The 144,179-nt window shown below is 36.4% G+C and overlaps 2 protein-coding genes and 2 long non-coding RNA genes across 4 annotated transcripts; 1 reads left to right on the forward strand and 3 right to left on the reverse strand.

Moving 5' to 3' along the window:
• Positions 1-34,417: 34,417 nt before the first annotated feature.
• On the reverse strand, positions 34,418-41,732 carry LOC129877102 (uncharacterized). The gene is made up of 4 exons (XR_008763471.1): positions 41,648-41,732; positions 37,063-37,198; positions 35,966-36,121; positions 34,418-34,579 (listed from the first exon to the last, which is right to left on the reverse strand). It is a non-coding gene; the product is annotated as an uncharacterized LOC129877102 (long non-coding RNA).
• A 24,353-nt stretch (positions 41,733-66,085) lies between these two features.
• On the reverse strand, positions 66,086-67,418 carry LOC129877331 (uncharacterized). The gene is made up of 2 exons (XR_008763525.1): positions 67,304-67,418; positions 66,086-66,725 (listed from the first exon to the last, which is right to left on the reverse strand). It is a non-coding gene; the product is annotated as an uncharacterized LOC129877331 (long non-coding RNA).
• Positions 67,419-67,691: 273 nt separating this feature from the next.
• On the reverse strand, positions 67,692-68,345 carry LOC129875654 (secreted RxLR effector protein 161-like). The gene has a single exon (XM_055950937.1). The coding sequence runs from the start codon at positions 68,343-68,345 to the stop codon at positions 67,692-67,694; it is 654 nt and encodes a 217-aa protein (XP_055806912.1).
• Positions 68,346-109,768: 41,423 nt separating this feature from the next.
• On the forward strand, positions 109,769-117,856 carry LOC129876193 (protein DETOXIFICATION 46, chloroplastic-like). The gene is made up of 14 exons (XM_055951550.1): positions 109,769-110,283; positions 111,108-111,202; positions 111,292-111,400; positions 111,536-111,591; positions 112,207-112,262; positions 113,099-113,237; positions 113,373-113,510; positions 113,590-113,658; positions 113,774-113,884; positions 114,097-114,225; positions 114,730-114,807; positions 116,547-116,618; positions 117,385-117,447; positions 117,529-117,856. Exons 1-14 carry the CDS (start codon positions 109,881-109,883, stop codon positions 117,628-117,630), a joined length of 1,620 nt encoding a protein of 539 aa, XP_055807525.1. The 5' UTR covers positions 109,769-109,880; the 3' UTR covers positions 117,631-117,856.
• The last annotated feature ends 26,323 nt before the right edge of the window (positions 117,857-144,179 follow it).

Genomic DNA, 144,179 nt, shown 5'->3' on the forward strand with positions numbered 1-144,179 from the left:
AATCCCTACATGAGTGTCTGTAGTGTCACGACCCAACCCCGCGGGAGTGACGGGTGCCCAAGCTACACACTCGCGTATAGCCTTGCTAACTATAAGTAAACCTGCCTCCTGTTGAGTGATAACATATTGACAAATAGCATAACATATATGTCACGACCCAACTCCGTAGGCCATGATTGGTGCCCGATTTAGGCGCCCAGACGTACCCGTAGCCCCACTAAGTATGTTAGCAGAATAAACAAATGAGGAAATCAAAAGAGATCGTTAGAGGGCGCACAAAAATAGGTGTAGCATACGAAGGCCATTATGGCCGTCACTGAACACAAGTCCAAAATATATATACATAACCCACCTCACAAGTCTACAGACCTCTACAGAATGATAGCCTAGTCATATGACGGAAAAGGGCCTTGTCGTACCCTTAATCAACATGTACAAATGTACAACAGAAAAGTTAGTACCAAAATAAGGCTCTAGACAAAGGAGCACTGCCAACCAACAAGGTGGATGTCTTAGGCGAGCGGATCAGCAAACCGAGCGTCTGCACCTGCAGGCATAAAATGCAGCCCCCTAAAGAAAGGGGGTCAGTACAGAAAATGTACCGAGTATGTAAAGCATGGATTGTAATAAGTAAAGTTATTACTAAAGCAAAATGTGCAAAAATGAGCAAGGTACCCAAAAATATCAAAATGCTTATCATAACCATAGATAAGGTATGCAGAAAAATATATCCCATATCCGGCCCCATTATGGGACTCGGTGAACAAATTGTGGTCGTCGCCCCGTCACTGATGCCACAGCACATCATAACTCCAGAGTAGGGAATATCTCCATAACAGATCATATTATATCAGATGGTCATATCATATTAGATCATATCATATATGTACATGGCATATCATAACTCCACAAATCCCATGTACAGGTCGTACCTGGCCCTCACGTCGGGGCATGGCGAACAATGCAGAAAAGTACGCATGATAACAAATTCTAGCCCAGGCTCAGTAAAAGAAGCATTAAGGCATCCACGAGTGGATTAATGAGAAACTAAATATAATATAAAATACAAAACCTTTCTAGAGACTCGATAGCATAACTCCGATGACAAGTCATATAAGAGAAATTGAGCGATAATCATAGTACATGTCTTTCAGATGTCACGATAGTCTATGTCAAAATAGTCTTTCTGAAATCATTTCCATATTTCAAAATATATTATGGGGCTCAAAGGAATAATTAAAATAGCAGTCATTTAATATTTGGAAGCGTAGCAAAAAGTTTTCTTTGAATTATACTCAACATAAGTTAAATGGAATAATTAAAATGAGTTATCGTTCAAAATCAAGACAAGAGTCCATATCAAGTACCTTTTGAAAGTCACTATGGATTACATCAAAATAGAACTTATGAAATTATACACTCGTATCAAAGCGTAATAAAATGTCTTTTGGGAAGTCAAGAAATTGGCCATTGGCTCTAAGAATAGGAACTTCCTTGGAACCATATTAAATTCATATATTTATTTCATAAAGACCATGCCAACAAAAGGATTAGCTTTACATACTTATGCCAAGCCATTCTAAGAGAGAATTAGCTTACATACTTATGACAAAAACATGCCGAAAAAAGGAAATGTTAGCTTTACATATGTCACGCCCCGGGAGGGTACCCTAGACGTAACCGGCACCCGAAGGCCATTTCTGACCTCCGAGCGAACCACCTGCTCCAGTCACACATTCATTCAATCACATTCTCTTAGCGGAAACTCAATTAAAGAAATACTATTCATATATGGGGGCCGAAGGCCAAACATTTACAACCCAACAAGGCAATAAAATAAGACTCCTCAAAATAATAGATCGACCTCCCCACACTCCATTCTATGAAGCCTCTATCAAAGTCTAAGAGGTGCCAATGACAAGTACATGGCTACCAACAATCAAAGTAAAGGAAATGTCAACAAAATTGTACATGAAGGATCAACATCCTCCGGAAACTAGGAGGACTCACCAACTAGCTGAGGGTGTAGGTAGATCTTCAATGGAGCGCCGGTTGATGATCTCTAATACCTGTCTCTGCATCATGAAATGATGCAGGCCAAATGGCATCAGTACATGGAATGTATGAGTATGTAACATGGCCGAATACAATGAACATCACGAAAGAATTAATCAACTCAGCAGCTCAACTCAAGAGGAATAATAACTCAATCAAATGTCCTAAGTCTAAACAAGAATATGATTTAGACGGGACCAATCACATACAATTCAACTCAATCTGACTCAGAGTACTATCGAGACCTATTTAGGAGTTTCTCTTACCCGACAACCATCACTTATGAGCCAGTGAAAGTATAACAAACCGACGTTGTTGCCTCGTTCGTTCATACCTTGCCACGGTGTGAACAAATCAACCAATCATGGATCCAATCCAACCAAGTCCTATAATGTTAGGACAAATATCTCGGGGAAGCATCTGACTTTAACGGTTCAATCCCCCCTACGTTTGGCGACGTAGTTATTTGGTTCGAGTACGGACTTTACTCTTTCCCAATTTGGTGCTCGATACTCCTCCCAAGACTCAATGCTCATAAAACTCCATCCAATCAACTCAATCAAATCATATCGACAAGTCTCATTACAACCTTGTCAACTCATCAACTCTATCATGATCAAATCTTTTCCAATCATACTATCCGGTCAATCTCAGTCATATCTTTCAAAAGAAATTTGAATGCACATTTAAAGCAACATATAAGCACAACCAATCATTTCCTCTATCCATTTACTCAATCTTTGAAACTCATCACAACTCCAAGGCTTTAAGTCAATAATTTAAGATAAGCAACATTTTTAAGAAAATAGCATCCTTCATCATAATCCACATAATTATGAAGATCAATAAAACATATTTAACAACTCATCTTCATCGACTCATATTCACATAAAGGCTCAATTTAGGAACTTCTTGGCTCAACAACATCAACACATATAGAATCAAATACATAGGGGACAAAGTTCATACAAGCATAAACCATACCAAGAAACTCTATTTCTATGGACATCTAATCTCAAAGCAAGAATAGGGCACATGGGTGGACTCAACCCATGTTTTAGATAGCCTTACATACCTTAGTGAAGACTTGAAGAAAACCTTGATGTTGGGTCTTCAATGCAAAACTCGAACCTTGAAGCTCTTGGAACTCTTCTTGTTGGAGAAGGATTTGGAGAGGAAGAAGAAGAGAGAGAGAGAGAAGAGGTTTCTAGGGCTTTTAGAGAGAGAGTTGGGGCTGAAGAAATGATCCCAAAATAGTATAGGGTGATACATATATAATTTGGGGCAATTCCCAAATTGCCCCTTCTCAAAAGTTCTGAAAAATAGGCAAAAATGCACCTAGCGCGATAGTGGCGCGTCGCGCTATTGCAGCGCCAGGCCAATTATGCCTAAAACCTGCACACCTCGCAGTGGCGTGCCGCGCCAAAGACCAAACTACTGAGGCATGTTTCTGGCACGATAGTGGCGCGTCGCGCCCTTACAATGCCAAGGCCAAAGTTTCTGGATTCTGGAAAATTGGCCTGAAAAACCCTGCACAACTTTAAGTGGCGCGTCGCTCCAAGGACCAAACTACTAAGACATGTTTCTGGAGCGATAATGGTGCGTCGCGCCCTTACAGCCCCAAGGCCATTTCCCCAGCAGTTGCAACCCAGGCCAAAAATGAAATTCCTGTCATGCTAGTTTGTCTTAGGATCGTCATATCTTTTGACTCCAAACTCCAAAATATACGTTCTTGGTGGAGTTGGAAAGAAGACTCAACGACCTATAATTTGATAGGTCATGGGCCACCCAGATTGACGTCTTTCGAAAGATAGGGTCGTTAAAAGTCGACCCTTATACTAACTCATCCTAAACTTAGCCACGACGGATCTTTTGGACTTAGCTCGGTCCTAGGGGTCCTCAATGACCCCACATCACCTCCAACGCTCTTTAATTTCTCAGGGACTCATCTTAACTCAAGCACATACTTCGAAATAAATATGACGGGCCCCACATATGTACAAGGAAGGCTCGAATCTTAGGGGAAAATTTTTGAGGGGTGTTACATTATCTCCCACTTGGGATCATTCGTCCTCGAATGACGAGCAACCAAGAATGGACTCGGGGTACAAATCACAATCGAAATTTCAGTCATTCAACCAAATCACATTCTCAAATAAATATCAATCAAAACTCAAAAAGCACAAATGAATTCAAGTCGAGGAAATGGTCATTACCTTCAACATTCTCCTCGGTAGGCACGAATAGGTGGGGATATTTAGATTTCATGGCTTCCTCTGCTTCCCATGTGACTTCCTCAACAAATTGGTTTCTCTACAGAACTTTGACTGAGGCAACTTCTTTTTTCCTCAGTTTGCGAACTTGGCGATCAAGAATTTGGACCGGAACTTCTTCATAGAATAAGCTATCCTTAATTCCAATGCTATCAATAGGAACTACCAACGAGGGATCGCCCAAGCACTTTTTCAACATCGAAACGTAGAATACTGGATGAATAGAAGCTAACTCCAAGGGTAACTCCAACTCATAAGCAACACCCCCAATCCGCCTCAAAATATGGTAAGGACCAATATATCGAGGACTGAGCTTTCCTTTCCTTCCAAACCTCATGACACCCTTCATGGGTGATACTTTCAAGTACACCCAATCACCCACCTCAAACTCCAAGTCTCTCCTCCTCATATCGATGTAAGATTTTTGGCGGCTTTGGGCTATCTTTAGCCTATCTTGGATAACTCTCACCTTTTTCATGGCTTTGTGAACAAGGTCAGGCCCAATCAGCTCGGCTTCACCAACTTCAAACCACCCAATGGGCGATCTACACCTCCTCCCATACAAAGCTTCATAAGGAGCCATTTGAATGCTTGCATGATAGCTATTGTTGTATGTAAACTCTATGAGAGGTAAGTGATCATCCCACTTTCCCTTAAAGTCGAGCACACATGACCTCAACATATCTTCCAATGTATGGATGGTGCGCTCTGCTTGGCCATCTGTCTGGAGATGGAAGGCTATACTCAAGTTCACCCTCGAACCTAATCCCTTCTGAAAGGATTTCCAAAATTGGGAAGTGAATTAAGCTCCTCTATATGAGATGATAGACAAAGGGACCCCATGCAATCTGACGATCTCCTGTATATATAACTTTGCATAATCTTCTGTAGTATCAGTAGTATTAACCGCCAAGAAGTGAGCTGATTTCGTCATTCTATCCACAATCACCCAAATGGAATCATATTGCTTTCGGGACTTCTGCAAGCCTGTAATAAAGTCCATGTTGATCATCTCCCACTTCCATTCTAGAATTTCTATGGTTTGGGCTAAACCACATGGACATTGATGCTCAACCTTCACCTGTTGGCAATTCAGGCACTTGGAAACAAATTTCGCAATATCCCTTTTCATCCCACTCCACCAATAGATTTCCCTCAAGTCATGATATATTTTCGTGGAGCCTGGATGAATAGAGTATCTTGAACTATGCACTTTGGCCATAATCCTCCCTCGAACATTATCGACATTAGGTACACAGAATCTACCTTGGTACCTTAACACACCATCTCCCCCTTTGGTGAAAACCATCACCCCTTGTTTGTGAACCACTTCCTTCAACCGAAGAAGGACGGGGTCCTGATCTTGTTTCTCCTTTACCTCTGCTACAAGTGAGGACGTAGCCCCATCTCGAATGTTTACTACACCTTTATTATTCTCTTCGAGTCGAAATCCCAATTGGGCTAATCTATGTACTTCCCTCGCCAATTCCCTCCTTCCCTCTTCCACATGGATAGTGCTACCCATAGACAATCTGCTAAGAGCATCAGCAACAACATTAGCTTTACCTGGATGGTAGAGGATGCTCATGTCATAGTCCTTGAGTAGCTCAAGCCATCTTCTTTTCCTCAGGTTGAGTTCCCTCTGGCTGAATACATATTGCAAGCTCTTATGATCGGTGAATACGTCGACATGCACTCTATACAAGTAGTGGCGCTAGATTTTAAGCGTGAATACCACAGTTTCCAGCTCAAGGTCATGAGTTGGGTAATTTTTCTCATGAACCTTAAGCTGTCTCGAAGCATAGGCTATCACCTTTCCCTTCTGCATCAGTACACAGCCCAACCCGATTCTAGATGCATCACAATAGACCACAAAGCCCTCTGTCCTATCGGGCAGAGTAAAGACAGAAGCGGTGGTTAGCTTGGCCTTCAGTTTCTTGAAACTCTCTTTACAAGCATCAGACCATTGGAACTTAGCCTTCTTTTGGGTCAGCTTAGTCAATGGTGATGATATGGATGAGAATCTCTCTACAAACCTTCGATAATACCCGGCCAAACCCAGGAAGCTCCTTATCTCTGTCGGGGACATGGGACTAGGCCAATTCTTCACAGCTTCAATTTTCTGAGCATCAACCTGAGTACCATCTCCAGACACAATGTGGCCTAGGAAGGCCACTGATGCAAGCCAAAATTCACATTTGGAGAACTTTGCATACAGTACCTGGTCTCTCAAAGTTTGTAAAACAACTCTAAGATGATAAGCATGCTCCTCTTCATTCTTGGAGTAGACCAGAATATCATCTATGAACACAATCACAAACATATCGAGATATGGTTTAAACACTCGGTTCATGAGACCCATGAAAGCTGTGGGGGCATTAGTCAACCCGAAGGACATGACCAAAAATTCGAAGTGGCCATAACGAGTCCAGAAAGCAGTCTTCGGAATATCACATTCTCTCACCTTCAACTAATGGTATCCAGATCTCAAGTCTATCTTTGAGAAACAAGTGGCACCCTGAAGTTGATCGAATAAGTCATCTATTCTGGGGAGAGGGTATTTGTTCTTTATGGTGACCTTGTTTAGCTGCCTGTAATCGATACACATTCTAAGGGACCCATCTTTCTTTCGCACAAATAGGACGGGAGCACCCCATGGTGAGATGCTCGTCTTAATGAATCTTTTATCCAACAAGTCCTTCAACTGCTCCTTCAACTCTTTCAACTCGGTTGGAGCCATTCTATATGGAGGAATTGAGATAGGCTGGGTATCAGGAAGAATATCAATCCCAAAGTTAATCTTCCTATCAGGAGGGACTCCAGGCAGATCTTCAGGAAAGACATCCAGAAACTCGTTGACAATTGGAACTGACTCGAGGGATGGAGACTCAATGCTGTCATCTTTCACTCGGACAAGGTGATAAATGCACCCTTTTGAGATTAGCTTCCTGGCCCTAAGGTAAGAAATAAACTTACCCTTAGGCATAACAGGACTACCCCTCCACTCTATTACAGCTTCGTTTGGGAATTTGAATTTGACAATCTGAGTTCTACAATCAATAGAGGCATAACAAACATAGAGCCAGTCCATGCCAAGGATCACGTCAAAATCAACCATGTCTAACTCAACTAGGTCGGCCAAGGTATCCTTGTGATAAATGGACACAGTGCAATCTCTATAGACTCTCTCAGCTAAGACAGAATCACTGACAGGAGTGGCCACACTAAAAGGCTTAAGAAGACGTTTAGGAATTTTATTGAATTTACTAGCCACATAAGGAGTCACAAAAGATAGGGTGGCACCCGGATCCATTAATACATAACAATCAAAAAAAGAGACTCAAATCATACCCATCATGACGTTTGGAGAGTCCTCTTGATCTTGGCGACTACCCATGGCATATAAACGGTTTGTACCTCCGCCGGTGCCTGAAGTAGTGCCCCTTTGATTACCTCTAGTCGGTGGTGCGGTGGTAGAATATTGGGCTCTGTTCCCCCATGCTGGACACTCCTTCTGAAAATGGTCTACTTGGCCGCATTTATAACAACCCATCCTTCCCGCTCTATACTCTCCTAAGTGAATCTTACCACACTTGACACATGGTGGCTTCCCTTGCGCACCTTGACCCATACTAGCTTGGGATTGAGAACCCTGGGGTCTGAAATTCTGGCAGCCTTGTCCCTGCTGATCATACCTGTTTTACGGCATCAGTGCACTGGCGGTAGATGAGGCATAGTTGGAAGGCCTCTTCTGGAAGAAGGACCTATTGCCCTTGCCTTGCCTCTGCTCATTCTCATGGCCCGCTCATTTTGCCTTTTTTCTCAGGTTCTCTTCTCTGTCCTTTCTTTTCGCATCCTCCACCTGTTGAGCATACACCATTAGTCTCGATATATCCATGTCCGAGATCAACAATGCTGCTTTGCACTCCTTCTTCATATGCCTCCCTAATCCGGAGACGAACTTCCTCATCTTTGACCTCACATTAGGAATCATTTCTGGAGCATACCTAGACAGCTGGATGAACTTCAGGCTATACTCCTTAACTGTCATCCCCTCTTGTTTCAGATTAACAAATTCCTCCACCTTCGCTTCCCTCAATTCTTGGGGAAAGAAATGGTTAAGAAAAGCTCCCTCAAATTCATCCCACTTAGCAGGTTCGGCATCCTCGCCCCTACTTTGTTCCCATTGGTTATACCAAATGTTTGCCACATCTTTGAGTTGATAAGACACCAACTCAACCCCCTCAATTTCTGTAGCATGCATAGATTTCAGAATCTTCCACATCTCATCAATAAAGTTTTAGGGATCTTCATCGACCTTAGAACCCGTGAATGCCGATGGATTCATCCTTAGAAAGTCTCTAATTCTAGTGGCATCAGATGGCTCTTGGGAGCTAGAGCTAAGAGTCGGCGAACTTTGATTACCACTTCGGGCAGCCATTAGTTGCGTGAGCATTGCAATTGCCCCTAGAAATTCTGCCTCTGATGTGGGTGCAGGTGGAGTAGAGGGCACTTGGGGTGCCTCTGAGTATCTCGCAGGTCGGCCTCTAGCCCTTACCGGGCGTGCCTCGGACTGGGGCATCTCAGCATTGTCAATGTTTCTCTGGCTAGCAGTACGTTTTGGAGGCATTATCTGTAATGTATAAATGCACGAACTAGAAAGGAGTCTTATAGAGTTTTAACTCTATCGCACGAAGTCAGAGTATGAAAGAAGTGAAACAATTCCTAATGTCTTATAGCCTCCTGATTATAAGTGTGGTGCACAACACACTCATAAGCAAGACTCTACTAGACACGGCTTCATAGACTCTCTAGGACACTTGAACTCTGTGCTCTGATACCATGTTTGTCACGCCCTGGGAGGGTACCCTAGACGTAACCAGCACCCAAAGGCCATTTCTGACCTCCGAGCGAACCACCTGGTCCAGTCATACATTCATTCAATCATATTCTCTTAGTGGAAACTCAATTAAAGAAATACTATTCATATATAAGGGCCGAAGGCCAAACATTTACAACCCAATAAGGCAATAAAATAAGACTCCTCAAAATAATAGTTCGACCTCCCCACACTCCAGTCTATGAACCCTCTATCAAAGTCTAAGAGGTGCCAATGACAAGTCCATGGCTACCAACAATCAAATTAAGGAAATGTCAATAAAATTGTACATGAAGGCTCAACATCCTCCGGAAACTAGGAGGACTCACCAACTAGCTGAGGGTGTAGGTAGATCTTCAACGGAGCGCCGGTTGATGATCTCTAGTACCTGTCTCTGCATCATGAAATGATGTAGGCCAAATGGCATCAGTACATGGAATGTATGAGTATGTAAAATGGCCGAATACAACGAACATCATGAAAGAATTAATCAACTCAGAAGCTCAACTCAAGAGGAATAATAACTCAATCAAATGTCCTAAGTCTAAACAAGAATATGATTTAGACAGGACCAATCACATATAATTCAACTCAATCTGACTCAGAGTACTATCAAGACCTATTTGGGAGTTTCTCTTACCCGACAACCATCACTTATGAGCCACTGAAAGTACAACAAACCGACGTTGTTACCGCGTCCGTTCATACCTTACCAGGGTATGAACGAATCAACCAATCATGGATCCAATCCAACCAAATCCTATAATGTCAGGAAAATCATCTCGGGGACGCATCTGACTTTAACGGTTCAATCCCCCCCTACGTTTGGCGACGTAGTTATTTGGTTCGAGTACGGACTTTACTCTTTCCCAATTCGGTGATCGATACTCCTCCCAAGACTCAATGCTCATAAAACTCCATCCAATCAACTCAATCAAATCATATCGACAAGTCTCATTACAACCTTGTCAACTCATCAACTCTATCATGATCAAATCTTTTCCAATCATACTATCCGGTCAATCTCAGTCATATCTTTCAAAAGAAATTTGAATGCACATTTAAAGCAACATATAAGCACAACCAATCATTTCCTCTATCCATTTACTCAATCTTTGAAACTCATCACAACTCCAAGGCTTTAAGTCAATAATTTAAGATAAGCAACATTTTTAAGAAAATAGCATCCTTCATCATAATCCACATAATTATGAAGATCAATAAAACAAATTTAACAACTCATCTTCATCGACTCATATTCACATAAAGGCTCAATTTAGGAACTTCTTGTCTCAACAACATCAACACATATAGAATCAAATACATAGGGGACAAAGTTCATACAAGCATAAACCATACCAAGAAACTCTATTTCTATGGACATCTAATCTCAAAGTAAGAATAGGGCACATGGGTGGACTCAACCCATGTTTTAGATAGCCTTACATACCTTAGTGAAGACTTGAAGAAAACCTTGATGTTGGGTCTTCAATGCAAAACTCGAACCTTGAAGCTCTTGGAACTCTTCTTGTTGGAGAAGGATTTGGAGAGGAAGAAGAAGAGAGAGAGAGAGAAGAGGTTTCTAGGGCTTTTAGAGAGAGAGTTGGGGCTGAAGAAATGATCCCAAAATAGTATAGGGTGATACATATATAATTTGGGGCAATTCCCAAATTGCCCCTTCTCAAAAGTTCTGAAAAATAGGCAAAAATGCACCTAGCGCGATAGTGGCGCGTCGCGCTATTGCAGCGCCAGGCCAATTATGCCTAAAACCTGCACACCTCGCAGTGGCGTGCCGCGCCAAAGACCAAACTACTGAGGCATGTTTCTGGCACGATAGTGGCGCGTCGCGCCCTTACAATGCCAAGGCCAAAGTTTCTGGATTCTGGAAAATTAGCCTGAAAAACCCTGCAAAACTTTTAGTGGCGCGTTGCGCCAAGGACCAAACTACTGAGGCATGTTTCTGGTGCGATAGTGGTGCATCGCGCCCTTACAGCGCCAAGGCCATTTCTCCAGCAGTTCCAACCCAGGCCAAAAATGAAATTCCTATCGTGCTAGTTCATCTTAGGATCGTCATATCTTTTGACTCCAAACTCCAAAATGTACGTTCTTAGTGGCGTTGGAAAGAAGACTCAATGAACTTTAATTTGATAGGTCGTGGGCCACCCATATTGACATCCTTCGAAAGATAGGGTCGTTAAAAGTTGACCCTTATACGAACTCATCCTAAACTTAGCCACGACGGATATTTTGGACTTAGCTCGGTCCTAGGGGTCCTCAATAACCCCACATCAGCTCCAATGCTCTTTAATTTCTCAGGGACTCATATTAACTCAAGCACATACTTCGAAATAAATACGATGGGCCCCACACGTGTACAAGGAAGGCCCGAATCTTAGGGGAAAATTTTTGAGGGGCGTTACAACATACCTCTTACGGATTACTCTTAACACGTTTACCTCGTTGTCTCTTGAACCTATTTAACATGAAAGTAATATGAGCATCAACTACCCTCAACTTTCCAGCGTCTTAAGTTACATACGAGTATTCATAGAACTCATCTCCTCGCTCACCTTCTCGACTAGTTACTTAGTTAGTTAAGGAGTTTACAGAAATTGGGAAGCACCTCCCCTATAACATGCCTCCCTAATCACTACAGCCAACCAAAAACAACAACTTCAGATCATATACAACTAAAACATGGCAACATTACACAACATAAGCTCCAAACAACTTGCTGAAAATTACGATACCAAAATAGGGTTTCTAGTCTTTATTTCGCAAAACCTTTAATTGTACGAAACGGGGGGTCGTGTGGATGCAACCATCATCCCCCATACCTCTTTTAGAATAATTTTAGGACCTTCAACACACCACCACACACCTGCAGCAGCACACCACAAGCACAACACCTTGCTTCGACTACAATTTAACTATAGTGACTCCAATTTAGTTTGTTTCGAACGTCAAGCATATTTATGGTATTTTCATATTTCCAGCCACTTACACAACATGTAACACACTTCATAACAATACCATAAACCCCAAATTGAAGGGAAAGGTCTTACCTTACCCGAAATTGGCCAAAGCTTGCCAAACCTCGCCTCAGAGGCTTTCTAACGCGACTGAAAAGTAGTGGACTGCTCGTTACACTTCCTTGCTGCCACAAATCATTAATTTACATCACTAAACACCATTATATAACCATAGTATACCTTAAATAATTAATTCACGGAGCAAAAATTAGAGCCTTACCTCCTTTGGACCAAACCAGTAGCTCCCTTAACTCTCTTGTTCTTGGTTCTTTTTTTTCTCTCAACTTCTAAGTAGTAAAAGATAAGTGTGTTCTGAATTAGTCATCAAATAACATACATATACTCTCCCTTAGGAGGTGACATGTGTCATCCCCTAAGGGTGACATATGTCAAGCCCTTATTGGGCCACCTCAACCATGCAACCTCTCCAAAGATGTCACATGGTGGGTGGGGTCCACCCCAAGCTGCTGCATCACCTACTTGACCCTAAGTAGGTGCATCACGTGCTTGTTCAAGTAGGTGCATCACCTACTTGCTTCAAATAGGTGCATCATTTCCTTATTTCTCTTTTGTGAGCTCATAATCTCGTCTCACTTCAAGAGCCTATGTATTCCTTTCTACTTAAGATCGATGTGTACTCAAGTAGCTTAGTATGTAAAATGTCCCAAGTAATAGCTTCCACAAGTAAGTCGAGTCTTATGACTCACTACTTAACCTCCAACTTCTTCTAGATTCTTATAGCCCTAGTTTCAATCTTCTCTCTTATGGAGTATCTCCTTCTCCTTTCCTTAGGATTATTTGATAGCGTTATAGATTATCTGACTCACATGACGACTTCTAAGAAACTTAAGAGCCTTCCCAGAAACTTAAAAAGCATAAGAAGCATTCCAAGGTACCAAATTACGGGGTGTAACATGTAGTATCTAGTTAACCCTAAAAAACTCTAAATCTCGATAGGGGAAGTAGGTCGTCCAACCTCTAGCTATCTCAATATTGGTTGGATCCATCCTAATACCTTTCTTAGACACCGCATGTCCTAGAAATGATACAGAATTGAGCCAAAACTCACACTTGGAGAACTTTGCATATAACTTCTGTTCTCTCAATTTCTAAAGCATCAACCTCAAATGACAAACATGATCCTCCTCGATCTTGGAATACACCAACATATCATCAATGAATACAAATACCTCATTTATAAACTCCATGAACCTTGTCAACCCAAATGACATAACCAGGAACTCATAATGGCCATAATAGGTCTAAAAAGCTATCTTAGGAATATTTCATGCCCTAATTCTCAGGTGATGATAACTAGACCTCAAATATATCTTTGAGAACAAAGAATCTCCATGAAGTTGATCAAAAAAATCATCGATATGGGGAAGATGATACTTGTTCTTGACAGTAACCTTGTTCAACTGCCTATAATCAATACACATCATCATGGACCATCCTTCCTCTTCACAAATTTGACTGGTGTACCCCAAGGTGACACACTAGGGTGAATAAATCTCTTACTCAACAAATCCTACAATTGTTCATTCAACTCCTTTAACTCAGCCGGATCTATGCGATATGGAGAAATAGAAATGGGCTTAGTGCCAGGCTCTAAATCAATATCAAAGTTAATGTCCCTATCTAGAGTAATACCATGAAGATCACATGTCAAACAAATCCAGGTGCAAAATGGAAAGACACATAAGAGAATGAAAATCTTGGATCAAATAACACAAACTTAGGTCGATGGAAAAGTGTTGAGTTTCTCTCTAGAGCAACTGAGTAGGTACGATGGAGCCCTAATTAAGTCTGCAAAGGAAACTGTCGCATTAAATGACCTAGATGACAATAACTACAACAAGATGTCAGAATGAAGAGTTGTTGCAATAAAACTGATGAAATACCATAGCTAACCAGAATTGTGGGACCCTCGAGCTACCTGTCCACCCTCGACCGCTGGCATAGAAACATGAACGGGTCTCTGACACTAAAATAAACTACCACTCTTGTGTGAACCTCTGCCTCCAAATGAGGAATCATAAAACTAATGATTAGAATGGGCCCTCTTGGGGTCCCCAAACTTTTCTTAACCATCAACTCTGACACTTTGGCTGTAACACCCCCTAAAGATATTGTATATGATGTTTCAATTCTCGATAAAAATGATATCTCTTCTGTATTTTAGGCATAATTTTTAATAGTTTGGTCCAAATTAGGTAATTCAAATTATTTAAATAACCCAAATATCATTACCTACAACTTTTGTGAAGACCATATTTTAAGTTTGGTAGGTTAAGTAGGTCAAATAAATTAATTATTGCAATATATGGTGTTGTGATGAAATGGAGTATATGTAGAAGAAAAATTATATCTCAATGTAGGATGCTCTAAATCAGTTGATTCTTGAACGACATAAAGGTAGACATCTAGAGAAACAATTCATATTAAGACACCAAATCCTAATGAGGAAGCTATATTTTTCAAACGCAGCTGCGAAACAGGATATTCCATTAAAAGAAGGTTCATCTCACCAACCATGAAAAGATCTAGATCCATTTGACATCACTTATTACATCAATAGTCCCCCATTTGACATCACCATGACATCACAATCTTCCATTAAATTTTCAGATTTTTATTTATAATTATTGTTAGGTCCCTCCTTCACACCTATAAATACCCACCTTATTTTATCATTTTGTTCATCAAACTTTCTCAAGCAACTCTTCTCTTTATACACTTCTTTACTCATTCTCAAAATATAGTTTTAGTTCTTAGTAGTGTAGAAATATTATTTTGGTAATTCATATACTCTAAGTAGTACATAAAATGCTCCTACAAGGAGAAAATGCTAGGATTCAAGAGTATTTATTAAGTCCTTCGATTCTGAGTAACGCTTCAGATTTCAGGTATGTAAGACTTCAATGAGAGTATTCCTTCCACTCTCATGCCTAAAGTATTTTGATTATATGATAAATTATGTTTATTTTCTTTAAGCTTTACTCTAAGTTATGTGGGTGTTTATCCAAGGGTTCTTCCACCCATGTAGTTCATAAGTCTTTCAACTAAATCTCTTGATTTCAAGTAAGATTTTCTTATAGGTAATTCTTATTTCTACTTACTAGCATGAATCATGATTAAATTAATGATTATTGGTTTATTTTGATGCAAAATGATTTTATATGTAAGAATTGATGGTTTGCAAGTATTTTCTCTATTTAGCTCTTTAAAGGTTCTTGAAATTTATGGTGGGTTGTATAAAACATGATTTTTAATTGATGGATTTCAAATTATTTATGTAGAATTTCATTTACATTCATGTTTGAAAGTTGAAGTGATATGAACCCATCTAGTTTTACTATGTTTTCAATGAAGTTTGACTTGAAAGTTTGACTCCAAATGAATGTTTATGAAAGCAAAATCTATGATCAAAAGGGAGTCTTATGAAATGAAAGAATGATGGAATGATATGAATGATGGATTCTTTATGCAATAAGGACAATTCTTGCATATTTGAATTACCAAAAGTTTTAATGAGCTATTCTACCGAATATGATATTTTGAATTCTCAAACTATATGCTATGACTATTTTGAAGTATTAAACTATTCTGTGGGATTGACTTAGAACCGAATGGGTCATTTAGGTGGGATTCAGTAAGGAATCCTAGTAGCAACCTCTTGTCTAGAGCCCTTATAGGCTTAGACTAATGGATTCATAAATAGCCCTTAAAGTTAAAGTTAAAGAAATGAATGAAGTTGACAATGTTCTACCCGGCAAGTAGTCTCCCCGGCCAACATAGGGGGTTATGCTGAATTCCATGTAATAGCTCGCATGGTCTTAAATGTCAGTTATGGTTATTTTTCCACAAAATAAATATTTTAAAGAATATCTATATGATTGATTATACATGCATTGCATTATGTTTCATAGTACATAAATATTTTAATGTTTCCTCAATGTTCATGCATACTTACATACTTAGAAAATTCAAAGTACTAACGCATACTCTTTTGCCTACATGATATCACCATGTAGGGACCGGTGCTCCTCCTCGTTCTCCTCCACGTGGCTAGTTGAGATTTCGTTTGAAGACTATTTTTGGTGAGTTCCCATGTTCCGAGAACAATACTCATTTATCTTTCTAGCTTATGATATGTTGAGATCTGTAGACACTTACTATGGAATTTTTTTCTATTGTGATTGAGATGAGCTATGGACTTGTCTTAGTCCCATTAAATCTAAAAGTTAGAGGTATTGTTGGACATATATAAGTTGAAGATTTACTATTATGATTTATGTTTTTTTATTTATTATCATTATCTATGAAAGGCTAAAAGAATGCTACCAGGCTTGTTTGAGGTACTTTCGAGTTCTTCATACGCCATGTCATATCTAAGCCCTAGGGTTGGGTCATGACATTGGCGGTTCTCAATATGGAATGGAAGGAAGCCTCCTCACGAGCTGATCTAAACATATATGATCTAATGGAGAAGTTCAATCCCCTCATAAACCTGTGGACTCTCTCTACCTCAGTCGGAATCAAAGTCATGGCATATCGAGACAACTGGCAGAATCGTGCATCATACTCAGCAATGGACATACCACCATGGGTCAAACCCTCAAACCCCAACTTTTTCTCCTCACACACACCATGGAATGAAGCGATCCTCAAAAGCATTAGCAAACACATCCCACTCTACCAGAAGGAATCCCACTAACCTCATAAATGTCCTCCACCACTCCATGGCTAACCCACGGAGCTAGAGTGTAATAAAACAATCACCACAATGGTCAACCATGCTCACTGCCACAAGCATCACATGGCACAAAGTCAAGAACTCATGAGCGTCCTCGCTCTTACCACCTTGAAATTGGGGTGGTTTCACCTTTCAAAACCTCTCATAACACTTTTAATAATTGATTTTCAGAACTACATCAGGAGAAACTAATACATCGACTGCTGGTGCGGGAACTTGTGGTGGCTGACCCACCTGATCCTAAATAATCAACACCTGACACTCGTCAGGATTCTAAGCCCCTGCTCTAGTCTAAGAACCATCATGTGTACCTATTGCACCCACACTATGAGTAAATCCCTCAAGTGCACACCCAATACCCACATAAAGGTAGCCTGAAGCAACGGTGCAGTAACAATCTCAGGAGGGACCTAGTCCTCTCTACCATCAACCTCTGACTAGTGTCGCTCCTTGGTCATGTCCTCTACCTGCTTTCACTCCATAAGCACGGCTTTTATCTCAGGCCCTACCTCTACCCTTAGCTGGGATCTAAAAAACTGGCCCGAGGACTGCAGACTGCCTCCCTTCTACCACTAGTTATAGCTCTTATCCTCGGCATTTGCTAAAACAACTCGCAACACTCGGCACTAGCGATAATAACCACGCACGATAAGAAAGAATGAATAAAAGAAGTTTTCTAATAGTCTTCATAGCTTCGTGAAGATAAGTATAGACATTTCCTTACCAATCCTCAAGACTTTACTTAGACTTGGGTTGTACACTTAAGACCTATGACCTGGAGCACTAAAACTATTTTATCACGACCTGAATCTAGGTGTGATGGTACTTGTCCATTCTCACCAAAATAAGTCATCTTAAACCCTAATAAACAACAAAAATTAATGTGGAAGAAATTTAAATAAGATAGATATATAAAAAAAGAAGTCTTAATCAAATACAATAATCTCTAAAGACTGATTGTCATATGTATAAGGCTCTAAATAAAATGGAAATGAAATATAAGTATAAGTCTCAATGTCTTTGTTTCTCAAATAGAACAAAGCATATTAAAAGGGACAAGGCAGATCGTCAGCATCAACCAGCTACCTCTCAAGTCTCCTCTAAAGCCTCGGATAAGAAAAGGGAAAATTGAATCATGGTCGGAGCTCAAAACCTACATAAGTATAGATAGAAAGAAGTGAGTAACAAACAACATGGTACTAAGAAATACAACTAACAAAACAAGGTAAATCAAATAGAATACTAGAACTCCTTTCATCCAAACTTAACCTCCTCAACTACAAACCTGCACAGAAATCATCTCAATCAAGAGTACGCAGTTCATATGGCACATAAATCAATAATAGCTCATCAGTATCACCAGATAAGTCACATTAGTATTAAGTATATCAATCACAAAGACACCAAGGACTATATACACAACTTCACAATGATAGACAAGATATAATACAATGCAATGTGATGTCACGTAAAGTTATGCATGTATGTTCTAATGATACAAATCAGGTGTAACTCAGTACAAAACCCATGGAGAATGCACGAGGCCCATGTATCCATCGGTACTATTTCTCATCGGCATAATCATCAATCATTGAAACTATTTTCCATCGACATCGATAAAATTATTTCATCGGCATAATCACTAATTGGGTCTCATCACAGTATTTCAAAACTAATGCAAATAAGCATATTCACACTAATAATGAGAATATAATAGTTTCCACAACAAAAACGCAATACATATCAATATTATTCACATTATCACATCAATAGTACATCAATACCAACATTTACATCATTCACATCATTATAGTCATCAAAGTCTCTATTCCATTCCCCTTTATCATATAATTAGGATCAATTGGTGAGCAAGAATTTCGTCTCAATCCTCATAATCAACAATGAGTAAATGACAATTTTATCAAGTTCACAATCACAAAAGGCTATCATAGCATCTCATCGAATTCACAATAAAGTTCAAGTCAAGAAGTTCCCGTTTTAGATCACAATCATAACACTCATTGCCTTTTATTAACTCTGTTATTTTATTAAGCACAATTCACCTGATTAAAGTCCCAAACATTTATCCCATTATTCCCCAACACACATACGAAAGAAAGTTCAGGTATTCTACAAGATTTATGAGATTTTAGAAGTTCCCTTGCCTTAATCAATATCCTATCAATCAAGTACTTGAGCCTTTACCTTCCTAATAGTATCCAAATCACCATAATCTTAACAATTAATAATTCACAATCAAATTTCATAACTAATGACACAAAAAACACAAAATTCGAGAAAAAGGATCAAAATGACTCAAATATCCGATTTTGAAAATGAGACTCAAATCTGAAAAAAAATTAGTTGAAAATATTTTTCAAAGCATTTGGAATTGATTAGCAGAAACTATTTGAAAAATAGAGTCCAAAATAGTCCTTAATCACCATTTTAAGAATCATATAGTTCTTGAAGAGATTTCCCAAAAATTGAAGTCCAAAATCAATAATTCGGAGTTAAAATCATGATATAAATGCTGGGTAATGAAGATTCTAGGTTAGTAATGCTTATCCAATCAACAAGATAAGAAATTAAACTTTAAAAATCACATATTTGAGCTTTTGGGTCTCACAAATGAAGGAATGAAATGAAACCTCGGTTAAACCCTCTCAGGTGTCGCTTTCACGACTAGTGGTTCGCTTAAGAGAACCCCGCCTAAGTGACCCCTGTCACTTTTCAGATGGATTCCTCAATAAATCTTAGTTAAATTTCGTGACCCTACCCTCTCTAAAGAGGATCTGCACTAGAACACAGCTATCAAGAAATCCTCCACTTCTTAAACTTTCGAATAGACCCTCGAGATTCGTTTGGAATTGTGTGCACACAAATCATGTATGTTACCATACTAAATTCAACATTTCAAACTCAATGAAACCATCGGAATTTAAATTTGAGGTATTCTTAATCTGGAGTCCATTTAGTCACAACTAAACTAGTTTAGGACTCAAAAAGACCAAAACTCCCTCGAAGCTTCCAAAAAATATACGAAAACACTCCCTATGCCTAAAATCATCCCCCAAATATTACAAAGTCTTTAGAATTCCATTTCAAATATCTGAACTCCGAATTTTGACCAAAGTCAACTTTAGGATCAAAAATTCAAAAAAATCCAACTTAGGACCTTAAATCCACAATACTACTCCAAATCTGATTCTGTCAACTCTCCAAGACCAAATTTCATTTCGAGACTCAAAACACCTACTGACATCGAATGCCACTATTTGACAACATAAGCCTTCAAAACTCAAAACTTCCCAAAACCTTTCAAGGGATTTCACAGAACCAACACCAAACAATGGTCGAAATTGAATTTGGGAAACTATCAGGAGGGGTAAAATGATTATTTTATAAAAATTACCAAAAATGACCTTCAGAATCATTACACATTAACCCATTTGAGATCATAGATGAGAGATTGGAGTAAAAATCATAATGAATATAATTAGTGGGAGTTTTATTATATTTACATAATGGAGAGTTAGTGGTAAAAAAAATTATGTAATTTACACATTAATACTAATACTTATATACAAAAAAAAATTAATTTAATATAGGGATAAAACGGTAATCTAACATTTGCCTAACATTCTTTCCACTTTTAATAATACATGCTATGATATGATGATTTTGTTGGATAAGATCTCAAGGGAACCTGGTAACCACATTAAAAAAATATTGGGTCTAGTCCATACTAAATTTGGATCCAATCTTCAATGCATTTGGATTGAATAATTAATTTGGACTTCACAAATTAACTAAGTCTCATTTTAATTATTTTCAAACCAAACATCCATTTTACTTTAAGGCCTAAACTCATGTTACGTATTCAACGACGTGATATTCCATTTGAATCCAAGGCAAACAAGATGATGCCATGTGTTCAAATTATATGGCAACTCTGAGTCAAAAAAAAGAATAATCAAAAGCCGCCAAGTGTTCAAAACAACATTCTTGGCTGATTACAAAAAAAAAAGTTTTAATATATATATAGATAGATAGATATAGATATACACTTGATAAAACGACATTGCTTCTATAGAAAAGGAATGAAACAGCGCACTGAAAACTGGAAGTATCTTTCCAACTTTCTCAGTTTAAGATTCATCAATCTTTCTTGTTTACAGATTTGGTAACATTTTTGTACAATGAATATTGCATCATTCTTTTCTTGAAAATAAGATTAATCTCTTAATTATTAGTTTCTAAGAGATCTAACTATATATGATTACTTTCATATATTTTTCTCCCGATAAAAGATAAGGCATTGATTGTTATGGATTTAACAGGACAGGCAATTTTAGCTTTTCCATAGATATAGGTGATTTATTTCCAGTATAGGTTGTGAATAATTGATAAGGACAAGATAAGTTGCTCGGACTCAGTGCGGGTGCCCGATACATATCATATATAGAGGTTGGATCTTTAATGATCTAAAATTTAAGATTTGAGGGTACGGATCAAGGTACAACCTCTAGTGCAGGTGTCCAGGTAGGGATACAGGTACTTGTGGTGTATGGTGACTGTTATGGATCAACCTGGATAGATAAAACTAGACTTTCCATAGATCTAGTTGACTCATTTTCAATAGAGGTTGTGAATAATTGACAATACAAGCTAAGTTGCTCGGACTCTAATGCGGATATTCAATATGGATGCTGATCTAGAGGTCGAATCTTTAATGATCTAAAATTGAGGTTGTTGGGTTTTGGTTTTTTTCCCTTCTTATTTGATAAATAAAAGCTCAATTTGGACTATCCCAGCCTAATATTATGGTGTATATGTAAGACTTCTTTTAGGTCTTATTTTCAAGAATCACAAGAGAAAATAGCAGCCACACATAGAGAGAAAAGTGAAGAGTGTAGATTTTCACACCTCATTTTCAGCCCTAGCATCTATTTTCAAATCCTGATTCTCACTTTGTTCCTTGTCTGATTAAGCTGATTTTTGAATTGCTTGTATTTTCAACTTAATATTTTCTTGAGAACTGATAGAGGTGGCTTTGGAGTCCTGTAGCTCCAGATTTTAGCTCTTGAACAGTAGCTGCATTTTGGTATTTTGCTCATTTTACTTCTCTAGTTTTTTGTGCTATTTTGTAGTTGTTGTTACTCTTTGTTTGGCACTTTTTTGGTGGCCATTTTGGAGAACACTTTTTTAACTCTTGTTGATTATAGTGGAGTTTTTAGTCCCGTAGTATTTACTCTTCACACCGAAGAGGTTTTCCATGTCTCGTGTTGTTGATTTAGTTTTGTCTTGCTATATTTATTGTGGTAATTTATAGGCAGCCCCAAACAGTGTTTGTGCTTGCATTATTTTGCCTCCTCTTGATTCAAATAGAAGTAAAAGTTTAGATTTGAATTTTCTTCCACTATTGTCCTGTCTTGCACCTTTGTTTGTGCTTGACTTTTCCAATAAAGTGGTATCAGAAAATTGAGTGGTTGTTGATTATCTATTTGAATGATGGAGTCAAATATGAGCAAAATGGTGTGCTTGAATTGTAGCAATTATCATATTTGGAAAGGCAAGATGAAAGATCTTCTCTTTTTTAAGAAAATGCATTTACCTGTGTTTTCTTCCAATAAACCCGAGTCTATGAATGATAAGGATTGGGCATTTGAGAACCTATAGGTTTGTGGCTATATCAGGCAATGGGTTGAAGATAATTTTAAAAATCACATTGTGAATGAGTCAAATACCAGAAGTTTGTGGGATAAGCTTGAGAAACTTTATGCTTCAAAAAATGGAAATAACAAGTTGTTCCTGCTTAAACAATTGATGAATATCAGATATAAAAAAGGAACTCCTATTTCTAATCATATAAATGATTTTCAGGGTATCCTTGACCAGTTGTTCAAAATGGGTATAAAGTTTAATGAAGAAATATAAGGACTCTAGCTTCTTAATACTCTACCAGACTCTTTTGAAACTCTTCCAGTTTCTTTGACTAATTATGCTCCCAATGGTGTTGTAACTATGGAATATATTAAGAGTGGTGTTTTAAATGAAGAGATGAGAAAAATATCTCAAGGCTCATCTTCTTCAGTTTCACACTCCGATGTTTTAGTTATTGAAGACAGGGGGAGAAGCAATTTCAGAAGTCAAGACGACAGAGATAAAAGTAGAAGCAAGTCAAAGTCTAAGTATAAGAATATTACATGCAACTATTGCCACAAGAATGGGCATATCAAGAAATATTGCTACAGGTATAAGAGAGAGATGAGACAATAAAAGAAAGAAGCAAAATAATGAAAATTGTGTTATTCTTGTTGCTAACGATGATCTACTTGTTTCTTATGGTGAAGATGCCGTTAATCTTGTTTGTGGTAAGTCTAGCTGGTTTGTGGATTCTGGTGCTACTTCTTATGTTAAGCCAAAGAAGGAATTTTCTTCTTACATTCTAGGTAATTTTGGAATGTTGAAAATGGGCAATGATAATGAGGTTGAGGTACTTGGTATTGGCACAGTTTGTTTGGATAGTAACAATGGTTCGAGACTAGTTCTCAATAATGTCAAGCATGCCCCAGATGTTTGCTTGAATCTGATTTTTATAGGAAATCTTGATGATGAGGGTTACGTTAACACCCTTAATGCTAACTAGTTGAAGCTTACTAAAGGTTCAATGATTGTGGCTCGAGGTGACAAGTTGTCTACCTTGTATATATTCCAGGGCTCCATTTCTAGGGGCTCAGTAAATTTAGTGGAGAACGATACTTCATCGAAGTTATGGCATAGAATACTAAGTCATATGAGAGAGAAGGGGATTGATAATTTGGCTAAGAAGAATTTACTTTCTGGAGTGAAATAAAAAAATTTGAAGAAATGTGTTCATTGCTTAGCCGGTAAACATAAAAGAATTTCTTTTCAGAGTCATCCGTCTTCAAGGAAGCTTGATTTGCTGGAATTGGTACATTCTGATTTGTGTAGTCCTTTTAAGGTGAGATCTCATTGTTGTGAACTTTATTTTTTGACTTTTATTGATGATCATTCTCGCAAACTCTGAATATACTATTTGAAGTTCAAGGATCAAGTACTTGATATGTTCAAAGAATTTTCAGGACTTGGTTGAGAGATAGACAGGGAAGAAATTGAAATGCATCCGCTCAGATAATGGTGGTGAGTATATTGATCCTTTTGATAAATATTGCAGAGAGTAGGGTATTCGGCATTAGAAAACCCCTCCAAAGACTCCTCAGTTAAATGGTTTAGCAGAGAAGATGAACAGAACTCTAGTTAAGAGGGTTAGATGTATGCTTTCAGATGCTAATTTGCCAGATTCCTTTTGGCCAGAAGCACTTAATACTACTGCCTATATTATTAATTTATCTTCTATTGTTGCTTAGAATGGTGATGTCCCTAACAGAGTTTGATCTGGTAAGAATGTTTCTTACGATCATCTTAAAGTTTTTGGGTGTAGAACCTTTGTGCATGTTCCTAAGGATGAGAGGTAAAAGTTGGATGTTAAAACTAGGCAATGTATCTTTGTTGGTTTTGGTCAAGATGAATTTGGCTAGCATTTTTTTGATTCAGTTGAGAAGAAACTTATTAGAAGTCGTGATATTGTGTTCTTTGAAGACCAAATAATTGAGGATCTTGACAAATCTGAGAAAGTTGATTCTCAGAGTAGTAAGAGCTTAGTTGATGTTGATCAAGTTCCTTTGATTATTGCACCTGAAGGAAATCTTCAAAATAATGAAAATCAAGTTGATAATGAAGATGGTGACCATATTTAGAATGGCCAGCATAATGTTGATGCTCCACTGCAAGATAATGTGGTTGGTCAGCAATTAACTATTATTGATGCTCTAGAGAGTTCTCTCAAAAGATCTACTAGAGAAAAAATACCTTCATCTCGCTATCCTCCTAATGAGTATGTACTCTTGACTGATGCGGAAGAACCAGAGAGTCTAGATGCGACCACGGATTGTGAAGAAAAAAGAAAGGTGGTTTGATGCTATGAAAGATAAAATCAAGTCTCTACATGATAATCATACCTTTGATTTAGTTACTGCCTAAAGACAGAAAAGCTTTAAAAAACAGATGGATTTTCAAGGTGAAACATGAAGATGGCAACCCAGTTCCAAAGTACAAAGCTAGATTAGTTGTGAATGGATTTAACTAGAAGAAGGGAGTTGATTTTAATGAGATATTCTCTCCATTTGTGAAGATGTCATTCATCCGCGTGGTTCTAGGCTTGGCTGCAAGTCTAGACTTGAAAATTGAGCAAATGGATGTCAAAACTACTTTTCTCCATAGTGACTTAAATGAAGAAATTTATATGGAGCAGCCGGAAGGCTTTGAAGTCAAGGGAAAAGATAATTATGTTGGCAAATTGAAAAATATCTTGTATGATCTAAAACAAGCTCCCAAGCAATAATACAGAAAGTTTGGTTCTTTTATGAGTCAGCAGGACTTCGAGAAAACTTATTCATACCATTGTGTATTTGTGCAAAAATTCTATGATATTGACTTTATTATCATTTTGATTTATGTTGATGTCATGCTTATTGTTGGTCAGAATGCTTGCAGGATTCAAGAGTTGAAGCAAGAATTGAATAAGTCTTTTGCTATGAAAGACTTGGGACCAGCAAGGCAGATTCTTGGCATGCAGATTATCCGTGATAGAAAGGGACTTTATTATCATTTTGCTTTATGTTGATGTCATGCTTGTTGTTGGTCAGAATGCTTGCAGGATTCAAGAGTTGAAGCAAGAATAGAATAAGTCTTTTGCTATGAAAGACTTGGGACCAGCAAGGCAGATTCTTGGCATGCAGATTATCCGTGATAGAAAGGCCAAGAAGTTGTGGTTATCACAAGAGAAGTACATTCAAAAGGTACTTCGCAAATTTAACATGGACAAAGCTAAGGTTGTCAGTACCCCTTTATCTATGCACTTCAAATTGAGCCCAAAGCACTGTCCTTCCAGTGATGGTCAGAAGGATGATATAAAGAAAGTTCCTCATGCTTCAGCCGTTGGTAGTTTGATGTATGCAATAGTGTGTACAAGACCAGATATTTCTCATATTGTTGGTATTGTTAACCGTTTTCTTTCTAATCCAGGATGGGAGCATTGAAATGATGTTAAGTGGATTATGAGATATCTTTGTGGCCCTTCTAGTCTGAGTTTGTGTTTTGAAACAGAAAAGCTTATTTTTTATGGTTACACTGATTCAGATTTGGCTGGTGATGTTGATACTCATAAGTCTATTTTAGGCTACTTGACTACTTTTGCAGGGGGAGCTGCGTCTTGGCAATCTAGGTTGCAGAAATGTGTTGCTTTATCTACTACAAGCTTGTAAAAAGTTGTTCTAGATAAAGAGACTTTTGGGGGAACTTGGTTGTGCTCAGAAGAGATATGTGCTTTAATGCGACAGTCAAAGAGCTATTCACCTTGGGGAGAACTCTACATTTCATGGTCGGTCTAAACATATTGATGTGAGATACCATTGTACTTATGCATTATGTGCTTTATATTTTTTGGACCAACATTTGCTTGCTCTCCTTTACTTTCTTGAAGTTATGTTGGGTAAATATAAATTGTTCAATGTTTTCCTTTCAGTTGGTAATGATTGATCAATTTATGTAGTGAGAAAATTGTTTAAGAGGTTTTTCTTTTCGGTCCCCCCCCCCCCCCTTCCCTCCCTTGGTCATGTGTTTAGTTTGACCTGTTTAGTAGTAGAATAGATGTTAGTCATATCCTCCGATTGAGAGGCTAAATGCACCTACTCTATCTCAATTTATATTACCTATATAACTTTATAGGTTGTTGTGTGCAACGAGCAGCATATGAAGCACACTAGGTAGGCAACGCGTAAGGAGCTGGGCGCTGAGCTGAGTTGATGTGCAGCACAGGAGGACATGTGAGATACAAGAACATCTGGGCTCCTTACGTATGTTCATCACTGCCAAGAGCCAATTACTTGGTCAAAATTTGTTGCTACAATTACACTCAAGCTGACCAATAATTACTTGGCACATGTTTTTTTTTCTTTGTATCGGGGAGTGGGAAGATATCATCGATGGTCAAGTCACAACCCACTTCTCAGTCCTCCATATCTCAAATGTACTATAGGAACCATTCGCTCCTCTATCAAAATTTGGCTGACCTCGCGAACTGCAATTACTGTTGTAATCCCTCCTATTATGATGCCCTGAATAACTACTATTAACTCGTCCATCAATGGTCAAAACCCTTCCATTATGTACCCACTTCTCAAATCACCATATCTCAAATTTACTATAGGAACCAATCCACCAAATAGAAGCATGAAGAACAACAAGCCAAGGTAACTACTGATTGTTGAACCCCCAAATATCAATATAAATTCAGGAAGAGGAAGTAAAATGTCGCCCTTGTTTGACTAGTGAAGATGTATAGAGAAAGGGTTAGTGGTTGGAGAGCCCATATGTAGCCCAAAATTTTTAAGGATATTCGATGGTGAACCATTTCGTCCAGATACATGTACGTTGCTATTCTTCAAAATCCAGATATCAAAAGTAGTAGCACCTAAACCACAAGTATAAATCAGAAAAAGGTCACCTCCATCAGCTCCCAATTTGAAATTAGAATTGATTGCTCCAGAAAAGGGAGGTTTCAAGCTATCCCATGTCTCATCTGCTACATCAAAATAAATGATTTTGTGCACATTATTGGACTGCATCTACGCATCTTTGTAATTACAATGTGTGCAACATCATTTCTTTTGAGTAGTAGACGAGACATGGAGTAACTTGGAGCTTTCCTTTTTTGGAGAAGTCAATTCTAATTTCAAAATTTAAGAGATGTGGGAAGTGACCTTTATCTGATTTATACTTATGGTTTCGGTACTACTACTTCTGATAGCTAGATTTTGAAGAATAGTAGAGTACATGTATTTTGGACGAAATTGTTCACCATCAAATATCCCACTAACCCATTCTTAGTACATCTTCGTCAGTCAAAAAAGGGTGACATTTTACTTTGGCTTCCTGGATTTATACTGATATTTGGAGATATTGCACAGAAAGGAATCTGCTTAATTTTGTCTTTATTATTTATGATAATGTATCTACATTTTTATACAACAATATTACACGAATAATTTTAAAACTAAAATTTGTTCTATTGAAGCATACATGTGTATAAATGAGTAACACAAAATCTAAATGCAAAATGATTAGATATCTTTTAACATGTAAAGTTGAACATGATAAATTCCATACTGCTAGTGTGATAAATAAGTCGGGAGAATCAAATATTATTATTAATATCGAAGAAATTAGCAAGTCATAACATTCTTGCAGGTAAGATAGCTTCCTCCTCATCTTCAAATCTGAAACATCAAACGTAACATCTTAATATAAAATTCTAAAGCTACAGTTGGAAGTTGAAAAGAACTTCAAAACATTGAATTAGTATACGAAGATGAAAAGTCATTCTAGAGTATTGAATTAGGCTGCAATAAGAGGTAATTAATCCACCCGTTTGTATACTCAAATACACTATTGATTGTTGTTAAACTTTACTTATGCATCGTATGTGTCCATTCTAGAGTATTCACTAAGATGATTTTCTTAGTTAATGATTATAACATTTTAATTTAGAGTAGGGGTAAAATGGTAATATAATTTTACACTTTGAGCTTTCCACTTTTAATAATACTAGTGTCTATGAATGTGCTTTGCACGTTATTCGCTATCAATTATCATACAAAAAAGAACTCAGATGACTAATCTGGAGTCTCATCTAGACACTCGACTAGAGACTCGACCCCAACATCTGACCTCGACACCCGACACCTGAATTGGAATTCAACTTTCGAACTAAAACTCGACCTCGACTCACGATCCAGGACCCGATCCAACACTTGTCCCAGGAATAGACCCGAGATCCAATCCCGACATTCTATCCGGGGACCTAACTCGAAATTCAACCGCGACATCCGCCCTTGATACTTGACACCTAACACTGATTTGGAACCCGACTTTCGACACCAACGCCCGACTTAGGACCCGATCTGAATTTCGGATCGAGACCCGACTTTCTACCTGAGATTCGACCTTGCACTTGAGTTTTAATCGGGATCTAACCCCACTCGAACCTAACATCCGAAACGATACCCGACCTCGACTTCCAACTCCTGACCCGGCCCAACTTCTAACCTGACCCTAACATCAGACTCTAGACCTGACTTGCAAACTGAAATCTGACCCCGAGTTTTGACCTAGGACTCGATCTTAACTTCCGACCTAGGACTTAACTCCAACTCTCAATTTGGGACCCGACTTTCGAATCAGGACCCGACCACGAGATTTGACTTTCGAATTGGATCCAATCCCGACACTCAACCCCGATAATCTATTATGGACCCACTTGATATTTGACCAGGGACCCAACCTCGACTCTCAATCTAAAATTCGAATTCAAAATTCGAAACGAAACCCCACCCTAACACCTAACTTGGGACCCAACCCTGACACCCCACCCGGGATCTTACCTCGATTTCTAACTCAAAATTCGACACTCAAATTGAGATCCAACCCCGATTCGGACCCCTATTCGATCTGGGATCCAGGAGTAAGGTCTCAAATCATCTTAAATTTAGGGGGAAAAAAGCTAATGAAGGGAGGTTGTATCTCATTGAATTATTGATTTAACATTTTTTTCTTTATTGAAAAACTCTATAATAGATGCAATTATCAGTCACTAATTTTCTACAATAGGCAAAATTATCATTTACTATTTTCTTTAAATGATTGTTATTTAACTATTATGCAAATATATAGGACTTTGCAATTAGTTAAAGTTATAACTATTAAATATTTACTCATTAAGGATATAAAAATCATTCAATATTTAATGGATATTTTGGTCAACCAATATTATAAAAAGTGTAAAACGTCGCTACTCATTGTTTACTTGAAATATATTTAATGTTAAATTCCTAGTATTAAAAGGATAATATGTATTTGTAAACTTAGTCCTAATAGAAATATGTTTTGTTTAGTCCTAGTACAAAATTACATTTATACCCATTAGTAATTTTTTAGATGAAGAAAATTTTAACTTAAAAGGGCAAATAAGTAAATCAATTTTTAGAGGATATTTTGGTCAATCAACATTTATATTCATGCTTTTATAATAATATAGATATGATATATGACCTGATAGATTGTAAATGGTAGATTTTAAATAGTACATATATTATGGATTTTTTTGTGTTACAAAATAAAAATCAAAACATACAAAAAATAACAATTCATAAGTTGAGGTTTAAAAATCTTACAAAATTGATGCTACTTATAGTATTTTAATTTGAAGAAAAATACATACCCGAACACAAATAATTTTATTGAGCCACACCATTATTAACCCAAATGTGGTCAGAAGGAAAATACAACATTACATATAAAACTTATTAGTATAGCAATCGAAACCTAAAAATACTAAAGAATAAGCTACCAATTGTTATATGCTTCACCGAGCACTTCAAATTGAAGATGATAAAAAAGAAGTGTGAGTTAAAGAAGATTTGGGCTATATTTTTGTTTACTTGACTTAACCATATATTTTGCTACTGATTATTTTTTGGAATTCTCAATATATAAAAATTAACCACTTTTAATCTTTCTTTAGTACTTTGAATAAATAGGGAAACATTAGTACAAAATCAAAACATTAGTACGAATACTTTTTTTCCTACTTATATATTGCTCTTACCAACTTCAGGAAATACTAGGCATCAAATATTAAAGTTTGGACAACTTCAAGTAAAACTCAAGTTAATGACTCATAGATGAATCTTCTGTCACGATTCAAAAACGGATGTGATGGTACTTGTTTTATCCCATCAAGACAAGCCAGTCTCAAACCCAATGAAAATAGAAAATGCAGAAGTAAAACAAAATGAAAGAATGATACAATTTCAATAATACGGATAACATAACATAACTCAAAAATAACTCTCAAAATCTGACTGTCATGTGTACAAGCCTCTAATGTAATACAAAAGATTTAAAAAAAATACAAGTCTCAATGTCATTGTTTCTAGAACAGAACAAGAACACAATAAAGGAGTAAGAGGTGTCCATCGAGATGATAAGCAACTACCTCACTCCTCTCCACAATAAGCCTCAGATATAGAAGAGAAGAAGGAGCAATCATGATGATCCGGGCTCGTAACCTACACAAGTTAGAGCAAGGGAGTGAGTATCAAACAACTCGAAACTCAACAAGAAAATGACTAACTCTAAGTAAAGTAATATAGAATTTAGATACTCCCAACACTCCAACCAAACCTCCAAAACTATGACCTGTACAGAATCAGTCCACCCTAACAGTTTATATTGAATATAGCACACAACACGCATACAACACTTTAAATGGTATAGGTTGCCAAGACAGAAGTTCATATTCATCAATCTCAAGTTTCACAACAAGCACTCACAAAGTTCACAAATGGTAATGATGTGAAATGCAGTGCAATGAAAGGTCAAATATAGTGATGCATATTTGTCCTATGATACACATCCGCTGAGACTCAGGTTGAAACCCATATGGGACGCACAAGGTCCATGTATCTGTCGGAAGCATTTTTCATTGGCATAATCATCAATCGTCGAAATCATTTTATATCGGCATAATTATCAATCACTGAAACCATTTCTCATCGGCAACGTCAGAATCATTTCCCATCGGCATAATCATCAATTGCCGGAACTATTTCTCATTGGCATTACCAAAATCATTTTCCATCAGCATAATCATAAATTGCCGGAATCAGTTTTCATCAACATCATCGAAAGCATTTTCCATCGGCATCATCATCAAAATAGATCTCATCACAGTGTTTCATAATCAATGCAAATAGGCATGTTCACACAAATAATGAGAAAATGACAGATTCCATATCAACGTATAATCCATTACAACATAATAAAAAATTATTATAACTATTCAAATCATCCCTAACACATCAAACATCAATATACCATCAAGTTATCTTTTTGTTACCCTTTTTCATTGTCAGAATCATTCAATATGAACATGTGACCACAAATATCAAACCTTTCACCAAATTTCATTACTCCCCAACACACACAATAAGGAATACAAGATTTTATATACTTAACAAAGGGTTAAGAAGTCCGCTTACCTCAAACACACAATTAATCAACAGGGCACTTGAGCTTTTCCTTTTCATTGGGCCTCCAAATCAACGCAATCTAATTAAATAGGTAATCACAATAAGAATTCAAAACTAACAACACTCATATCAAAGATTTTGGAAACTGGGCCAAATTTACCCAAAATTTCATTTTCAAAAATTGAGGTTAAACATGACATTTTGTGTAAAATCATGTTACCCAAATAATTTGAAACTCAATAGTGAAAAGCACATCGAAGAAGAGTTGAAAACGAGCTCAAAATCACAATTTTACTAAAAATTCATATTCTTGAGAGAAAAAAATCCAATATCCGAATCTGAAAACCCGACTAAAATTCGAAATATTTCTTAATAAATATCTTACCCGTGCTTAGAAAAGTTCAAATAGGAAATTTCATAAAAAATGAAGTTAAAATCGACCTTGGAATCCTTAATTTATCAAACTTTAACTTTACCAAGAAAACTTTAAATTATACGTGGTTAATATGATGATAATAATTGATGAATCAATAAGTTTAGTAGATTTTTTAGGAATCACATAGTGTAGAGGGCTAATTATCATTTTCCCTACCCTTTTTCAATTTATAGAAATCCCTTAAAAATATGATAATCCGGATACATTAATTCAGTAATTCGGATAAAGTAATTCAGTATTCTGAATATTAATTAGGGTTTTATGTATCGGCAGGTAACATATAAAACATGATACATTGGACATAGAGATAATTTATGAATCAAAATTAATGTATTCAGATTAATCAATTAATGTATTCGGATTACTGAATTAATGTATCCGGATAAAAAGAAAAGATTTTTGAAATAGATGGGAGTAATGAAAAATATGATAAATAAAATAGTGTAATTAGGTAATTTTTCTATAAGTATATTTTCCTTATAAATATATATACAAATATACATGTACCACATATCCTTTCTTGTAGCTTGCCAAATAAAACAAAAATATACGCTCTCCATCCTATTTTAGTTGTCAGGATAAGGACTGGCACAATCTTTAAGAAAAATTAATAAGGGATGCAATTAAACTAATATAATTCTACTATAAATATTTTTCAATCATTATGAGAATTAGTCTCTATTAATGGATTATTAAATTTCTATATTAAATATCATAAATTGATGTGTTACGTATTGAATGATAGGCGAGGAATACCAAAAAATTAACAAGAAGTAGTCTTGTAACTTTAAAATAGTCTTTTTGAATATTGTAGTAAGAGAGTAGTTGTAGTAATAACTTTTTTCACATTTCAAAATGACTTAATTACTAGGGTAGAGTTGAAAAAAGGGACTAATTATTTCTTGATTATTTTTAATTGACAACTAATTTGAGACATTTATTTTTAATATATATCTGACAACTAAAATTGAACGGAAAGAGTATATATTATGTTCCTGTAACAGGTGTCGAAAAGTAGCCACGGAAATCAATGACTTTTTAAAATAAAAAATAATGAAACCAATGAACCATGAAATGCTTTAAATTTGTGCATATTATGAAGTGATTGGAAGGATACCAAAAGGCCATACATAGTGAGTATTAACATATCTAATAAAGAAGATAATTATAATGGAAAATAAAAAGTTGATTAATAGAATTAAAAGATTTTTGAGCTATTTAAAATAAAATAAATAGATAAACAAAGGGGGGAAATTCCCCAAAAATGAGAAAAAAGATAGATATGATCCTTAGGCGAACATTATTCTTCTTTTATCCAATTTTATTATATATAGATAGATACTTTTTCCATTTGATATAAAATTTGTGCAATGAAAATCTTGCAGAATAAAATAATTATTAAAAATATATTGTATAAGAAAGAGAGAATAATAAATAAATTTGTAATTGATTTTTCAATTCATTATTGGTCTCTTAAATTAGCAGTCATTGTGCAATTTAATTCAAGGGGAAATGAAGCATTATAGATTCTAACAAAACGGGTAGTAAAAGACCCTTGATTTGTCTTGAAATACTAGATGAGCTATGCCCGTGCTGCGCACAAGCCCAACAATTTGAATAGGAGATTAGTAGTACATTGATTTTTTGAATAAAAACAATATTCTTGACTTTTGGTTAGGATCTCATAACCACTAATGATGTATAATTCAAGTTTGATAAATAACAAAAACATAAAACTACATCATATAGATTCAAAAAGTAATTTCAAATTATCATACAAATTCAAAAAGGGATTTCACACTAAGCATTCAACACTTCGTTTTCACGCTCCGTACATTTAGTATGTCGAACTCTGCTCATACTCTAAATTACATCCATGAATATATTCACACTACATGAATTTGCCAGCACAGTTCTATTGTGGATGTAATTTCTGGAGAAGTTGCACCTTCAAATGATCTATAACAACCTACGAATGAGACATATATTAGGAGAAAAGGAGAAAACATGAAGAAACTTCGCAACAAAAATAAGCTTTGTAAGATGTTGAACTTGACTCATTATCAAAAGTTGTATTAGAACCTAAATATCATTCTATATACATGGAAATAAAATTGGCAAAGTATAATTTATGCGGGCTGGAAAAAAATGCACAAAAGACTCTGAGCAGTTTTTGAATATCAAACGAACCTCCCCAGAAGGTAATTTTAATGTGGCCGATTTCCCCTCTTTTGCAATCAGTTTCGCTACAGCACCCACTGCTCTAGCTAATTGTCCATCCTTTCAAGTGTGATTTCTATGTTATGTATGGCTGTGCCAAAGGGCATATCGGTTGAAGTAGATTCTTCTTTTGATCAATCAAAACCCCTTCCCAAACTGTACAAGCTTCTTCCAAAGCATACGGCTTTTTGGATGTAGATGATGATATCTCTATACATATGGACCTTATATATATCGTAGAATGAAGTACCACATGGGTGGATATAAGTGAAGTGAAGGAGAACATCAAGGGGAAATGACCATCTGAATTGTGCCTTGAAGCTGTTAGAGATCAAGTTAACAGAGGGAAAAAAAGCAATCTCTTGGGATGGAAGAAGTTGTGAAAGGTCATATGTCATCTTGTAGAAAATATGTCATATGTCATCTTGTAGAAAATATAAGTCTAATCATGCAATTCGTGTAGCTGATGGGATGACGCAGATGTGATTTTTCAATAAGCATGCATGTAGGAGATGAACCTTCTGTCTCTTATTATTAGTTGGACAACACAATCAACTACTACTTTAATATATCAAAGTGAGATAATTGTACTTTTATCAAAGTTCTGAGGTTGTACTACTGGAAATGGGAAAAAACTACTAATATAGAAGGATTTTTTTCTTTTAAAGACTTCATCTGACATAAATTTGAATTCAAATCAGCTGGATGAGCTGGTTTCAGATACTGGATGATTAAATTCAAAAGTGTAACCTCAACTTCAGTTGAATAAGGTCTCGCAATTCTTTTTCGTGGCTAAATCTCAATGTACCATCTCTGTCTGTCCATCGAATGTTTTCACTTTGTTTATGTGGACATGCATATTATTTATTTTCTATTTCAGTCACTGTATTATCATAGTATATAACTCTATTGGAAAGGTATATTCTGCACTTTTACATGATAATGAAGTTTTTAATAACTCTAAGTACACACGTCAAAAAAAGATACTTTCAGATGCAAATATAGTTTCTTCAACCACTTAGTTAAAAATCAACAAAATAATTTAATCCACTTAACTAACTCACAACCATGACTACATGATTTCAGTAAATAGTATAGATTAAGAGCTAAGAATAAAAGCAAGCAAAATCCATACCTTAGTCAAATGTTCGTCCTACTTTGCTAGTTTCTCTCTCCTGAGTTGCTTTATTCTTAGCACGCCTCGTCTCAAACTGATCAGATAAGAGTCCTCTTTCTTGCCTTTTCAGCCTTGGACTCCTGGATATATACTCTCCATAAGCACCCGCATGTTCTTGAAGACGTAGCAAATTTTAAAGTCACAAACATGGAAAAAGCATTTTTAGCATATAAATACAATATATCGAACTTGCTGCTATGAGAATACAATATGTACCACGTCAAGTGCATATCAAGCTAGATCAACAATGAGGAATAATCTTAGCCAACGTTTGCCAAACTAATGTGCTGCCAAAGTGAACATGAAGTTCATCCATTTTCATGTTTTCTTTCAAAAAGAGAGATCATATTTTGAATTCTTCACTCCCTTGACAATGACATCACCCAGCCTCAACTAAGGGTATAGTTCCAACAAAAATGATAAATGACTTCAGTAAAATAAAAATTGAAACTTAAGTGAAAAGAAAGGCTTAAATATTGCGTAATTAGATCAAGTGATCTTGAAAAAGAAAAGAAGTTTTAAATCTATATTTATTGAACTTGTTACTTCTAAAACATGATCTTACATAAGAGATGCCTGGTTAACAAATGAGAACTCAGCAAACAAATAAAGAGATCGTGTATGGTTACTGTAAATTAAAGAAGAGAAATATAAGAAATCATTTCTATGGACCAGTTAAAATCTTGTTACCCCTTGGAATCCAAATTCCAACACTAAAAATCAACATATTCACTTAAATAAAAAGAAAAATAACAACAAAAAAAAAAAGGAAGGTGAACAAAGTAGTAGTAGTAAAAATTGAGGAATAACTACCCCTGCCTCTCACACATACGTTTACCATGAGCTGAAAACGTATAAGTCAGAAATGAACATCAATCATGAAAACTAAAAATCACCAAATAAAAACATTTCCGATGAGGAAGAAGTTAATCAATCAGAATTTAGTAGATTAAAACATAATTGACATTGAGGGGAAAATCTAGATTGATTCTCAAAGATACTCTTGTTGATACTTTTTCGTTGTTCAAACACCACCACGCTTGTCAATACGGTACCTAAAGCACCACGGAGTCTTCTTTTCGCCAAGCCGCTTTTCTCCTGTTTCCATGGAAATAGAATGTAGGACTGGTGCCAATAGTTCAAAATCGATACTGAACAATCAAAAAATGCAATCTTCTCCCTGCACACATCCTTCAGGAAAAAAAAGCCTTTGTTACTTTTGAGTAATTCAGACATTTCGAGCTCCGTTGCAGTTTTTACTTGAAATTGAATATTTAGGCGAAAATGTTCTCTAATATCTTTAATTGATACAACCTAGCTTTTTCTATCTACTTTCATGTTTCTTCTCATTTTTTTCTGCAATTCCCTTTTATAAATTTTATCTCCATCTTTCTCATATATATATATATAGGTTTCCTCCGGCTAACATTTTCTCGGAGCTATATTACGTCGATGAAGCCAAATTAAAAATTTCAAGCATCAAAAAAAGCAGAATCTAGAAGTTAAATGAAAAATTGGCTTCTCTGAAGACATTCATCAAACATGTACGAAACATTTTTAATTTTCTTCAAGAATTTTAATACCTATTTTTTATCGAACAAAATCTTGCATGCACAGAACATATATGAGTATAACAAATGGAAACTTCAAATGAGAGCATATAATAACACACCCACCAAATATTAACTGTAGAAACATAGTGAGAGAAAAAAACCAACGACAAAGTCATTGTAGAGAAAAAATTAAAGTGGAAATGTCACGACCCAATTTTGTAAGTCATGATGACACCTACTATAACCCTCTAGTAGGTAAGCCAACCCGTCAACCCGGAACTTCAAGTAATGTGTTTGAAGGCTAAAACTATATAAGAGCATTGAATTATAAAAGTAAACAGAATGAATAAGAGGAAGTAAACCAAAACATGTTTTAAATAACTAAAGATCCTTCCCAGAACCTGGAAGTCATAAGTACAGAGCTGCTATAAAATAAAAGATGAGTACAAGTCCCGAAAGTGGACCAGACATATATATACAACAACTGGCTAGTCTCAAAAGGCAAAAGACGGGCCATCCATTCTGAAGGAGACAGAAGTGATCCAAAAATGCCAAGTTATCACCCTAGTCTCCGAATCTGACTGCAACAAGCTCGATCTATTCGTGACAGTAGATGGTACTCGGTCCTGCATCACGAAAGTAGATGCAGAGTGTAGTATGAGTACCAAAACAACAGGTACCCAGTAGGCATCATAGGCCGACTGAGCAGAAAAGGTGAAAACAATATGAAAAAGAGGAATAAGCCTAAATAGGAATCAACATAAGCATCTAAAGTGAAAAGAGTACTATCTACGAGAGCTACAGCTAACTATACCCAACTGGGCCCCCATAAGCCCAGCCAGGACACTCGTACGCAAGTTAAATAAAAACCCGGATGAACCCCCATAAGTTCGTCGAGTACACAGAATAGCTACAACTACCAAGGCTAGGAACCAAGAATCTGCGATGTCAGGAACCGAAGTACTGTATCATTTCCAAAACCCAGAATCTCCAAGAGTCAATCGATCTAGGGGTGACTTAGGGGTCGAGGCCGGGACTGGGACCCAAATGCTCGCCCGAATGTTCAAAGTGGCCAAGGCCGGGACTGGGTACCCGGATGCTTGCCATAATACATCAGTACGGTCGAGGCCGGGACTGGGTACCCGGATGCTCGCCGTAATACATCGGTGCAGTCGAGGCCTGGACTGGTACCAGGATGCTCGCTGTAATACATCGATATGATCGAGGCCAGGACTGGATACCCGGATGCTCGTCATACTAGCAAGTCGGCGGAGGCCGGGACTGAGTACCCGGATGCTCCCCGATAATTTATCCCATGGTTTCGAATATATCCTTTCCAACTAATCAACAACAGTACCGATAATTTCCTCCATAATGTGTCAACTGGTATGCCGCCAAAACTTGAACCAGAGCCGAAGCCAAACGATCATAAATTCTAGTATTGCCAACGCATCTCAAAAGTTATGACTATACCGAGTTATGGGTGGGAGTGTTATTAAGAGCAAGGGTATCGCCTAGCTAAGGCCAACTACTAGGCACTAGCCCGCTACACCATTCTACAGGGATCTAAGTCCACCGGAGCGATGCCGGGCATATAAAGAAAGTTTACATCCTATACTAAGGCCAACATACTCCACAGTATCAACAACATGCTCATTCAACTCTCCTTATAATACTAACAAATAACGATAAGATACACATGCTTCTAAATACCTGAAAAACCTAATAACAAGCCTAAAGCATGATTTCTAACACCTATACTAAGGCCAACATACTCCACAGTATCAACAACATGCTCATTCAACTCTCCTTATAATACTAACAAATAACGATAAGATACACATGCTTCTAAATACGTGAAAAACCTGATAACAAGCCTAAAGCATAATTTCTAACACCTATACTAAGGCCAACATACTCCACAGTATCAACAACATGCTCATTCAACTCTCCTTATAATACTAACAAATAACGACAAGATACATCTACTTCTAAATACCCGAAAAACCCGATAACAAGCCTAAAACATGATTTCTAACACCTGAGATATACAATTAAACTACCCAACCAAAATCCCAACTATTTCAACATGCTTTCACACATTCCAACTCAATCTAAAGAAAGGTAAACCGTAGCCTACCTGTAGGCTAAACACGCGAGCTTCAAATCACTGTGCTGGAGCTTTTCACTTTTGAACGACCTCGGAACGCTGCCAAACTGTCAAAAATAGAACCACAACGTCGATACGGTCGTTTAGACAATAATTTCATAATTTTTGGAAATGGACCAATTTTTGGGTCGAAAACGGGAATTGTGGGACCCACATACGAAATTCCGGATTTGACCCCCAAAACAGGTTCTAAACGTCACCCCAAGCTCAAAAATCAGATTTATAATACAATTCGGGGTGGGAAATTATGCAAGACGATCAAACAACCAAAACTCATAAATTCGGACTAAAAGACCAAAAATGGCAGCATCGAAATCAGTAGATTCTGGAAATACGAGACTCTTTCAACCCAAACAAATTGCACTATGATGGTCCTTGCGAAAAACCCCACAATCTAGCCTCAAGAATCACTCAAAACGAAGTTATATTGGCCAAGATACACTCTTTCAAAATTCAATAAAATTTCATTCCGAAAATCACTAAATCTACAGCTAAAAATCAATTTATTACCTCGAACGATGTGCCAAAAACAGATTCTGAAACTTCCACGATGTTCTCCTTAAATTTCCACACAAGATAGCCTCTGGAATCACCCAAATCAGATTTATATTGGTCAAGAAATAACTTGTCAAAGTTCTTCAAAAATCCATTCCGAAAATGGATACTGCTGCAAATAAAATCACGATTTTTACCTGAATCGAATGCTCCAAATCAGTTTTCAATCTCTCCAATGCGTTCTCCACGAAAAACCTCACAATTTTGCCTTTTGAATCACCCAATTTGGAGCTCTAGAACTCAAGAAATGAGGGTTTAAAGTTGAGGAGAAAAATCTGAAAATCTGGTGCAAAATCTGCACTATTGCACTAGATTTTTCTGGTTTTCCATTATTTAAAGTCTCCGAATGGACCCTCGGAATTCGTTCGGAATCCGATAAAAATAAACCAGATATGCTACCCTACTAAATTCGATATTTCGGACTCAATGGCGCATTCAGAATTCTCATACGAGGTTATTATAATAAAAAGTGGGTCCCACATCCAAGAGTCATTTTAAGTCATATTTCACAGCGGGCCTCGATATTAGTCCGGAAGCCTCAAAAAGCGAACGAAGGGTCGTTCTAGACCAAAATCAACATTCCGGAACTAACCGCGCTGTCAGAATTTTTATTCGAGCGCATTTTCCAAAAATGTTGACCAAAGTCAACTATAGGCTAAGTTTCAAAGTCAAAAGCGCCAAATAGCCCAAACTCGTATCGATTGACTCGATAGTTATTCCAACAGTGCTACTAGCCTAATTTGGTCATTCCAGAGATGATGGAACCATCAGAATTTGAATTCGAGATTTCGTTAGCCCAAAACTCAAAAAGTCGCAACTAAACTAATTTAGGCCTTTAAAATACCAAAATGGACTCGGGACCTCTAAAAATTCAACCAACACTTCTTCTAGACCAAAAACCATCTCCTGAATCCAACGGAGTTGTCGGAATTCCATTCCGAGCATCGAAACTCCAAAAGTTGACCAAAGTCAAACCTTGGCTTAAAGTTCCTCAAATTCTCAACTTAAGGCCTCAAATCTTCGTTACAGCTTCAACACTGATTCCGTAAAGTCTCCTAACCCAATTTAGACATTTCAGAGCTGCTGGAATTGACGGAATTCCGTTCCGAGATCTGTAGCTCCGATTGACCCCAAATACCACTTTTTAACACTTAAAGCTTATGAAACTCAAAATTTCCAAGGACTTAACTTTTCATAGGATTTTCTAAAAATCAACACCCGATAACAATTAGAAATGACTCGGGGCATCTAAAGGGAGGGGTAAAATGGTCATTTTACAAAAATTCCAAAAATGACCTTGAGGGTCATTACAGGAAAACAACAAAAGAGTAAAAATAAATAGAGCAGAATGATGATATTTACCTTACTACAATACCCAATAGAGAGGAGAAACTTTATGAAAGAAACTCCTCTTTAACAACATGTCTCGTCATCCTATTCTTTTTTTTTTATTAGAACCAAAAAAGAAATTAAAAAACTGTCGAATTTTGTATGTAGGTTTTGGAAAGAAAACGAATCACAATGCATGATTATGCTTGAGAAAAGAGAGAAAGTGGAAGAAGACAATAGAGGAACAATGATGTGGAAATTGGAAAAGAACGCTAGCGGTTGGCTAACACGTTGCGTAGGCAATTCTATCAAAAGTCTAATATGCCCTCACTTTGAATTTCAATTCCTTCTAGAAGACATGTGATACCAAAATTTAATCGCGCTTAATAAAATATAATAGTATTTGTTTTAATTAATGTGTATTCACATTTTTGTCCATAAATATTACTCCCTCTATTTTAAAATAATTGAATTGTTGAAATATGACATACAACTTAAGGAAAAAAAGATATAAATTAATCATGTATTTTTATTTTTGCCTTTTACAAACTACACGCAAACTCTCAATACTCATTTAATTCATTTTAGGAACTCAACTTTGGAAATTTAATTAATGAAAGGTAAAATTGGAAAAATATTCCAACATCTTTCTTAAATAGAGAACAATTCAATTATTTTGAATACTAAACAATACTCCAACAATTCAATTATTTTGAAATGGAGTGAGTATAAAATTATAAGAATATTTTAGTAATTCAACTTTTTGTTATAAAATTAACTTTGCAATTGATTAGGAGAATGAACAGTGAGAGAAAGGGAGATTTAAACAGAGAAACAGAGAAAGGAAATATGATAGTATCTGTATTCTACCGTGTGTTCTGTATCTGTCTTTCATTGCCCATATTTATAGGCATAATAAAAGTATTACATACCAAGTGGGCTAGTTGCCCACTTTGAGTGGGGCCCACTTGGGAAAAAGACATCCACTAAACAAATGCTCAATACCTAACACTCCCCCTTGGATGTCAAGAATATTCTAGTTAAAGAATAAATAAATATAGTTATCCTGAGCATCTATAAGTCTTGTGCCTCTTTAAAACCTTACTAGAAAAAAAAAAACCAGTGGAAAAAAATCTAATAAACGAAAAAGAGTACACATATCTGATAATACGTCTTAGGTGCTGCCTCATTAAAAACCTTACCAGGAAAACCCAGTGGGACAAAACCTTGGTTAAGGAAAAAAGAGTGCAGCGCGTATTTACTCCCCCTGATGAAAGCTTCATTTGATATTTTGGAGACGGCGCATTCCAACCTTATGCCTTAGCTTCTCAAAAGTTGATGTTGGTAATGCCTTTGTGAATAAATCTGCAAGATTATCACTTGAACGAACTTGTTGTACATCAATTTCACCATTCTTCTGAAGATCATGTGTGAAGAATAATTTTGGTGAAATGTGTTTCGTTCTGTCTCCTTTTATGAAGCCACCTTTCAATTGAGCTATGCACGCGGCATTGTCTTCGAATATAATTGTGGGTATTTTCACATTATTTTCTAGACCACATCTTTCTTTGATGAACTGTATCATCGATCTCAACCACACACATTCTCTACTTGCTTCATGAATTGCTATTATTTCAGCATGATTTGAAGAAGTAGCAACAATGGACTGTTTTGTAGATCTCCATGATATAGCAGTCCCTCCGTGTGTAAACAGATAACCTGTCTGAGATCGAGCTTTATGTGGGTCTGATAAATAACCTGCATCTGCATAACCAATAAGGTCTACGCAACCTTTGTTAGTATAAAACAAACCCATATCAATAGTACCCTTCAGGTATCGCAAAATATGTTTGATACCGTTCCAATGCCTTCGCGTTGGGGATGAACTATACCTTGCTAGCAAATTAACAGAAAATGTTATGTCAGGTCTAGTTGCGTTAGCAAGATACATAAGTGCACCAATAGCACTGAGATATGGTACTTCAGGACCCAGAATTTCTTCATCCTCTCTTGGAGGTCGAAATTGATCTTTTTCCACTTCAAGTGATCGAACAACCATTGGAGTACTTAAGGGATGTGCTTTGTCCATGTAAAATCTTTTTAAGATTTTCTCAGTGTAGGCAGATTGATGGACAAAAACTCCGTCTGCTAAATGTTCAATTTGTAGGCCTAGACAAAGTTTTGTCTTTCCGAGATCTTTCATTTCAAATTCTTTCTTTAGATATTCAATCGCCTTTTGGACCTCTTCAGGGGTTCCAATAAGATTTATGTCATCAACATAAACGGCGAGTATCACAAACTCTGATTCCGTTTTCTTAATAAAAACACATGGGCAAATGACATCATTTATATAGCCTTCATTTATCAAGTACTCACTGAGGCGATTATACCACATACGCCCTGATTGTTTTAAACCATATAATGATCTTTGTAGTTTTATTGAGTACATTTCTCGAGACTTTTTACATGCTTCAGGCAATTTTAATCCATCTGGAATTTTCATGTAAATTTCATTATCAAGTGAACCATAAAGATAAGCTGTAACAACATCCATTAGATGTATTTCAAGATTTTTATGTACAGCTAAACTGATGAGATATCGAAAAGTTATTCCATCCATAACTGGTGAATATGTTTCTTCATAATTGACTCCGGGTCTTTGAGAGAATCCTTATGCAACAAGGCGTGCCTTGTATCTTACAATTTCATTTCTCTCATTTCGTTTCCGCACAAAAACCCATTTATAGCCAACTGGTTTTACACCTTCAGGGGTTTGGACTACAGGTCCAAAAACCTCACGTTTAGCAAGTGAGTCTAATTCTGATTGAATTGCCTTTTGCCATTCTGGCCAATCACATCTACGTCGACAATGTTCGACGGATTTAGGTTCAAGACTTTCACTATCTTGCATGAGGTTAATTGCAACATTATATGCAAAAACATTATCCACCGTAATTTTTGATCGATCTAAATTTATCTCATCACCGGTAGAACTTATTGAAAGTTCTTCATTCACTTGAGTCTCGGGTTCACTGATTTCTTCAGGAATATCTTCAGGAAGTTCGTGTGTAGTATCATCTTTATTATTTCTTATGCTTCTTTTTCTAGGATTTTTATCCTTTGAACCCAATGGTCTACCACGCTTCAGGCGTATTTGGGATTCAGAAGCTATGATACTAGTAGATGGTCCTTTAGGGACATCAATCCGGATAGGTACATTCACTGCAGGGATATGTGAATTAGTTATCCGTTTCAAATCAATAAATGCATCTGGCATTTGATTTGCTATTTTCTGCAAGTGAATGATCTTCTGGACCTCCTGTTCACATGTGCGGGTACGTGGATCAAAATGTGATAGTGATGAAACTTTCCACGCAATTTCTTTTTCTTTTTCGGGTTCCTTTTTCTCTCCCCCTAATGGCGGGAGAATTGTTTCATCAAACCGACAATCTACAAATCGAGCAGTGAATAAATCTCCAGTCAACGGTTCAAGGTATCGAATAATGGAGGGTGAGTCAAACCCAACATATATGCCCAACCTTCGTTGAGGGCCCATTTTTGTACGTTGTGGTGGTGCTACAGGCACGTATACCGCACAACTAAAAATTCTTAAATGGGCTATATTTGGTTCATGACCAAATACTAATTGTGACGGAGAATATTTATTATAATGTGTCGGTCGGAGACGTACAAGTGCTGCTGCATGTAAAATAGCATGACCCCAAACAGTAATTGACAATTTTGTTTTCATTAGTAGAGGTCTTGCTATCAATTGTAGGCGCTTTATAAATGACTCTGCAAGGCCATTTTGAGTATGAACATGAGCAACAGGATGTTCAATTTTTATCCCAATTGATAAGCAATAATCATTAAATGCTTGGGATGTAAATTCTCCAGCATTATCAAGGCGAATGGCCTTAATTGGATAATCTGGGAATTGCGCTCTCAATCTTATTATTTGTGCTAACAACTTTGCAAACGCCAGGTTGCGAGATGATAACAAGCACACATGAGACCATCTAGATGATGCATCTATTAGGACCATAAAATATCTAAACAATCCACTTGGTGGATGAATAGGTCCACATATATCTCCATGTATACGTTCTAAAAATCCAGGAGATTCGATGCCAACCTTCAGGGTCGATGGTCTGGCAATTAATTTGCCTTGATAACAAGCAGCACATGAAAATTCATCATTTGTAAGAATCTTCTGGTTCTTTAACGGATGTCCAGTTGAATTTTCAAGAATTCGTCTCATCATTATTGATCCAGGATGACCTATTCGATCATGCCATAGCACAAATATATTTGGATCAGTAAACTTCTGGTTTACGATCATATTTGCTTCAATTGCACTAATTTTTGCATAATATAGGCCAGATGACAGAGTTGGTAATTTTTCCAAAATATATTTCTGGCCTGAGACACTCTTGGTTATACCAAGATATTCAATATTCATTTCATTTAATGTCTCAACATGATATCCATTTCTGCGGATATCTTTAAAACTTAATAAGTTTCTTGGAGATTTAGAAGAAAATAATGCATCTTCTATAACAATTTTTGTCCCTTTAGGCAGAATTATAGTAGCTCTTCCGGAGCCTTCAATCATTTTGGAATTGCCAGAAATTGTAGTAACATTAGCTTTTCTTCTAAGTAAATTAGAAAAATATTTCTCGTCTTTAAATATAGCATGGGTTGTTCCACTATCAATTACACAAATATCCTCGTGATTTATCATTGATCCAAACAAGATTTGAGGCATTTCCATATTTTCTTCACAAAGAAAGAAAGTCAATATTATAATTAATACCTGATTTATTATACAAAGTTTTATTTCATTACATTGAGCTAGAAAAATACAAACATAATATTTAATACATACAACAACAAAGAGAATTATTTAAATATTATCGGGCTTATCAACATTCATATTTACTTCTGGAAAATTAAAGAAATCAGCTACATCCAGATGCATGGGCTCAATATTGTCCTCAGAGATAAAATTTGTCTCTGGATTATTTTCTGCCTCTTTAACGATGCCTGATATAGCTGAACCAAGCGTTTTGACGACCGGCAAATCCGCGACCAGTGCCCCACACCTCCACATCTATGACATATTGTTTCTGAATTATTCTTCGGTAAAGCTTCTGGCTTTTTACCCTGCCTTTTATATTGCTGGTTATTTCTCGGTGCCAGCCGAGCATCATGATTAAAATTTCTTCTTTGACTACGATCACGACCACGACTGGGGCCATGGCCTCTTTCTCGTTGGTTAGAATTTGCCTGATTCACTTCAGGGAATGGCAAAGAACCAACGGGCCGACTATCATGATTTTTCATTAATAATTCATTATGGCGTTCAGCAATAAGTAAGTGAGATAATAATTCAGAATATTTTGTAAAGCCTTTTTCGCGATATTGCTGCTGCAGGAGCATATTCGCGGGTGGAAATGTGGAGTATGTTTTTTCAAGTTTATCTTGTTCCGTGATTTCATCTCCGCATAAAGTTAACTGAGCTATAATTCTAAATAAAGCAGAATTATATTCAGTTATATTTTTAAAGTCCATCAGTCTCAGATTTAACCAGTCATAACGCGCTTGTGGAAGCATGACCAACTTCAGGTGGTCATACCTTTCTTTTAAATTTTTCCACAATTTCAAGGGATCTTTTAATGTAAGATATTGTAATTTAAGACACTCGTCAAGATGGTGGCGGAGGAAAATCATAGCTTTTGCACGGTCTTGACTAGATGCCTGGTTATCATCTTTGATGGTGTCTGCCAGACCCATCGATTCAAGATGAATTTCGGCATCTAGTGCCCATGAGGAGTAATCTTTTCCAGAGATATCCAAAGCAACAAATTCAATTTTTGAAATATTTGTCATTTTATGAAAATAAATTTAAATAAAACTCTTACCACTTTTTGTTACCTTGAAAAATTAGCCGGAGCCTCGTGCTGATAACGTGTTATAAAATTAACTTTGCAATTGATTAGGAGAATGAACAGTGAGAGAAAGGGAGATTTAAACAGAGAAACAGAGAAAGGAAATATGATAGTATCTGTATTCTACCGTATGTTCTTTATCTGTCTTTCATTGCCCATATTTATAGGCATAATAAAAGTATTACATACCAAGTGGGCTAGTTGCCCACTTTGAGTGGGGCCCACTTGGGAAAAAGACATCCACTAAACAAATGCTCAATACCTAACACTTTTAACTTTTTTGCTTCTCATTGTTAGTATAATATATATAATATAATAATATGATGATATGATATGGTGATGATGATAAGTGTTATATAATATTTGAGGTCCTCCTACATTTGAGAATACGGGAGGAGCTGCACCTAGTTAAGGTGTGTCATATGTACAATTTTTGTTGGAAAACTTTTGTGAGTATATATGTTAAACATCGATATTATTAGATATATATTGATTATTGAACTCTCTTGATATAGAAAAAAAAGATAGTCCAATGATTAAGAGTGTACAAATCCGCCTTGAAGGCTTGGGTTTGAGCCTTTACAGGGGTGTTTAGTTTAAATTTTTTAGTTCCGATTTTGTCTTTATAAAAAGAACGGAAGTTTTGAATTTTGATTTGTTCAGTTCCATTTTTCCTTTGATTAAAAAAACAAAAGTTTTCTTTGGACTTTTCTAAATTAAAAAATAATAAACTCATACAGTCATTAAACAAAATCTTTTACCCTTTAGTTTTTTCTCCTCTTTTTTTCCTGGATAGTGGCTTCTCTTGGGGTGTCAAAAAAATATGAAAAATCAACTGAACCAAACCATACTGAATCGATTTATATTATTTTTTAAATAAAATCAAAGTTTTATTTAAGTGTATAATCAACCCAAATAATTAGGATGGTCTTTTTAATTTATAAAAAAAATAATTAAACCGAACCAAATAACCTTACATGTATGCAAATATATTTTATATATTAACAATATGTTAAATTTCATATATAAATCAAGTTCAAAAAAAATATAAATATATTTTATAATGTTTTTCAAATATAAAAATTACCTAGGTCCTAGACCTCTAATGACTGGACGATTTTGAGCTTTTGTCTGTTAATTAGTCTTTAATTAATTAGGTTTAAAATTAAAAGATATTATAATGGATACTCCATCAAACAATACGAGAAAACTTATGCAAACACTTCTATTGAAAGTTTTAGATCAAACAATACGGCAAACAAGGTTTTACATTTTTGGCTTCTTGGTAAAGAATGGAAGTGCTTCTTCAAGAACACACTTGCGAAAAAATATTTTAATAATGGTGTATTTTAAGGCAATACTTTAAAAGTAAAAAAAAAAATAACCAAACCGTATCAATACTGATGGGAAATCAATATGATTAGGATTGTTTTAAAAAATCTAATTTTAGCTATACATTATAAAATAACCAAAAAATTAAAATGATATAATTTTTAAGAAATAACTGACCAAACCGTCCCATTAACACCCCTAACTTCTCATGTACTTCTTCACAAAGAGAAACAAAAAGTCAAAAACCCTCTTGTTTTTATCCTTCTCTTCTCAATTCTCATACCCTTTTCATGTTTTAGTAGCCAGAAGTCATTAGGAACTATTATATTTTTTCTCGCAACAACCATTGTAATGTGAAAAAATATTCCTTAGTTCCTTTTACCCTTTAGTTTAGTGTTTGTTTGTTTTTTGCTGAAATTGCTTTTGTGCATTTTTTTTTTAACTTTGGAGAGAGTAATTACATATTTTGAGTTTTCTTAGTCTTGTTCACAAAATTGTTAACTTAGTAGTTGATATTATTTAGGGGAACTGTACAGTTATAAGATTATTATTTTTTGAAAACTGAATCTTCTATTCTAATCATGTGTTGAAAGACTTGTATATCTTAATTTTATGTTGAAAGCTACTTAATTCCTCGAGTATCGACCAAATATTTGGTGTATTATAAATTAATTTTTAATTAATGTGTTGCACGTAGCTGTTATTTCAGTTTGGAGTTTCAATAAGCTTGGATAAATATTTTCGTAAAGTACCCAAAACAAATTAGGCATCTCAAAATCAAAATCAACTATGTCAAGATGAAAATATCGACCAAATAGAAATACTATTTCACTCTTCTTAGAGACTGATTTTTTTGGAACACCACGTTGTTTTGTTAATACATGGTTTAATGAATATCTGGATTGATTGAAATACAGCACTGGTACAGATGTTGCTTATTGCTTACCTTGTTATTTACTTAAAGGAGAAAGCATTCATCAATGTGGTGGTAATTTATTTTCGACTAAAAGATTTAGGAATTTGTATAGAAAGGATGGTTTTGCTACACATATTGGTCCACCGAATAGCGTTCATAATCAATCCAAAAAAAAATTGTGAAGATCTAATGAGAGAACAATATTCCATTCAGGCTGCAGTTTACAAGTTGGATGATAAAAGTAAGCATGAATATCGGGTTCACTTAAATGCTTCAATCGATGTGGTAAGATTTCTCTTAAATCAAGATTTTGCACTCTATGATCATGAAGAGAATGAATCGTCATTGAACAAGGGTAATTTTCTTGAATTTCATTCTTGATATGCTGCTAGATGTGACAAAATTTAACGTTTTGTGTTAGAAAATGCTTCAAAAAATAATAAAATAATTTCTCATGATATTCAAAAAGATATTGTGACGACGTGTAAGATTAAAATAATTAAGGCTAGAGGATATAAATGGTGATTATTTTGCTATATTGATTGAGACGTGTCACGTAAAAAGCAAATGGCTATTTGTCTACGATATGTTGACAAAAGAGGATTTGTGATAGAGACTTTTATTGGACTTGTTGATGTTAAAGATACTAGTGTTTTATCTCTATAGAAAGAAATTGTGGATGTACTTGCTCATCATTTTTTGGCCTTATCTTAAAATGTGAGCTTGGTGGTCTTAAAATGTTGATTAAACAAGAAAGTAGACCGGTTCATTCTATTCATTGTTTTGCTCATCAACTTCAATTGACTCTTGTCGCGGTTTCTAAAAAGTATACTCAAGTTGGAGAACTTTTACTATTGGTTTCAAATATTTTGAATATGTTGGGAGCTTCTTTTAAACGTGTGAATGAATTTTGAAAATCACAAAAAATAACTCCAAGAGACATTGGATATGGGTGAACTAGAAACAGGTAGAGGATTAAATCAAGAACTTGATCTTATTAATCAGTGATACTCATTGGAGATCTCACTACAAGTCATTTGAAAATCGTATTACTAGTTTTGGATCTATTGTTGATGTACTTGATACATTTGTTGTAAATGCAAGTACTTTGGAAGAAAGAGCAAGCGCATCGAAATTTCTCAAAATTTGTCAAATGTTTGAGACTATTTTCTTGTTGCATTTGATGATTGATGTTTTAGAAATCACATATGATCTTAATGTGTCATTACATAAAAAAGAGCAAGATATTGCACATGCCATGATTCTTGTAAAGGTAGCAAGGAGAAGATTGCAAGCTTTAAGAGATAATGAATGAGATCATCTCTTAAAAACATATTGAATGGGATTCACTTACAGAAAAGGTAGATGCATTTTGTATCAACCATGACATTTCATTACCTCATTATGATGATCTGTATGCTAACTATGGAAGATCACGACGTAAAGTAATTGACTACACTACTTTACACCATTATTATGTGGATGTGTTTTATAAAATCATTGATTGGCAGTTGAATTTGATGAGCGTTTCAATGAGGTGACAAGTGATTTGCTTGATGGAGTAGCTTGCTTGAATCCAATTGACTCATTTTCTATTTTTGACATAAAAAAAGATAATGAGAGTGACTGAATTATATCATGATCGACTTTGATGGATTTAACATGAGAGATCTTCATAATCAACTTGTCAATTGCATTATTGATGTTCGTGATATTGATAAAAGGTTCTCAAATTTGGGTGGACTTGGAAAACTTTTAAGAAAGTTGGTTGAGACAAAGAAGCATTTGATCTATTTTCTTGTATTTCTTTTGGCGAAGTTTGCTTTGCTTCTATCCGTTGCCATTGCAACAGTTGAAAGAGCTTTTTCGATAATAAAGTTTATCAAAAAGTGATTTATGGAATCGAATGGATGATGAATTATTAGATGGTTGCATAGTGCCTTAGGTAGAAAAAAATTATTTAAAACTATTTCTAATGAGTGTATTATGAAAACATTTCAAGAGATGAAGTGGCGTCGAATGCAGTTGTAGTTACCGGTTAAAATAATTTTATGTGTATATGAAGCTATTAGTTAATATAGTTGTCCTACTTCATCTTCTTACCAATGATATTTTGTAAGTTTCTTTTTTGAGATTTTTTTATTTTGGATAGTTGGTTAATTTGATATTGAACAAGGGAAAAGTATGAACAACTTGAAGCACTACATAGAGATCAACAATTTAACCTATAAGCTGAGGATAAGGTGATGCATGTTCTTGACTTCTTGCCATGAATTTAAACACAAAAATATTGTCTATTGACACCCAATTTTGATCCTCCACAACACAAGTTAGCTATCGAGTTTCTTTGAATTTCGAATACTTTTGAAATAATTAGCTTTTATAAAAATAAAGATATTTTTATGTTATTCTTAGCTATTTTTATCTTTTTATAAATTTTAGTATAATAGACATATTTCTATATAACTATATCTTTGATTACTATTTATGTGGTTATTTGAAAATCATCTCAAAAATATTTTATTTTTAACTAAATACAATGTTAGTTAGGTTAGTTTAATTATAGTTTGTATTTTTGAAAATTTTAGTTTTTTCTAAAAATTTTTTTGTCAATCTCCCACATCGAAAATCCTTGAGAGATTTGGGGTTTTTTGAACCTATATAAAGGCTCATATTTTCATTAAGAAGAAGGAAGAAGTGAGAGGTTTTTTAGCCACCCCAAAGTTAAAAATTTTCTTAACTTGGCTAGAATTTTGGACTTTTGTCCCCAGCCTAAAAGTTGTGAAAATTTATAGCTTTCAATCTATATTTTTCTTCGAGGAAAGTAGGATATTGAAGTTGAAATTTAGGCTAAGAACGGAGTTCTTATAACGTCGAACCCACAAAGGTTCGAGTCTAAATTTTTAGTTTTTCTTTTTGTGGATTAGAGTTCCGTCAAGCTCTTGGGTGATGGTGAAGTTGTCTTCCCGCTCGTCATCTTCAGTCTCGTTTCCCGAAAAGAGGTAAAATATTTTTTCAGCTTTATTTTATTTAATTATTTCATGTTTTATAGTTAGTTGATTCGTAGTCTTTTTTTTAGCATGTATTAAGAATAGTTAGATTAATGATAGAAATTTCTTATAGTTGGCATGTGTTAGGATTATTTCATGAAAACACTTAGTTTTGTTCATTATTTTTTTCAAGTAATTTTCTTTGACAATATAAATTTTCATGTTTTCAATTTCTTCTTTCAACATGATTTAGATAATAAAAATATGCTTAAGTTATTATTTAGTTAGAACTTTCATAGCCTAATTGATTTATTTCTTTCTTTAAAATTTGAGTTAGTATTGCGTATATATTAATTTTGTGTCATTTAGTTACTTGAATATATTTCTTCTTTCCTTTTCTTTGTCTACATATAATATATGTTGTTAGTCACCTCTAGGATGCCCATTAATTTGATACCTCAACATATCATGATATATTTCTTGGTTTAGCTTAAAATGAGTAGATGCTTAGGTAATTTTATTTTAGTGAATGTGATATCGATTCGAGTCCATTTTTGGACTTCATCCTTTGCATATTGTTGATTTGAGTCTCCCATCATCTTGCTCAATTGCTGAAAAGTTGATGCATAGAAAGGAAGCTAATATTCATGATTTGAATATTGATATTGGACTGTATACATGAAATACAGGTGAAAAATAGTATCGTATACACTAATATACAGTATCTATACAGTCTGATATGCAAGAAAATAATATTGTATACACTGTATATCAGTGTGTATACAGTTTGATATACAATGAATATATAGTCTGATATACATCTGCGATATACAGTGAAATTGTGCTTAAGACCCAAAACGCAGATGACCCAACAACTTAGTCCAGGCGTACAGAAACTAAGTGTAGGGTCATATTTTTATGTGTTATTTATTGTTTATTTATATTGATTCGGGTTGTAATAATTTATTTACTTATGTTATTTATGCTTGTTTAAATATTAATTTTAATTTGTTTTAACTTAATTAGATTTTTCTAAAGATAAACCAATTCATGTTAATTTACTCTTTAAATAATTTTCTACCTTTACTTAGTCATTTGATAAACTTTTACTTATTTTATATACATGTATATTATTTTTCAATGTTTAAGTTTGATCTTTTTTTCTAAAAAATAATTTTAAAGTCTTTGTTTTCTTTTAAATTAATATTTTCAAAAGTTAATCAAATAATTTTTCAAATCGTCGGATAACCGCGCGTTAGCGGCCACTTTGAATGCTTAACACCTTCTCAAAGTGGAAATAAGAACCTCGTACTTTTTTCTCTGAATTTTTAAGATTTAAATCTGTAAGGGTCTTTTAAATTTAGTTTTCTTAATTTCTTTAAAAAATTAAGTGGTGACTCTTCTTTTCTAAAATTGATTTTTTCTCTATAAAGTTGAAATTAATTGTAAACCGTCTTTTTCCGACATAACATTGCCTACTAATACTTAGTGGTATCTTGAAGAAACCAACCCATATATGAGATGACCTATGGCTATTTTGTAGCCAATCTTGGTAATCTGACCATTTAGGTATTTTTTTTCCTTTTTACTTGTCCCAAAGTATGAACATTCTTGACGAAAATTTTGGCTCCGCCATCGTATGAAGACACATTTCTTAATCAAATTTAACTTGGACATTTTTGCTCTGATTTGTGCTCGTAGCAGCCTCCCCTTCTTGTCTATTTAATGCTTTTCTTTTCACATCCATGCAGGGCCTATGTTGAGCTCAGGCATGTGTGCTGAAGTCTTCCAAGTTGATGTGTCTTCATCTCTAGAGTCATCGTGTCACAATTTAAACACGGTGATGGTGATGATGGCATTTGCCTTATTCCATTAAGACAAATCACCATAAAAAAATAATAAACAAAAAAAAAAATTGGAAGTAAAATGAAAGAAAGGACAATCCTAGCTTAACATAACAGATAGCAATACTCATAATTCAAAATCTCCCAAGAACTGATTGTCACATGTATAAGCCGCTATGTAATTCAATATATTTGAAAGAAATACAAGTCTTAATATATTTGTTTCTAAAGTAGAAGAAGAAATAAAGAGTATGAGGTGTCCGCCGATGTGAAAAGCAGCTATCTCACTCACTCTCCAACTTGAGCCTCAAACATAGAAAGGTAGGAGAAGTAATCATGAGTATCCGGGCTCAAAGCCTACACAAGTATATTAATCAAATGTGAGTATCTACCAACCAAAGTGCTCAACAAGCAAATAAATAACTCTAATTAAAAACATCAAACACGAGTAACCATCACGCACCATTCGATCCTCCTCAAACTACAGCCTGCATAAAAGTCAGCCCAACCTAACAATTCTCACTCCATATCGACAATACACGCACAGAACATCACAATTTGCATTTCAACAAGCACGTAATAGTATTTAAGTATATTCACAGTTTTTCCTCAGTTAACCATCATAATCCACATCATAAGTCACGGATATCAGAATATAGAGATAAGTGCAATGCAATATAGTGCAATGTCAAATAGAATAATGCATGATTGTCCTAATGATACAGACCCGCTGAATTATTAATCCGAGATCCATGGGGAACTCTTCCGTCCATGCACCTACCACGGCCTTGTGGCCCAATATCTTTCTCTCTCAAAATGAATCCATTACAAATGTGTGGTCCGTTCCCTATTTTCTCTCAATATGAATCCGCCACGGATGTGTGGCTCGTTTCCTATTTCCTCTCATTTTCACAAATCATCATCACAATATCAGTGCAAGTAGATAGATGCAAATACTCAACGAGAGGAATATAAATTTTCCAATCACAATCCAATACAGAAATTTTATCACAATATCATGTTTAAGTTGATATCATTCGAATCAGTCAAGGCAATCTTACATCACAAAACCAACAAGTTTCTTCTTTACCCCGCTTTCTATCATTATTAGAGTTTATTCTATAACCATCAAAGCATGATATATGAAACCATTCACCAATCTCCATTACTCCCAAGCATACAATGGCATACAAGGTTCAATACACTTAATAAAGAGTTACAAAATCTACTTGCCTCAAAAGAATTCACACGTAGGGATGTCAAATGATTGGATTGAATCGGATTTGGATGGATTGAATATTGATTGAGCCAAAACACATTGAATTACAATTCGCCCATATAAAATATGGGTAAATATGAATTTAGTCAAATATAATTTGGGTAAAATGATTTTAACCCACTTTAATCCTCTAAAGTCAAAAAACATTAAATCAAAGATAAATTGTTAATATTAAGCCCTACCACCCCAACCCCACTCCTAAATAATTATTTTTTCATACAATTTTTATTTAAAAAAAATTCTACTTTCGTACCCCATCCCCCCACCCACACCTCTAACACCCCCAATTTTTAAATTAAAAAATATCAAAAAAATTCACCCACCCTGCCAACCCCTCACCCGTCCCCCTACTCCCTCCCTACCACCAATTTCTTTTTAAAATAATTTTTTTAAAAAATAAATAAATTTTTCACATACCCCCATCCCTGCCTTCACCCTACCCCCAATCGTGACCCCCTACCCCACACCACCTGCAAAAAGTTTTTAAAACAAAAAATTTCAAAAAGATAAAGTTAATTTTTTTTTCATACCCCCCACCCCTTAATGTTCTTCTTTTAAAATAAATAAATAAATACAATTTTTAGTGCAATTAAGAATTTTTTATTATGAGTGGGGGTTTTATGGGTCTACATGAATTTTTATATTTTATCAATTTTGTTCATATTTATATGAGTTCTTAAAATAGATCAGCTCATATTTACCCATTTAGAAAGTATGAGTTGTCCATTTAAATAAATATGGGTTAAAGTGGACTCATTTCACCATATATAGGCTGAAATTGTCATCCCTACTCACACATCACTGTGCAACTTGAGTCTTTCCCGTCCAACGGGTCTCCAAATCGACACGAGCTATACAAAAATGTAATCACAATAAGAATACGAAAACAACAAATATATTAAGATTTTTGGAAAACAAGGTCAAATCGATTCAAAAACTCAATTTTGAAAATGATGAGTAAATCTAGAATTTAGTATAAAATTGCGTTGGCCAAAACATTTAGAAACCACCATTGAAAACCATTTCGAAAATAGGGTTGTATTCAACCCATAATCACCATTTATCAAAACTTTAAGTTCTTAAGAAAACTCCCAATTGTTGAAGTCAAAATCAATGATTAAATGTGAAAATCATGAAGTAATTAGTGGGAAATAAAGATGGGGAGTTAAAAATTATTACACAATTGAAGAATCTCAAAAATTCACTTTAAAATCGCCTCTATCGATCTCCTAATGTTTAAAAATGGTGAATGGGGAAGAAACCCCAATTTGGAAATTTTTTATGTCTGACAGGCATTTATTATTCGTGAACGCAAACCTTGTCCGCGAACGCAGAGGTCGACCCTCAATAACCCTTCACGAACGCAGACCTCCTTCCGCGAATGCGAAGGTCGGTAAGCACGACCCTCCACAATTGTGGCCAAGGCTCCGCAAATGCAAAAGTCTGCCACCATGCCCTTGGCGAACGCGACAATGGACCCATGAACACGAAGAAGGTCACCAAACTTCAGAAAACCATCCGTTCACATAAAGCACAAAGTCACCGAAAGGACATTGGAATTCGTCTGAAATTCCATGCACACAAACCACACATGCTATCAAACTAAATTCAACATTCTGGACTCAATGAAACATCAGAATACGAATTCGAGGTCTCATTGACCTGAAACTTATTTAGTCACAACTAAACTAACTTAAGGCTCAAAAATATCAAACTGACCTTGGAGCCTCCAAAAATTTATCAAGACCTCACCTAGGCCTAAAATCATCTCTGAAATCCAATGGAATCATCGAAAATTCATTTTGAGCGTCCAAACTTTGAATGTTGACCAAATTCAACTCTTGATCTAATATTGTAGATTCAGACTAGCTTATACTGCAAGATAGTCAAAACGCATTTTGAATGTATAGTCAAAAAAGGAATAAAATACATTTTGAATGCGTAGTCAAAAAGAGAGGTTCAATACGCGGATTTTACGCATTTTTAGTTTCCTATAAATAAAGGACTTCTTGCCCTCATTTAAATTATCCTAGAAAGAGAGAGTAAGAGTACAAAGAGTTATACACCAAGATAAATATTGTAGTCTTGAGTGTCCTCTTTAGTAGTTGTTCCTTTTACAAGAGAGAAGTGTTAATTGTTGTTTTCTCCTTGTATTTGAGAGTAGTGTACTCCATATTTTAATAGTGAGATTCTTCTACCCCGTGGTTTTTCCCCTCTATCAGTTAGAAGGGTTTCCAAGTAAAATTCTCATGTCCAATTTACTTTCATTATTTTTATCATATCAAACTTTAGTTGTGGTGCTTTCTCCGCCCAACAGTGGTATCAAAGCCCTCGGTTATTCTGTCTGTTTTATGCGAAGATACTATTCATGAATAGTAAATTTTTATAAATAGTAAAATTCGGTGAATAGTAAATTTTGGAGACGGTACAGTTCGTCATGATTGTTCACAAAAATATTCAAATATGATCTAGAAGGGTGTGAAGCAAATAACAATATCGAGTACAACAAAGTTTGATGTTGAAAAAGAATTTTTCATTGTGGAAAATAAAAATAAAAGCGATATTGAGAAAAGACAATTTCTTAGCTGCAATTGAAGGCAGGCCCACAGACTTTGTTGATGACAGCAAGTGGAACGACATAGACAGCAACGCAATTGCTGATCTACACTTGACACTAGCTGATCAAGTGTTGTCTAGTGTGGCAGAAAAGCAGACGGCGAAGGAAATATGAGATACTCTTACGGGGTTGTATGAGGCCAAGTCTTTGCATAATAAAATCTTCTTAAAAAGAAGATTGTATACTCTTCAAATGGCAGAGTCCATGTCAGTTACTGAACACATGAATACTTTGAATACTCTATTTTCGCAACTTACAATAATGGGTTGCAAAATAGAGGGAACTGAACGTGCAGAGCTTCTACTTCAAAGTCTGTCTGACTCGTATGATCAAATCATCATTAACCTGACGAACAATACAAACAGTCTAGTTTTCGATGAAATTGCAGCCGCTGTCTTGAAAGAAGAAAATTGGTGCAAAAATAAGGAAGACAGACAAGCAAGTTCGCAGCAAGCTGAAGCTTTGATGATGGTGAGAGGAAGACCAATGGAACGTGGCCCCAGTGGGAGTCATAATCATGGAAGATCTCAATCAAGAAGTAAGAAGAATATCAAGTGCTACAACTGTGGCAAGAAAGGGCACTTCAAGAAAGATTGTCGGTTCAAAAAGAATAGTGAATACCTTGAGCCATCAAATGCTCAAGGGAATGTTTCATGTACCTCAGATGATGGCGATATTTTATGAAGTGAGGCAATATCAAATAATGAAGGCAGAAAACGTTTCGTTGATGTCTGGATCATGGACACATGAGCAACATGGAACATGACTTGCAAGAGAGAATGGTTCCATCGATATAATTCTATCTCAGGAGGATCTGTATTCATGGGAAACAATCATGCTTTGGATGTTATTGATATTGGGTCCATCAAAATAAAGATGTATGATCGCACGATCCAGGAGGTACGACATGTAAAACACTTGAAGAAGAATCTATTGTCTTTAGGACAACTAGATAATAATTGATGTTCATATAAGACTCATGGTGGAGTCATGAGAATATCCAAAGGAGCGCTTGTAGTGATGAAAGAGGAAAAACCTGCTGCAAACCTATTGTGCTTAAAGGTGAAACACACCAAGAAGGAGAAACATCAACCGCGTCAGCAAGTTCATTTGAAGAATCAACGATGATATGGCATCGTAAATTTGGCCATATGTCGAAATAAGGTTTGAAGATTCTTGCTGAGCAAAAGCTTCTTCCGGGGCTCAAAAAGATTTCACTATCCTTTTGTGAGCATTGTGTTACCAGTAAACAAAATAGACTGAAGTTTAGCAGTTCCTCTGCTAAAACTAAGAAAATATTAGATCTGGTCCACTCTGATGTCTGGCAAGCACCGATGGAGTCCCTAGGAGGAGCAAAATATTTCATGTCATTTATCGATAATTACTCCAAGAGAAGTTAGGTGTATCCAATCAAGAGAAAGGCAGATGTTTTTCTGGTTTTCAAAGAGTTCAAAGCGCGGGTGGAACTTGAATCTGAGAAAAAGATCAAGTGTTTGAGGATAGATAATGAAGGAGAATACACTGGTGATGAATTTAATAACTTCTGTAAATAAGAAGATATTAAACGACAGTTCACAGTGGCATATACTCCACAATAAAATAGAGTAGAAGAGAGGATGAACAGAACCTTGTTGGAACGAACAAGAGCTATGTTGGCAACTGCAGGGTTGAAAAAACCATTTTGGGCAAAAATTGTCAAAACCGCCTGTTATGTGATCAATCGGTCACCATCAATCGCAATTGATCTAAAAACTCCAATGGAGATGTGGACAGAAAAACCAGTTGATTATTCTCGCTTACATATATTCGGAAGTCCTGCTTATGTTATGTACAACACCCAAGAAAAATCGAAGTTGGATCCGAAATCCAGGAAATGTATTTTCTTAGGGTATGCTGATGGAGTTAAGGGGTATCGCTTGTGGGATCCCACAGCCCGCAAGGTGGTAATCAGTAGGGATGTTGTATTTGTTGAAAACAAGATACAAGCAAAAAAAGGTAGCACTTCAAAAGAAAAATCAGAGACTACTACAGTTGAAGTTGAAGAAATAGAAGAAGTTCCAATTTCTTCTGAAGCAGCACCAGAGCACAAAGAATAAGAACAAGCTGAGATCGAAACTCCAGTAGTTCGACGGTCAACTAGGGAGAGAAGAGAACCATCTTGACACTCAGATTATTCTATGGAGAGTAATATTGCATACTGTGTATTAACAGAAGATGGAGAGCCTTCAACTTTTTAAGAGCCTATGAAAGGCCAAGAATCATCTCTGTGGGTTGTAGCAATGCAAGAAGAAATTAAAGCTCTTCATAAAAATAAAACATGGGATCTTGTTCAATTACCACAAGGAAGGAAGGCCATTGGAAACAAATGGGTCTACAAGATCAAACGCAATGGTAATGATCAAGTGGAGAAGTATCGTGCAAGATTGGTGGTGAAAGGATTCGCTCAGAAAGAAGGTATAAACTTCAATGAAATATTTTCTCCGGTGGTTCGACTCACAACAATTCGAGTGGTCCTGGCGATGTATGCTACATTTGACTTGTACTTGGAGCAGTTAGATGCCAAAACTGTATTTCTTCATGGAGAGCTTGAAGAAGAAATTTACATGCTCCAACCAGAAGGTTTTGAAGAACAGAGAAAAGAGAACTTGGTTTGCAAGTTGAACAAATCTCTATATGGCCTTAAACAGGCGCCGAGGTGTTAGTATAAGAGATTTGATTCCTTCATTATAAGCCTTGGATACAACAGACATAGTTCAAATCCTTGTGTTTATTACAAGAGATTTGGTGATGACGATTTTGTTATTTTGCTGTTGTATGTTGACGACATGTTGGTAGCAAGCCCCAACAAAGATCGTCTTACAAATTTAAAGGTACAATTGGCTAGGGAGTTTGAAATGAAGGACTTGGGACCAGCAAACAAGATTCTAGGGATGCAAATTCATCGAGACAGAAATAATAGAAAGATTTGGCTTTCTCAAAAGAACTACTTGAAGAAAATCTTGAGACGCTTCAAGATGCAAGACTGTAAGTCAATTTCTACCCTACTTCCTATTAATTTTAAGATATCCTCAAGTATGAGTCCTAGCAATGAAGCAGAGAGGATGGAGATGTCTCGAGTACCGTATGCATCAGCAGTGGGAAGTTTAATATTCGCCATGGTATGTACAAGACCTGACATTGCATAAGCAGTAGGAGTGGTTAGTCGATACATGACTAATCCTGATAGAGAGCATTGAAATACTATTAAGAGGATCCTGAGATACATCAAGGGTACCTCAGATGTTGCAATGTGTTATGGAGGACCAGACTTTACTGTTAAAGGTTATGTTGATTCAGATTATACAGGTGATCTTGATAAAAGTAAGTCCACCACAGGTTATGTGTTTACTCTTGCTGGAGGAGCTGTAAGCTGGGTTTCAAAACTGCAATCTATTATGGCTACATCTACGACGGAAGCAGAATATGTAGCAGCTACACAAGCTAGCAAAGAGGTAATATGGATGCAGATGTTACTAGAGGAGCTCGGGCACAAACAAGAGAAGATTGCTCTGTTTTGTGACAGTTAGAGCGCTTTACATCTTGCAAAGAATCTGGCATTTCATTCAAGGACAAAGCACATACGAGTTCAGTATCACTTTGTTCGTGAGAAGGTGGAAGAAGACAGTGTGGATATTCAGAAAATTAACACTGATGACAATCTAGCAGATATGTTTACGAAGCCGATCAACAGTAACAAGTTCATATGGTGTCGATCTTCTATTGGCCTAGCAGAAACGTAACATTGCAGTAGTTGGGTAGAAAGGATGGTGTGAAGACTTAATTGATTCTCAATTAAATCTTCAAGTGGAAGAATGCAAGATAGTCAAAACGCGTTTTGAACGCGTAGTCAAAAAAGAAACAAAACGTATTTTGAACGCGTAGTCAAAAAGGGAGGTTCAATATGCGGATTTTACGCGTTTCTAGTTTCCTATTAATAGAGGACTTCTTGCCCTCATTTAAATCATCCCAGAAAGAGAGAGTAAGAGTACAAAGAGAGTTATACACCAAGATAAATATTGTAGTCTTGAATGTCCTCTTTAGTAGTTGTTTCTTTTACAAGAGAGGAGTGTTAATTGTTGTTTTCTCCTTGTATTTGAGAGCAGTGTACTCCATTTTTTAATAGTGAGATCCTTCTACCCCGTGGTTTTTCCCCTCTATCAGTTAGAAGGGTTTCCAAGTAAAATTCTCATGTCCAATTTATTTTTATTATTTTCATCATATCAAACTTTAATTGTAATGCTTCCTCCCCAAACATATACATTGGAACTTCTCTCTTGTTTTCTGAAAGTGTTCGTTCAGACAGATAACTTTGTTGCAATACGAAGTTTATTGTTCTAGTAATAATTAGTTATCTGGGGACCCTAAATATATAGAAGGTTTTGCTAACCTAATACTTGAACTAGTAGGATAGCACTCTTCCCATTTTAAAATTTCCTTATATGTCCCTAATATTTTATTATAACAGATTATATTTATATATTATTACTGAAGCTGAACAATTAAATGTACTCTTATCAGTTATAAAAATTAGTCGTCTGAGTAATAATATTAAAGAACCATAAAATATATACTTGAACTACAACACTTTGTTTTTAGTAAGTTCCTTTCAACTTCCTTCCTTACTATGGCTTAGTATTACACTTTTGGCCTCTTTCAAGTGTAGATCAATTATAACATAAAAGAGAGAGTCAGATAGATATGACATTAAATAAATATTAATAATCTATCAATGTCACAATTAACAGAATTACTATTTTTTTTTCTTTCAGAAATCACATTAAAAGTAGAGAAAATATTTTCCCAAAATACGCAATGGACGACTAACAAATCTTTTCCCGTTCCCTTTTTGTCCTTGTGATATAAATAATTATTTAAATAATTGCTATTACTATTTTTTATTTTTGGCATGACAACAATTCTTTCCAATTTCTGCATTGCTTTTAACATAATTAAGGTGATATTTGATCTATTTCTGATAGTTAGCAATAAAGTTGAAATATATATATATATATATATATATATATATATATATATATATATATATAGCATAAAGAAGGTGATGTAGCATTTCTATGATCTCCATTCATATATTATTATTTTTTACCTTTTTGGGGCCTTTTCCTTATTTAAATTAATTATTTTTTTGGCCTTTTCCTTATTTTAATTAATTATTTTATTGTATAAGTAAATTACTTAATTTATTACAAATAAATATTTTAATATTGGGGGAATAATTACAACAAAAACTCTTCACATGCCAATGAGTAACTATCCATAACTCACATCTCTCTAATTTCTTAAATATTTTATTAATGGAGAATAATTACAACAAAATCTCTTCACATGTCAATGAATAACTATTCATAAGTCACGCCTCTCTAATTTCCACTTTTAATAAATTAATTTTTCTTTTTTCTCCTTTCTTTGACGTTCTTTTAATTATAAAATGACAATATTTTAAGTATTTTTCTCTTTATATATATATATATATAAAACAAAAACTAGGTATAAATAAGGTGATGTGACACCTCTCTATAGCTAGCAATTAAATTTATATTTTTTTCTCCTTTTTTTTTGAATTTTTAATACACAATTTACACCTCTCTATGGCTAGCAACTAAATTTATCGTTTTTATCCTGTCTTTTTTTTTGAATTTTTAATTCATAATTTACTTACTAAATAACTTTAAAAAATCTCACATCTCACAAAATAAACATTGCACTAAAACCACGTAAATCAGCTTAATCAATTCTTTATACATGAATCATCTTTGTGATAATTAAAAATCATTAATTACAGTTAATCAGTTATGAACGTAAAAGAGTAATGAATGGATAACGTAAAAAATGAGAAAGCCATAGGCTCACAGCCAACTATAATCCAATTAATTGCATTTATGCTTTCAAAATTTGTGGTGAGAAAGACCTAATTTCTTTTCACTGCCTATGGGGTATTCTATAAATCTATTTTCATTGCTTCCAATACTTACCGCCAGAAAGCCAGAATGAATTTTATGTTTGCTCGTTTCTCTTTTATCCTCTTCTAAATAATTAAAATTTCTTTTTTTAAAAAATAAATAAATAAATTATTTTTAAAAAGTATTTCATATTTTAAAATTTTCATTTTTTACCCATTCCTATCTCAACCACCCTACAACCCCCCCTCCCCCCCTCCCCCCCAAAAAATAAATTAAAAACTTTCTTTTTAAAAAAAAATATTTCAAAAAATTTAAAATTTTCATTTTTTTACCCCACCCCTCACCTCACCCTACCAGCCCTACCCCCACCCTCACCGCCCCCTCCCCCGCCCTACAAAAAATTTTAAAAAATATTTTTGAAAAATATTTCAAATTTTAAGAAAATTTTATTTTTTTATCCAACTCCACCCCATACCCCTAACCCCCACCCCTAACTCCTACCCCCCCCCCCCCCACAAAAAAAATTAAAAATTTATTTTTGAAAATATTTCAAATTTTAAAAATTTCATTTTTACCCCACCTCCTACGCCGACCCCCTGACTCCGCACCCCACCAGCCCCCCCTCCCCTCCCCACAAAAAATAAAATAAAATCAATATTTAAAAGAATAAAATTATTTGAAAGTTAGGTCTCGAGTCGGGTGTGGTCGAATTTCGGTTCGAAAGTCAGGATCGAGTCTAAATTTGAAAGTAGAATCTTTAGTTGAAAGTCTAGTTAAGTCCCACATTAGGTGTCGTGGTCAGATCCCGAGTCAATTACTAGGGTTGATTTCCTAAACAAAATTGTACTCTACACCCAAAAATAAAAGATATTTTCTAAAAATTATTTTCATTCACTAACCAAACAATAGAAAATATTTTTCGGAAAATATTTGTCAATAACCACCCAAACATGAGAAAATAAGTTAGAAACCAACTTGTTTTCCAAGAAAACATTTTCTAGGAAAACATTTTCCATGGAAAACATTTCCCCATACCAAACACACCCTTTATTTTCCTTTTAGTGACATAGAAAGTTATTTATGTGTATTCTCATTTCTTTCACTCTATGACATATTAAGAGGCAAATTCATATGTGTTAGATTTTATTTTTTCCTCACTGATTTTTTTTTTACTTTAGTTTAATATTGGTAGTATTTTGATTTTGTTGTTGTAGTAGGACTTCTTATTTTTCTAACATACATGACTTTTTAGATCTAGTTTGATTTGGACAATTGTGTCTTACATTTTGATTTTGGAATGTATTCTGAATATTGCTCCTACTTCAAAGAAAGAAGGTGTTATATTGTCATTAGAAATTTAGTCACCTTTAACCCTATGTTGGTTCCTTGTCTTCCCTCCTTCAATCTTTCTATAGTGGTATAAATGGTACAACTAGTAAACTCTTCGTTTTTGTTTATTTTACTTTCTGTGATAATGACATTAAACATTATCAATTTTTCAATATAGAAAAAATGGACAAAAGTTATTTCCTATTTATGTGACGGTGGCTAAGATAATTAGAAAGCTATAGCAAAATACTTGCGGTGAGTAAAAAAATAATTTCACTTTTAAATAAAATAGTATGATTGTAAAAGCGTAAAAATACAAACTAAAAAAATCTCTCCAAGTAGAATTCAAAGCTATATCCAATCGGTTAATAATCGACCTCTATCACTGAGCTACTAAAGAATAACGAGTTTAATGTTGGAAGCCATCTTTTCGTCTCATAGATCAAGGTTGAAATGAACAGGACATGATATACATTGATATCTCAACTTGATTTGTTGATTGATTCTTGATGACAAGCATACAGACAACAGTACAGATCCATTTATGCTTTTATTTTTAGCTAGTTTGGTTGCTTTAGAACGGTCAACATATTCGCTTTGAGCTGAAGCACACGCTTCCCATTGAGAGCTTCTTCTTCTTTTGTACATTTGTGTGCCCAACAAAAAGCCAAATTTTAAGCTTCCACATGCCTTACAATGAAGAAGCCCCAGCCCCTCAATACCGTACACGTCTTCTTCAGCTTTTATAGAAAAAAACTTTTTTTATGTGAGGATCAGACTAAAACTAGGCTTGCAAATTTCCAAAATCCATAGAAACAAGAAATAACTAAAGCCGAAATCCTTGTTGAATGTTGTCTGCGAGAAAGAGCATCTACTCCTATATTTGCGCATTCAGACTTAAAAACAACAAGAAGAAAAAAGCTCAAATAAGTTATGAAACTTTGAGAAAATACTCATTTATATCATCCGTTAATAGTTGAACTTAATCATGCCTCTATCGTTACAGAAAGGATGCATTCTTGTCATTATTTTTCAAGTTTGATGGTCTTGCAAGACTATTTTTCCACGTGGCCTCTAATTAGGGTCCAAGTAATCAAAATTAAGCTGATAAAAAAAATTCAAATATGTCATTAAACTTTGAAAAAAGTTCCTCTATATCATCCGTTAATAGTTGAGTTCAACCATGTCAGTATCATTATGAATGGACCAAAATTAAACTGACTTAATTTAGTTAAATTTGAAATTAAAACTTGACCCATTAACATCATACCCGACCTACCCTAACCCATTTCCATTTATTTCTTTCCCAAATCCTTAGATCGATCAATTGGCAAAAAACTAACAGATTGGGTTCAAAATATTACTTACAGAATACTAAGCAAACAAGAGATTGACACTGAATTGTGCAAGAATTTGTAGGAATAAGAAGAAAAAAAAGAAAAGAAACGAACTCAAAAAAAGAAAAGAAACGAACTTTACTACAACCCAAGTGATACTATGGAGTTCAAGATCGAACCCACTGTTAGAATCTCTCCATGAATCTGAATTTAACACACTAAACTACTTTGAGCTACAAAGAATTTGATTAGAAGAAGTATTAGATTCATTACTGAAGCAACTCTAAGGCTGCTATTTATACAAATGCTTACAAGTTGTTGCAGCTAACAAACTTCACACTTAACATACAAATCACATGTGAGCTAAGTTAGTTACAACTAACTAATTGACAGTTGTACCCTCTATTCTTCAATTAGATTTAATACTCCCCCTCAACTAGGATGAAAAATGTCAAGAACTTCTAGCTTGGAAAGAAGGAACTGATGCTGTGCTAACCCCAATGCTTTTGTAAGTAAGTCTGCCAACTAAGATTTAGTTCCAACATATTCTGTCTTGATCAAGCCATCCTTGAGCTTTTCCCTCACAAAATGGCAGTCGATCTCTATATGCTTGGTTCTCTTATGAAAAATTGGATTGGAGGTAATTTGTATGGCTGACTTGGTGTCATAGCACAGCCTAACTGGTGTTGTGATGTCCATTCTGAGTTCTTTAAGCAGTCCTACCCACCAAATAATCTCTGCTACTGCTCTTGCCATGCTTCTATATTCAGTCTCTATTGAACTCATATTCACTTTGTGCTGCTTCTTGGATTTCCATGAAATCAGTGATTCACCAAGCTGTATCACATAACATGTTATTGATCTTCTGGTATTGGGGCAAGCTGCCCAATCTGAGTCACAAAAAACTATCAAATTATTGATTGAACCTCTCTTCAGTAATACTCCTTGTCCTGGTGATTTCTTCAAATATCTTAGTATACTTAAAGCTGCATCCCAGTGTGATTTTTTTGGCCTTTGCATGAATTGACTAAGAACTTGAACAGCAAAACATATATTAGGCCTACTGATTATCAAATAGATCAACTTCCCAATTAGATACCGGTAGTAGTGAGTGTCATCTAGAATAAGATCATCAGTTTTACCTACTACTGAATCATACTCCACTATAGTTAGTTTCATGTTTACCTCCATAGGAGTAGAAGTTGGTCTGGCACCACTCAGGCCTACTGTGGAGAGTAACTCCAATGTATACTTCTTTTGGTTAAGTAGGATTCCTTTTTTTGACCTCAACACTTCAATCCCTAGAAAATATCTGAGTTGTCCTAAATCTTTCACCTTGAACTTTCCATGTAAGGTCTATTGAGCTTCATCTATCATCTTTGGGACAATATCATTATCTGCATATTTGGTAAACAATGAATGATCATGTGAACTTTGAGTATACCCTGCTTCTATCAAGGCTGTAGACAACTTTATATTCCATTGTCTAGATGCTTGTTTTAGACGATACAGTGATTTCATAAGCTTACACACCCTTGTCTCCCCCTGCTTGTGAAATTCCTGAGGTAAAGACATGTAAACATCTTCATATAGATCACCTTGTAAGAAGGCATTATTGATATCCATTTGCCTCAAAGGCTAGTTATTGGAAGCACCAATGCTGATAATTGTTCTCACTGTTACCATCTTTGCAACAGGTGAAAAAGTCTCATGATAATCTAAACCTTCCTTCTGATTATAGCCCTTGGCTACTAATCTAGTTTTTTATTTATCCACTGTGCCATCTGCCTTGTATTTTATCTTAAAAACCCATTTAAAACCAATAGCCTGCTTCCAAAAGGCAAGTCAACTATCTCCCAAATGTGATTACTTTCTAAAGCATTAATCTCATTTGTCATTGCTGCAATCCATCTGTCATCCTGAGAAGCCTCCTAAAAAGACTTAGGTTCTGTAGCTGATGAGAAAGTACTCAAGTAAGCTTGGTAAGGAAATGACAAGTGAGAGTAGTCTATGTAATTTGAGATAGGATAGGAACAACTAGCAGAAGGTTTAGAAGATTTGGAAGTAGTAACATAGTCATTAAGCCAAGTAAGCTGCTTAGTAGTCCTAGTGGTCCTGATAGTGGTAGGAACTGCTGTCTGAACCTTCAATGGTATAGATACCTCAACTACTGGGGATGTTTTTACTAGACACTTGTTATCTGAATTAGCTACAAGGTGTGGTTCTGTAAAAACATGATCTTTTGGTGTTTGTTCTGCAACACATTCAATATTGTACTCAGAGGAGTGAGCAGGTATGGAGGATGTATGAGTATCACTAGTCATCTCTATTGGTTGATCCAACATAATAGGTTGGACACACCTAGATGTAGAATTTAAATCCACTGAAGCAGTTAATTCAAACATGTCAATATCAACTGCTAAACTTCCTTCATGATAAGGAAATATATGTTCTTTGAATGATATATCTCTGCTTACAAAGAAAAATTTCTCAATGAGATCATATAAACTGTACCTCTTCTGAGTTTCTGAATATCCTAGAAACACAACCTTCTAGATCTAGGTGCAAACTTGTCCTCTTTGGGAAGTCTAGTGGCATAACATAGAAACCAAACACTTTCAAATGATCAAGACTAGGAGCCCGTTTGGATGGGCTTAAAAAATGACTTTTATATATGAAGTGTTTTTAGAACTTTTAAGTGCTGAAAGTTATTTTTATAAATAAACAGTTGAGTGTTTGGATAAAAGTGCTTATGCTGAAAATAAGTTGTTGATGTGTTTGGCAAATAAGTGCTGTTAAGCACTTATTTTCTGTCAAAATGACCGAAATACCCTTAAAGTTGTTAACACCATAATAAGTTGATTTAAAAGATTTTTAAACTCTAAAGGTGATTTAAATCAAAAGTAATTTATATTGTAAAATCACTTTCATTATAAAATGTTTATATAAGTTAATTTTTGTATAAATACATGTTACTTAAGGGGGTGCGTGAGCTAAAAGAATACTTATTTTTGGAATGAAGAGTTGTGTATTAATTATGAGAATATTAATTAAACCATTCTTCTTCCTCCAACAGATATATCCTATGTTAATGGTGATTAAGGGCTCATATTTGCTGTATTTCTTAACAAAGCAAAAGGGAAAAGTGACACCGCCATGGTTGCAGACACCAGTTTGCTATTCAAAGCCTTAACTGGGTCGCCCTGCCAAGATATGGGTCAAATTTTTCTCAATGTCGTGATTGAAAAATAGACCAGAAAGGAATCAATCAATCATCATAGCCCCTTTATAACATCAGCAACACAAAAAAGGGAGAAAGAAAAAGAGAAAAAGCAAGAGCAAAAAGAGTATTAACGTGTGTTTGGATGAAGGTATAATATTTGTTTTTCTTGTATATTTCAAAGGGTTGTTTGTTTTTTGTTCCATTAATGGAGAAATCACTGGCAAAGCAGAGATGGGCAACTACCCTTTTACAGAAAATTCCATTTTTCTCTGTCGCCTCATTCTTCTTCCTTGGCTATGCTTGAATTTCTTGGCTAGTCACCAAGATTGAAAGTCTGTTTAGCAGCCCAAGCAGAGTAATCAGATGAAGCCTTTTTATTAGTGGCAACATTGTAGAACTAACCAGCTGGACCACTGGGTTTGGAGGCTGCGCTGTTGTAGAAGATAATGAACAAAAACCGTGGAGGCTACATTGTTGCTGAAGAAATGAGGAACATATGTGAATTTTAGGGCTTTAGCTGAGAGGGTACTTTGGAAATTAAAATAAAATATAAGGGGTATAAAAGTAATTTTCATGATCAACGAAAATGGCTTTAAACCCTCTAAAAAAGTTAGGATTACTAACTTTTTATTTTTGGGTGACTTTAAGAACTTTATGGCTTAAATTTAGTATTTTAAGTTGGTAGTCAAACACCACAATAAGCTAAAAAGGGCTTATAAGTTTGTTTGACCAACTTATAATCCCATCCAAACGGGCTCTAGGTGGTTTCCTATGTAACAACTCATAAGGTGTCTTTCCTCCAAGCACATTAGTAGGTAATTTATTGATCAGATAGATTGTTGTTCTAATACATTTTCTCAGAAATGAATAGGCAATAAACTCTAATATCTTAGTGATCTAGCTACTTCTAGAATGTGTCTATATTTTCTCTCCACTATTCCATTCTGTTGAGTAGTATAAACACATCTACTTTGGTGCACAATCCCATGAGATGCAAGTAAATCAATGACAGAAGAATTAAAAAATTTTGAGCCATTATCAGACCTCAGTGTTTTCACAGACAAGGCTAATTGAGTTTTTATTAAATCAATGAAATCTTTTAGAGCTACAATGACTTCACTCTTAGAATTGATCAAACATATCCATATGTACCTGCTATGAATATATACTATAGTCACAAAGTAGTTCTTCCTATTATGAGTAAGCTTGTTATATGGACCCCATACATCAACATGAATCTGTTCAAGAAGGTTAGATGCTTTAATGCTACTGCCAGGAAATTTCAGTCTACATTGCTTTGCTAAAGAACATATCTCAAAGTTGTGATGAACACTCTTATTTGAGAGGTGTTTGAATGATTGAATGTGTTGTATTACTCCAGTTGATGCATGTCCTAGCCTCAAGTGCCATAGCTTTGCATCTGTATTTTTATTTTCAACTACAACTTCATTTATTGTGGACTTTATTGACTCCTTGAGTATGTACATACCTTTCTTCTCCCTATCAATCCCCAATACCTTGCCATTGAAGAGTCCTTAAAATACATAGAAATAAGGGAAAAAGGAAATTGAACAAGATAGTTCCTTGGTTAGTTTGGAGAGTGACAGTAGATAGAACTTGAAGTCTGGTACATACAACACATTCTTAAGTTCATGGCATTCTAAGATGCTTATAGTTCGTGTACCCTTGACATCACATCTATTACCTGTTGGTACTTGCACGCCACTAGAATTACTATTTTTTATTCTTCTAATAGTAGTTAGTAAATCTTCATTAGGTGTTATATGATGTGTGGCTCCACTATCAACTATCCATTCATAAACCTTACTAGATTTGGATAGCAATGAGGTGATACCTGACATATTAAAAGCATAGTTTGAACTTTTTATTCTATACATTTTGTCAACTAGATCCTAATATTGAGTTAGAGACGTGTATGGATGATGCATGATTCTCCATGTGCCTTTCAGTATTGGTAAAGTTATCAACATTCTTTGTAGATATGCATTTGCAGGTTTGAAATTGTTCTTAAAATCATCACCTCCTTTCCTTTTACTTTTGAAATCTGATGGATAACCAACAAGTCTGTAACAATCAGCTTTAAAATGGCATTTGAACCCACAGTGATCACAAATTATACCAGATGGTACAAATTTCTTTGGTTTGGATTTGTATTCCTGAGATCTTCCTACTAGAAGTGTCAATGCCTCCCTTGTTTTATCTATAACTCTAGTGCTCTTTGGCTTTCTTCTTTTGCTACTACAACATGTGCTTCATTCACAGTTACTACAGGTTTTCTAGTGAAGATACTACTTCCAATATTCCCAAAACTCTCATTCAATCCCATCAGGAATTGAAGCAACCTCTATGACTTTAGATGCTCCACATAAGGAGTAGAACTTTAAAAATTACATCCAGATGATGGAATATGTCACACCTCAGAAGGGTACCCTAGGCATGGCCGGCACTCTAAGGCTATTTCTAACCTCCGAGCGAACCACCTGGTCCAATCATACTGTAACACCCCTCAAAAATTTTCCCTAAAAATTCAAACCCTTCTTGTATGCGGGTAGGGTCAAACTCGTGTATTGAGGAGCGTATGCATGAGTCGAAATGAGTTTTTGAGAATTTGAGCAGCGTTAGAGGTGAGGTGGGGTCATGAAGGACCCCTAGGATCAAATTAAATCCAAAAGATTCGTCGTGACTAAGTTTGGGTAGGAGTTCGCATAAGGGGTCGACTTCTAACGACCCTATCTTTTGAAAGACGACAATCTGGGTGACCCATGACCCATCAAATCAAAGGTCGTTGAGTCTTCTTTCCAACGCCACCAAGAATGAAACTTTTGGAGTTCGTAGTCGAAAGGTATGACGATCCTAAGATGAACTAGCACAACAGAGATTTTCAAGCCTAGGTTGCAATTGCTGGAAAACTGGGCTTGGCGCCGCAGTGGTGCGACACGCCACTATCGCGCCAGAAACATGCCTCAGTAGTTTGGGCTCTGGCGCGGTGCACCACTAAAAGTTGTGCAGGGTTTTTCAGGCCAAATTCCTAGAACTCAGAACAATGGCCTTGGTTCTGTAAGGGCGCGATGCGCCACTATCGCGCCAGAAACATGCCACAGTAGTTTGGTCTCTGGCGCGGCGCACCACTATGAGGTGCGCAGGTTTTAGGCGTATTCAGCCTGGCACTGCAATGGCGCGACGCACCACTATCGCGCTAGGTGAATTTTTAGCCTATTTTCAGGACTTTTGAGGAGGGGCAATTTAGGAACTTACCCAAATTATATATGTATTGCCTTTGGTATTTTGGGAACACATTTCTCAGCCTCACTCTCTCTCTAAAAAGCCCTAGGAGCTTCTCTCCCTCTCTCTTCTTCTTCTTCCCTATTTCCAACAAAAAGAGTTCCAAGAGCTTCAAGATTTGAGTTCTCCATCGAAGACCCAACACCAAGGTTTCTTCAAATCTTCTCTAAGGTATGTAAGGCTATCCAAAACATGGGTTGAGTCCACCCATGTGCCCTATTCTTGCTTTGAGGTTAGATGTTCATGAAAATGGAGTTTTTTGGTATGGTCTAAGTTTAAATGAGTTTTGTCCCCTATTTATTTGATTCTATATGTATTGATGTTGTTGAGTTAAGAAATTCCCAAAATGAGCCTTTATGTGAGTATGAGTTGATGAAAACGAGTTGCTAAATATGTTCCATTGATCTTCTTGACTATGTAGATTTTGATAAAGGATGTTATTTTCTTTAAAATGTTGCTTATTATAAAAAAGGTAAATTTAAAGTCTTGAAATTGTGATGAGTCTCAAAGATTTCTCATATGGATGGAGGAAATGATTGATTATATCTAGATGTTGCTATATATGTGAATTTAAATTTCTTTTGAAGATATGATTGAAATTGATCGGATAGTATGATTAGAAGAGATTTGATTGTGATAGAGTTGATGAGTTGACAAGGTTGTAATGAGACTTGTCGATGTGATTTGATTGAGTTGATTGGATGGAGTTTTATGAGCATTGAGTCTTGGGAGAAGTATCGAGCACCGAATTGGGCAAGAATATAGTCCATACTCGAACCCAATAACTGCGTTGCCAAACGTAGGGGGGATGGAACCGTTAAAGTCGGATGCTTCCCCGAGAGATTTGTCTTGACATTATAGGACCTGGTTGGATTGGATCCATGATTTATTGATTCATTCATACCTTGGCAAAGTATGAATGGACGCGACAACAACGTCGGTTTGTTGTACTTTCACTGGCTCATAAGTGATGGTTGTCGGTTAAGAAAAACTCCCAAATAGGTCTTGATAGTACTCTGAGTCAGATTGAGTTGAATTGTATGTGATTGGTCCCGTCTAAATCATATTCTTGTTTAGACTTAGGACATTTGATTGAGTTGTTATTCCTCTTGAGTTGAGCTTCCGAGTTGATAAATTCTTCCTTGATATTCGTTGTATTCGGCCATTTTACATACTCGTACATTCCATGTACTGACGCCATTTGGCCTGCATCGTTTCATGATGCAGAGACAGGTACTAGAGATCATCAACCGACGTTCCGTTGAAGATCCTCATACACTTTCAGCCAGTTTGTGAGTCCTCCTAGTTCCCGAAGGATATTGAGCCTTCTTGTACAGTTTTATTGTCCTTTCTTTTATTTAGATTGTTGGTAGCCATGGATTTGTCATTGGCACCTTTTAGACTTGGATAGAGGCTTCATAGACTGGAGTGTGGGGAGGTTGAGTGGTTAATCCGAGGAGTCTTATTATTTTTGTTGTTGAATTGATGAATGCTTGGCCTTCGTCCCTCATATTGCGAATAGTATTTCGTTAATTGAGTTTCCGCTAAGAGAATGTGATTGAATGAATGTGTGACTAGACCAGGTGGTTCGCTCGGAGGTCAAGAAGGGCCTTCGGGTGCCGGTTACGTCTAGGGTACCCTCCCAGGGCGTGAGAAATATGGTATCAGAGCCTAGAGTTCAAGTGTCCTAGGGAGTCTATGAAGCCGTGTGTAGTAGAGTCTTACTTATGGGTGTGTTGTGCACCACACTTATAAGTAGGAGGCTATAGGACATTAGGAATTGTTTCACTTCTTTCATACTCTGACTTCGTTCGATAGAGTTAAAACTCTATAAGACTCCTTTCTAATTCGTGCGTTTGTACGTTACAGATAATGCCTCCAAAACGTATTGCTAGCCAGAGGAATGTCGATAACGCCGAGATGCCCCAGTCCAAGGCACACCCGACAAGGGCTAGAGGCCGACCTGCGAGATACTCGGAGGCACCCCAAGTGCCATCTACTCCAGCTGCACCCACATCAGAGGCAGAATTTCGAGGGGCAATTACAATGCTCACGCAACTAATGGCTGCCCGAAGTGGTAATCAGAGTTCGCCGACTCTTAGCTCTAGCTCCCAAGAGACATCTGCTGCCACTAGAATTAGAGACTTTCTGAGGATGAATCCACCGGCATTCACGGCTTCTAAGGTGGATGAATATCCCCAAAACTTTATTGATGAGATGTGGAAAATTCTAAAAGCTATGCATGCTACAGAAATTGAGGGGGTTGAGTTGGTGTCTTATCAACTCAAAGATGTGGCAAACATTTGGTATAACCAATGGGAACAAGGTAGGGGCGAGGATGCCGAACTTGCTAGGTGGGATGAATTTGAGGGAGCCTTTCTTGACCACTTCTTTCCCCAAGAATTGAGAGAAGCGAAAGTGGAGGAATTTGTGAATCTGAAGCAGGAGGGTATGACTATTAAGGAGTATGGCCTGAAGTTCATCCAGCTGTCCAGGTATGCTCCCGAAATGACCCCAGCTATGAGGTCAAAGATGAGGAAGTTTGTCTTCAATTTGGGGAGACATGTGAAGAAGGAATGCAAAGCGGCGTTGTTAATCTCCGATATTAATATTTCAAGGTTAATGGTGTACGTCCAACAGGTGGAAGAGGAGAAGAGGAAAGACAAAGAGGAACATCTGAGCAAAAAGGCAAGATCATCTGCGCATGAGAGTGAGCAGAGGTAAAGCAAGGGCAACAGGTCCTTCTTCCAGAAGAGGCCTTCCAACTATGCCTCATCTACCGCCAGTGCACCGATGCCGCAGAACAGGTATGATCGGCAGGGACAAGATTGCCAGAATTTCAGACCCCAGGGTTCTCAATCCCAAGTTAGCATGGGTCAAGGTGCGCAAGGGAAGCCACCATGCGTCAAGTGTGGTAAGCTTCACTTGGGAGAGTGCAGAGCAGGAAGGATGGGTTGTTATAAATGCGGCCAAATAGACCATTTTCAGAAGAAGTGTCCAGCATGGGGGAACAGAGCCCAGTTCTCCACCACCGCACCACCAGCTAGGGGTAATCAGAGGGGCGCTACTTCAGGTACGAGTGGAGGTACAAACCGCCTATATGCCATGGGCAGTCGCCAAGATCAGGAGAGCTCTCCAAACGTCATGACGGGTATGATTCAAGTCTCTTCTTTTGATTGTTATGTATTGATGGATCCGGGTGCCACCCTATCTTTTGTGACTCCTTATGTGGTTAGTAAATTCAATAAAATTCCTGAACGTCTTCTTGAGCCTTTTAGTGTGGCCACTCCTGTCGGTGATTCTGTCTTAGCTGAGAGAGTCTACAGAGATTGCACTGTGTCCATTTATCATAGGGATACCTTGGCCGACCTAGTTGAATTGGACATGGTTGATTTTGACGTGATCCTTGGTATGAATTGGCTCTATGTCTGTTATGCCTCTATTGATTATAGAACTCAGATTATCATGTTCAAATTCCCGAATGAGGTTGTCATAGAGTGGAAGGGCAGTCCTGTTATACCTAAGGGTAAGTTTATTTCATACCTTAGGGCCAGGAAGCTAATCTCAAAAGGGAGTGTTTATCATATTGTCCGAGTGAAAGGTGACAATATTGAGTCTCCATCCCTTGAGTCGGTTACAATTGTTAACGAGTTTCCGGATGTCTTTCCTGAAGATCTGCCTGGAGTCCCTCCTGATAGGGAGATTGACTTCGGGATTGATGTTCTTCCTGATACCCAGCCTATCTCAATTCCTCCATATAGAATGGCTCCAGCTGAGTTAAAAGAGTTGAAGGAGCAATTGAAGGACTTGCTAGATAAGGGATTCATTAGGCCGAACGTCTCACCATGGGGTGCTCCCGTCCTATTTGTGCGAAAGAAGGATGGGTCCCTTAGGATGTGCATTGATTACAGGCAGCTGAACAAGGTCACCATAAAGAATAAGTACCCTCTCCCCAGAATATATGACTTATTTGACCAACTTCAGGGTGTCACTTATTTCTCAAAGATAGACCTGAGATCCGGCTACCATCAGTTGAAGGTGAGGGAGTGTGATATTTTGAAGACCGCTTTTTGGACTCGTTATGGCCACTTCGAATTTTTTGTCATGTCCTTCGGGTCGACTAATGCCCCCGCAGATTTTATGGATCTCATGAACCGAGTGTTTAAACCATATCTTGATATGTTTGTGATTGTATTCATAGATGATATTCTGGTCTACTCCAAGAATGAAGAGGAGCACGCCTATCATCTTAGAGTCATTTTACAAACTTTGAAAGACCAGGTAATGTATGCAAAGTTCTCTAAATGTGAATTTTGGCTTGCATCAGTGGCCTTCCTAGGCCACATTATATCTGGAGATGGCATACAGGTTGACGCCCAGAAGATTGAAACTGTGAAGAATTGGCCCAGACCCACATCCTCGACAGAGATAAGAAGCTTCTTGGGTTTGGCCGGCTATTATCGAAGGTTTGTAGAGGGATTCTCATCCATATCATCACCATTGACGAAGCTGACCCAAAAGAAGGCTAAGTTCCAATGGTCCGATACTTGTGAGGAGAGTTTCTAGAAACTGAAGGCCAAGCTAACCACTGCTCCTATCCTGACCTTACCCGACGGAATAGAGGGTTTTGTGGTCTACTGTGATGCATCCAGAATTGGGTTGGGCTGTGTGTTGATGCAAAGGGGGAAGGTGATAGCCTATGCTTCGAGACAGCTTAAGGTTCATGAGAGGAATTACCCAACTCATAACCTCAAACTGGCAGCCGTGGTATTCGCGCTTAAAATCTGGCGCCACTACTTGTATGAAGTGCATGTTGATGTATTTACCGATCACAAGAGCTTACAATATGTCTTCAACTAGACGGAACTTAACTTGAGGCAAAGGATATGGCTCGAGCTACTCAAGGACTACGACATGAGCATCCTCTACCATCCAGGTAAAGCTAATGTTGTTGCTGATGCTCTTAGCAGGTTGTCTATGGGTAGCACGGCCCATGTGGAGGAGGGAAGGAGGGAATTGGCGAAGGAGGTACATCGATTAGCCTAGTTGGGAGTTTGACTCAAAGAGAACAATGAAGGTGGAGTAAATATTTAAAATGGGGCTACGTCCTCCCTCGTAGCAGAGGTAAAGGAGAAACAAGATCAGGACCCCGTCCTCCTTCGGCTGAAAGAAGTTGTTCACAAACAAGGGTGATGGTTTTCACCGAAGGGGGAGATGGTGTGTTGAGGTACCGAAGTAGATTGTGTGTTCCTGATGTCAATGATGTTCGAGAGAGGATTATGGCCGAAGCGCATAGTTCCAGATACTCTATTCATCTAGGCTCCACAAAAATGTATCATGATTTGAGGGAAATCTATTGGTGGAGTGGGATGAAGAGGGATATTGTGGAATTTGTTTCCAAGTGCCCGAATTGTCAACAGGTGAAGGTTGAGCACCAAAGGCCATGTGGTTTAGCTCAAAACATAGAAATTCTGGAATGGAAGTGGGAAACGATCAACATGGACTTTATTACAGGTCTACCGAGGTCTCGAAAGCAACACGATTCCATTTAGGTGATTGTGGATAGAATGACGAAATCAGCTCACTTCTTGGCGGTTAAGACTACTGACACCGCAGAAGATTATGCAAAATTATACATCCAGGAGATCGTCAGATTGCATGGGGTTCCCTTGTCTATTATCTCAGACAGAGGAGCTCAATTCACTTCTCAATTTTGGAGATCTTTTCAGAAGGGGTTAGGTTTGAAGGTGAACTTGAGTACAGCCTTCCATCCTCAAATAGATGGCCAGGCAGAGCGCACCATCCAGACATTAGAAGATATGTTGAGGGCCTGTGTACTTGACTTCAAGGGAAGTTGGGATGATCACTTACCTCTCATAGAGTTTGCATATAATAATAGTTATCATGCAAGCATTCAAATGGCTCCTTATGAAGCTTTGTATGGAAGAAGGTGTAGATCTCTCATTGGGTGGTTTGAAGTCGGTGAAGACGAGTTGATTGGGCCTGACCTTGTTCACCAAGCCATGGAGAAGGTGAGAGTTATCAAAGATAGGCTAAAGACAGCCCAAAGCCACCAAAAATCTTACACTGATGTGAGGAAGAGAGACTTGGAGTTTGAGGTGGGAGATTGGGTGTACTTGAAAGTATCACCCATGAAGGGTGTCATAAGGTTTGGAAGGAAAGGAAAGCTTAGTCCTCGATATATTGGTCCTTACCATATTTTGAAGTGGATTGGGAGTGTTGCTTATGAGTTGGAGTTACCCTCGGAGTTAGCTTCTATTCATCCGGTGTTCCACGTTTCGATGTTGAAAAAGTGCTTGGGTGATCCCTCGTTGGTAGTCCCTATTGATAGCGTTGGAATTAAGGATAGCTTATCCTATGAAGAAGTTCCGATCCAAATTCTTGGTCGCCAAATTCGCAAATTGAGAAACAAAGAGGTTGCCTCAGTCAAGGTCCTGTGGAGGAATCAATTTATTGAGGAAGCCACATGGGAAGCGGAGGAAGCCATGAGATCTAAATATCCCCATCTATTCGTGTCTACCGAGGAGAATGTTGAAGGTAACGACATTTCCTTGACTTGAATTTATTAGTGCATTTTGAGTTTTGATTGATATTTGTTTGAAAATTTGATTGATTGAATGACTGAATGTTGATTGTGATCTGTACCCTGAGTCCATTCCAGGCCACTCGTCATTCGAGATGAATGATTCCAAGAGGGAGATAATGTAACACCCCTCAAAAATTTTCCCTAAAAATTCAAACCCTTCTTGTATGCGGGTAGGGTCGAACTCGAGTATTGAAGAGCGTATGCATGTGTTGAAATGAGTTTTTGAGAATTTGAGCAGCGTTAGAGGTGAGGTGGGATCATGAAGGACCCTAGGATCAAATTAAATCCAAAAGATTCGTCGTGGCTAAGTTTGGGTAGGAGTTCACATAAGGGGTCGACTTCTAACGACCCTATCTTTTGAAAGACGACAATCTGGGTGGCCCATGACCCATCAAATCAAAGGTAGTTGAGTCTTCTTTCCAACGCCACCAAGAATGAAACCTTTGGAGTTCGGAGTCGAAAGGTATGATAATCCTAAGATGAACTAGCACAATAGAGATTTTCAAGCCTGGGTTGCAATTGCTGGAAAACTGGGCTTGGTGCCGCAGTGGCGCGACGCGCCACTATCACGCAAGAAACATGCCTCAGTAGTTTGGACTCTGGCATAGCGCGCCACTAAAAGTTGTGCAGGGTTTTTCAGGCCAAATTCCTAGAACTCAAAACAATGGCCTTGGCGCTGTAAGGGCGCGATGCGCCACTATCGCGCCAGAAACATGCCTCAGTAGTTTGGTCTCTGGCGCGGTGCGACACTACGAGGTGTGCAGGTTTTAGGCGTATTCAGCCTGGCGCTGAAATGGCGCGACGCGCCACTATCGCGCCAGGTGCATTTTTAGCCTATTTTTAGGACTTTTGAGGAGGGGCAATTTGGGAACTTACCCAAATTATATATGTATTGCCTTTGGTCTTTTGGGAACACATTTCTCAGCCTTACTCTCTCTCTAAAAACCCCTAGGAGCTTCTCTCCCTCTCTCTTCTTCTTCTTCTTCCCTATTTCCAACAAGAAGAGTTCCAAGAGCTTCAAGATTTGAGTTCTCCATCGAAGAACCAACACCAAGGTTTCTTCAAATCTTCTCTAAGATATGTAAGGCTATCCAAAACATGGGTTGAGTCCACCCATGTGCCCTATTCTTACTTTGAGGTTAGATGTTCATGAAAATGGAGTTTCTTGGTATGGTCTAAGTTTAAATGAGTTTTGTCCCCTATTTATTTTATTCTATATGTATTGATGTTGTTGAGTTAAGAAGTTCCCAAAATGAGACTTTATGTGAGTATGAGTTGATGAAAACGAGTTGCTAAATATGTTCCGTTGATCTTCTTGACTATGTAGAGTTTGATAAAATGGCTGAATGAAATGACTAAAGGAAACATCAAACCCACTCGGAACTCAACTCAAGAGAAATAACAACTCAATCAAGCGTCCTATATCTAAACAAGAATACGGTTTAGACGGGACCAATCACATATCATTTAACTCAATCCGACTTAGAGTACTATCAAGACTTATGTGGGAGTTTCTCTTATCCGACAATCGTCACTTATGAGCCAGTGACAGTACAACAAGTCGACGTTGTTGCCGCGTCCGTTCATACTTTGCCAGGGCATGAACGAGTCAACCAATCATGGATCCAATCCAACCAAGTCCTATAATGTCAGGACAAACATTTGGGGAAACATCCGACTTTAACGGTTCAATCCCCTCCTACGTTTGGCGATGTAGTTATTGGGTTCGAGTATGGACTTTACTCTTACCCAATTTGGTGCTCGATACTCCTCCCAAGACTCAATACTCATAAAACTCCATCCAATCAACTCAATCAAATCATATCGACAAGTCTCGTTTAAACCTTGCCAACTCATCCACTCTAGCTCAATCAATCATCACTAAATCACATCTTTCAAGAGAAATTTAAAAGCACATTTATAGCAATATGTAAACATAACCAATCATTCTCTCTATCCATTTAATCAACCTTTGAATCTCATCACAATTCCAAGGCTTTAAATCTACAATTCAAGATAAGCATTATTTCTTTTTTGAAAATAGCATCCTTTATCATAATCCACATAGCTAAGAAAAAATCAATAAAACATATTTAACAACTCATCTTCATCAACTCATACTCACACAAAGACTCTTTTTGGAAGTCCTTGACTAAACCTCATCAACATAGCAAAATTTACTCTAATAGACAACAAAACTCATTTGAACACAACCCTAGCAAGAAACTCCATTTCTAAGGGCATTTATCCTCAAAACAGGTATAGGGAACATGGGTGGACTCAACCCATGTTTTAGATAGTCTTATATACCTTAGTGAAGACTTGAAGAAAACCTTGGTGTTGGGTCTTCAATGGGGAACTCAAATCTTGAAGCTCTTGGAACTCTCCTTGTTGGAAATGGAGAAGAAGAAGAAAAAGAGAAAGAGGAACTCCTAGGGCTTTTTAGAGAGAGAGTGAGGGATTGAAAAATGATCCCAAAATGTGCTAAGGCTGATACATATATAATTTGGGGGAAATTCCCAAATTACCCCTTCTCAAAAGATCTAAAAAATAGGCAAAAATGCTCTTGGCGCGATAGTGGAGCATTGCGCCATTACAGCGCTAGGCTGATTACGACTAAAACCTGCACATCTCGTAGTGGCGCGCCGCGCCAAGGACCAAACTACTGAGGCACATTCTTGGCGCGATAGTGGCGCGTCGCGCCCTTACAACACCAAGGCCAATATTTTTTGGGTTCTGGAAATGGGCTTGAAAAACCCTGCATACCTTTTAGTAGCGCGCCGCGCTAGACACCAAACTACTGAGGCATGTTTCTGGCAAGATAGTGGCGCGTCGCGCCACTGCGGTGCCAAGCCTAGTTTTCCAGCAATTGCAACCCAGGCCTGAAAATCTCTACTGTGCTAGTTCATCTTAAGATCATCATATCTTTTGACTCCAAACCCCAAGATATACATTCTTGGTGGCGTTAAAAAGATGACTCGATGACCATTAATTTAATAGGTTGTGGGCCACCCAGATCGTCATATATCAAAAGATAGAGTCGTTAGAAGTCAACCCCTCATGCGAACTCCTCCTCAAACTTAGCCACGACGAATCTTTTAGATTGATTTGGTCTTAGAGGTCCTTCATGACCCCACATCACCTCTAACGCTGCTCAGTTTCTCAGAGACTCATCTTACTCATGCAAATCCCCACAATACTCGAGTTTGATCCTACCCGAAAACAAGAAAAGTCTGAATCTTAGGAAAAACTTTTGAGGGGTGTTACAGAATCATCACATCTAATTCATACCATACATCCTTTAACTTCGAGTAATATTGTTACACCCAATAAAATTATCAAAATACCCCTAGATTAGAGAACGATCGCATAACGCATTGTCCTTAACTTTTTCGGCCAATTCGAGGTTGGAATATCGATTCAAGGGGAGGAAGGAATTATGTGGAAAAATGGTCCTAATCGAATTTTAGGCCAATCGGATCGAAAGATAAATTTTTAGAGTGAAATGACAGAAAGCAGAAGAGTGCGTGACAGGTCCGCATCGCAGACCTTGCAAGGACTTGCACTTAATATTATCTTGGGAATTTTCTACAGGGTTAGAATTTGATCGGAAAATTTTCAGAAAAAAATGCACTATGAGGGAACAAATCCACGTCGCGCACATGTTCCCCCACATGCCAATTTTTTGCTCGTTTTTATTCTTAAGGGAGGGGAATTTTGGTCTTTTTACCACTCCTCCTATACTTAACCCACGACTAATATAGGTCATTTTAGACCTTAAAAGAGTTTCTAAATATTCCTAAGTTCTTCTACGCTTTCTAACTAGAGACTTAGGGCTAAGGAGTGGAGAAAAAGCTAGAATTCTAAAGATTCGAGCAAACTCTTGCAAGATAGATTGTCATATCTTCATCCCAGGTATGTAAGGCTAAACTAAAGTATGGACATTGTTCTTTTATGTGCCCCATGATTGTGATAGGTTTGTTATGAATGATTTGAGTTCCCATGATTGTATTCCAAGAGATTTTCCTTAAATTTACTTATTTTACCTATTATTAAGAAAATTAATGTTTTTCTATGAACTTGTTTCCTGAACAAATGATTTAAGCTACTTACACCATAAACCCTAATAGTATTATGACCAACACTGAATGTATATGCCTAAGGATTGAGTGTAGTGCCTTGAATTTGTGAATGCATGATTATGATTGTGATGTGAGCATGATGATAGTTTTGATGAAACTTGATAGTCCTTGTATCTTCACTATTGAACTTAATTGAATGGTCTCAACTAAATGTTTTCATAAATGATTGTTCCAACTACTCATAAATGAATGATATGGGAAATATTGGAAGATTGATTGTCCGAAAGGATTGATTTGATAGAACTGATGAACTGATAAAAGTTTATATTCTGAGTTCGTGATATAGAGTTTAGATCTATGAAAGTTCACTTCTAATTCATATGTTCATATTTTGACTTTTGATCATGCCACCAAGAAGAGGTGCCGGATAAGCTAGGGGCAGAGAACGCCCAGCCAGGCAAAATACTAACCAACTTAAACAGCAAGTGTCCGAGGGACAAGGAGGACTGGTGCCTGCAATGTATCCCCTACGGTCTGACATCATAAATGTTGAGCTTCGCTAGGACATTCAAACTTTGGCTCAAATAGTGACAACACCAGTTTCTAGACAGGGAGCAGGTAGACAGGATGCTCCAAGCATATCTAGGGTCTGTGAGTTCCTGAGAATGAACCCGCCTGAGTTCACATGGTCTACACCTAATGAGGACCTGGAGAAATACATTGAGGAGCTACAAAAGTGTTTTAGGTGATGCATATAACTAATGTTGATAGAGTTGAGTTGGCTGCCTACCAGCTCAAGGGTGTTGCCAAAATATGGTTTGATCATGGTTTGATCAGTGGAGAAAGAATAGAGTAAAGAGAGCACCAGTGCCGACTTGGGCAGTGTTTGAGGAAGCTTTCTTAGTTTTTTTTCTTTCCAAGAGAGCTCAGAGAGGTTAAGGTAAGAGAGTTCTTGAATTTGAAACAGGGCTCTATGAATATATAGGAGTACAGTCTCAAGTTTACACAGTTGTCCCGTTATGCTCCTGAGATGGTTGTTGATATGAGGAGTAGATGAGCTTGTATGTGTCTAGAATAGGTCGTTTGACAGAGAGAGAGGCAAGGGGAGCAATTCTTATTAGAGACATGGATATTAGTAGGTTGATGACTTATGTGCAACAAATGGAGAAGGAGAAGCTACAGGACAGGGAAGAGTTTAGGAGCAATAGGGCCAAGACATCTAGTCCTGAGGTTGGTAAGAGAGGGAATGGGAATGGGAGCCATTTTCATATAGGACCATCTAGCCCAACTCCATCATCTTCTAAGGCGCCTGCACCCTGGATCAGAAAAAAATAGGGGTCCTACAACTTAAGAGCCTAGGGATCATAGTCACAGGCTAGTGTGGCTCAAGGTTCTAGAGGTATGCCACCATATGGTATGTGTGAAAAACTTCACATGGGAGAATGCCATGAGGGAGGGAATGGATGCTATAAATGTGGCCAAGTGGGTCATATTCAGAGAGACTGTCTGAAGTGGGCTAGCAAAACCCAATCTTCTGCTCCATAACCACCAGTTCGAGAAAATCAGAGGGATGCTACTTTTAGTACGAGCAGGGGTACAAACCCTTTGTATGCCATGGGTAGTCTCCAAGATTAGGAGAACTTCCCAGATGTTGTTATAGGTATGATTCGAGTCTTTTTCTTTGATTGTTATGCTTTGTTGGACCTAGGTGTCATTTTATCATTTGTAACTCCTTATATGGCTAATACGTTTGATAAAATTTCGGGGTGTCTTCTTGAGATTTTCAGTATGTCTACTCTTGTTGGTGAGTCATCTTATTTGAAAGGGTCTGTAGAGAGCGTACTGTGTTAATCTATCGGATACCATGGCTGACTTAGTTGAGTTGGACATGATTGATTTTGATGTGATTCTTGGCATGGACTAGCTTTATGCCTGTTATGCCTCTGTTGATTATAGGACTCAGATTATTAAGTTCAAATTCTCAAATGAGTCTGTCTTAGAGTGGAGGGGTAGTCTTGTTATGCCTAAGGGTAAATTTATTTCCTATCTTAGGGACAAAAAGTTAATCTCTAAAGGGTGTATTTATCACATTGTTAGGGTGAAGGATGATAGTTTTGAGTCTCCTACTCTTGAGTGAGTTTCGATTATGAATGAGTTTTCTAAAGTATTACCTAAGGATCTGCCTGGAATCCCTTCTGATAGGGAGATCGACTTTGGGATCGATGTTCATCCTGATACTTAGCCTATATCTATTCTGCCTTATAAAATAGCTCCTGCTGAATTGAAAGAATTGAAAGAGCAATTGAAATATTTGTTAGGTAAGGGATTCATTAGGTTGAGTGTCTCACCTTGTGCCGCTCATGTCCTATTCGTGCAAAAGAAAGATGGATCCCTTAGAATATGCATTGATTACCGGCAGCTGAACAAGGTCACAGTAAATAACAAGTATCCTCTCCGAAGGATAGATGATTTATTTGACCAACTTTAGGGTGCCTCCTATTTTTCAAAGATATACCTCATATTAGGTTACCATCAGTTGAAAGTGAGAGAATGTGATAACCGAAAATAGCCTTTCGGACCCGTTATAGCCATTTTGAGTTTTTGGTCATGTCCTTTAGGTTGACTAATGCACTCACAACCTTTATGTATCTCGTGAGTTAGGTGTTTAAGCTATATCTTGATATGTTTTTGATTATTTATCGATGATATTCTGGTCTACTCCAAAAATGAGGAAGAGCATACCTATCACCTTAGAGTTGTCCTCCATACTCTGAAAGACAAGGACTTATATGCCAAGTTCTCTAAATATGAATTTTAGCTAGCGTCAGTGGCCTCCCTAGGCCATATTATATATGGATATGGTATTCGGGTTGATATCCATAAAATAGAGGCAGTGAAAAATTGGCCTAGACCCACATCCCCAACTGATATAAGGAGCTTCTTGGGTTTGGCTGGCTACTACCGTAGATTTGTCAAGGGATTCTAATCCATATCGTCCCCATTGACTAAGCTGACCAAAAAGAAGGCTAAGTTTCAATGGTCCAATGCTTGTGAGGAGAGTTTCTAGAAATTGAAGACCAAACTAACCACCGCTCCTATTTTGATTTTGCCCGATAGAATAGAGGATTTTTTAATCTATTGTGATATATCTAGAGTTGGTTTGGGCTGTGTGTTGATGTAGAGGGAAAAAGTGATAGCTTATGCTTTGAGACAGCTTAAGATTTATCAGAAAAATTACCCAACTCATGACCTTGAACTGGTAGCTGTGGTATTTGCTCTTAAAATTTGGCGCCATTATTTATATGGAGTGCATGTGAATGTGTTCATTGACCATAAGAGCCTGCAATATGTCTTTGGTCAGAAAGAACTCAACCTAAGGCAGATGAGATGGCTAGAGTTTCTCAAGAATTATGACATGAGCATTCTCTATTACCCAGGTAAAGCTAATATTGTTGCATATGCTCTTAGAAAGTTGTTTATGGGTAGAAATTCTCATATAGAGGAGGGAAAGAAAGAATTGGCTAAAGAGGTACATAGATTAACTCGATTGGGAGTTCATTTTAAGGAGAATAATGAAGGTGGAGTTAGCGTTCATAATGGGTCTATATCATTCCTTGTGGTAGAGGTGAAAGAGAAACAAGACAAAGATCTTGTCCTCCTTCAGTTGGAGAAAGTTGTTCACAAACAAAAGGTGATGATTTTCTCCAAAGGGGGAGATGATGTGTTAAGGTACTAGAATAGATTGTGTGTCCCGAATGTTGATGATATCTGAGAAAGGATTATAGAAGAAGCTCATAGTTACAGATACTCTATTCATCCTAGTTCTTCAAATATGTATCATGACTTGAGGGAAGTCTATTGGCGGAGTGGAATGAAGAGAAATATCACTGAATTTGTTTCCAAGTGCCTGAATTGCCAACAGGTTAAAGTTGAGCATCAAAGGCCATGTGGGTTAGCTCAGTATATAGAGATTCCAGAATGGAAGTGGGAGATGATTAATATGGACTTTATTATAGGTTTTTTGAGGTCCCAAAAGCAGCATGATTCGATTTGGGTGATTGTGGATAGAATGACTAAATCAGCCCACTTCTTGGTAGTTAAGACTACGGACACCACAGATGATTATGCAAGATTGTATTTTCTGGATATTATGAATTACATGGGGTTCCCTTGTCTATCATCTCAGACAGAGGAGCCTAATTCACTTCCTAATTTTGGAGATATTTTCAAAAAGGACTAGGTTCAAAAATGAATCTTAGTACAACCTTTCATCCCTAGACAGATGGCCAAATAGAGCGCACCATTTAGACCTTGGAGGATATGTTGAGGGCATATGTACTTGACTTCAAAGGTAATTGGGATGATCATTTACCTCTCATTGAGTTTGCATACAATAATAGTTATCATGCAAGTATTCAGATGGCTCCCTATGAAGCTTTATATGGGAGAAGATGTACATCACCAATTGGATGGTTTTAAGTTGGTGATTTTGAGTTGATTGGGCCTGACTTTGTTCACCAAGCTATGGAGAAGGTAAAGGTTATTCGAGAGAGGCTGGAGACAGCCCAAAGCCGCCAGAAATCTTACACTGATGTGATAAGGAGAGACTTAGAGTTTGAGGTGGATGATTGGGTGTAGTTTAAAGTATCACCCATGAAGGGCGTCATGAGGTTTGGAAAAAATGGAAAGCTTAGTCCCCAATACATTGGTCCCTACCAGATTGTAAGTAGGATTGGAAGTGTCGCTTATGAGTTGGAGTTACCTTCTGAGTTAGACGTCATCCATCCGGTATTTCATTTCTCAATGTTAAAGAAGTGCTTGGGAGATCCTTCATTGGTAGTTCCCATTATAGTATTGAAGTAAAAGATAGTCTATCCTATGAAGAGATTCCAGTCCAAATCCTTGATCGTCAGGTTTGCAAGTTGAGGACCAAAGATATTACCTTAGTTAATATCTTGTGGAGGAATTAATTTGTTGAGGAAGCCACATGAGAAGCAGAGAAAGATATGAAAGCTAGATACCCACATCTATTCGTGCCTAATGACGAGAATGTTGAAGGTAATGTCCCTACTCTTAACTTGAACTGATTTGTCTATTATTGAATTTGAATAGTTGATTGTCTAGATTGGTCGATTATGATTTGGTTGATTTGATTGAGTCCTAATTGTAATTTGTGCCTCGATTCCAAACCTAGTTTACTCTTTATTCAAGGACGAATGATCCCAAAGGGAGATAATGTTATACTTGATAAAATTATCAAAATACCCCCAAACTAAATATCACTCGCATAACACATCGTCCTTAAATTTTTCAGCCAATCCGAAGCTGGAATATCAATCAGGGGGGAAATTATGTGGAAAAATGGTCTTAGTCGAATTTTAGGCCAATCGGATTGAAAGATAAATTTTTGAAGTGAAATGACGGAAAACAGAAGAGTGCGCGACAGGTCCAAGTTGCGGACCTAGTGCAGACTTGCACTTCATATTATCCTGGGTATTTTCTATGGGGCTAGAATTCAATTAGAAAATTTTCAGAAAAAATGCACTATGAAGGAACAGGTCCGGGTCGCGCACTTGTTCCCCTATAAGCCAATTTTCTACTCGTTTTTATTGTTAAGGGAAGGGGCATTCCACTCTTTTCTCCACCCCTCCTATACTTAAACCATGACTAATATATGTTATTGTCGACCTTAAAAGAGTTTCAAAACATTCCTAAGTTCTTCTACACAATCTAACTAGAGACTTAGGGCTAAGGAGTGGAGAAAAAGCTAGGATTCTAAAGATTCGAGCAAACTCTTGCAAGATTGATTATCCTATCTTCATTCTAGGTATGTAAGGCTAAACTAAAGCATGAACATTGTTCTTTCATGTGCCCCATGATTTTGATAGGATGATTGTGAATGATTTGATCTCCCATTGTATTCCAAGAGATTTTCCTTAAATTTACATATTTTACCTACTATTATGAAATCGATATTTTTCTATGAACTTGTTTCATGAAAAAATGATTTAAACTATTTACACCATAAACCCTAATAGTATTTTGACCAACAATAAATGTATATGCCTAAGGATTGAGTCTAGAGCCTTGAACTTGTGAATGCATGATTGTGATTGTGATGTGAGCATGATGATAGTTTTGATGAAACTTGATAGTTCTTGTATCCTTACTATTGAACTTAATTGAATGTTCTCAACTAAATATTATCATAAATGATTATCCAAACTACTCATAAATGAATGATCTGGGAAAGTTTGGAAGATTGATTGTCTGAAAGGATTGATTTGATAGAATCGATGAACTGATAAAAGTCCATATGAGACTAGTTCATTGGTTGATTGGAATTGATTGTATTTTGAGCATTGAGTCTTGAGAGGAGTATCATTCACCGAATTGGGTAAGAGTAAGTAATAACTCAAACCCAATAACTACGTAGCCAGTGTAGAAGAGGATTGAACCATTAAAGTCGGATGTTTTCCATGATTTGAATGTCATGAAAATATAGGACTTTATTGCTTGATTGGAAGATTCGTCCTTTGCCCTAGCAAAGTACTAGACGGTCATGGCAACAACAACGAGCTTGTTGTATGATCACTGGCTCATAAGTGATTGTTGTCGCATAAGAAAAACTCTCATATAGGTCTTGATAATACTCTGAGTTGATTGGATTGGATTGTATATGATTGGTTTGTATCTAAACCTTATTCTTTTTTTAGACTTATGATATCTTGATTGAGTTTCTCATTTTTCTGATTTCAGATATTTGAACTGGTATTATTCTAACTTGATGCATATTTTATTCTGCCATATTACATACTCATATATTCCACTTACTGACGTTCATTTGGATCTACATTATTTTATGACGCAGAGATAAGTACTAAAGAATATCAACAAGCGCACCATTGAGGATCTATTTACATTCCAGCTAATTGGTCAGTCCTCCTTGCTCCGGAGGATACCACTACTTTATCATCTAGCTTTCGAGTTTTAATGTTCCTTTTATTTTTATTTAGTAGCCATGAACCTGTCATTGGCACCACTAGGACAGTTGATAGAGACTTTATAGACTAGATTGTTGACGTGTTGATTTAAGATTATCTTTTGGCTAGTTTTATTTTTACTAGTCTTGTTGATTGGATTAGACAGATTGTTGGTCTTTGGCCTTATTCTATAAATATTTATTTGATCATCTTGATGTGTTAAGTCTTCTATTGATTGAATGATTATGAACAGGCCAAGTGGTTCATTTGGGGACTAGCAATAGTCTCAAAGTGTCAGCCATGCCTATGGTACCCTTCCGAGACGTGACAAATATAAAGTAACAGAGTCAGAACCTTGTTTCAAAGTAGCAATTTCTGACCACAAATGGTAAGTTATTGTGAGATTTGATGTATCAAACCTTTCTTTAGAATTTGCCCAGACTTTCTTTGCATTTGAAGCATACATGATTCCTAGAAATAATTCACTTGTGATAGTGCTTGTGATCCAAGACAACACTATTGCATTGTTTTTTCCCATTGTTCTTCTAATGCTCCTTTGTAAGTTGCTTTTGTATATGATCCAGTAACGAATCCAAGCTTTCCTTTTCCCCTTAAAGCCAACTTCATCGATTGACTCCATAACTCATAATTTTCTGGTCCTGTCAATTTGATTGGAATGAGAACTGCACCTAGCGTATCTGATGTTTGAAGATAGAGTGGATGATTGTGATTTAGGGTTGTTACTTCATCTACTTCGTCTACTGCCATTGACGCTTATTAGAGAAACTCTTCTCTTAGATCTTCAACAATTTTCTATTTTCTTCTTCGCAAATCAGTCCCCTCATGAACGCTACTCAGATACCATGTTAGAATCTCTCTATGAATCTGAATTTAACACACTAAACTACATTGAGCTAGAGAGAATTTGATTAGAAGAAGAAGTATTAGATTCATTACTGAAGCAACTCTAAGGCTGCTATTTATACAAATGCTTACAGGTTGTTGCAGCTAACAAACTTCACACTTAACATACTAATCATGTGTGAGCTAAGTTAGTTACAACTAACTACAACTAACTAATTGACAACTGTACAACTAACTACAACTAATTAATTGACAGTTGTACTCTCTATTCTTCAACTAGGTTTCATACCCACAAGTGTAATCGCGATTAAAACCCCATAAAACTCAATGGAACTCCAAACAAAAAGAAAATAAACAAGAAAAAAAAACTCACATGAGCTAATAGAGAAGTAATGTAATCAAGAAAAATAGGATACAATTTTGGAAGAGTGAGAGAAAAGTGACGGAGCTTCGTATAAAACAAATTAAAAAATTGGGGTTCTAAGTATTTAACTTTTGAAGCTTTTGAACGGGAGTCAAACATTAAAATGGGAGAAATTTTTGATCTAAGGGGTCGTTTGGTTGGGAACAAGTTAATCCAAGATTAACTATGCTAAGATTAGTTATCATGAGATAAGGTGGATAACATATTCCACCATGTATATGGGATAACTTATCCTATCACTGTGGTCTAAATGGTGGGATAAGTTATCCCAAACTTGCAAAACAAACGAGACACCAAAATTTTATCTCTAGACTATTTTTTTTTATTTCAGGACTATTTATGTTAATCTCTTACACCAAACGCCCCCTAAGGGTCTGGATCGAAGGAGAAATAAAAGTGAAATGAGTTAGGGTGGGTCCGGTATGATGTCCTATTTTTAATGGTAGGGGTATGATAGAACCCACTATTAATGAATGAAATAAATGAATCTTTTTTCATAATTTTATGACATATTTGAACTTTGTTTTGACCAATTTAATTTTGGTGATGTAGATCTCCAATTAAGAGGCCACATGAAAAAAATGATTGTGCAAAATTATTTTTTTTGACCGTTAAAAAATAATGATATGAATGGGCCCTTTCTGAAACGACAATGACGTGATTGAACTCAACCATTAACGGATGATGTAAATAAGTCTTTGCTTAAAGTCCAATGATACTCCCTCTAGTTCATAATAACTAATTTTTTTTTTCTTTTTTTTTCAATATTCAAAATAAGTTAATTATTCAATGTTCAAGAGAGTTATTGCAAAATTCTTCCATTTTTGTTCACTTATATTTTTAGGTGATAAGTTAAAGAGAGTTAATTATTCATTTTTATGATTTTACTTTGAATTATTTCTATATTCAAGAATAGTTTGACAATAACTAAAAAAGCAAAAATGGAAAGTTGTGTTTAATTTACATCGTGATTTTTATTTATTTTTTATGCATTATCTTACAAATTCACTCATAAACCATTGGGATTTGGGAATACATTTGAACTTTTTCTTTGTTTAATTATTGATGTATGGTTTGTCACGCGAGGAAGTTATTATTTGATGCAATGATTCACCAGGACACGCTAATATTTGTGTACGTGGATCTTAGATTTGCCGTTCACGCTTCGGACCATCTTTTTCGGATGCTCCACTTTGTTGTCCTTTTTTCATACTTCCTTTTTCAAGTATTCCCCTTTACGATACCAATATTATTATTCCAACTTGGGAAAGTAAAATTTTTGGATTACCATTTTCAAAAAGTCATAGTATTGCTCTCTCGTCCACTTTTATTTATTCAAAATAAATTTTTATTTTTTACTTATTTAGTTTGAAAAAAAATTAAAAATATTTTTTAATTTATTTTTATTATTAATTATAGTCATTCCAATGCATTTTTGTATTAGATAAAAAGTGTTTATGTTAGCGAATTTCTTAATTGTAGATATATATATATATATATATATATATATATATATGAGCCATTTTTATAATGGTGTGAATATATATGAGTTATTTTTATAACGAGAGTATATCAATTCTAAATCGCAAAGTTTGGGTGTATGAGACCCTTTTTCCTTATGTGATTGAACTTTGAAAAGGGAAAGTATATTTTAGTTGAGATTCAAAAGATTTTCACTTAGAACAATAATCAATCCCCTCCCCCCTTTATTCTATGCAATGTCCATTGTACCATTGTTATATCACATATGTGTAATACCTTTTTATATTATATATAATTTATGCTTTAACCTAGGTATTTATAACTTTTTCTTCAAGCTCATTAACATTATGGGTAGAATAATATTTTTATTAATTTATCAAAAAAATTAATAATATTTTTATGACTTTTTTTCAATATTATATGCATTAAGGTGTGTATATGTATGTATGCGTATATTTTTGTCTTTCTCTATTCTCTTACTCAATGTGTTTACTTGGCTCTTCTTGATATATCACTCCTTAAAAAATTTAATTAGAGGTGTATTTTACTAAACTAACATTATTAATAATGCTTTAAAATTTTAAAGTTGACTATCCCTCTTTTTTGAGTTTCATACCTAAACTATTGGGAGTGTGAGTTATTTAAGAATGCTTTAAAATTTTAAAGTTGACTATTACTATATGCAGTTATTTATACCTAAATTACCACTAATTAGTTTGAGAAACACACATTTCTCTTTTATTCCACTCTTATCATGATGTCAGCACTACACTCTCTCTTTCATTTTAAAAAAAATATTGTCATTTTACACTCCACATGGACAAAACATTTCACATTAATAAAAATTAAATAAATTATTTGAATTAGTTAAAATTGAAGATTAAAGTATTACTATTTTCCGGCTAAAAATATTTATAAAATAAAATATAAAATATTTTTTTTACCCCACTCCACCACTTTCTCTCACCATATCCCCTCCACCCCCATCCCATCCCACCCCAATTTTTTAGTTTTAGTTTTATTTATTAAATTTCTTTTCTAAATATTTTTATAAAATTTCTTACTTCATCTCCCCAGTCCCCCCCTCCCTCCCCTCCAAATAGCAATTTAGATATTTTTATTTTTAAAGTTTTTTTTACCTCACCCCACCCAACCCTCCACTTTTAAAGTTTTTTTTATTTTGTGTTAGATATATACATATGATTTTAGGAAAATATATGTACATATCTAACACAAAATAAAAAAATAAATATAAATTAAGAGTGGAGGGTTCAATGGGGTGGGTATAGTTTTATTTTTTTTAAAAATAAAATAATAACATTTTTTAGAAAGGAGTGAGGAAAAGGGTGAAGTATGATTTTTTTTTAAAAAAATAAAAAATAAAAGGATGAGGATTGTTGTGGGGGGAAGGGTGAGGAGTGCGTGAACAAAATATTTTAGATTTCTTTTAAAAAAATAATTTCTTTATAAAAAAATATTTTTTTGGGGGGGGATAGAAATACTTTAGTCTTTAATTCTTAACTTGGAATATTTTATCCACGTGGCAAGATTGTTTTTCAAAAATTAGAGAGAGTAGAAAGAGTGTATTACACACACCTTTGTGGTGTGTTTCTCAAACTAATAAGTGATAGTTTATGTATGAAACTCATACTTTCAATAGTTTAGTTATGAAATTAAAAAAAAGGATATAGTTTAGGTGTATTTTTGACACTTATCTATAAATTAAACAACCATTTTTAGAATGAGGTCAAATAATATAAACGGCATGGGATTTTTTATTGTCTATATAAATAAACAAGTTTTGATTGGCATTGATGGAGTATTACATAGCTATAGTTTAAAATAATTTAAAATCTAAATCAATGCAATCTTTAAAAATTTAACCTTAATTTAATTAATTATTTTGTATTTTTCGCATCAAAATATATCGGTGTAGTTATTATTCTCTGCTATTTTTACTTGTATAAATAAATAATAGAGTTTTGATTATCATTAATAAAATTAATTTTCTCATTATGCTAATTTACTTCATTAATTTATATACATAATTAATATTTCTCACTTTTTCGCCCAAAAGATAATGTTTATGCTTTTATGAAAAATTTGTTACATGAATTCAAAAAGAATGATAATATCATAATTTTTAAAGAAGTAATAAAAAAGTTGATAACGAAAAGGTATAATAAGCATTTTAAAGATTTAATTAGGATAAAGGTTAGAGGTAGATAATTGTTCAAAGTTGAGGGGAGGGGGGTTGATTTTAAAAGCAAAGTTGAGGGGTGAAAACGATTTTCACCTGATTCAAAGAGATAATTTAATTAGGAGGTTAGAACTCTTGCTTAGATCAAAATGTCATTTAGCGAATTTCACATTGATAAGTAGCTTGGTTCAAGCCGAGTCGGAATGAAGTTAAGATTTGAACCTTATGATTTGTTATTTAAGCCTTTTAAACATATTTCATAAAGTTATTAAGTGTCTGTTTGACTTAACTTATTTTAAATAGCTTATAAGCTGAAAACAACTTATAACCTAAAAAAATAAGTTGGGGTAGCCCAACTTATTTTTTTGGCATATAAGTAATTTTCAGCTTATAAGCTGCTTTAGACAAACTAAGCCAAACAGACCCAATTATTTTTTTGGGCTTATTTTAAGCACAAAATAGTTTTAAGTTGGCCAGCCAAACACTCAAAAAAGTTGAAAATAACTTATCAACAATTTATAAGCCAATCTAAATGGGCTTAGAAGATGTATTATATATTATTATTATTATTATTATTATTATTATTATTATTGTTGTTGTTGTTGTTGTTGTTGTTATTGTTGTTGTTATTATTGTTGTTATTATTATTATTAAAAAGTATCATGTATTGTTAAATTTGTAAATAATTTTTGGTTAAGAAATATAATAATTTTTTTTAATCTTATTTAATGTGGGGATCCTTGTAATAATTAAAAATTTGAGTAATTTTTAGGTAATTATAGTATTCGTTCTTACGTGGCTACATATTTTGTTGTCTCATTTATATTTTGATAACTAACATGCAGGGGTGTGTACAGTACGATATGGTATGGTATTTGAAACTTCAGTATGGTAATTTCGGTATTCGGTTTTTATAACTATTATACCATTACCATACCAATTTAATTCGGTATGATTCGGTTTTTTTATGTTCGGTTTCGATATTTTACGGTATAATATATCGGTAACCATAATTTGTTCATCTTTGACTAATAATACTCGTATAATAGAGTATTAAGACTTCGACAATTCAAAAGAAGATTTCAATTGTATAATACTAACACATTACACATGTAAAAATATATATATTCAAAAGAAAGTACAAACAACCCCTTTTTTGAATTTATTATATTTAATATACATTGCAACAAAATAGAGTAGTCAAAGTTTAACTTTTAAACATATAGTTTATACTAATGAGGTTGCATATTTGTTAGAATTTTAATAATATATATGTTATTTATATAGTTATATACTTCGCTATGGTATTCAGTACTTCGGTATATTAATTCTAAATACCAAATATCGTACTGAATACAAAAAAATTTAAAAAGTATAACATATACCATACCAAATACCATAATACCAAAACCACGGTACCAAAAATTTTGGTATGGTATGATAATTCTGTATATACCATACCATGCCCACCCATACTAACATGAACCCATAATATTATTCCTATATTTTCCTTTCTTATCCTTTCGTATTTTTTCTTTTGCACCCCTCCCTAGTAGCTCCTATGCGTTTTGCTCCATTAGTGACTCGAATCCACAATTTTAGGATTGGAAGTGAGGGGTGCTTACCATTCCGAACAATTATCTTATTATTGAATATTCTGAAGTCTTCCAAAGGTTAAACCTTTTGTATTATGAAAAATCTATTGTTGTCTGTTTTCAAAAAGATCAAATCTACTTTTCAATGTCTTCTTCAAATTTCAAGTATTGCAATAAGTTATCAGTATATTGAAGCAACACAACACGATTTTGATGTCATTATAATAGCTTATCCGATTTAGCGCAATACTATTTCGATATTGCTCTATCAATTTATTAAATTCTTGAGCCAAATTTTATTATTCTAACCTTGTATTATATTTTTTTCATTGAAAATTTACATTGTTTACCTTCTTACTAAATAAGGTTTGTGTACATCCAACCTTTCATGATCCGAAATCTTGAATTATGATGACACCTACCATAACCCACTAGTAGGTTAGCCAACCCATATTTCGGAACGACAAGTAACTTATTGGGTAGAATCAATAATTAATGAAAATTTATAATAACAAATAAACTGAAAATAGCGGAAAAGGGAGAAACACATATATATAAAAATAAACAAAGTACATGATCCAATCTCACGACTCTGTGGACGAACGTACAAAGTTGCTAAAGAGTACAAGTCCCAAAAGTGGACCAAAAGAACAGACTTGTCTTACATACAAAAGACTAGCCAAAAACTATATACATAAGGAGATAAGATGAACTAGGACACCATCAGCTCACCCTTAACTCCAAAGATCTTCGCAGCTGGCCCAAATTAACATTATTGGCTGCACTCGAATCTGCATTAGAAAATGATGTAGAGTACCAAATAACGGATACCCAATAGGCATCATAGACCGACTGAACTTGGAAAGTAAAAACAATAATGAAAAACGACAAGGTTAGCAACTAGATGTTAAAGAACGAAATAGTAAGCCTAACTATAATGCACGCGAGTTTAGTAAAGGGCAAAGTAGTAAAGTAAACAACTATTTATAACCTAACTGGACCCCCATAAACCCGAAGGTACACTTCTATGTAATTATGAATAAATAATTCAAGCGAACACCTAATATGTCGCGTATTTATGACATTTTCAATGCTCAAAACAGTGGATTAGTGTGCGTTGCAAGCATTTTTTTGTAGATATGATGTGTGTTTTGTTCATTTTACAAGAAAACTAAGTCGCACATAAGTTTGGATGATTTTTGAGGAGTTGAGGCATTGTTGCTGAGAAACAGGGACTAAGAGTGCCACTATGGACCCTGGTGCCTTACGGGCCATGGTGGTTGTTCTGATACTGATATAAGTGATGCCTGAAGTTGATGAAATTTTGGTTAAGTAAAACTCTACGAGACCCTTCATGGCCGTGGAGTCCACCACGAGTCGTGATTAGAGCTCGTGAGGGACATATTCATGGAGGATTGAAACTGTCCAAGGAAGTATCAGGAACCTCAGTATGGGGCGTAGTCAGTACCACGATATGCCGTGGTTGCCTATGAAGAAGAAAAGGCCCACACAGTGGTGGAGCCAAGTCAAACACCATGAGGCTTGACTACGGAGCGTAAAGGCCAGTACACGCCATGTTGCCTTGGCTTGAACTCTGCCGACCTAAGTTTTCCTAGTTGATTTAAGATTTGGTTTTGTAGTCTATAAATACCCAATTTAGGTTTTATTTTCTAGGAGTTGCATAGTTACGTATTTTATTTTGATTTTTGGCATATTGTGAACATTGTGAGAGCATACTTTGACTACTTTTCAAGAATCAAACATGAAATCTAACCCTTTGTTCGTTCTTGATTCCTTTTTCATCTGATGATACGAGGTTCACTTTTCTATAATCGTAAGTATTGTTTTATGAGTTCAATATTAATTCGTGATTCATTCCTTGCAAATATGAGTAGCTAAACTCCATAACTAGGGTTGTGGGAACCATGACACACTAATGAAGTAGGAAAATGTATAGGTGATTGTCGTTAAGTATTTGGCATTGCATTGTTGTTTTCTTCATCTTGTTTTCCATTTAATGAGGGTCCACGTTAAAACTCGCATGTATTCATTACTTTCTCAGGATAAGTGTAGTGATTAAGAAAAAAGAAGTACAACAGAAATTCAAAGCATAACCTTCATCTAAGAACTTTAGCCTGAGAGGGGATAGTTTTTTGAGATTAAAAACAAGGGTTAGTTGGTAATAAACTCTGAGACTGGAACGAGATGAGTGAAATACATTTGATAGGATCGGGAGGTGTTTAAATCAACATAACTTGCTAGATTTTGCATGCGACACACTAATATGATATCACCAATACTTAACGACTACTGAGTTACATGTTATGGGGAACACAATCCTAGTTACCATCTCATATTGTTAACAACTTTAAGTCTGTTTTATTCTGTTATTGAGAACTTTTACTTAATAAACTCCCCTCATTTATGTTATGCATGTTTATTATTTGGAAATATTGACTACAACTAAGGTTAAGTGCTAGTATACTTATTTTCTCCGCATTCTCTGTGGGTTTGACCCCAACCTAGTTGGATTCCATATTTGATAGTGACCGCTTTATACTTCTTAATTGAAGTATAGTTTGGCCGTATCAAATTTTGGCACCATTGCCAGGAAATATAATTTTGAAATACTCTATTATTAGTTATTTCGATTTTTAGTCTTATTTTTGAATTTTATTTTTGTTTCTTGTTTTTATTTGTGTAGGATACAGGTTTGTGGGCCTGTTCTTGACATGACATCTGAAAAAGTCTAGAGTGATAGGTGTTCTTGTAATTATTGTACCTTTGATAGTCTGAATCCTTGCAGAAAATTATTAGGTTTATTTGACGGACAACATGAGAGCATGAAACGTATGTTGATAAACTTTATAGAAAGAAGAGTCGATCTCATTCATAGGGTTGAGATGTTTGGCTTGGATATTCACAATTTAAATATTGAGTTAAGTGCAAAGGTTGATGCATTTGACGCCCAACAATTTAGTTGTAAATTATGTGAGGAAGAAAAGATGCTTTTAAGCCAACTTGAGGAGCTAAAATTGGAGGACCAATTACTTTATCATACTTTTATTGATGTTTGTCACTATTGAGAGGAGTACATTAGAGTTATGTAAGGAAGTAGATAATATTATTTTTAAAAACTCTAGTATATGTAAATAATAATACCATTCATGAGTTAGGACGCATTAGACCTTATTCCAATCTCTTTTCTATAATATGTTTAGATGATGAGATATTAATTGAGCCATTTGAGCCTAGGGAATAATTTATGGAGGAGGAACAAGGAGTCTATATTCATGAATTTATTATTTCAAAATCAAAGAATTACATTCATCACTTAAGGTCCACGAAGTGTGAAATACGATATCTATTGCTTGGGACATTTATATTTATACCACCACCCTTGGAGAGAAATAGAAAATTTGATGCAAAATTGGGAGTGTAATTCATATCCTCAAAGTGAAAGAAAAAATAATAAAATTGATGGTGTCATGCCGCGACGTTAAATCAGGCGCTTCATGGGAGGCAACCTGGAATCTTGATGAAATCAGAGTAGCCAAGCGACCTGCATCGTGTTGGTGCAACTTTAGACCCACCGACTGATGCCTAGGGCATCGCAGGTATGATCGCCTCCCTTGTATTTACTTTTAAATCTTTTGATGTGCAATTGAGGACAATGCACAATTATTTTTTATGGGGGGTGGGGCATCTTGACGATTGGAAGTTTTTTTTGCCATGTTTCTTTTCTATCAAGTAAAATATATAGTAGAACTAGCATGTTTAGATTGTTTTATGTAAATATAAGAGTCTATAGAAGTATATAGTAGCCCGTGAAAATGAATGCTTTGAACTGAACAAAAATGACTCCCAACTGAAATTTTTGGAAAATGCTATATGATATGTCTGGACTATGAAAACTAACTTGTTAGGATCCTTATAGGACATTGTACATATAGAATTTTCGATCAAATGCTAGCTAGAAAATGACTGTGTTGATTGGTGTTGAATAGTATAACATATGTGCAATGTGTGTGTGAGCTGAACTACCTAGTTCGAGCAATGCATCTGCAAGCTAGAACTTTCTTGGTTAGTCTCACTGAAATGATTGGATAGCTTGATTAGAACAAGATCTTTCTTTGAAATAACACAAATCACCTTCCTTATCTAACTATAGATCTTTATTTTTTCCCTGGTCCCTTCTAGGACAATGTACACCTCAACTCAGGCTAAACGCTTAAGTTGAGGGTGGCTACTGTAAAGAGAAGCGAGAAAGTTGGGGTATGAAAAGAGTTGTGTGATGAGAGGAAAAAGAATAGCATTGGGGTGTGTCCGCTAAAGAAATGAAAGAACTAGTGTGATGCATCTTGAAATTCAAAATTGCAATAAGAAACACACTTAGAAAAAAAAAGAACAAAAGCGGAAACCACACCCGTGCGTTAATAAAGAAAGGAACTAAGGGATGAACTAGTTGGGAGTTGAAAAAGAAGTAGTTAAGTCAAAGTAGCATCAAGGAGGGTCAAAGTAGTCACTTAAATCCTAAATGTATCTTACCTGATCTCGAGCTACGTTACAAGTGAAGAAAGTCCTAATGTGATCCTAAAAGAGATATTCGAAAGTGCAGTATAGAAAATATGGGCAAGCCTATGGTTTGTACATGTGCATTGATTGAACTTCATTTGCGAGGGTAAGTGAGTTCGTTTTAGACTTTGTTCTATCTATGCAAACTGTGTGAGAGATATTTTTGAGCTGAGGGCATTGTGATTATACTGTTGAATTGCTATATTGATTGATACATTATTGTTTGCATTTGGTTGGTTGCATGTGAGTAGTGTGATATCGTAAATTGATCCTTGTGAGTTAAAGGGACTTTCAGTGCATTGTATAGTTAAAATGATTGAATAAGAGGGTCATAATTTATGTCTTGGGCTGCTATATGTCTTTTTATAGTCATTTGTCTTTGCGTGTCGTGTTGTTTTATTTTGTGTCATCTCTTGAGGACAAATAATGGTTCTAAGTTGAGAGTGTTGATATGTCGCATATTTATGACACTTTCAACGCTCAAAACAGTGGACTAGTGTGCGTTGCAAACATATTTTTATAGATATGATGTGTATTTTTTTCATTTTGTAGGAAAACTAAGTCGCACATGAGTTTAAATGATTTTTGAGGAGTTGAGGCATTTTTACTAAAAACAAAGGACTATGAGTGCCACCACGAATTGTGGTGCCTTATACAAATCGTGGTGGCTGGTGTGATGTTGATACAAGTGAAGCTTGAAGTTGATGAAATTTTGGATAAGTGAAACTCCACGAGATCCTTCAAAGGACAAGGAGTCCAGCAGGGGTCATGACTGAGGCTCGTGAAGGACCTGCTGATAAAGGATTGGAACTATCCAAGGGAAGTACCACAGATCCCATTACTGGGCGAAGTCGGTACCACGAGACATTGTGGTTGCCCGTAAAGAAGCAAAGTCCCACATAATGATGGAGACAAGTCAAACACCATGAGTTTTGACCACGGAGCGTGAAGGCCAATACGAGCCGTGATGCTTTGGCGTGAACTCTGCCGATTTAAGTTTTCCTAGTTGGTTTAGGATTTGGTTTTGTAGTCTATAAATACCCTATTTAGGTTTTATTTTTGGGGAGTTGCACAATTACGTGTTTTATTTTGATTTTTGGCATGTTGTGAACATTGTGAGAGCATACTTCGACTCCCTTTCAAGATTCAAACGTGAAATCTCACCCTTTAAGTGTTTAGCATTGCATTGTAGTTTTCTTTGTCTTGTTTTCCTTTTAACGAGGGCCTGAATTAAAACTTGCCTGTATTCATTACTTTCTTGGGGAGAGGGGTAGTGATTAGTAAAAGGGAACTACAACAGAGATTCGAAGCATAACCTTCGTCTAAGAACTTGAGCTCGGGAGGGGATAGTTCTCTGAGATCAAAAGCAAGGTTAGTTGGTAATACACTCTGAGACTTAGAGTAGATGAATAAAATACATTTAATAGGATCGAGAGGTGTTTAAATATAAATAACTTGATAGATTTTTCATGCGACACACTGATACGATATCACCAATACTTAACGACTACTGAGTTACATATCATGGGGAACACTGTCCTAGTTGCCATCTCATAATGTTAACAACCTAGTCTATTTTATTCTGTTATCGAGAACTTTTACTTATTGAAACAATAAATTCCCCCTTCCCATTTACTTTATGCATGTTTATTATTTGGAAATATTTACTACAACTAAGGTTAAGTGCTAGTAGACTTATTTCCTCTACATTCCTTGTGGGTTCGACCCCAACCTTGTTGAGTTTTATATTTGACAGCGACCGCTTTATACTTCTTAATTGAAGTATAATTTTGGGCATATCAACCCCTCGAAGCCCAATGAGTACACAAAAGAGCTAAAGATACCACTAGCTGAGGATATGATATTCTAGAACTGAAACGGTCATCCCCGTACTTGAACCACGGCTATGGCGCCTAGAAGAACCAACAAAATCATCATGTCCGCGCTCGAACCCTACAGATAGAGATGATGCCCGGACTGAAATCGAGGCTAATAGTAATGGGCCAAGGCCTCGAACCACGTCTAATAAATGTATGTTTGGTTCTCAAACCGTGACTAAAGAGATACGCCAGGGCCTCAAACTATGACTAAAACCTTTGAATGTCTTCCATATCACCCGCTCGTCTTCATGCGGCCACAAACCAGAGAGCTAACTCGTCATCAGAACCATCAGGGACCCACTCTAGCTCGAAAACCCAAAACCCGATCCAATACCAACAAGGCCCAAATTCACCAAAGAACCACAATAAGACCAAAACATATGGGAATTTATGGATATACGGTCATAAGAGTTGAATCTTCACCTAGCTAAAGATTCATACCATCAGACCCAAGTGTCTGGTATAGTAGTCTATAGGGAGATAAGCCATTTGAAGCAATGTTGGAGAGAACTATGGCCTAATGGCTCCAAAACACAAGTCTAAGGAAATCACAAGCCTACGCCTAGGATAAAGCAAATAGCAAGCTACCAATAACAATAAGCATAACCAAACATATACTGCAAGGCAAACAATTACAAATACAACTATAATAAGCATGCTCGAACTCCCGAAAAATATTTGAAATACGCCTAAGGTATGAATTATAATAAGTAAACGTGATTCAAACTACAAACCCATCCCAATTCTAGCTAATTAGCATGAATTCGCAATCACAAGCTCAATCTAAAGACCGGTAAGTCGTAGCCTACCTTAAAGCTCACTATGCTCACTCTCAAATCACAATTTTGGAGCTTTTTCTTTCCGAACGACCATTGATCGCTGCCACACTATCAAATATACGATCATAATATCAATATAGATGTTTAGACACTAAAATCAAAACAATTAGAAACGGGCCCAAAATTGAGTCAAAAAAAAATTGTGGGACATGCGTAGGACATTCCAAATTGACTCCATCAATTAGTTTCATTAGCTCCAAGAATTCGTGCCCTAAAAATGGACACAATTTGAGCTCAGAAGCAAGACCAAACAGATTATGCAATGAGGAAGATCACAATTCACCATTAAAGGTTAAGAAGGGAGGTTGAGGATGAGAAATTACCTCCTAGACGAGTTCACAACGCTTCCCCAACAATCTTAACACGAAGCCCAAAAACTCCTAATAAATAACAACAAGAATTAGCTCAAACGAAGTTAAAATGACAAAGATACGAGTTTACAAAGTACCAAATGGAGAGAGAAATAATTGAAGAGATTCAGTGATTTAATGTCACGACACAACCTCGTTGCCGCGACTAGGGTCCAACCTGGACCCCCCGTATACATACCTATCAGATGTAGCCAAACCGAACTACAAACCACATGATAACATACATAAGAACTCCAATGGGTCATGACATCATCATATAAATACATCTCTATCATTTATCCCCTGAGGAGTTGTCACTAATAATCTTATGAAGGGACATGCAAGCCGACAAGGCTGCCATTTCATGTTAATACTTACAACACATCGTATAGACACAGCTGAACAAAACTTACATACAACTCACATACACATGTCTACATACCTCTAAAAGTATCAATGGTATCATATGGCGAGACAGGGCCCCCATCGTACCCCTGAATAAGCAAATATATACATTAAAAGAGCAATACCAACAGTTTAGGCTCCGGTACAATGGAGCACTCCAAAATAGCTGAGTGGAAATCCTAAGCTGGCGGATCCCCAAAATACGTGTCTGTACCTGCGGGCATGAAATGCAACCCACCCGAAGAGAGGGGGTCAGTACGACATATGTACTGAGTATATAAAGTATAACATATCACAAGTGGGACCACATCTGAAATAAGGGTTCAGGAGACAAGCATGATACTCAAGAAATCACTGTACCTGTGCCTTATAAAATCAAATCATTAATGATCATATTATATATCATATCCGTCCCATTATGGACTCGGTGAATCTATCATGTAATACCGAGGAACGTACGACCCGATCCATATATAATATAATAATGCTGAGGAACGTATGACCCAATCCATATATAATATAATAATGCTGAGGAACGTACGGTCTGATCCATATATAATATAATAATGTCGAAGAACGTACGGCCTGATCCATATATAATATAATAATGCCGAGCAACGTACGACCCGATCCATATATATATATATATATATAAAATCGAGGAACGTACGGCCCGATCTATATATATATATATATATATATATCGTACCCGTCCCTCTAGTGAGGGACTCGGTGAAAAATTCAATGAAATTGAGTACGATAACATACCCGGCCCATTACGGGACTCGGTGAATGATGTATTAATAGTATACACAAGCAAAGTAGTGAGTAACCATATGCAAATTAAATCATCATCTGAGACTCGATAAAATTAGTCAAGTGAACCATCACTTGAAAATCAGGGTAGTAATCGTCTCAAGTACCCTCTAAATGTCATTAGGGGTCATATCAAATGGAGCCTCAGGAATTATAGACATGTATCAATGTAATGCTAAACAGCTTATGAAATCAGAGACATTTGTCATCATAGAATTCTTAGGAATAGGAGCTTATATATCCAATTACTATTCAATATATACAAGGCTCGAGAGCAATAGCTCAACTACTTTAAGAGTTTTAACATTTAGAAATGAATAAGAGTCATGAATATACTCAGAGCTTATGAATGGAATTATCCCCAAAGCCCATATCACATATCACTTATATCTAAGACATGCCAAAAGAAAGAAGGATAGCTTTACATACCTTTTATAGATCAACTGTAACCAAGCTTGCTTCGTTACCCCTTGAACCTATTTAACACGAAAGTAACACGATTATGAATAACCTTCAACTTTCCAGCTTCTAAAACTACAACCAATTACCTATAGGAATTACTTCCTCATTCACACTTCTCGACTTGTGTATCAATTAATTAAAAAGTTAATGAAAATCGGGCAGCATTTTCCCTATAACTCGCCCTATCCGAACTTCCAATTACCCTCCGATTAGCATAGTCATACCAACAACAAAAACCACCATCCATATACAATAAAACTACTTCAACATTATTCAAAACGAGTTCTAAACAGCCCACCAAAAACTACGACATCAAAATACGGTTTTTGATCTTTATTTCATAAAATTACAACCACACGGAAAGGAGCATAACGTGGATGCAACCAGCAGTATGTATACTGATACACAACTATGTTTTCACCCCCTCCACATACACGCGTACCTTCAAATACAATACTATAGCAACGACAACAATAACCAAACTTTAATCCAACTACAATGACTTCAGTTCTGTCCGTTTACAACGTCAATGATAGTTATGTAATTTTCTTACCTCCAACTTCATTTAACACAAGTAATCTTTCTATTACAACACCATTAAATCCAATTTAAAAGGAAGAAACCCTACCTTAGCAACTTGGCTCCGCAACTCGACTGAAAGTTGATAGACTTCTTATTGGACTTTTTTGCTGTCCCAATAATTAATTTACATTGTTAAACACCTTCGTTTGATTAAAGAATACCTTAGATAATTAATTTACGGAGCAAAATTGGAGGGCTTACCTTGCTGCACCCTTAGCCGTAGCTCCCTCTCTTCTTTCTCTCAATTTTCTCTTAAAACTCTAAGTGTAAAGATGAACAATAGAACCCTTAGTCATAGTTGACACTTATATACCCTTCTTTAGAGAGTGATACATGTCAGCCCCTAAGGATGACACATGTCCAGCTCACTCGGCCACCTCATCCATGCACCTACCCTATGATTGCCACGTGGCGGGGTGGGGTCTACCTTAGTAGGTGTGTCACCTACTTGGTCCAAGTAGGTGCATCGCCTACTTAGTCCAAGTAGGTGCATTATCTACTTACTCCAAGTAGGTGCATCACCCGCTTATTTCTTTTCGTGGGTTCGTAATCTCATCTCACTTTAAGAATCTATGTAATTCTTATTACTTAAGCTCGACATATACTCAAGTAGCTTAATTATGTAAGACATCCAAGTTGGTAGCTTACGCAAGTAGGTCGATTACCACGACTCATTATGTGGCTTCCAACTCTTTCCAAATTCTTCCAAACCTATTTCCAACCATAACTACTCACATAGTACTTCATAGATAACATGGATCACAACGTTTTAAAGATACTAAAAAAAATGTTCCAGTGTACAAAAGTGCGGGGTATAATATTTAAGTCACTGTAACTACCACACCGGCAACCCCGACGTCGTATGTACGGAAAAAGCTCCACCGGTGCGAGGGTCAATGGTCAACTAGCTCAATAGAAGCAGACCCCTGCTTCGCAAGAGTGTTGGCCCATTCCTCGAAAGAATATTTTACGTGATCCCTATCTACAACGGTCAACAGACTGGTTAGCCTCGTAGGTACGACCAAGGCCCATAAGAGTGAAGCCTGCTAGCCTAGTCAGAACTGCAAGAGCGACCCTCTCCTCGCACGAGCGGCTGCGCAGGTGCGAGCCTGGGCTCTATGGGAGCGGCCGCACTAGCACTTGGGATAAAAAATCTTAAGTTTCTGCCGGACCTTCGAAATTAGCTCGGGGCCCCACCAACGCAAACTGAATACTATCCATTCAGAAACAACATTTCGGACAATGGAGCTATGAAAACATTCAATGGAGGTCGTCTCGATGAAAATTTAGTCTCATACCCAAGCTCTGTTTTAGCCATAAGCCACAAGGTTGCTCGAAATAAGTGTGGAAGCCTTGGGACCCGAACCAAAGGTCTCTCTAGACCAAACTCAACGTTTCGAAGCTAATGGAGCCGTCAGAATTGCATTCTGAATGTTTTGACCGAAGTCAACCGTTCATGTTTCAAAGATCCAAAACATGAAAACTCGCATAATAACCAAATGAACGACAAGATGAGCAAACTGTCAATCCAAGTAAATCATAAATAACTTGGGGTCGCTATAAAACACTCTAAACGCTGAAAATAACAAAAATAAGAGAAATTGACCTAGAGGGTCATTATACTACCCTCTCCAGACTCGTATGATTACACATGATGTGTTATTATTGTTAGTGTCATTCACTTTATATATGTCATCTAGAGAAAAAAAATTAAGGTCTATTGATGAAGTTTGACTCCCCCAATTATGTTGAGATGATCATGTTTTGATTTGATATAAAATTTAAGAAAATTCAATAGATTAGATGTTCAAACAAAATTTGAACTTCTGTGTCAATCTAATTTTACATTCAAATCATGATTTCGACATGTCTAAACTGGTCCTCATTGTAGTAATTTTCATGGACATAAATTAAAGTCGTGACAGTGATGTGGAACTCTTTGGGGACATTGTCAGCACAGTTGCTCAAAGCATATTGAAGCTGCTCCCGATATCTCCAAATCCCCCTTCTTCTCCTTTTTCTTCCTTCACCCATTTGTCTCAATGTCAATGTGTTTACAAGCAATCAATCTAAACACTTTCACTTATCAATCTCGAACTCGAATCCCAATTCAAAAACGAACTCTCGTTAATGTCAACTCTAACTTACGAATTTCTCCAATCTCCAATAATATTCGCAAGGGAATAATCGCTGCTTGCTCAACTCCCAGCCAAGAAATTCTGCCCCACCAATTGTCTGATGAAAATGTAGAAAACTCAGATTTAGTGGAAAATGAACAACAAGTGGTGGTGGAATTCTCTGCCAATGAAAGCATTTGGAATCAAATGGTGGAGATTATCAAGTTTTCAGGGCCAGCAGTTGGGCTTTGGTTATGTGGACCTTTGATGAGTCTTATTGATACAGCTGTTGTTGGTCAAGGAAGTTCCATTGAACTTGCTGCTCTAGGTACCTTACAAATCAAAACCTTATACTCTTATGCTTAAATCAAATTAATTCCCCACCTCTTAAATTCTATATTTTTTAAACCTTCCTAGGAGCTCTCACTTTTTTATTTTATTAGTGACTTGAACTCACAACCTTGCTATAATTAAGGTTAGAACTGAGTGTTGCTTTCTATTCGAGCAACTCCCTCTTGTCAAATCCGTCAAATCCTAAACTAGTTGATCTGCTATATGAATTTTATAAGCGAGTTCTGCTTATTCAGGCAAACTGATATTTAAGCTCCGGTTTGACCATAGATTTTGAAGGTGAAACTTAAAAAATTGAGTTTTTGAAGTTCTGATTTTCGGTAATTTGAGGTTGTGTTTGACATGTATTTTACTCGAAAAAAATTGAAGTCTTGTGAGTGGAAGTGCCAAAAACTGGTCTGAGCTAGTTTTTGGGAACTTGAAATGAAAATTCATGGCCAAATAGATATTTGAAGATAATATTTTTAAAATTACTCCCAAAATCTATGGCCAAACTCTAGCTTAGAGTATTCATCATATTTGAGTCCGAATTTAGCTAATTGAAAGTAGCTGATAAGCATGAAAAGTACTTTTAAGTGATGAAGCTAACTTTAGGACTATTTCTTTCTTGGGGAATCTTAGTAACTCATTTAGTTACAACCTGAACTTTCACCTTGTAAGTGAGAATTCGATTCCCCACTTTATAATCCCCTTTTCCATTTTGGGACTATTTCTTTCCTTTTTAAGCTCACATAAGCAAAGTTGTTACTGTTATATACTCATTTCTGCTAATGATTCAAATTATAACTTATTCATTGGCAGGTCCCGGAACCGTCTTTTGTGATAACACAAGCTATATTTTTATGTTCCTCTCAATAGCCACTTCAAATTTAGTTGCTACTTCACTTGCAAGGCAGGTAATTTTTTTTGGGAAGTGCTGTTGTACTACTACTTCATGGCTAATTTCTTTACCATATTTATGAACATCATCTTGGTTCTGGCACAGGACAAAGATCAAGTGCAGCATCAGATATCTGTCTTGATATTCCTTGGGTTGGTCTTTGGTGTTCTAATGTTTTTCTGTACGAGATTATTTGGTATTCGTGCACTAACTTGTAAGCAATTCTCATACTTTTTTTTTGACTGGTGGATGTATCAAGTGCGACATTGATATCTCCAATCTCATCGTTTTCCCTCGATGGTGGTATATTTTACTTAACACCTAATGGTTTTATTTATCTGAATTTCAGCTTTTACCGGAGCCAAGAATATAGAAATTATAAACTCGGCAAACACTTATATCCAGGTTATACTTCTGTTCATAGTTTGCTTGTTCTGAAGATCTTTTAACCTTTCTTTATTCCTTTTAGCATCAATGTGTTACTTGAGGAATGACGATGCTTTTTATGTGATTTGGTTGGTGAGGCATTAGATCTATTTTTCAGAGCGAAGGATTTGTTTGTTGGTCAATTAGATACATCTATATTGAGGCCAAACTATATCTAATATTTGAACAGTGTCCAGTTCCGTAAACCATCAAATGATACAGATATGGAGTCCAGCTTAGCTTAAATGGAGAATTTGCCCCTGAAAAATGTGAACTTTTTGCTCCAAAGAGAAGAATAACTTGGAGGTAGAAAAGTTGACAGTAACTTGAATGATTGATTAAAAATCGTTTCTGAATTCTCTTCTCTTTAAGCTGTTAAGCTTTGGGGTTTGTCTGTCCTAGTGGACATTTGCAATTATGCAGATAGATACACAGCCATTTGATAAACATTGCCAATTTATCTGATGTAGAAGGGATATAAACTTGTGTACCGAAAAATGCAGTATCAATTTCTAGTATAATCTAGTTGTATTATTGCGATGCTTGGTGTATTTAAGATTCACTTCAACTGAATGATAGATCTTATGGTGATAGATTCGAGGCTTGGCATGGCCAGCACTGCTGGTTGGTTGGGTTGCCCAAAGTGCAAGGTACAATTTTCCTATTCTCAAATATCTTGTAACATATTATATTTTCCTTTAGACATTGTTGACTAGAATCTATTGGCCTCTTACTGATTGGAGGTCTGTGTTATTCTACTACATCCCGTTCTTTCGTATTATAAGCTTTGTTTAGATTAAAATACTAAAGGATGTCTCAGTTTTGATTCTTTATCACTTTCTATGTTTTTATGTAAGCCAATTTCTATGTTCATCATTTATCACGGTTCACTGTTTTCTACTTCGTGTTTTGCTGCATGTTCATCTTGACCATGTAGGAGATCATTTGTTGCATATGTTAAGCACTCCTCTTCTCTTTCTTCTCACCAAATATCATATTTTTATTGAGTTGTATATATTGGGGATGAGTTGCGCTAGAAGACAGCACAAATTCAAGCTTTAATGGGAGATCTATAACTCCTATGAATAGCTTGTCCACCAGCTCCACTTGGTTGCAGCCCTATAATTTGCTCTTGAATCAAATTAGCAAGGATGAGTAAGACAGTGGTGGAGTTTTTGATCTTTGTCATTTGAAGGCTAATTAAGATTTTTTATTTCACTTACACATAACAGTATAAGGTCGTTGATGGGTCTGAGAGAGACCTTCCCATATTCTGTTCCCAGCTAGAAGAGAGATCCTTCTTTTCACAGTAATATGATATGTACATTGTTCGTCTGGAAAAAGTGATGTTAAGTTTGTCTTTAAGTCACATTTGAGGTGAAGATAGTGTATATTGCTCTGACAGCATTACTCAGTTCAGATACTTACATTACTTGACCAGTTTTGCCACTTTGTGATATATGTTTCTTACTCATCAATTGTGCAGTCTAGGCATGAAAGATTCGTGGGGACCTTTAAAGGCTTTGGCAGTTGCTACTGTTATTAATGGCATTGGCGACATAGTCTTGTGCAGAGTCTTCAGTTATGGTATTGCTGGAGCGGCATGGGCAACAATGGTGTCTCAAGTAAACCACTCATTCCTACCAAGTCATTCATTTTATCCCTAAATATAATTGATGTGTTCTTCATCACTCTGTCTCTTCTATCTCCATTTTCACACATCTTAGGATAACCTTCCTAGCTTGGTGATGTTGTTTTAGGTTGTTGCAGCATATATGATGATCGAAGCACTGAACAATAAAGGCTACAAGGGCTTTGCTATCTCTATTCCATCAGCAGATGAACTTCTACAGATATTCATGATTGCCGGCCCCGTGTTTCTAACGATGATGTCAAAGGTTTGTGTGAATTGACCTCATTCTTATTCGGTGCCGAAATCATATATATGTGGACATCTGATACTATGCTGAACTACAGGTAGCATTCTACTCTCTACTGGTCTATTTTGCTACCTCAATGGGCACACAGACAGTTGCTGCTCATCAGGTATGCTTATCACATAATATTCTTTTGAAGTGTAATTCTTATATGTACTTTATTTCTTCATATTCCCATAAACGGTGCATAGATATGACCACTAACATATTGCCTTTTTATTTAGGTCATGGTACAACTGTTCATGATCTGTGCAGTATGGGGTGAGCCTCTCTCGCAAACAGCACAGTCATTTATGCCTGAATTGTTATATGGAGTCAACCGAAATTTGTCAAAGGTTATAATCTTATTTTGGTTAAAAATCACAACATCCTGCATGGTTCATACTACTATACCCAAGCCTCACAAAGCCTTAATATGTTTTGGCATCCACCTCTGTAAATTTTAAATCTGGTACCAACATGCGTTAAAGTTGCTAGGCTATCATGATTCATTGCAGAATTAAATTGTTTTGGCACAGTGCTCTATAAGATGAATATTTTGAATCAGGCCCGAATGCTGCTGAAATCCCTAGTGATTGTTGGAGCATCATCCGGAATGATACTGGCATCTGTTGCAGCATCAATTCCATGGTTATTCCCCAAAATCTTTTCACCTGATCCTCAGGTCATACGTGAGGTTTGTTCTGTAATATCCTCACATTTCATTTCGGTTTAAGACATTGCATTCTAGACATGAAAAGGATGATATCTGACACATTTTGCTTTTGTGAGGATGTTCATCCTCTTCCACGTACTTACCAGATAATACAGAAGCAAATAGAGACATGATTAGCAAACGATGATTGAACAAAAGGAAAAAGGACAAAAGGAAGTGTAAAGTTAGTTATTTGCTTTGTTATATTGGCTAGTTGTTGTGTATGCCTGATCATGACTGTATTACTTATTTCTACTGTGTAATGCTGCACTTCCTCCCCTTTATCTTTCATCCTTTTTAGGTTTAATAATGAAAAGTGATAAACTCATAAGCTCAAAATTAGGTTTCATGAAACTTATTAGTCCAAAGCCTAATTTATACAATCAGAAGGTGATGGAACGGTATCAGGCGCGTGTGTTCTTCACATGATTCAAAAATATGATTGTCTGGTCCTCATGATTATTTTTCTCTTTTCTATGGATGCAGATGCAAAAAATATTGCTGCCATACTTTATATCCCTATTTGTGACACCCAGCATTCTTAGTCTTGAGGGAACTCTGTTGGTATGTTTTCATACTCTCTGTCAAGACTTCCTTTACTCACTATTTTGATGTCTTAGGCATGTTAATCAAACAACATACAGTTTTTTTTCCGTTCATATGATCACATCTATTTTGTGCTTGTAAGGAGGTGCAGCATAGCAGGTTTCTCGAGGGTAAAGATCATCTTCCTTCACAAGCAGAACTACGATTAAGTTGATAGGACAAGATGTATCTTTCATTCTTTGACGGTTTCATTCATTTATATGTTACGAAATCATAATGAAACTTAACACATTTTCACGAGAAAACTAGATAATGAGCAGACTATTAGGTAACTCCCATAAAAATGTAACTCTTCAATTAAGAATCACTAATCCAACAAGCTAAGGAGAAGCTCTACCATAAAGTTAAATTGATAAGCTCGCTTATGTAGGGTGAGAGAGAGCGAGAGAGGAAAGGAGGAAGAAAAGATATGCTATTTGTTAATCCCTCCATCCACTTTTACTTGTCCACTAACTAAAATTAGATGACCATTTTAACTTGTCCAGTTTGGAAAACTAAGACATAGTCACCATTTTAATACCTACTAATTTACCCTTATTATTAAATACTAATTATTTCCAATGTTCATTTCCCAACGTTTTGGATTTATACTAGATGACTTGTAACATGACAATTTGTGGTCCTGCATGGTGTCCTACGCATATTATGCCACGTAGGACGTCTGTGTCTACTTGTTCAACTTTATACAAGTTTAAGCGTCTACTTGTGCATATGCAAAGTTGGAGGGCCAGATGCTAGCTGAAGCCAAGTTAAAGGGCACGTTTATGTATTAATAAGTATAATTCATAAATGTGCCCTTTAACTCGGCTTCATTTGGCATTTATGCCCTTCAACTTTGGGTGTGCACAAATAAGCACTTAAAGCTGAATGAGCAAACACACCCGTCCTACGTGGCATAATACACGTAGGATGCCACGTTGGATACGTTTGTCTACTTGTTCAATTTTTACAAGTTTAAGAGCCTGTTTGGATGGACTTATCTTAAGTAACTTATAAGTTAAAAACTGCTTATAAGTTAAAAAAAAAGTAGGTGCAGCCCAACTTAGTTTTTTGACTTATAAGCTGTTTTCAACTTATAAACTGCTTAAAATAAGTCCATCCAAACAAACCCAATTATTTATTGGGGCTTATTTTTTGCACAAAATGATTTTAAGTTGGACAGTCAAACACTCAAAAAAACTGAAAACAACTTATAAGTCAATTCAAACAGGCTCTAAGTGTCTACTTGTGTTCACCCAAAATTAGAGATAATAGATATCAGTTGAGACCAAGTCAAAAGGGCACTTTTATGTATTATGCCAGTAGGAAGAATGCTCTATAGAAATTCTTTTCTTGAAGTTCCTTCTGTATATATAGTAATTTATGTTTCTTTACCTAGAAAAGGTCTCTATGTTTTACTTGTAAATAGGTTTTGATCTTCCCCTAAACAACCGTTGAATGGACTATATTTTTGGTTTGTTTTCCAACTATACTTTTGGGGTAGGAGGATTAATTGTCTACTTATTACAGAACTCTTGCTCACACCTCCATCTTCCCATAAACTGTTGAGACCTTGAGATCATTATCATTTCCTGCTTGTACTTTTTCTGTTACAATTCTAACACATGCATCATTTTTCTCCTTTGGTTATTATTATAATTATGTTTTGAGAAGCCTTTTATATCAACATTATGATGTTTCGATATCTATCAATTCAGGCTGGACGAGACTTGAAGTTCATAAGCTTATCAATGAGCTCGATATTTGTTTTGTCTTCTATTGTCCTCATGGTATGGAGTTCAATTTCATTTCAAACTTCATGGTTTATTGGCAAATCAAGTTCTTTAAGCCTTGGACCAGCATTTTTCCTGCACTTGATGACCTTGATTTCTCGAATTTAATCTCTTTATTTTTATCCCTTCCCTTCATACAATCCATTGTGAAGTAAAACTATCTAAGCAAAGATATGCACTGAAGATGAAACATATATTTACACAATCAAATCACTTATAAGGAAACTACCGGTAAATCATCATGATAGTTGAGCATTAATTAGTAATAATATGATAAAAATGGTTACTGACCTGTTAAAACATATGCTAAAATACATGGGTTATGTAACGATCGTTAAACCATAGGGGTTAAAGGTATTTGCTAAAATTGTTATAATTTTTCTTTTAAAATCTTATTAGTATAACTTATCTTGTATAAAAGGTGTCTGAATTATCCAGGTTATAGTCCTAGTTTTAAATCCGGGATAAGGCGGATTCAGGATTTGAACTCTACTGTTCAACTTTCAAGATTTTTAGTATTAAATTTATTATATTTTTTAAGCTATGGATTTATATATGTATTATTTGTTGTAATTAAATTTTACACATAAATCTATATTCCACCTCAAAAGTACTAGGTTCAAATGAATCGAGTACCACTATGTTGCCTCCGCCCTGCCTGTGATATCCTGGTTTGGTTTTGAACCAAACGACTCCTAAGTGCATATAATTTGAATCATTTCATTGTTTTAACATTCCCCCTTTAATTGTTTCTTTGAAGCAGCTGCTGAGCAGTAAAGGACTTGGTTTGTCTGGATGCTGGTTTGCCCTTGTTATATTCCAATGGGTAAAATTATATGACACCTTACAAACTTTTATACATTCTTTTTCTTTGTAAACTTGACTGATCAATGCCTTTGTTGCCCAGTCTCGATTTTTCATTGCTCTACGACGGCTCACCTTGTCGAATGGCATACTCTATTCAGAAGAGGCAACACATAATGCGTTACAAAAGTTGAAAGCTGTATAGGTTTCTCTCATTTTCATACAACAAAATTTTAAAACAGGAAAAATATGAAGATCAGATGGGATCCAATTCTTCCCATGGATATAGTGTACACCACAAATTTGATATCCCTTAAATGGTAATATTAGCATACGTGTCCTTGCTTCTTTTTTTTTTTTTCGGAGAAGGGTCTAAAATGGCCCTGAACTATGAACATTGGTATGATATTGTCCTCTGTTGATGGGAGATAGTAGGTGCCTTGTAGAATTTTTCAATGATCTTTTCTTACTAATACACTTTTAAAATGCTAATATGATATGTAGGAGTAGTCTTGTGCGCCTGTTTGTGTCACACTTGCCTCCGATCCTCCTGAGCCAGAGGTCGGTCATTAATAATTTTTACTTATTAAATAATTTTAAAAAAATAAATATAATATTTGAATTAAAATTATTAGATTCCATACAAACTCACAGCTAGTTTATAACTCCGGCCCTAGTTATTTGGCAATTGTCACGTGAGATGGAAAGTGAACAGTACGGAACTACTGACAGATAACCACTGCAATGATGGCATTTACAAGAATCATATGAAAATATATAGGAATTGGCCAAGTATAGGAGATATGAGTCATGAATTGAAGATTGCATGTGAACCACAGCTCATGACTATAAAATAATAACCTTGGCAATCATCAATATTGCTTTGAAGGACCACAAGTTCTGAGGGGGAAAAAGTGAACCATGTGCAATCAAACTCTAGAGAAATGGTCAAAATGATAGAAGTTCGCCATATAAAAATTAAAAACCTTAGGTGATCTTTATATTTATCGAAGCGAAATCAGGATTTCGTAATTAAATATTGTTACATATTAATTACTAAATTTTGTAATATAAATACAAGCAAAAATGTTTAACGTCTTAGCCCGTTCCTATTTATTTGTTTAAGCTTTAACTGGTAAGTGGAGTAATTCGTTATATTGACAAGATGTAGTAAGGTAGCATTGAGGTGCAGGCAAAACTCATGTTAACATATTGTTAGGGGAGGATTTATAGCCATTGGTATACGTAAATTTAGGGTCTCTCCATCAAGTTAGATATTTTATATGTATATTTTTTAAATTTAATCTAATATATTATTTGTTGGCTTTCATACTTCAAAAAAAATTAAATAATGCACTTAATTTAATATTTATTTACCTACAAGAAGTGTGGGGTAAAAGGGAGAACCTCAGCTTATCAATTCTTGGCTTCTACTCCCATCAGTCATCACATAAAGCACAAGTTTTGGGGAGATTCCCTTCTTTGTTATACCCACTCGAACCCCTCATTTTATTTATTTTTGGGTGGGTGTGGATTCGAAGTTAGGATTCTAATTTTATGTGTTTGAATTTTATAATGATAATTTTAAATTTAATAATTGAATTTTAAATTTAATAATTGTACATATTTAATGAATTTATTAGCATATGTATATTGTTTAAATAAAATCTACTACGTTTGTTCAAATCTGCGTGCGAGCTACTAGCTCCGTCCCTGTGTGGGTTTGATTTAATCAAAGAATAAAAACTATACAATTCTATATCCATTCTTTCTTCTTTTTTTCTTCATTAGTCTATGGACATTTCTTGATATATATAGAATATCCTTTTTCGAGTCTAGATTTAGTTGAGACTTTCCCTTCTTGAATGACTTGTCGATTGTTTAACTAAAACTTACGCCTCCTCCTTTTTCAATTCTATTCCACCTCTTCTTTATTTTTATATTTTTGTTTAATGGTCCAGTTGGAATTAGGTGCAAATGTAGGTTAGGAAGACAAGGACCTTTCATCCATTTTTCCTTCTCTGCATTTTGTTTTGTCACATAACTCTATGCCAGCGCCTTTCTTTTATTGTCACAATTCAGACTTGTAAGCACATTTATTTGCAACTATATTACTTCCTCCGCGTCTATTTATATTATGTTGTTTGATTTGACATGATTTTTTTTAATAAAAAAAATTGAAATTTATAGTCTAAAATAAGTTATAGATGTTTATATGTCGTAAATCATTTCATTAAGCGTAAAAATGAGCATTTTAAAGTTAAATTGTTATCAAATATAGTAATGTGTCATTATTTTGATACTGAAAAAAAGAAAATGAGTGATATAAATTAGGAAAGATGAAGTAGTTTGTTTTACTTCATGTTCTAAATTTGATCTTTATTTTGTATTATTTTAAAACAATAATAAAAACCTCTAAGGCTCTAATATATGTATCTACAAGATATATATATATATATATAAAGGGCAGCCCGGTGCACTAAAGCTCCCGCTATGCGCAGGGTCCGGGGAAGGGCCCGACCACAAGGGTCTATTGTACGCAGCCTTACCTTGCATTTCTGCCAGAGGCTGTTTCCAGGCTTGAACCCGTGACCTCTTGGTCACATGGCAGCAACTTTAATTAAGAAAAATCTTTTGCGAAGCTGTTTCAGATGACACTTTCCTAAAGGGTGTTTTAGCCCGTGGTTCCAATTGGGCACGATTTTTGCACTAATGTAATATTATAAAAGGATTCATGATTTAAAATCAGTTAAAGTTAAATACCTATACAATCTTTTAAACTTGACTTCAAACATCATTTTGACACCTCAACTTAAAGTCTATTACTATTGAACACTCCAATTACATCCCAATTGTCCCTATTTTAACACCCCTCACACACTTACCGGGTTGGAGATCTACACTCATTTGTCAGGTAGTTAAAATGCTCAATAGGAACAAACTTAAACTAAGGGGTCAAAATGAGGTTTGAAGACAAGTTTAAGGGGTCGTATAAGTATTTGGCCAATCAATCAAGGGCATGTTTCTACTCTATTAATTGGATTTGATGTAATTGAGTGTAATTACATTGTCTGGCATGTTTAAATGGCCGTGTAATTACATTGTCGGTAAGTAATTGAGTATAATTTGCAGAGAGTAATTACATTCTCTAATTCTCAAAGGGAGGCTGCGAATTGGTATAATTACATGATGTAATTACAAGCAGATTACTTTTTATTTTTTTCTTTTTTTTCTATTTTTATTTTTTTCTTTTAACTTATTTTTATTACTATTTTCAATTTTTATTATTTTTATTATTCTAATATTTTCTTAAAATATATTTTTTATTTTTTATCATTTATATTTCATTTCGTTCTCATTCTCAACCTTTACTTCATGTGATTCCATTCAATTTTTCGTATTACCTTTTTTTAATTCTATGTTTATTTTTTTCATTAGCATAATTTTGTTAGTGTTCTAATTTTTAAATTAAAGTAGAAGTCATTGTTGAATAAAGTTATAGACTTACGTTTTTTTTCTTTTAAATCATATTTATGTATGTTATGTTGAAATTTGACATAACGGGACCCTGCACATAGCGGGAGCTTTAGTGTACCGGACTGCCCTTTATGTTGAAATTTGACATAACAGTAGTATTATGTTAAAAATTTTATTTTGAATTTAGAACTTATGTTATATTTTCAGTTTCATTTATTTTAGTAGTATTTACTTGATATTTCACATTACAAGTCATTGATTTTTTAGTAAGATTTGATAGGTTATTTTTTTATCAAATGTTTTAGTAATTTTATGACTTATATTTATAATATTAATATTTTTGTCAAACATGCATTTCATGATGCTCAAAGAAATCTTGTATTTTTAGTTTTTATGATTAATTTTAAAAAAATCTACTAATTTAAAAAATATAAATCAATTATTTTTTTATAATATTAGTAAGAATGTATGTTTATTAATTAATATATTTTCAAAAGATAATATATTTGTAAAATTTTTAATTTAATATCATTTTAAAAAAACCTTTATTTGTCTAATATGAATTTTAAGTTTAGATAATTCACTTTTATTTTTAAAATTTAATATAATCTTGTAATTACATTTGTGCAACTGTCATGGCCCAACCCACCGATCCGTATGGACACCCACTCTATAACCTAAGTAGGAGAACCCTTAACCCCTTCTATGGAAGCAATGCAAAATTTATATCAAACTTAATTATTAAGGTCAGAAAAGTCCATTTAAATCTGTAGTAAATACACGTTTATATAAAAACAAAACTTTCAACCCCCAAGAATGCTAGTCTAAGACAGGTATAAGAGCTCTACAGAAGCATGACATAATACAAATGAAAGACACAGCTCCAACCACAGGAAAGGAAAAGTAGGAGCTGTCGGAAGATCATCTTCGCCTTCACCTAGGAAACTCAACTAACCCTGCAATCAGATTATGTCAAGTGGCATAGAAAGAGTAGTATCAGTACAAAACAACAGTACTGGTATGAATCATCGATCAATCTGATATCCATCGCATAATATAAGTACAGAAAAATAAGAAAGATCATAACAATTAAGCTTTATAAGTTTGCCCACCCAAACCTGCTATTTAACTCCTTACTCTCACACCTACAGTTTTTACCACTCTACTAACCACAGATTCACTACCAATGTTGATTTACGAACTTGAGACCTGTGGGTCATGGGTCCACCATACTAATTCTCACTTCACTCTAACAATTACCAGCCACCCATCTTAGACACTCAATGGTTCACGCAAATCTCACAACATAATGTCTTGACCGTTCCATAACCACACCTCATAACTAACTCTGAGTTCTAGATAATCACTACTACCACTACTATCTCAAATTGAAAACTCAATGAGGATGATTTCTGCCAACAAGCAACCTCCACCCCTAAATCTAAAAATATAGAATATCACATCTATCACATCGAGGTCTAATATGATCCACCATCTTACCCACGAATAAGTCTATACAGACTCGCATCTCTTTATAAATAACATACCATAATTTAATGGGTTCCTTTATTGTCACGACCCAACCCTGTAGGTCGTGATTGAAGACCGACCTGGACACCCATATACATACCTATCAGTTGTAGTCAAGCTGAACTACGAATAATATGATAATTTACATAAAAAAATTCCAATGGTTCATAACATCTTCATATAAATACATTCTTATCATGTTTCTCCTGTGGAGTCACCACTAATCATATCATGAAAGAACACGCAAGCCGAGAAGATCACCATTACATATTAATATTCACAACACATCGTATAAACACAGCTGAACAAACTTATACACAACCCACCATATGTCTACAGACCTTTAAGAGTATCAACAATATCATATGGCGGGACAGGACCCCCGATGTACCCTTAAATAAACACATATATACATCAAAAGGATCGGTACCAAAATCTAAGCTCCGGTACAATAGAGCACTCCAAAATAGCTAAGTGGAAATCCTAAGCAGACGGATTTCCAAAATGAGTATCTGTACCTGCGGGCATGAAACGCAGCCCCCCGAAGAGAGGGGGTCAGTACGGAATATGTACTGAGTATATAGAGCATAAAATACCATAAAGGAGATCACATCTGAAATAATGATTTAGGAGACAAGTATAATAATCAATAAATCACTATACCTGCGTCTTATGAAATGAAGTCATGCATATCATCATCATATATCATATCCGACCCATTATGGGACTCGGTGTCATAATTATATCATTATATCATCATATGTATGTATATATACCGTATCCGACCCTCTAGCAAAGGACTCAGTGAATAAAGTAGTGTACACTTTACCATACCCGGCCAATTATAGGACTCGATGTCATAACCATATCATCATAACATCATATCATCATATACCATACCCAACCCTCTAATAAGGAACTCGGTGAATAATATAGTAAAAATGTGCATGATAATATACCCAGCTTGGGACTCGGTGGAAGATGTAATAATAGTATGCACGAGTGGATTATCATGAGCAATCATATACGATTAGATTATCATCTGAGATTCAATAGAATAAGTAAAATAACCAACACTCAAATGCCCAAAGTATGGAATTTATTAGCCAAGACAGTGTAGTCCGCGATAGGTTCGCATCGTGGACATGGCCATGACGAATAAACCAAGCAAAGTCAAGAATTCAAGTGCGAGGCAGTATGGTCCGCGACAAGTCCGCATCGCGAACCTTTGACAAGTAAGGATCAAAACTGAAGCTTGAATATAATTTGCTAGACACTATGGTCCGCGACAATTCCGCATCGCAGACCTGGGTGTGGGTAATGCAACAAGATAATATGAATAACTATTGTAAGTTAATGACGTTAATTATGATAAAGCCTATAAAAATAGGGACTTTTATACACTTCAAATATATAGAGGACTCGAGGGGCAATAGCTCAATCACATTAGGAGCTCTAACATCAAGAATTAAATAAGGATCATGAATTACATTAGGAATTTATGAATAGAATTACCCCAAGCTCATATCATTCATTACTTAATCTAAGACATGCCAAAAGAAAGAAGGGATAGCTTTACATACCTTGAACTCTATCTAAATGTCCAACATCTATTTCTCGATCTCGCGGGTCTAAAATTAAGATAACATAGGCCACAATTAGATATCCACATCACTTACTAACTAATCCAAGTACAAATGAAACTTAACAAAATTCGGGCAGCATTTTCCCTGCAAACGTAATAATCCTTGAAATTCTAATTTAGCCAAACACCAATTAAAATATCAACGACAATAATACCAACAATTCCATATCAATATAGAATTTAAGTCCATTATTAAGTTACTTTCAAAATAGCCCAATATACATTCGGATGTCTATGCTTGTATTCACTTCTTTATTTCCGTATATCCATAATATAACAACAACAACAACTACAACCAATCCTTTGATATTTCAGTCCACAAAACAGTCCCTAAAATATTATTGCAAAATAGCCACAATTATCATACCAAATAGTTCCAAAATATATACTATATCTCCATACAATTTATTCTTCCAAATTCAAGAACAACAACTCATCAAAAACTCAAAAATTATTATACATCATAACTCAACTAATTCTATCCATTTAATCCACCCAAAACAGCCTCTTAATTCATAAATCTCAACAAAATGACAAACGAGTTTATAACATTATTTTCTCCGTTCTAAACCGTTAAAACTCTAAATAAATTTGTTAACAATGAGAAAGGGACTTTAATATTACCTTAAGTATGCAGCAACCATATTAACACTTCCTTCTTGGATTACTTTTAGTTCAAATTGAAGGCAACGTGACGTACAACATTTTTCTCTTCACGAGCTTCAGATTTTGGGACTCGGATCTTGGTCGAATTTGATGCTTTTCTCTAAGATCTTCCTCTCTCTCTCTCTCTCTGGATATTTCTTGGTTTGAGAATGAGGAAAAAAGCTGAAAATATCCCTTAAATGATGTGGGTATTGGGCCTGACCCGAGTTGGATTCGGGTTGGGCCGAATCCAATATTCAGCTCGACTCTTCTGCCTTAAAACATCTATATCTCTTTATCCCTATGTCATCTCCAGACCCACAACATATGGTGCAAAGTATATTTCAATTTTATACAACTTTAATTTTGAGAGTTTTCCTAAATTTCCAAATTCGAAAGAGGTTATGGCCTCCCAAAGTCAGATTATCCGAAAACGTGACTTTAAAAAAATATTTTTGATGGCTTCCGCTTTGATTTGGCTCAAGGATCTTTCTTAAGATGTATTTAACTTCACATATATTATCCATATAACTTGTCATTTATAACATATCATGCCATTTTAAAATTCAAAATTAAAAGTCTTTGAATTTTTGTCCGTTAGCTCATGAATAGTCCAATATGCAAAAATACAGAATATAACATTTATAAGTCCTTTTTCCCTAGTTCATTTACAACTAACCTCACTATTACACAAAATATAGATATATCGGGTACTCTCATGAAACCATCCACACACACAAGTTCGCCCTCTCAGTGGACCCAATTCATCCACATATGTGCCGGAATATGACATTCGATCCAAAAATGTATCAAAATATGACACCCAATTCAAGAATATGTTGAAACGTTACATTCAATCCAATTATGCAAATCAACCACAACTACCAACAATAGACCACATTATATCACAAGAGTGGGTTCATCAGAAAATAGACCAATGAATGATCAGTTCACATATTCACATACATCCATTCATACAATGAAGAAAATTAACAAGTACATGAAACACATAAAGGAAAAAAATCATCACCTAGGTTATCAACCCCTAAGGTTTATCACCAATATACATGTATTTTATATCCATGTACATACAACTATGACATTTACAATTTCACCCATCTAAATAAAATAATAGCTCCGCTAATTTCTTCTAAAATCACTATACAACTTTCTTACCCAGTTCACTTCAAGTTAGACCACTAATGACAGCCGAATTTTTAACTATGACCCGTGACCGACAATTTAGTTACACAACTTCTCATTAATTTCCCTTCTATACTACACAATGGGTATAGATTTAACTAAGATAAGAGAAGCCTAGCCTACCTGAGTGCCAAAAAATATGGAGAGATAATGCGACTGAAATCCCTTATTCCAGATGTCCTACGGGCAAGACAAGACTGAATTCTACCGATTGGAAACCTTCCAGTGCTAAGATTCCTTCCCCTCTTTTTTCCAAGTCAGGAGCATCCCTTTGGAGGGTTTCTCCTCTAACCTACCTTTGAAAGAAGTGGGGGAAATAAAAAATTGTGACTTAAGTTCTGTCCCACGTTCTCCTGCTCTAGCGACCGTATTTTTGCTCTAGCGGAGCCACTATGGAGGAACCATCCAGCTCTGGCGGGATAGTGGGACTCAATTAAATTAGTTTTCTTGCAATTTCTTCTGGTCTTAATTAATGACAGTTCATGTTATTACAATAGATATCAATTTACCCCTCGTTCATCTCCGGATGATTTATGATAAGAAGGTATGAACTTATCGAGCACGCTTGAAAGAACGACTACTGTCCAAGGCCTAGGGAAAAGTCCAAGTACTCCGGACTATGCCCTAAGATTACCCTGAATATACATCCGATGAGAATTACAACAAAAACTCAACCCAATAAATTGACCCTACTGTTCGCACCATCCCACTCTGGTGGGCACTTCCCGCTAGAGCGGCGCAGCATAGGCGGGGTGCCGTCACTCTGGAGGAATTTTGCGGACAGTATAGGAGAGAAGAAGAATGGGATTCTCCCATTCTTCTTACTCCTACACTCAACTTCCCCTAAAATGCTCTCAAACCCCTATCCGATGGCACACTTTATGGTAAAAATCTTATCCATAACTTTAGATTTATGCTACTATTTACATTCTAATGATAACATGCTAAGAATCAGTAGAATAAAAGGACCATAGGGTAGTTTTTCAACCTTTTTGAAATACATTACTTGCATTTGTAGATTAATGTAGCATGGACCTTGCCCTTATGTCCACAATGTCTTCGCGATGTCTTGGGCGTAAAATTAGAAATGGATTTCACCTGAATTAGTTTAGAACATGGGGGTGGAAGTTGAAAGGCTTTTCTTGGCCAAAACTTTGATTATGCCTACTATTTGGAGTTTTTGAACCAAATTCTTTTGTAAATAAAAGTGTTAGGAGACTTAGGAGTACTGATCTACAAAACTTTTGAAGAAAACAAGTGATTTTAGGACGGGGAGGTGCCATGAACGCGCCTGTTGATCTTCCCAGATGAAGCCCGCTTTGGCGGACTTCATCTCTCTCTGGTGGGATCCTGCTACTTTGGCGGGATATTGCGAGGCAGTGGCCTCGACCTTGGGGCCTTTTTCCCCCACTCTTCCCCCTAACCTCAGCTTTTACACTTAATACTATGGAGTTCTAACTAAAATTTCTTAGAATTTACAAGTATAACATTATGGCACACAACGACGACACCAACCTCTCTTTCGTCCGCTTCCTTGATGCCGCCATCCGGGAGAGGTATCATGACTATCAGAACACTAAGTTCCTACCCGAGAGAGGTTTTTATATGCTGGGAGTGGCGGATAGGATACCTACTTTCCATGCTAGGATGGAGGAGTTTGGGTGGGACCCCTTGACTGAATCCCCCTCCTTCGCATATACGGGTTGGGTGAGAGAGTTCTACGCCATACTTCCCACAGTACATTAGGATGATCTCCACCCCACCATCTGTATTCGAGGAGTGGACATCCTATTAAGTCCCCACTACATTAATGTTGTACTAGAGGTACCTGACGCCTTCAATGCTGACTATGAGGCCAAGTTGAGGGAGATGGATCTGAGTGGATATGGGATACTCTAGTGTCCCAGAGCACCAAAAAAGAGTTTATTGGCCTAGCACAGAGGGCATCACCAGCACTGATTGGTCAGACGAGTCCAAGAGATGGCTGTACTTGGTGTCTAGGAAGATCTGCCCGTCTAGCAACCATATCGATATAACCTTCCCGCAGGGTCTAGTGGTGGCTTGCGCCATTCAGGGGATAGGTCTGAATATGGGGGCCTAGATCATGTCTGAGTGAAAGGTGTTCTATTAGGGCAACAAGAAGGCATTCTTCCTGCCAGACCTAATCTCTGCCATGTGCAAAATGGTAGGGGTGCAACTTCTGGACTCTGATGAGGTACTCCCTATGGATTTCCCTTTTTACCCCTTACTTATCAGGCGGGCCTCTTCCTGGGTACAGAAGAAGTGGAGGACAGACGGGGTTGAATGTAGCTGGTAACAGTAGTAGAGGATGGGGACAAGGAATAAGATGCTTCCCCTTTTACTCAGTCACAGCCACCACTCGACCCTCTCTTAGAGGAGGACATAACTGTAGTCTAGAGGTGACTAGGAGAGTGTTTTACACAGACCCCTGCTCTAGTGCCACCAGCCACAGCTATGGAGGTTGAGATGCTCCATCGTTAGCTTTGGTGGGAGAGAAGGAAGAGCATAAAGAGAGATCGCCTCATGATGCGGATGTGGAAGAGGATCAAGGTCATATTCTATTGTGTTGCTCCTTAGAGGGAGATTTCCATTCAGGAACCCTACGACTTCCGCGAGTTTAACTTTATGAATGAGGCCTGGGCTGAAGAGTACCCTCTAGAGAAGTTGGACTCAGACAAAGACACTCCCCCTCCTTCCTGTTAGACATTGTTATTAGTTGGTTTGCCCCGTTTGGGCATGTAACAAACAATTATTGCTTTCTCTAATGCTTTCCCTTACTTTTATAAGCACCCGGATGCTAATATTTCCTTAAACATTGTTGTATATATATAAACCTATCTGTTTATGAGCTATTCTATCTTTGTTGGTCACTATATTGACCTTAGAGTTAGTTAATCTATGCTTCAGAGTTCATTACAACAATAGGGAAAAACAAGGGATTTTAATGGGGGTGTCTATCGTAAGATCCCACTATAGAGGGAGAATTTCCTCTCTAGCGGGGTCACTCTAGTAGGATATTTCTGATGGGGCAGAATTTGACAAGACAGAATCCTAGGACTTATTTCTCTTGGTGTATTTCTTATCCTATATTCCTCTTAGGACGCTTATAGTCAAAACTTAATCCATTTAATTCCTTCTAACAAGAATTTGGCGGGGTCTATCCTAGAGTAGAACCCAATACTACACGTTAGGAGATTGTTTTCCTCATTACCTTAGCATAACAATTATGCACCCCACCAGGATTCGTTCATCACCCATATTAGATCAATGACATCAAGATAATAAAAGCACGGACTAAAACAACTTGTAACGTTGAGTTCTTATGAACTCCATCTAACAGTTAAAACCATTATGACATATAAACACAATTTGGCAACATATTATTTTAGCTTGGCTAGAAAATATGTCAAGGAAATATTTCATAACCAACCTTATGCTAATGTGCAACAATAGCTTTTTTTCTCACATGATTCCTAACCAATCCTGACTGTCCCAAAATTGGAGTTTCTCTACAATCCTATTTTATTCTTTTCCTTTATAATTTTTACCAACGGTAAGTCCATGCACAATTTACAGGTTGTATTCCCTCAAATGAGTATATCATTTAACACGTTCGTTCACTAATCCCCTTGTGTTGTATCATTTGACTACTGCACACAATCAAGTTATGACTCTTTTCTGACAACAAGCTCATAAAATTACTAGAAAATATGTCTCACATAATGTCAACACACAGGCACGGTACTTCACACATTAAATCAGGAAATACTATGCACATAATCACAATTTCAGCTACATAACTAAAGCAAGTTAAAAACTATCCACTCATTTGCTTCATGGATGACCATTAGTTGATCATCTATATATTTACACAGCCTCTAAGGTAACATACTAATTAGAACCTTCTCAATTCCAAATTCCTTTGCTTTTGTCCCTTCAGCCGTGTCAATGATATACAGTTACCTTGTTGAGATACCAATTGGAATATAGAGCTATCAATTAAACACAACCTATAACACAAGCGACGAACCATATGAATAAGAGAGAAGAGATATGATGACTTCCTAAAATGCTTCAAAGCTTTCTAAAGATTGGATGTGGACGTCAATACACCAATCCACAGGATTCTATTCTACACTTGCTCTTATATTGGGAGACTAGTAACCTGGGCTCTAATACTAAATTGTCATGACCCAACCCACCGAGCCATGCGGGCACCCACTTTATGACCTAAGTAGGAGAACCCTTAACCCCTTATATGGAAGCATTACGAAATTTATATCAAACTTAATTATTAAAGCCAGAATAGTCTATTTAAATTTGTAGTAAATCAGTGTTTCTATAAAAACAAAACTTACAACCCCCAAGGATATTAGTCTAAGAGACACAAGAGCTCTATAGAAGCATGACATAATACAAATGAAAGATACAGCTCCAATCACAGGAAAGGAAAAGTAGGAGTTATCGGAAGATCATCTTCGCCTTCACCTAGGAAACTTTACTAACCCGGCAACCAGACTATACCAAGTGGCATAGAAAGAGTGGTATTAGTACAAAATAATAGTACTAGTAGGCATCATCGATCAATATGATACCCACCGCATAATATAGGTACAGAAAAATAAGAGAGATCATAACGATTAAGCTATATAAGCTTGCCCACCCAAACCTGTTATTTAACTCTTTACTCTCACACCTACAATTTTCACCACTTTACTAACTACGGATTCACTATCAATTCTGATTTACGAACTTGAGACTTGTGGGTCATGGCCCCACCATACTAATTCTCACTTCACTCTAACAAATTCCAGCCACCCATCTTAGACACTCAATGGTTCACGCAACTATCATTGGTCTTGACCTCATGGTCTTACAACATAATGTCCTGTCCATCTCATAACCACACCTCATAATTAACTCCGAATTCTAGGTAACCACTACTACCACTACTATCTATAATTGAAAATCCAATGAGGACGACTCCCAGCCAACAAGCAACATCCACCCCATACACCTGAACTATAGAATATCACATCGAGGCCTAACACGGTCCACAATCTTACCCACAAATAAGTCTATACAGGCTCACAGTTCTTTATAAATAACATACCATAATTCAATGGGTTTCTTTATAAGTTCTTTTTTCTTAGCTCATTTACAGCTAACCTACTATTTCACAGAATATGGATAGCATCAGGTCCTTTTATGGAACCATCCACACACATACACTTGGCCTTCTCAGGGGACCCAATTTAGCTATATATGTTTTGTAACAGGACACCGATCCAAGAATGTGTCAGAACGTAAAACTCGATTCAATTATACATATCAATCATAACTACCTACAATAGACCATATTATATCACAAGAATGGGTTTATCATAAAATAGGCTAGTAAATGATCAGTTCACCTATTTACATCCACCTATTCATACAATAAAGCAAATTAACAAGTACATAAAACACATACGGTAACAAAATCATTACCTAGGTTACAAACCCCTAAGGTATATTACCAATATCCACGCAATTTATATCTATGTACATACAACTATGACATTTACAATTTCACCCATTGAAATGCAATAACATCTCTGCCAATTTCTTACAAAATCACTACACAATTTCTTACCCATGTCACTTTAAGTTAGACCACTAATGACACCTGAATTTCTGCCTATGACCCATGACCCACAGCTTAGTTATACAACTTCTCATTAAATTCCCTTCTATACTATATGATGGGTATATATTTAACTACTCAAATAAGAGAAGCCTAGCCTACCTGGGCGCTAAGAAACTGTAGAGAGATAATATAGTTGAAATCCCTAGTTCTAGATGTCCTACGGGTAAGACAGGATTGAATTCTATAAGTTGGAAACCTTACAGCTAAAATTCCTTCTCCTCTTCTTCCGAAGTTAGGAGTAGCCCTTTGGAGGGTTTTTGCAGTAACTCTCACCTCTAACCTACCTTTGGAAGAAGTAGGGATATAAAATAAAATCACGATTTAAGTTTTTTCCCATGTTCTCCCACTCTAGTGGTCGTATTTCTACTCTGATGGCATCATTAAACCATTCTACTCTAGTGGGATGGTAGGACCCAGTTAAGTTAGGTGTACACTATGAGGTCTTTACTGACCACCGTAGCCTTAAGTATATCCTTTTCTAGCCGAATCTGAACATGAGGCAGCATAGATAGTTGGAGTTATTGAAAGATTATGATATCACCATATTTTATCAGAAGAGCTGTGTTGATAGGAGGGTTCGACCCTTAGAGTTCATGGTAGGTGATTGCGTTGGCTTAAAATATCGCCCATGAAGGGTGTGATAAAGTTTGGGAAGAAGGGAAAGCTTAGCCCAAGGGTTATTGGCCCATTTGATATTTTGAGGAGAGTGGGTAGGGTGTCTTATGAGTTGGCCTTACCCCTTAGACTGTCAGTTGTCCATCCAGGTGTTTCATGTCTCTATGCTTCGCAAGTACATACCGAAAGAGTCTCATGTGATCTCTTATGATGCGGTAGAGTTGGGTCCAAATTTGACTTGTGAGGAGGAGCTGATAGCTATCCTATACAGACAAATTCATAGGATCTGGACCAAGGAGGTCCCTTCGGTCATGGTGTAGTAGATACATCGGCCTGTTGAGAAGGCGACTTGGGAGTTAGAGTATGATATGCGGGCCGGTATCCTCAGTTCGTTGATACTCCAGGTACTTTCCCTTATCTTATATTCTAGGAAGAACATACTTTTTTAGTGGTGGATATTATAATGACCTTGAGGGTCATTTTCATAAATTTTCATAAAATTACTATTTTACCCCTATTGTTAGTATCCTCGAGTATTATTTGTTCAATTTGTGTGATTAAATGTGTTAAAGTCTTAGCAGTTAGTAAATTGGGAAAATTCTTGAGTTTTATAGAGTTAAGTTGTGAAAAATTGGTTTTCAGGACCAAATAGAGCTACGAGTCTCGGAATACAATTTCGTCAGTTCCATCAGCTTCAAAATATGGATTTGTTCTAGGAGTCATCGAAAACAGATTTGGGGTTGGTATGTGAAATTGAGGTTTTGAGTTGAAAAGTGAATTTTTTAAAGTAATTAGTTTTACTTTTGTCAACAAAACTAGTTTGGAGACTTGGATCAAATTTTGGATAATTCCAATGGTTTCGGGGGATGATTCTAATGCTAGAAATGGCTTCATTGTAATTTTTAAAGGGTTCTAAGGGTATTTTGGATATTTCAAGTATCAAAACTAGTTTAGTTGCGACTTAATGGATTTCAGGTCAAGGAGTCTTTGGATTTCAAATTTCGATAGTTCCATTGAGTCCAGAATGTCGAATTTAGTTGAAGAGCATATATGATTTGTGTGTATGAAATTTCAAATGAATCCCGAGGATCCGTTCGGAGATTATGAGGTTGGGATTTTTTGGTTCTGGTGCAGGCATTTTATCCTTCTTCGCATCCGCGGAGTGTGTCTGCATTTGCAGAATATAAGCTTTTCCTTCTCAGCATTTGTGGAGTGCATCCTTTTCTTTCTTCGTGTTGTGAAGTGGGTCCACATCTACGGAGGGTCCCCCTTAAGTGAACTCCTTGTTTGCGGAGTTAATTTTCCGCATTCGCAGAGAGAAAATTAGACCTGAAATAGTAAAGGTCGGGAAAACCTCAGTTTTTCACCATTTTTGAGTTCTTGAAGCTTGGGGAGACTAATTGAGGAGGGATTTTTGAGGGAAAGTATTGGGTAAGTGATTTTCGACCTTAAATCTTCTATTCTCATTAATTATTTGGTGATTTAAAGTCTTAAATCTTTAGTTTCAAACCCCAAATTTCTCTTTTTCTTGTCTAACTCGAATTTGAGGAAAATAGTAATTTTTAACTCATTTTAAACTATATTTTTGTGGGTTTTTCAACTATGAGTTCCTAATTACTAGTAGAACATGATTTTACAAGAAAATTCCAAATTCAACCCTTTTGAAATTAATCAATTTTTGGACTGTTTTATCCAAGTTCCAAAACCTATCAATATGAGTATCATTAGACTTCTTATGATGTGTATGTTTCATTCTTGATAGTGAGTTTTGATTTCGGACATTGATTTTAGAGTTAATCATCCGGTGGAGGTGTCCTAGTGCGGTTTTGGCTATTGAGGTAGGTTTGACTATCCTTCTTGGGCCTAAGTTGGGGTGATTAGTCAAATCCTATATTGTAGACTTTAAGATGGGGTTGCAGTGTAGTTTGGGACTGATAATTGATATTGTGATGTTCGTGTGGGGCTTATATATGTTGTGTAGCCCTTGTGGGGACTTATGTGGTATTTTATCTGTGATTGAGACTGTGTAATCTATGACTTTATTGAGTAGAGATAAGTGGAGGTTATTTGACTAGTATACCTGTATGAGGGGTTGAGTTGAGGATTTTGAGCATGTATGAGCAGTGGTATATTGTTGAGAAAGGGGTGAACACTTATTTGATGTATTTCCTTCCCATTATTGTCGATTGATGGTGAGTATCATGCGTAGGTTATGTTTTGAGAAATTTGAAACTAGTACTATATATTGAGTTGAATATTACCTCCATGCCTTATACATTGTGATTTCATTCATCCTCATTCATACTATTATTGATAATTGGGAAGTTGAGAATTGCGGAAACCCTTTTATGAAAGAAAATGTGCCATCTTTTGTATTCTTGACCACGAGGTAGGTGGAAAGTGAATGAGACATTAATATCATGAGTACTTGGCCATGACTTGGGTGGCGAGATAGTTGATACATTGAGAATATGACAAGGTATATGGTCTGTGATACCCCCATGGGTCCTTCTCGTTAGCACAGTTCAGCAGGTCTATACGACAGGTTGTGCGACAACCTTGATTCTACCGTACCATTATATCATTTCATCATCATATTGTATTTCATTGCATTGATACATGTGATACTTAAATTAAATGTTTAACTGTGATATTAAACTATATTTATGTGTTTACTTTAATCGCATTGTTCTGTATAAATTGGCAACATCATAGCCAGAGTGGGATTTTTCTGCATGCTGGTGGAAGCGATCCTTAGTTTATTTCATAGATTTTGATTAATTCCTTATACTCAGTTGGTTAAACCTACTGAGTATATGTGGATTGTACTCACCCGTACATCTATGTCCCTTTTGATCCAGATACTAGTCAGGGTACCTCACGTGGTAACTGATTGTTTAGCGGATCTTGTATATTCAGATTAGTGGTAAAATCCTAGAATTTGGATCGCCACTATTTCTATCATTTATTTTCATTCTTTAGTATTATTTAGAGAATTATGTTGTATCTTCAGATTCAGGCTTTGTATTAGATGCTATTTACACTTATGACATTAGGTTTTGGGGTATTTTTATTGTTGTGTTTTTTTTTTTGCATTTATTTATGGCCTGACTTTCCTTCTTGGGAGTCGCATATGGTTTTTCTTTTTGGGATGGGGTTTAAGATGCGTGTCATCATGACCTTAGTTTTTGAGTCATGACAAATCGGTATCAGAGTATTAGGTTCACCGATTTCATAAGTTATAGAGCAGAGTGTCTAGTAGAGTCTTGGGGATCGGTATGTAGACGTATGTACTTATCTTTGTGAGGCTATAAGATACTTATTAGAATAAAATTTCCTTCTTTTAATTTCTTTCATGTGAGTTATTCATATCATGTGTTGTATACCTCTAATCTATTCGTTCTGTGCAGATGGTGTGGACTAGAGACGGAGTCGCTAATAGTGAGGTTGCACTTGTTGCCCGAGTTCAATTTGCAGGCGAGGAAGAGGACGTGGTAGAGTCAGGGAAAGAGGATAAGCTAGGGGAGCGACACTTGCTCATGGATGAGCTATGGTGCCATCGCCCGAGCCTATGTATGAGCACGGGGATGATTATGAGTAGCAGGCTGAGGAGTAGAGGCCAGCCCAGCCTCCGGTGGTTCCCAATAGTGCTCTGATGCTTTAGGAGTAATTGATCAGATTATTGCTAGACTAGATGGTGCTCTGACTCTTGGTGTCCTTTCAGGTACTTCAGGCTCTCTTATTGTGGTTGGTACTACACCACCAGTTCAAGGGCCTAGTGTTGGGTTCAAGACTCCGGGGTCTTCTTCACTACCTTCTATCATACCCCAGAGATTTGCAGTTCCGCCAGTTTGTGCTGGTGCTGCTATTTTGGTAGCTGAGCAAAAGAGATTTGAGAGATTTGCTTGGCTGGCTCCTCTAAGATTTGATGGTACAGCGAGGGAGAAGGCTTATGATTTTCTGATTCAGTGCCAAGATAGGTTATTTAACCTAGGTATTCTTGAGGGGCATGGAGTGTCCTACACTTTATATCAGTTCATAGGGGTGGCCAAAAAGTGGTGGAGATCGGCTATTGCCCGTAGACCTATTGGTTCTCCTATGATGAGCAGGGAGCAGTTTTCAAAGGTGTTCCTTGAGAGGTTTGTGCCTTATAGGCTCTGTGACTAGCGCCGAGATGAGTTTTATAGATTAGACCAGGGCTCCTTATCTATATCTGAGTATGAGGTTTGCTTTCAGGTGTTGTCTCATTAACCCATGTCCAGTATTCCTACAAAGTTTGAGTAGATCCGCAAGCTAGTAACGGGATTTGTGGGCTATCTTCAGGAGACTACAACCTCCATTGTATTATCTGGTGATACCTTCCAGAGTGTTATTGACCATGCCAGGATGATTGAGACTATTCGACAAGCGAGATAGGGTGGGACCAAAAGGTTCCGTCGGCATAGAGTATTTAGGTTCAGGTACCCACAACCATCAAGGCATACCAGTATAGACAGCTATTCAGGGCTCAGATGTGCAAGTAGATCTAGGTAGGGTTAGAAAGGTTATAATAGTTCTTCGAGCTCTAGAGGCCCTATTGATACTTCGGGTTATCCTCTTTGGGCTTTAGGACCTCGAAGCTTTTATGTATGTAAAGAGTTTGGGCTTAGCCTAAGATTGCCCTAGACGTGCCCCTTCTATTAGATGGCCCGAGACACCAGTTGTTCGTTCTACTCCTACTCCATCTGTGCGAGGTACTACATAGGGAACTAGAGGTGGCACTAAGAGTGCCAAGGGTGGAGCTAGAGGTGGTGCTCGTGGTGGTTCACAGGCCAAAGGGGACTGTCAACTATGTTGTGCTATGCTATACCAAGTAGATCTCAGGTGAAGGCCTCTGATAGAGTTATTACAAGTATTGTTTTGATTTTCCACCAACCTGCTTCGGTATTATTTGATCCAGTGTCTACCTATTCATAAGTGTCAACATATTTTGATATGGGTAGCAATTATATATGTGAGACTTTTACTGTATCTATTATTGTTTCTACCTAGATAGGTAAGTCCTTAGTGGTGGATCGGGTATATCGGGGGTGTTTGATGATATTTTTATGTCAAGAGACCCCTGCAGACTTGATTCTATTAGACATGCTTGATTTTGATATGATATTAGGTATGGACTGGTTATCTCCTTACCATGCTATATTAGATTGTTATGCAAAGAATATGACCTTAGCCTATCCCGATTTGCCTAGCTTGGGGTGGAAGGGTAATTCGAGTTCGTATTTGAAAGGAGTGATATCTTATATCTTTGCTCGTCGTCTGATGAATAAGGGTTGTTTGTCTTATTTGGCTCATGTACGTGATCTCACTACAGATCCACCTCCTTTAGAGACTACAAGGGTGGAGAAAAAGTTTATGGATGTATTTCCCACAGACTTGTTGGGTGTTCCTCCTAATCGTGATATCAATTTTGTGATTGATTTGGAGCTGGACACCAAGCCCATAGCTATTTCTTCTTATTGATGGCTCCGGTGGAGTTGAAGGAGTTAAAAGAACAATTGGAAGACTTTTTGAAGAAGGGGTTTATTAGGCCTAGTGTATCACCGTGGGGTGTATCGGTCTTATTTATGAAGAAGAAGGATAGTACTATGAGGATGTGTATTGACTATCCACTGTTGAACAAAGTCACCATGAAGAACAAGTACCCTTTTCCTCGCATTGATGATTTATTTGACCAGCTTCAGGGTGCATCAGTGTTTTCCAAAATCGATTTGAGTTTTGGTTTTCATCAGTTAAGAGTTCGGGAGTCTGACATCCCGAAGACTGCCTTCAGGAACGCTATAGTCATTATGAGTTAGTAGTTATGTCCTTTGGGTTTCATAATCAACAATATTCAAGTTAAAACAAATCATAAACTTACAATGAGAATTATGAAATCTCAAAAATCTTCAACAAAATCCGAACGTAAAATATCAATAACAAAAATCCAAATTCAAGAATAAAGGCTCAAAAGTAGTTTAAGCTATATTCTCAAACCCAAAGACATTCATCAAATAATCTGAACCTACGAAGTGTATCTGTAGACAAACTTTCCTAAATAAATATAGATTTGGAAACCATAGGAAACGAAAAGTCGGGTTGGGACTACGGCCCATTTCTATGGCTCGTAACAATTCAGACAAGTCATAAACCCAGATCGTAATCTTTCACATAGCATTGAGGAATTCTTCTTGTTCACGGCCAGTCTCTACGACTCATAACATTGAGGATGTCTCGTCAATTGGGGTCGTAAACACTTTCTTTTCTACACCACTTGTAACTTCTAGCTACGATTGAGTTCTACGACTCGTATGAATGTAGACGAGCCGTAGATGATACTCGTTTCCTTCACTTTGTCTTGATGACTTATTTGGAAGATTCGTACGTATAAGAATGAGTCATGCCCTTTACTCGTAGTCTTCAGTTCAACTCTTATTTTCTCTTCTGCCTCTTGACGACTGACACCTTCAACCCGTATAAGTACCAAAAAATACTTTCCTTTGATGTTGTTATTTATCAACCAACTCTCCAGCTTAGTTTCCTGTAAAATAAGCAAAACCAACATCAAATATACTAACACATGCTTAAAAGACATGCACATTCTTAAGTTTTAAAGAATTAAAAGTACCGTAAATCTACGGTACATCAACACGCTCAACTTAAAATAGTTGTTTATCCTCAAGCGACACAACTATACTACAATGGCACCATGCAAAACAAGATTAAGAATGTTCAGCAATCATAGGCTATTAACTCCTGACCCTTTTCAATTTCCATTCATGATACTATTGCAACCATTATTTCAAATTAAACTAACTTATGTGGATCAATTCTAGACACTTCAACACCACTAGACAATTAACATGCCAAAATCAACATTCACTATTTTCATGACTCTTTAGACAATGCCACTTGTGCCCTCACTAAAAAGAAGTTCCCTTTTCTCTCATGAATTGCTTTTATTCTTTAAACTTCAGGGACGTGGGAAAACACTCACGCTCACAAAAAAAATTCAGACTTTCCTGCACAATACCATAAGCTTGCCCTTATTCTCAATACTTAGACTCTTGAACTGTTAAACAAGAATCACTAGGACTTTTGCGGCTTGTAACGTAGGCTCAAGGGAATGTGTGGTGCATTTTGATTTTAGTGAGTTTTGTCCCTCCTCAAACACTACATCAACTTTGAGTCCACCTTTTACAACCCACATTTCATTTCACTCTTCTTCTTCGCTTGTTGCTTTTGCCTTAGGTATGGCTTTTGTTTGTTGGTTTTACAACCTTTTTTCTGCTTTGTACTTCTATTTGCTAAGTCTTTCTACACCATTTATTCTTCTTAGCCAACCACCTTTTTCTTTTTTTTTACACATCACTTTTTCAAACCTTTTCCTTCTTTTATTTTTCTTTTCTCATACCCCTTCTCTTCTTGCTTTCCTCTCGTAGTAGCCACACTTAATTCAAGATTTTAGCTTGAGTTGAGGTGATCATTATCCTAGGAGGGACAAGGTCCAAAATAAGGGATTACAATTTGGATTAGGGATATTTGAAACACGTATTTATTTGATCAAAAGGGGTCTTTTAGAAGTTTATATCTTTGGTTCAAAGGGTAAAAAAATGTTTGGTTGGTTCTTTTAAGGCTAAGTGGACTAAGTCAAAAATGGCCTATGATCCTTTCTAGTCAACAGTTCAATCATCATAGTATGACCAAGGGGGCAAGTTCTAGATTGGCACAAATAGTCTGAACACACAAATACCGCACACACACTTGGCAACAAATTTCATTGTCAATCATCAATATTAGGTTTATGTTTTAGTATAACTCATGTTTTATCATATTGGTTTACATCATGCCACACAAAGATCCTACATAATCAATCTATCAAAGAAATAGTCACAATAATTCAAGTAAATTTTGGAGGGGGTCTATTTGTTTTCATTTAGAATCTAGCCTTAATGCAATATATCCCTGCTCTTATTTTACATTTACATCCAAAATATGCCAGTTCAACATAAATTAAAAAGATCTTATAGGAAAAAAGAATACAGGCAAGAAAACCCCAAGGATTTAGTCGAGTGTCTAGAGTAGTCAGACTTCCCCTAGATACTCATGTATTCATTCATAACCACCCCACCCCTATTTTAAAATCCTTGCATTTTCCTCAAAGCAGTATAAAAAATAGTAAAAAAATAAGGGGGGAAAGGAAAAAGAACCTGTGGAGCCTAAGCATCAAAGTCTATATGGTGGCATCCGGGTCTATAGGTGTGTATCTTGGTGCAGTAGCATGTGGTACTATGGCAGTCTGTGCATTAGCATGAATGTTAACACGAAAGCTCGAAGCTACAATATTATGCTGTCTCTCCTCCTCTCGCCATATCTCCTCAGTCACTGTAGATGCCCGAGTGGCCTCCTCAACATCTTGGCGCTCCCTTCTTTTTCTTTTCCTTACCTTATCCCTGTCCGAAGTGTCATTCTCAATATGGGGTCTTTTGTCTCGGAACACCTCGGGCTCATCATCTGCAAATAAATCAAATGACGGCGGTGGTTGAACAATAGGTAAAGCAGATGGCATAGGGGCTAGTGTATCTAGGAATGTGATCTCTACACGTAGTGCTCCTATATTAGTCTGAATGGCAGCAATGTCAGCACTAGAAGAGTCTTTCAACCTCGCATTCACCTTCAGCTCAAAGGCATAAATACGCACCTGAATCTGTCACTCTCAATCAGCCAAGACAGCTTCAAACTTTGCTTCCACGCTCCTCTAATTCCGTAATGGATTTACGGATGCATGGCTTGAGCTACTGAATTAACTAGCCTAATTGGGCCTCGGTCTGTACTTGCCGCTGCATCACACTATATAGAGCCTCGGCTAAGGTAGCGACCAAGCCTGTGTGTTGTGGTCATAGCATGCTAGTAGAGACTGATGAAATAGCCAAGGCAGCCTTAGATGTCTCTATCGAAGGTGTTTGTTAGTTTGGAGCAGTTGTTGCATCATCTTGCACACGTAGAGGAACATGTACAAACTCCTATAGCTGCACCTCTAGAAAGGGAGCACACTATTGTCCGACCGGGTTTGTATCATCTTTAATGAGCCCCAAGTCTGTAGTTCTATTCACACTAATTAGTGGATCAACCCCGGCGATCAATGGAACTATAATTTCCCTTCATAGTGAAAACACAAGACACGGGAAAGGGATCGTATTATTCTGCTGAATCGCCCTCTAATGAATCATTAAAATAATGATCCGTACCACATCTACCTCATAACCAGCCATCAGGCATGCTATGAGCACAGTTCGATCCAAAGTCAAATAGTTGTCCGCATTGGTCAGGCAGAGTCGGTGTTTAACAATGGTCCACCAAAACTTAACCGCTAAATTTGGTGATGCCTTCTTCATCGGGGTTGGGTGTGACACCCAATATATTATGATTCTATGCTCTGCTATATAACCTGCTACCCATATAAGTACCTCACCATATTGCACTAGATCTCGCATGGCATTTCTATCACGAACCACCTTTATTTTCTGATCAAACTCCACTGTTAGGGCTACCGATGAAAAGTTGGGGTCATAGCTGATACGTCAGAAAGTCTCCTCGAATAGACTAACCAAGATCTCTCAAACCAACGTGTTCAAGAGGACTGGCTTCTCTAGTTCCTTTGCTTTAGAAGGAGTCAACTGCTTAATTATGGCCGCGTATGAAGTATAGAACTCACAAATCATGTTATTGTTGTAACTTTCGAGGTGCTTAACCATCCAATATAGTTTGTGGTGATGGAAAAAGTCATGAATCTCAAGAACTTCTCCAGCCCAGTTGTGATCACATGCGGATCCTCAGTAATGGGTCTCCTCATATTCTGGCGATTATTTCTCTCTTGCCCTATTCTGTTGAAATCTAGAAGCCCAAGCATGCACCACCGCCTCAGTTGACCTCCTATGTGGATTTTTATAGAAGGCTGCTCGGGCGTTGACTTACCCATGGAGGATTTGAATCCTGAAGTGGATGGTGGTACGAAATAATCATCACTCTCCTCCGCCTCTGTTTAGTCTCCCTCTTAAGAGTGGAAGGGTGTGGGTGCTATAGATATGTGGGGAGGGGAGGAGTCTCCACGTGGTTTTGGTGAAGAGATGACTTGGTTTGAGTGCTATGATTTTTTGATTTCCTCACCAATGGTGCCATAGAGTCATGGGAGGACTCCTCCTCAGAAGTACTAAGTTCTACATCTATGGGCACATCTTTGAGGCGTCGTCTAAACTTTCCACGGCTTCCTTCTTGGATGGCTTGTTCTTCCCACTACCCTTCTTCAATGGTTGTTTTGGAGACATTGTACCTATGGAGGGAGAGTTAGGATATAAACATAACAAGAAAAACAAGTAAAGAAAGAAAAGAAAATAACTAGATAGGCACAGTTTGTTGGTCCTACAAGTGTAAATCTACGGGTAGTAGATGAGTAAATGGCCCACAGACACAACTGTAGACGCATACCTGCAGATGTTGAGTCTCTGAAGTTTGTCTACGAGAGTACCTTACGACTCGTAGAAGTTCTTATGGATCATAAGGTTCAGTCATAGACTTAGATCTGTAGGTTGTAGTCTCTAAAGTTTGTCTACGAGAGGACCTTAAGACCCGTAGATGTTCTTACGGACCATAAAGTTCAGTCGTAGACTCAGTGCTATGCAACTGGAATAGTATCATTTTATTTATACGATTCTAATGCACGAGCCTTATAATACCGTACGACCTATAATTAGACTCGTGACCCTTGGTAAACGTAAAGAATTAACCACTTATCTGGAGGTGTCATTTACGAGGGGTAACTGCAATCCATAGAATGATCTATGAATCATAGAAAACCCTCATTTGAACCATGCAAGATTCAGTGATTACAAATACATTTTGAAAGAAAGATTTCGTACTTGTTTCTTGTTATTGAATTATAAGCACAATTTCAACAAGACCTAGTGCTCCCAATTCACATTTCAACAAATCAAAAATCCAAAGTCACAAAACACCCATACTCTAGCAGTTGGCCTATTCTATTGATGAGTCTTATGGATGAGGCGTGGAGGAGTATATGAGTCGTAAGTAGGCTCATACTATTCCTTACCTGTGAAGGTTCCCAACTGGACTTTAAATCTCCTTTGACGAGGGATAACTACGTATCGTAAAAAAAACCGCATAAGAAATTTTCAAGTTCAGAAGGTGAACTTACATAGGCAACACAATAGTCAAATTCAACCACCCCTATTGAGTCAATTAAACATAAAATTCATTACAACTCAGAACCCCAATTCACGCATTAGCTCAATTTTTTGCAATCTCAAAAAAAACCTAGTTTCATTTTGAACTAATTGCTTAGTATTATTAAGCTATTTAAGAAAGGTAAGTGTGAAATGTATCATTTAAATATCAACTTACCACAGGGGAGAAGTAAATCCTCTAAATTTTAAACTGGGCTAAACTTGGGTTTGATATTCCTAGAAGCTCGAGGAGTTGGGGTGTTCAAATTTTTTACTGTTTTGAGCTTCAAATTATGTGTATTGATGATGGAATTTGGTGAGGTTGATTTAGAAGAGAAGAGGAACAGGTTCTTTTGATGCTAGATTTAACTTTTCAATTTTCTTTTATTTTATGCCTTTAGCTTATACGGATCGGGTCAGTTATATTATCCGCAAAATAGGCTAGCTACAACCCATAATAGGAAATATGGGTCATAGGTTTGCATCATAGATTGTCTCAAAGGAAAGGAAATATACCTGGAGTCTACGAGTGTAGGCTACGAGTCGTAGAAGTTTTTATGGGTCGTAGAGTAGACTCATAGACTTAAAACTGCTTCATGCATTAAATTTGGGGTTTGACGTGTCAAGTGTATGAGCCATAGAAGTTACTACGACCTGTACATGAGACTCGT

The sequence above is a fragment of the Solanum dulcamara genome, chromosome 12 (assembly GCF_947179165.1).
Source record: "Solanum dulcamara chromosome 12, daSolDulc1.2, whole genome shotgun sequence".
Taxonomy (NCBI): domain Eukaryota; kingdom Viridiplantae; phylum Streptophyta; class Magnoliopsida; order Solanales; family Solanaceae; genus Solanum; species Solanum dulcamara.

What these genes read in the sequence shown, in the direction of transcription:
- LOC129875654 (XM_055950937.1), bottom strand. Translation starts at nt 68,345, where the DNA reads ATGAAACTAACTATAGTGGAGTATGATTCAGTAGTAGGTAAAACTGAT.
- LOC129876193 (XM_055951550.1), top strand. Translation starts at nt 109,881, where the DNA reads ATGTCAATGTGTTTACAAGCAATCAATCTAAACACTTTCACTTATCAA. An exon ending in TGGGTTGCCCAAAGTGCAAG is followed by an intron (nt 112,263 to 113,098) that starts GTACAATTTTCC and finishes TCAATTGTGCAG; the next exon opens with TCTAGGCATGAAAGATTCGT. An exon ending in GGGCAACAATGGTGTCTCAA is followed by an intron (nt 113,238 to 113,372) that starts GTAAACCACTCA and finishes ATGTTGTTTTAG; the next exon opens with GTTGTTGCAGCATATATGAT.